General features: G+C 42.2%; 5 protein-coding genes across 5 annotated transcripts; 2 read left to right on the top strand and 3 right to left on the bottom strand.

Annotated features, from left to right (window-relative positions):
• Positions 1–10,141: 10,141 nt before the first annotated feature.
• LOC139649015 (suppressor of cytokine signaling 6) lies at positions 10,142–16,985 on the bottom strand. The gene is made up of 3 exons (XM_071525298.1): positions 16,627–16,985; positions 16,108–16,177; positions 10,142–15,689 (listed from the first exon to the last, which is right to left on the bottom strand). Exon 3 carries the CDS (start codon positions 15,561–15,563, stop codon positions 13,953–13,955), a length of 1,611 nt encoding a protein of 536 aa, XP_071381399.1. The 5' UTR covers positions 15,564–15,689; positions 16,108–16,177; positions 16,627–16,985; the 3' UTR covers positions 10,142–13,952.
• A 6,165-nt stretch (positions 16,986–23,150) lies between these two features.
• rttn (rotatin) lies at positions 23,151–60,560 on the top strand. Its single transcript, XM_071525294.1, has 49 exons — positions 23,151–23,181; positions 23,490–23,677; positions 24,134–24,323; positions 24,508–24,597; positions 24,758–24,848; positions 25,008–25,122; positions 27,243–27,393; positions 29,009–29,177; positions 30,318–30,508; positions 30,742–30,857; positions 31,788–31,955; positions 32,107–32,319; positions 32,952–33,064; positions 33,241–33,367; positions 33,739–33,864; positions 34,432–34,548; positions 35,108–35,247; positions 36,330–36,501; positions 36,716–36,815; positions 37,520–37,605; positions 38,426–38,543; positions 39,158–39,254; positions 40,068–40,133; positions 40,281–40,472; positions 41,531–41,773; positions 42,638–42,794; positions 44,290–44,456; positions 45,239–45,458; positions 46,473–46,601; positions 47,021–47,131; positions 47,698–47,856; positions 48,350–48,427; positions 48,867–49,065; positions 49,281–49,378; positions 49,503–49,590; positions 50,039–50,240; positions 50,555–50,645; positions 51,075–51,225; positions 51,514–51,651; positions 52,497–52,699; positions 52,982–53,087; positions 53,646–53,743; positions 53,993–54,070; positions 54,593–54,719; positions 57,079–57,272; positions 58,000–58,273; positions 59,633–59,736; positions 60,067–60,136; positions 60,406–60,560. Exons 1-49 carry the CDS (start codon positions 23,151–23,153, stop codon positions 60,483–60,485), a joined length of 6,732 nt encoding a protein of 2,243 aa, XP_071381395.1. The 3' UTR covers positions 60,486–60,560.
• Positions 60,561–61,213: 653 nt separating this feature from the next.
• Positions 61,214–67,593, top strand: cd226 (CD226 molecule). The gene is made up of 6 exons (XM_071525291.1): positions 61,214–61,289; positions 62,190–62,516; positions 62,832–63,209; positions 64,126–64,228; positions 65,237–65,291; positions 66,016–67,593. Exons 1-6 carry the CDS (start codon positions 61,223–61,225, stop codon positions 66,145–66,147), a joined length of 1,062 nt encoding a protein of 353 aa, XP_071381392.1. The 5' UTR covers positions 61,214–61,222; the 3' UTR covers positions 66,148–67,593.
• A 2,721-nt stretch (positions 67,594–70,314) lies between these two features.
• Positions 70,315–111,912, bottom strand: dok6 (docking protein 6). The gene is made up of 8 exons (XM_071525292.1): positions 111,847–111,912; positions 90,862–90,969; positions 87,017–87,131; positions 82,714–82,833; positions 80,173–80,362; positions 79,606–79,744; positions 77,877–77,982; positions 70,315–70,469 (listed from the first exon to the last, which is right to left on the bottom strand). The coding sequence occupies exons 1-8, from the start codon at positions 111,910–111,912 to the stop codon at positions 70,315–70,317; spliced, it is 999 nt and encodes a 332-aa protein (XP_071381393.1).
• Positions 111,913–124,050: 12,138 nt separating this feature from the next.
• Positions 124,051–140,271, bottom strand: crispld1a (cysteine-rich secretory protein LCCL domain containing 1a). The gene is made up of 15 exons (XM_071525293.1): positions 140,123–140,271; positions 139,097–139,485; positions 132,788–132,906; positions 131,768–131,900; positions 131,535–131,650; positions 131,175–131,275; positions 130,817–131,017; positions 130,044–130,104; positions 129,851–129,917; positions 129,540–129,670; positions 129,362–129,405; positions 129,195–129,267; positions 129,007–129,082; positions 128,723–128,856; positions 124,051–125,310 (listed from the first exon to the last, which is right to left on the bottom strand). Exons 2-15 carry the CDS (start codon positions 139,355–139,357, stop codon positions 125,259–125,261), a joined length of 1,569 nt encoding a protein of 522 aa, XP_071381394.1. The 5' UTR covers positions 139,358–139,485; positions 140,123–140,271; the 3' UTR covers positions 124,051–125,258.
• Positions 140,272–144,179: the final 3,908 nt, after the last annotated feature.

The raw sequence follows: 144,179 nt of genomic DNA, 5'->3' as shown, positions 1-144,179 counted from the left end.
TGCAGCACCGGAGCTGACAGTCTTTTACCTTTGTGATTCATGCTGCACATATTGCATATTTACTTCTCTAAATGTGGGTTTATAGACATTCAGCCCTGACAGAGACTTTATGGGTCCCAGCCCCTGCCCCAGTTCTCCTAGCAATCCAATATGAAAATCCTGTAAAGCGCCAATCTTTTATATCACTTATGAAAATATATGGTGATTCTTGAAGGGTAGAACTTACTGCGACCATGCTTACCTACAACCATTGCAAGGCTGTCTCACTGAAAAGACCGGTCCATCTTGGTCCAGTGACAGCTTAAAACAAAAAAGAAAGAAAAAAGAAAATGCATGTTAAAATCCATGTTTAGGCGTCACACACATATTTTATCAAAATCTTAATCAGTTTGAGAGTGAAAAATGACTTACTACTGAAATACAAAAAGGCAAAAAGGCCTGGCCCTGCAGTGAGGAAAAATGTGCACCATAGGTTGCTCTACACACCAGTTCTAAATGGGGACTTTAAGAATCCATTTGGGTTTTGTCATCTCCGGGAACCAGTTCTTCTGGGCAACTCAGAAAGATTAGAAAGTTAGAGAGCCAGCAACATGTTGTGAGACATTTAGGATTCTGATAGAATTCTTACTGGATCCTTCTGGATTATACAAGAGTCTGAACCAATATTTTGACTGGGATATAAAGTTTGCAACTGTTGAGAAATTATACAGAAGTTGTATAGAAAATCCTAACAGCCATCTGCTGAGCTGCAAATAAAATAATGAATAATCATGATTGCTAATCATACCTGCAAGTTAAATCCATTACAAGCAGACTGGGTTGATTCATATAAAACAGAGCAACCAGGGATTATGGTGAGAACTTTTTTTTTTTAGACTTTTTAGTGTTTGTAATGTGTGAATCAGACTGAGACATTGCTGGAGCTTTCTTGGATCAACTTGTATCTCAGATGCCGAACCCATAGGAGCCTCTATAGAAGCTACAGCAGAGATGATTCTGCAGTCTGGAAGCCAAAACTGCAGCTTCCAAAAGAGTTGCCTCTACAATCCATCTCTATTCTGAACTGCAAGCTCTCCCACCGCACAGGCAAGAGGTTATAAAGTTCAAATTAGACATGCCTATCAATCTTGCCAAAGGCACACAAATCATATTCGGCTAAATACACAAAGAATATTAGTTTTGGAGAGAGAGAGAGAGAGTGAGAGAGAGAGAGAGAGAGAGAGAGAGGGAGGGAGAGAGATTCAAGGATTACTGTTCAGCACAAGAAACACAAGCTGTTATAACAACCTTGAAGTCTTGTGTTCATACAAACATGTGTTATTGTGTCAGTATAGTCTGTCGCTAAAGAAAAGGGATCTTTGTATTTTATTTGTTGGTGGTAACTTATTTTTAGAACAGGATGCAGAATCACTTGCTGAACAAGGACATCTAGGGGTCAAGTAAGATAATGCAGCAAATCATGAAAGACTGATTGTACCCTTTTTCTTGTTTGTGCTCACTTGATAAATCAAAAGCAACAGTAGAGTTTTACCAACACAGTTTTATCAAAAGGTTATTTTACATAATTATCAGGGGGGAAAAAACACATTTGTATAGTGTTTTTCTACTGTTTATCCATTACATTTATGATGTGGCTATAATTGGTTCATAAAGCAGTTGTAAATGAACAAGTAACATTTACAGGCTCACATATGACAAATTTATGTAATATGACTATATGATGCCTGTCAGAATAAAAGCCCCCTGGATGAACGCCATTTTCCATTCAAATTATACGCCTGTACATTCGCTGTATGGGTCATATCCTGCTGTCCCTTCCACTCATGTCCTTATGCTAGTCAGTTTGTATGATGGAAATGATTCAAATCCTCCAATATAATCTTACAAAGAGTGGAGGAAGCAAGTATACTGAACATTAACCTTCCTTAAGCTGCTGTTTTTCTCTAGGGGATTTGGAAGGATTTTTATCCTTGAAATTGAATGGCACAGTTCAGTAGGAGGAGGGAACTTGCATGGGCAAAAGCTACATAGTCAAACTGACATACTAAACTGAAAATTGTTTTGATCCAAGGGGCCTTCAAGTTGAAGTCTTCCATGTAGTTAATTTGCATAAACACAGCATGAATGTAATTAAACTATTTTAGCTATTTTCATGAATGTATAATGAAAAACAGTCTGTTATGAATGTGATTTTTTACAAAGAAAGTTTTTTTTGGCCTTTTTTTTTTTTTTTTTTACAAATTTCTACACGGAAATGACATCACACGCCACAAACAGCAATTCAGAGCTCTTAAGCCTCTCACTCAAACAGGAAACACTGAAGTGCCCTTTTCAGGAACACTCAATTACTCATCATGCTCAATCAGTGAAACGTTCAGCGATTTTGATTTTGATTCAAGAGGCCGCTTTGACCTTTAGTTCAAGCAAGAGACCTGAGCAAAGCAAGTTGAAGGGCTTCCAAAGATAACAATATTAAATATTTCCATGTACAAGGTTCAACCATCTGCTGTTGGGCTGTGAAAATAAGTTACTCTCTAACCTTCAAATGTAGCTGAACATGTATTTTAATAAAGCATTACACTGATGTTTCTAAGCGCTCGTGAGTCGTGAATGTGCAAAAATTTCAATCGAAGTTGACATCAATGAGAAATCCACTGACATCCAATAGAGTCTTCCCTCCTCACACCATTATGTACTTAAAAAAATTTTTTGATTTTTTTGTGAACTTGCCATTAGCGGAAGATATTTCTTATCAAACCTCCCTCAGTGCATTTTCTCCTTTCATTTGTGCGCTGAAGTTAAACAATTCACCATGTCTTTAGAGCACTTGACAGTTTGTGAGATGAATAAATAAAGGAACACATTCTTTTATCCAAGCATATCCCCGTAGATCTGTCTAACGACAGCTGTGGATATTTAATCGTTCTCCTCAAACAGAATTATTTCAGTTCTGCTCTAGCCTGCTCCCAGTCTTCATTACTATTGCATGGCCCACGGCCACTTTTACTCATCAAGACTGCATTACATTATTTACAAACTGGAAACAATTGAGGGGCACTGTATTACAGGACTGGGAGACGCCATTAAAAACCTGACCCTGAATTATGAATGAGTATGTCATTTACCGTGCCATATTACATCAGCCACCTTTATATGTTGAAGGTGTATTTAAGGGACCTGCCCTTCTCTCAGTCCACTGCTTGTTTTTAGAAGAAAGGAAGAGGACAGATTTAGGACAAACATTCTCTATTTGACTTGACTCGCTTGCGCTGGGGAGACATTGGGCAAATAAATAGTTACAAAGCCTAATGGGATTGAAGGATTTCATGCAGAGCCTACATGGCTGCAGGGAGTTCAGAGACAGACCGAATGGGTGGGCAAACAGACTGACGGACAGATGGACTCAACAACTGGCTAGAGAAAACGTCAGTAAGATTAGCTGATCTAACCAGGGAGGAACCCAAGTTAACCCAACACCAATGACCTGAATCATGGTTATCATTCAGGTAATAAATGGCTCTCCTTCCACACAACTTTACAAATGTGATGTATAAAACAAAAGTCCTTCATATCACATAAGGTTATGGCTCTTGACTCTTGATTATGCTGCTGATAACTGGCATTGGAGCGATGATTCATAAGCAACCATGAGATGAAAATAATATGAAATCAGCTAGTGAGGTGATGCCACTTCTGTATATTTACAAGTTACAGCGGTAGGCACTAGCCGATCTTCCTCACAATTCCTTCAGGTTGGATCTACTCTTAAAAGACTCCCCTCCAGGCCTACTTTCAAGCCAACTGCCCATGTGTGCTGGGTTGGATTTACATCAATGCTAGAGATAGGACCTACTCCTCTGATCTTCCCCCATCACAAGAGAGAGAGACTCTGTATACAGACGATAAACACTATATTTTAGCCTGTAATAATGACATCACTGGGATAGAATCTGTGAACAGAAAGACCAGAAAATGGCACTAATTATAACATGTATGAAGGATTCTTCTCAAGATTGTAACAGTAAGCATGTTTTTTAATGAGGTTAACCCTATATAATCCTGATGCTATATTCACCAAACTCTGGATGGGGGCATATTTGATCATTCTGCCAGAGAAATAGAGTACTAATTATTTCTTATTCTTAGGCATTTTATCATACATGATATTTAGAGTAATTTCTCCACACATAGCAGTACTGGGAATGAGAGTGAGGGTATCCCATTGCAGACTGTATCATGCAAGCTTTCCCAGCATCGTCTTGTACTCTGCGTGTTTATAAAAGGAATACCAGTGCACCAAGAAAGTGCTGTGGGAAACTGTGAATCACCTACTTTGGTATCACAGGCATTTTGGGAATTGTTCAAGAAAATCTCTCGGCTTTAATAGCTGGTTGAACTGAGGAGGGAGTACAGGCCGTTACAACAAATGAGTTCCTTAAGTAATTCAATCAGTCATTTGCTGTTAGTTGTACCTTTTAATGCACTCCTGCGGTGCTGTGAATGGTCCTGGCAATAATGTAATCAAAGTTTAAAAGTGTTTGTTTCTCTAAGCTGATGATGATTATCAGTAAAGCTCTCTCATTCAAGACTGCCGGTTTCATTGTGAACAAGCTTGTCACAATTTCAAACCTCAAGTGTTGATCTGTGAGAAGAATTCTGAGTATCTGCAAATTGAAATTAAGAAAAGAGGGTATAAAAGCATAAAGGGTATATACTGTATATATGAGAATATATAATTTACCAAAGATGTTTATTGCTATTATGAATAGTTTGGGACAAGGTACAGCAGATTGAGAATGCTTGAATGTACAGATAATGACAAAAATCTATGGAAGATGTTGAACGCTAAATTAAAATTCCACTGTTTTGTTCTATCAAATAGAGTTTGTGCACCAATAAAGATACACTGATCAGATTCTCTACATGAAAAAAAATACCCTTATCATAGGTAAGTAAATAAAAGACATGAACATCTTCACATTGTGTTACATATCTCTCACTGGAAGAGAATTCAGTCAGATCTGGCTCAAATAGTATTTTCGAATACTTTTCTTGATTTGTTTTTGTATCCCAGTGTTGTGCCAGATGGGCAGAGCTTGGCACACAGGACAACATTATAACCAGAAAGGATCTGAAAATCAATTTAGTATACTTTTCCTTGACTGACGGCTTTCCATACACCATCTAAACTGTCCAGATGTGGTACGCCCCACCCATCTAATGCTCCATGGAGTTTAAAACAAACAGTAAGAGTTATATGCAAATACTACGTGATCAAACTTTGCGTTCAGCTAGATGTAAGGGATCTAACATATTGACATGTCTTGATGCTTCCAGTCCTTCCCTGGAGGCTACGTGGCTCTTAATGATTTTATTATGCTTTTGATATTTTGATGCACATTCGCCAATGATGTGAAGCAGTACAATTAGCATACATGTCAGCGATTTGTGTAGATCAAATGCAGCCACCCTGGAGCTGTGACTAAGGAGATGAAATCTTTGGGCTTCACTGTCACAGAGAGTAAAAATGATGGATACTCACTTCCCTTATGAAAATATCTATATACCTAGAAGGACAAACTACAGCTCTGGAGTAATTGTCTGGTAAACATTATCAAATAAAGAAAACCGTGGCATCACATGCACAGAACATGAAGATGAACTGATGCAGCATGCGTCTCTTACCGCTACAGCAAGCAGCGGACCGAGGCACAGTTTGAAAGTCATCAAGCGTGTCACCATGCTCACTGCGTGGGAGACAGGCACGTGTTTTCCACAGTGCCATGCTCCAGAGGTGTGGTGGATTGAGAGATTGCGCTCATCATAGCACCAGAGGTTCAAAAGGCATTGAACTATATACTGTAGCCGGCACACTGGAGCTGCCGGAGAGAGGCTGGGGGAAGAATACTGCCAGGATACGGATTCAGAGGAGGGCAGGACCCTGTGGAGCAATGCACATGCAGAGGTGTGCGAGCTGGTAATTGCCATGCAACATCTCGGCCGACAGAGCGGCAAGGGCCCTCTGTGACAGTGGTAGTTCAAAAGACTGGGGAGTGTGACTGCAATTCAATCAAAGTACAAAATGATGGCAGTTTGGCCCTTGACCAAAAACAGATTGGAGGCAGGTATGTCATTAATTATACTGTTTTTTTTTATGCATGTTGAATTTCCCACTCAAAACTGCCAAAAATCACTTAAACCAACTGTGATTCTCTTTTTTTGGATACAGTATAAGGCCCAGGGAGACCGGTGTGCGCTAAGGTAGGGATCCTGGAGTGAAGGCGTAGCCAAGCCAGCTCTATTGACTGTGCTTTCCCAGACCTGTGGGGGAACTCCATTCCTCGCTAAACGACAAAACCGCCACCTGTTCTCATTTCATCTCTCCCGTCCTCGCTGTGCCTCTTGGACCACTGGTGAAGGGCAGACACCCAGGTACTCCGTGAGGAATGGAGGCGAGGCTCCCGTTCAAAACATTCCCCATCCATTTCCTGATGGCCGCCACCTGTTCACCTCCCCCACCACACCGCGCCCCGACACCCCGCTCCCACGTGAGCGATGGGCAGATTGCTGAGGGGATGAGAACGCATTGTCACTGTCACAGGGGGCAGAGGAGGAAGGAAGATGGGTACTCTGTGTTACTTGGTGGCCCCCAAGTTCCAGATGTCACTCTTTTTAATGACATAATTATAGCCGTCTTATGACTCCCCTTGGCCTTCGGTCTGTACTGGAGGCTATACAGCACATGCACACACGCAGGCACACACACACCGACACAAGCACCCACATACATAAACACACATACTTAGTGATACTCCCTGCATATGATTATTCAAAGTCTGTGAGTGTATGCCATTTGTAATTATAAAGATGTATTTCTGGAAGGTAGTTTATTGGTAGCTCAGGTAGCTAATTTACATTTCCTCTTGCTGTCCAAAAATGTTAGCAAGAAGAGCACAACAGCTGAAAAGAAAATTATATCTTAATCATACACAATGTGATGCATAAATGTGCCTTGCAAAAAGAATGATTTTTTTGACAGAACAGATTATCAATCAAATGCCAAACTGGCCAGTTTCTTGTTTCCTGAGACCTTGGAGCTGGTGCCATCTGGCACAGCCATTTCCTGGTCATTAACATTGGTCGCTTCTCTGGAATCTGGGATACTGGCTCTTTTCAGAGCAGGTAAATGGATATATGGCTGGTAACAGTGTGTTCACAGTTTGGACCACTTTGTTCCCCAAACTCAGGCCTCTGTATGGTGTGGGAGAGATATTAGCATTACTTTTGGATAAGAAACATGATGAAACACCTTTTGATCTGGAGGCACGCAACAAAACAGTGTGAGATACACAAAGTGGTAGCTACCAAGCTGAACATCAACAAACATACTCTCCACGCATACATAGGTAATTGTGAAGAATGATCACAATAAATATCATGATGAGCCCTGGTTTCAGTGGGGGCGTGATAATGATGAAGGCAGTCCCTTTTCTAACAGGGCTAATTGAGGTTCAGAATCTAATGCATGATAGATGGGGAAGGAGAGGGTCTCAGTGGTGTGTGGCACTGCTGGCATGAGATCACAAGCATTAATAGAGCTGAACCTTTCACTCTGGGCTGAAAGACATCTGTTGCCAGCAGGTAACCTCGGCTTTATCATTACCAGCTAGACCCACCGATGTTTTCCTGGCATGACAATTTAAAGCGATATATATGTTTGCTGGCTAATTCAAGCTGTCTTCATCATCCCTGTTTGTAGGTGACAAATGGGTGCACCATGCAGTGCACCAGATGGCAGGACTGGATCATCAATCTGAGACAGCAGACATGTGATGGATGGATTCTCCAGAGTAAACAGTTTCCAACTAAGAACCACACTGAGAGGAAATTTGCTCACAAATGAGCACTTTTGTGTAGACATTATGCACTGAAAGAAACACAAACACTGGCTTTAACTTATAATAATAAATAATAATAATGTTATTCTAAACATGATTTGTGTTGCAGCTTTTCAAAAAGACTTTACAACACACTTTATACTAGAAAAATACATCTCTCATCTTTCATTTGAGCCCACATAAGAAATGTGTCTGCAATGCAGTGGCCAGCAGAAGTCTTTGAAGTGATCATCCCCCAATTGCCTAGCCTATTTTCACTTAAACCAGCAGGTCACAGATAAATTGTCCAACTGTAAGATGATTCTCAGACTCAAGGTATTAGTAAAGGTATGGTACAACCAGGTACCAAAACATGTTGGGGTTTTTTTTTTCAACACAATTGCTTGGGGATAAATTGCTTGGAGATCAAGTCCTACTGATCTAAGTGTAATAATCATAAAATAGCTGTTACTCTTCATTTTTCAAGCAACAATAGCTGAAACTGTTATTGTTTTTTTCCTTTTTATGATATTCTATTTAATCTCCAGAGAAGAAATTTGTCCTCTGGGGATCAACAGACTTGCCCACATCCACAGTGAGGTCAAAGCAGAACAGCACCCTGGAGCTGGTAGGGATATAGTGCATTGGACTTAACCCAGGCCTTTTGGTTGAAAGACTCCTGAATCCCTATGCCAGTCTGATGCCTTTCCATATCGAAAATGCATTGCATCCAAACAAATTGTCAGTGATCGAAAAAACTGGTATTGCAACTGGTAGTGAATTATGCAGAATTTTGCAGGTATGACAATGAGAGGGAGGGCTCCAGTCCAAAGTCTTGCCTATGGCCCCAGATATGCCAGGGCCAACTCCGAATGTCCGATTTCATGGCAGTGGTGTTGATAACTAGATTTAAATTGGAGAGGCAAAGTGCTGAAATTCCTGTTAAGTTTCAACATTATTTTTTTCACTTGTAGTATGGTTCTTAATGTTTGCTGAAACAGCAACAGATTTGACGTGCTCTCAAGTGACAGTTTCCCTTCAAAGCCAGCTGCACTCAAATGAAGGACTCTGGGTAAGTATGGCAACATCCTGGGTATGAGCATTCAGTGCTGGCGGAGTGAACAGGGTGAATATCACAATAATGTTTGCAGACAAATCCAAAACCACTGAGATGCCGTGTCACATCGTGACAAGTTGCACTCTCTTAGAAAAATAAAACCTCCCCCCACTAAATTTTGAATATAAACATTTTGAAAAGCTAGCAGACAAATTTTAAAAAAGAAAGAAAAAAAGTGGAAGGCAGAGATGAGCCCTTTCATGATGGAGGCATCTCCATATGACATGCGACCACCAGTGTGTGCCATGAATAAATCATCCTGAGCCGGGCGGAGAGAGTAAACAGTTGTGTATCTTCACCTCAGATGCCTGGAGAGGCCTGTCAGACACAGCGGTTAACAAGGCCTACCTCCTCATCATCATGCAGACCATGTTCCAGCAGATCCAAGTCCAAACCTGACACCATTACCCCACCCCCCTCTTCTCCTCCCCCTCTACTACACAAGAACTCACTCAGTGTTTCTAAAGAGTAGTCTTAAATTGAAGTTAAGGCAGGGAAAGTAGCAATGCTGCTAATCTTTCCCCAGAGTCTCTGCTTGACTCAGTTGTATTTAAAGACCGCCTAGATTGTCTCTGTAAATCCAGGAACCAGAGCACTGGGATAAGCTGCCACTTCCTACCCACTGTGGAAAGAAACTCCATGATTTTATCTATTAACACAACTGTGAGGATGATGCAACTCTATGCATCAGTGGCTCCACGCTATGTTGCAATAGGTCATTGGACTTAAATAATAAAAGCAAAACCCTTAGTGCTCAGCATCACAAAAAGGTGAAATGAAAGTGATACTTAATCGATCACTGTAGGACAATACCCTCTTCACTTGCCCCCCTCCACAGGGAGGTCAGGGTCACCTACAGAACAATGCCCCCTGGAGCTGGAAGGGACTCAGCCTCTTACTGAAGGACACTTCAGCACGGCGGAGGCTTGTGAGACTGCTTGAACCCGGATGCCCTGGTTGAAGAATGGTCTCCCTTCCCACAACCCCCTGTACCAATCTGATGAGTCTAAATTGTGTGTGACAAAGGTAACAATGCATCTTTTGAAATCTTGCCTTTCGAGTTTCATTCCATATGAGGACACACAAAACCACTGAAAGAAAATGTTTCAGAATATAGTTTTTTTTATTTATAATTTATAATCGGCAGATACAAAAAACTTCTTGAACTGTATCCAAAATGTGCAATAAATCACTGTTGATTTTTTCCAAAAGAAAAAGAAATACAAAAAGACAAACAATCTACTTTGGAAAATTGACAGTTGACAACAAATGTAAACTGGAGTGAACTGTTATTCTACAGAGGATTTACTAATAGCTACTAATGATCTTTTTACTGACTACAGTTGTTTACAAATTGCAAATCTGCTTTGCTCTCCCAAGATGATAACCAAAGTCATTATGTGTACATACATCTACATGGTGACATTCTATTTCCCCATTGTTAAATACAAGAAAGGCAATCATATCCATAAGCAGCACAAATGTGTATAACACATTGAAATGAAATAAGAGTTCAAATTGTACCAAGATGTTCATGTGAGAGGGTAAACAAAAAACAGGAGGGGAGGGGAGGGGCATTTACCAAACATACTACTGTAAACAATCGCCTTCATTTGCAGAGATGCACAAAAAAAATCCTTGGAGCTGGTTAAGTGCTTAACAGCTGTTATGAATTCAAAATGCTTCAGCGGTTTGAACAAGTATCAACCTCTAGATTCAAACATTGAAGGCAATAATGCTTAATGATAATGAACTGAATTAATCCCAGGCTACTTAAGTAGTTAGAAAATCACAGCAGCAACACCATATCTTGTATTTATCAAATTGGTTCCTGCTTGTCAGAATCTGACAACAAATTGCAAATTAAGATGGAAATACAATTAAAAGTACATTGTATTAAAAAGACTAACATTTTACTTTCACATTTAAACTTAAAAAAAAAAAAAAAAAACACACAAAGAAAAAAATCGCCTCAATTTTACATCCACATTCTTGCCATGATCACATTCCTTGACAGCCCAGGAACATTAACAGAGGTGATGATATGATGCTGGTGCCTTACCCTTTATATCCCACATATGATGAAAACAAAACAACGATCTCAATTTAATCTAAACAGTTACATGAACACATAATGACAAATGTGCACTCAGGTCCAAAGAGTTGGACTGGTGTAACTTCTTCTTTTTCTTTCTTTTTTTTTTAACACCACCATCTGAAGGAGAACTCTAGGGAGAAGAGGATCCAAGCATGTCAATGGAGAATATTCAAGTGCAAAAACGTGTCAATGTAGTTTTTTTATGATTCCGCATGCTTTCTGCAACTGGTCTGTGGGCAGATAAAATGGATACCTCAAACAAGCGTACATTCCTTTTGTACAGCCTCATCCCCCAGACGGCAAATGTCACAAAAGAACTCACTGAAAGATTCTAACAAAAATATGTTTCTTGTACACAGAATGTCCAGCTCATGTTTGTGACTGAGAAAAAAAAAAAAAAAAAAAGTATCCCTCTACACAGCCAAACACACAACCTAGATCCTTCATTCCTATACAATTCAAAGCTGTAAAATGCTAAGTCTTTAAACATGCAACACCATTCAATGTTCCTATCTAATTTCTGCTGTGCTAGACTCATGGTAACTTCCTCAGACACCAACAGATCTTGCTAACTAAAACTAGAACTATGCGCTAACAACCTACCAAAGTTGTCTGAGAGACATTTTCCAAATACTTTTAAGGACACTGATGTCAAAAAAGATGCTCAGACATAATGTGAAAACACAATTCCCTGTCAAAGTATCCGTATAAAGCACTTGCGTAACATACTGTGTGCTCTTCCCTTTGCTCTGGCACAAACAGCCCAGTAGAGAGACAATCTGTGGGGTAGTACAGCTCTGTGGGGACAATGTGAATAAGCAATGGCAATAATCATATGCTTTCAATGTCCTTGAAACCCATATGACAGTACAGAGTAATGATGTCATGCAGCTGTGATGGAACTTTTGTCATATGCCTGAGCCCCTGGCGTCACTCCAAAATATGACGCAGAGACTTAACCCTGGCTTTCCCAAATCCCTCTACCTAAGCTCACACCATTTTTGGGATTCCTTTGATCTGGGTCCAGCTCATTACTGGCATTAAGAGGCTAAGAAAGAACCACCCCCACATATGGAATTAGGTCAATTGGCTAGAGGTCCATTTCAAGTTGTAGGGTAATGAGGGTAAATTACTTCACTTATGAACTGTCTAAGGTAAATGCATCCGTGCATTAAATAAACGTAGCCATTTCTGACTTGCGCTTTAACTACACATTTAGCCAAAATCTTTCTTTACCCTCTTGCCATGACATCTTTTGTCATTTACAGTAAGTCTACAGTGCACTTACTTGACAGTCTTAAAGCCTTTACTACATGCAGATACAAGCATTACAGATAGTGAAAAAGTTGTTAGGCCTGAGCTGTGGTGCAGTTTTTGCAACATTCCTAATGCAGAAAGATTTAGCTTTATTGTTATCTTAAAGTTACTTATTTGTATGTGAATTTTAAAAAAGGTCTATACATCAACTCACTGCTATTACTTTGAACAGCACTACAATATGAAAAAACAGCATTGTCAGTACCTTTAGGCTTGAACATTGTAAAACGGCTACATGCAGCCATACAATTTGTTTCCCTAAAGCAATTTCTTTCACCAAATTGTTTTAAAGCCTCTGGCAGACTGTCTTTAGCTAGAAGACATTTTTCATGTGGACTTGGGCCATTCAGTGTGACACGGTGAGGGACGGCCATATAAGCGCAGCAGTTTGGAGAAATTTAGTGCCATAATGATGTAGTTTGGATAGTGTTACAACTCTACCCCAGTGAGTGACCAGTTGGCACCCAGCAGGTAATGACTACGTTGGCATACCAGTACAGATGTAAATGACAAACATGACAAACTCAAAAACAAAGCCTGCCCCAGTCTAAGGTAAGGTGAATATCCAGTGGGATAAGCTAAGGGCATGAGTACAAATCTCTTTCTAATGCGTCATCTGAAACATACGACAGAACCAAAAGATATAACGGATGGACTGCATCTATTGGGTGAGAAGTTAGCCCCGTAAATTTGTGAACAGCTGGTTATATGATGAATACAACTGGGGTCTACAATTAATGCTAAATTATCTTCAACATTAGTGTTTTCTTGACATTACATTAAATGCACGGGCTGGCCAATCATCACTTGTTATATGGCACAGTCTCATTATTCAACCAATGGCACCGTATAACAACAGAATGGGCTGCCATTCCGCACAGTCTGACTAGGCTGAGAAAGATTTTTTTGCATTGGTCACATCACACAATCTGATGTGTAATAAAACTTAAAAGATGATCAAAATTGGTCAGTCTGCAGGGGGCTTTGTTTGTTGTTGATAATCGCCTCATTTAAAACTATGGATGTAAAGCCTAAGTTTTAATTTTCCCTCACTGAAAAGGTCTTTGAAATATTAAATCCAATGGGTAAAATTCAATGAATTTTCAAATTCAACCAAAGTGAAATTTAAAGTGAAACCTATTTTTCTACAGGCCCACATTTAATGGAGAAGGTGAAAATGTGAAAAGCTGCTCTATTTGCACCACTGGATATTACAATTTCCCATACATTAAAATGCATGTTTCATGTATGCATCTAATGTAAGCAACTAAGATAACTTTGTTATATACCTCTGCCACAATCCTGCACGAGATTCTGTGTAGGCCTGAATCTCTGGAAGTAGAGCCACCTGATACTGACCAATCCCAAATAAAAACCCCTGAACAGTGGAATGGAGGACTGGACAGTGACAAAGTCACCTGGACACAAATCAAGAGCCACCAGAACCAATCATCTCAAAACTATGGTTGTCTGTAAACCTTGTTTAAATCTCTTAACTGAACCCAAAAGTGCAAATTGCTACCATTGTCCTGTCTCTGTGTCCTCAGTAGTGCTTCTCCTGCAGATAATCTTTCATCTTGTTGGGTAAAGGCAGTTTCTGAATCAGGTCTATCCTAGTGTACTGTCTAATGACAAAGCGACACAGGTACTGCAGGGAGCGCACTTGCATAAACCGAGACACGGGGTTGGTCAGTCTGACAGGGTAGGTGGCAGACCCTGGTAAGCGAGACCTGGAATAGCAAAAAGCTCCATTCTCAGAGTCTTTGATGGAGTGTTCGATTAGGTCCACGATGGATGTGTGGCCCTCCACATCTGGCTGCTCATAGAAGCTGAAGCGTCCGTTGGAGTGTTCGATGCGGGTGTGGAGGGTTTTGCCCTGTGACCGGAAACTCAGGCTGAGGAGGTACCTGTCGTCTGAGCTGTCCCTGACCAGGAATGAGCCGTCGGCCAGGTTGACTAGCTTTTCCTCTGCCTCCCAGCGGGTAATGGGGCCCCAGTACCAGCCCTGCCTCGCCAGCTTCTTTAGCTCCTCTGTCAGGCTGGTCACCACCATGGGCCCGCTGCTCTGCACTGAGTCGTATACCCGACTGACCCCAGGAGCCGAGTTAGGGTCAAAGTTGAGGTGGTGTCTTACCCTCTCAGCTACCTGACTGTCTGCAGAGCTGAACCCTGAAAAAGTCCTGGGAATCTCTCCATTGCTAGTCATGGGCGGCAGAAGTGGAGAGAGGGGCGGTGGGACCTCTACTCTAGAGCTTTGGAGCATCACTCCAGCAGAGCCAATGAGAAGGCCATTAACCGAGGTGTCCATGAAGAGGTCTGGAGGCATGCCGCTGACCAGGTCATGTTCCTCCTGGCCCTGGTCTGTGTGGAGGGACCCACTGTCTGCCTCAGTCACCACCTCCATGGGAGAGGAGCTTTCCAGGCAGAACGAGTGGGACCCCTCAGGGTACATTCCCTCATCTAAAGGCATAGTGTACTGGATGTAGTCCTGAGGCGTCAACCCCAGCACCACAGGCACGTCATGTTCGTCAATATTCAGATGCAGCTCACCGTTTTGAGGCTGCTGGAGATTCTTTAAGGATTCTGCCTGGTCCTGGAACAGCCCTTCCATCTGGAAGTCGTGAAATTCTTTCCGGACACCATTCAGGTTGGGACTAGGGCTAGGAGAGTGAACCATGGCTTTCACCTTCACCTCCATCTTGATGCACGCCTCATCAGAGTTGACAGACCGGAGGGGCCATGGCGAGGGGCTATAATGGTGGCTCCTCAGGGATGCAGACCTAAGGGGTCTCTGGGCTTTCACTTCATTGAAGCTGATGGGCACAGAAGAGGATGAGAAGGTGTCATCATCATCCACAGAGCCCATAGCAGAAGAGCCACCTTTCACCTTAGCCTTCTGCTTGGCAGACAGCCTCCTCTTTAGTGATCCCATCAGGCTCTCACTCTTTGAACGGCCCTTGTTCTGGCCACCTTTGTCCTCTTCTCCACCGAGGTCACAGCCTGAGAGGTCTTTGGTGTAGCAGCCCCCAAAAAGCGACTCCTCCTTAGAAAAGTCTGTGGTCAGCGAAGGCTGCTGGAGCATGACAAAGTCACCCTCCTCTTTGCCCTTTATGTTGAGGGACTTGCGGATGGTTTTAAGGCTTATCTTCTTCATTCTGGCAGGCCCTCCGAAGTGGGGGCATGGGATGGCTCTCCTGGTATCCTGATGAAAGTGCTATCCACAGTGTCCTCCCATCAGGCCACACAAAACTAGTCATGCATATAGTGGAGCCGTCATACCCTGTAGCAAGAAAAACATGGAAACACAAATCAGTGTATAGAGTACTGTCCAAACAACAAAGCTTTTCCACAGCCTTTTGTACACATCTACCATTAACCTAACCCATTACCTACATAAAACATCATATTATCAATAACATCAATAAGGAGCACCCCTATCAAAGCACATTGAATACATTTCACATAATACAGGAATATCACAAACAGCACAGCACATTATGGGCATACATTATGGGCAAATACTGTTTGATTTTATGAAATTCATTACTTATGCAATTATCACTGCTTTGTCAGCTGATCAAAAAGGCTATGACAGTTCTGGCACACCATGATTAAATCAGTATCTAGAGGCAATGTGCAACTTTTAACACCAAAATGAGGCTACTTGATAATCAGCCAGCAGCAATCTGATTACTCACCATTATGTGCCTGAAAATGGTGACTCAGTTGGATGGGCTAGGTTCCACTTCCACCACCTTTCATTTGATGCTATAAAAAACAAACACAGATCTTTTCAAAAGCCCAACACTTGCGATCAAGCATACTTTGGTAATAACGTAATTCACGTCCCGTATATTATCACTTTAAACAAGACAGTTTGTCCCATTAACTAACAGCAACGTTAGCAAGGTTTGTCCTGACCTGGCAAGGCCTACGCACACAACATCATATTAGCTTAGCTAAATTAGTTATCTTATGCTTTTCATGACAAAATTCTGAAATGAAAGACTTAAGCTGCGATTTCGTCAGCATAATTTTAGTAAGCAATTGTACACGATACAAGATTATTTACTGTAGCTTGTCAATGTTAATTAACTGATGTTAGCTTGCTTGGATGCTAACACGAACCATCTAGATTGTTAGCATATCTAGTAACCAAGTTACATTCACCATCTCAGTCTACATTTGACAAAAATGCAAATGGTGTTGTTTCTTACCCTGTCAGTTGGGTATCTGCATTTCTTGCTCTGTTAAATACCCAAAGGTGCCCGCAAAGTTTGGCATTTGTTTTGTACAAAGCGTTCATGAAAGGTTCGCTAGCTAGTTGGCTAATGTTAGCTTGTTACCTAGCCAGCTAAGCCAATCAGCTAGCTTAGTTAACGTTAGCTGTCGAAAACATATACCTTCCCTTTAGTCGGCTTCTGCGTCCAGACGAAAGAATAACGCGTTTATATGGCTACACTCAATATTTGTTTACACGTACGAATGTCAATTGCCATATGAAATGACACAACAGAGCGACATCTTTCTGTCTAGGTTGGCTAATACTTTCTAGCTTACGGCCTCTTCCTTTCTTCCTTTGTTGCCTGTTGAATTGTGGGAGCAGATTCGGATACAGCGAATCAGACACATTCATTACAACTAGCCTACATCAAGTTTTTACATGTCAGGGGCCTGAGCTGCTCTGCAACTCAGAAATTATGGGCAACATATGTATTTGGGGGAAAAAAAAACAACCAAAAAATTCTGATAATGTGGCCTAATCTGTAAATGATTTAGATACAGCAAATCAGATCCATGCATTACAACTATATCAAGTTTCTACATCCCAAAGAAAGTCTTTGCTTTTCAACACAGAAATGATTGGCACGGAGGCTTTGGAAAAAATCATAATAATAATATAATAATAATAATTTGACCAAATGTGTAAATTATTTTACAGACACACAGGTTTGGGGATAGTTTTCAATGACAATTTAAATGTCAGACCAAAAATAAGAAGATTAATAATCCTACATTAATAATTTGTAATATATAGCCTACAGGCAATGGACAAGACAAGTATTTATTTCCTGCTGGCTGAGACAGAGTGTCTAAATTCAGAGATGCAAAAGGTGGACAAAATGTCTCACTGACCTCCTTTATACATGACTGTGAGTCAACATACATAGGTTAGACTGAAGAAAATTTCAAGCAAGTTCCATTTTCTTTTTAGATGGCATTTTGACAAAGATAAAATCACAGGCAACGTGTGCTGCCACCACCTTTAACAGAATCTAATCAATATTCAGAGGAGCATTGTATCAGGAATGGAAATTCAATGAATGTGAATTTAAATATTAAAGCTCCATAGAAAAACAGATTGGAAAAAGACTGAACAAGAGAAACTGCAAAACTTGGAATAAGCAGTAGCTGTTGCATAAAGTTGCCCAGTCAGTTCATTCACAATGATAGCAGAGGCGTAGGCCAGCTTGCTGCGCCACATGAACTCAGCAGCCATGCGCTCTCTGAAATCATTTTGTATTTGTACACTAGGACTGGAGATTACTTTCTTTAAGGTGCTGCTATACTCCCCACACACTGTGGCTTTAAAATGCATGATCCAAGTTATTTGGACTGTTCAAAGGAAGATGGAAATAGAATGGGGAGGTATAGGGACACAAGTGAATTGCTTATAATGGAAAAAATTGTGCTGAACTATTAGATTACAGTGTAAGAATTGTTCTTATATCATAAATTGTACTATTCTAAATCACTAACATGTAGGCCTTCCTTTCATCAGGTGGGTCCTGTACTGATTGTTTCTTGTAGATGTGAATTGAGCGCATGTAAGTATAATTGCAGAATGTTCATTAATGTAAAAACAATGACAACACATCTATGGGAGATACAGCTGCTTAGGAACAACAACATTTAGGTTTAGGCTTAAGTAAAGAATTTGGACTAATGATTTGCTTTTTAATAATTTGTTTTTTTTCCAAAGCCATCATGTTTGCAAGTTGATATTAGGCCCATTAAAGATAGCATGGACAAGATAATTAGAGCAGTTTGGAAAGGAATGAAATCCCTTACTATAGCTATATGAAAATTGGTTAGGCTAAACATTTGCTGAACATGTTACTCTCATTCCTAATCCAGGTAAATCAAGGAGGGTAAATACTTTTTCACATTAAATTTGTGATTTGAAATATGTTTGTGTGTTTGTTTGAGATGTACAAATTTCTGGGATTTTCTCTTGCTTTTGATAGTACATTGTGTAGTTCCTGAACAAAGAATGGAAATTATTGCAATTTGAAATCATTGTTAGCACAACAATGTGCACAGAGGAAGTAATTTCTTTCACATCTGAATTATGCAAATTTAACACTCCCTCATTGCTAAAATCATGATTCCATTTTCCACTATCCACAGATATCAACTATTGGCTACTAGACTATTTTCCCTCATGCCAGCCTTGCTTAGCTTTAATGCAGGAAAGTCCTTGTAATTTGTATTCCAGAAACATCATTTGACTCTCCAAGTATTTTCAAGTAACTATTTGAGATAGCAGCTAAAACTTGAACTCTGAGATGATACATTGGTTGCCTAATTAGTGTCAGTATTGTTTTAAAGTAGATTGTGTTTACCGCTGCCAGGCTAATTTGGTCCATATACTGAACATTACATTGTTTTTTCCACACTGTCAAGTGTATGGCATGCCTTCCCCAACCTGCTTAGGGCGGCTGTGCGCAGACAGCCTCTATGCAAAGACTCTAATTACCAGGCCCTATTAGGGTTGATCAGGCTGCCTTCACTTGATGTGTTGGCACAGGAGGGGGGGGTGGGGGGTGGGGGGGTGGAGGAGGAGGAGGGAGGGGGGCACTTCTTAGATAGCACCAAGGACATTGGCAAGCAAGGATGCAGTGTTTCTACAAGCTAAATTAGACCTGACAAACAAACTTTAGCCTGGTTGATATTTGTTGCCAGACAGATAAAGTAAGTAAACATTCAGCTGTGGGCATAACCCAGTCTGTTTTGTTTTGACAGGATGAACAGATCAAACAATTACTAATAGTCGGCCATTTAGAGTTTACATAAATGCTGCGTTGCTGTAATAGTTGGATGAGAATTGGATATCTGCAAGATGTTGTCTGGCATGGCAGAGTACAACATGCGAGGGCCTCTGGAGTATTTCTCTCTCAAGATCAATATTTCTGCAGAATTTGAATTTATGTATAAGCACCTCTCAAAAAATTGAATCTCATGTCAAGCTGGAACATTGTAGACTTTGCACTAAGCCATAACATTTAATGAGACACCTCTACATGTGGGGAGGTTCTCCATGTTTCATCTTAATTTCAAATGAAAGCTGTATCAGCCATAAATTATTTGCTCAATGTGTCTGCGCTTGCTTCAGCTTGACTCAGTCCTTTGACTTGACTTCTTTGCCGAGGGGGGATTGTCGGGGGTCCCAAGGTGCCTACCCTCATATCCTCAACACTTGCAGCGGAGCGGAAGACGGGTACAGCAGGCATGTCAAACAGTGACAGGGCCAGTGGGACCACTTGGGTTTTGTTTCAGGAATGACTGTGGAATAACATGGCAAGGGCTTGCCTCAAAATACAGTCTGCGCATTTATGGAATGGATAATGTTCACGTCTCTACCTCATTGTTTTGGTGTCTCCTTACGATTTCAGCAGGCAAGAACCGTTATGTGTTTTTTCTATCTCTTTTTTTGCAGTATTTAAGAATCAGGGAGTGACCCATGCCAGGGCTAAATCAGTCCTTCCCGTCGCCTTTGCTCTCCTTGGGGAGGGGTTTTAAGAGATCTTCAAAGATTATGCATTAATTACACTTACACCAGCTGCATCTATACAGAATGTAATGAGTCAGCTACAGAGACTTGAGCTCAATCCAAATATCTGGCTGGATAAAACAAGGAATAAATTGTCGATGCCTGCTTATGTTCCTCGGGTCTGCTGGAACGTCACCCTTGATTTCACATTATTAATTCTGGTGGTAACTCCTTGTATTTTGTTGCCATATGGGTTGCTGTATTTTGGACAATTACAATAATTATATGATTAATTAGCTGATTTGACCTTGTTTTATGCATGAAGAGCTGTAAGGGTAACAACCCAAACAGATTCAGCAATGTTTTTACCCAGCAGCCCTTGCTAAACATTTGGTGATAGTCTACTTATAGTAATTTTACTTACTCTGCTAATTTCAGTTTCAATTTTTCACCACATTAACATTGCATACATTGCATGCATACATTACATGAATCCCCCTAGGTTACAATACATTTAGTCTCTGCATACAATTACCAGACAATAGCTTTCACATTGAAAGCACATCAGCTGGTTAGTACTCCATATGACTCCTATAGGCTGTCTGTATTACCTATGGTCAGGCATGATCAGCTTTAACCATGCTTCCACCAGACTGGAGAGAGTAAAACTGGCTTCCAAATATTTAAATGGGCATGATTTCCCACTCGTAGTTCAGCCCTGCATTCATGGATAGCCTGAGGTGGTTTTAGTTTCAAGGATTGGCATATGAGTAATGTAGCCTGGTGTAAAATAACTGACAGTCTGTGTGTTTTTTTAATTATGATTTACAATGTTAAAAATCCTTAAATTGCATGTGAAAACATTGGCAATGGAGGGTCGAAGTACAACACACAACACATACCTTAACTTTGAGCCAAATAGTTATCTATATCTTAGAGTCAAATGCTTACCAGGAATATGAATGAATGACTGCACAAGGATGCTTGGAGATTTTAGGACTGCAGGTAATATTAGCAGAAACATCTCCAAAAATCATCTGGGGGACGAGCAAACCTTCAGCAGGTGTGACTGACAGACACCCCGCCCCTGTTTTCAGTTATTTAAAGGGAAGTTTTGCTTCCTGTCTGCTGCTGATCCTAACAAACGATCTGAGACTCGCAGTGGTTGTCAAACAGAAATGATGGGATGTACTTCTTGAAACAGACTCAACAGCCATGGAGAACTCACAGTCTGACCCTGGGTGATGTATTTTTCCAGCAGATAAAGAGGGCCTCCTCCGTTGTTTGGATGTGGGAGCTGTCCCTCAGAAGAGGTGCTGTTGTCTGCTTTGAAATATGTCAAAAAGAGGTTGCATTGTATTCTCATTGGACATCTGTAGAATTTAAAAACATTCAAACACACTCAGTCTCTGTGTGCTGTATCAAATGTTGGAGGAACTGAAATACAATTTTTAAGAAAGTCTTGGCTTCCAGGACCTTGTGAGAATTTAACTGTTAAAGCAGTTCTGGAAAAAGAAAACAGCATCAGCTACAATTGTAAAGGAAATGTCCCTCATAGGCTCTTAATACAAACATTGAATGTAACCTATGTAAAAGCTAAACGTGATTCTTTTATGTATTTAATGGTTTGTTTACATTGGTAATATGTGTATGCATTGAGGTAAAACAGACATTATGAAAGCTAAAAGCAGCTTTTTCCATCTACAAATCAAATCCTTCAAAAATCTAGTGTCTATCTAAATTGCGTATAGCCAAATCATTTCCCTCCAGGATTCTCAAGTACTAGGCTATAATGATATTATTATCACATCAAATTATAATTTGCTAAGTTTGTTAATTATCACCCTCTCAGCTGATCAAATAGAATATCTGCATCACATCTCAAGTGTGAGATTTCCATCAGTTGGATGAGCACAGACAGAGTATGAAAAGAATTTATGCCCACACGTGTGTGGAGAGGCAATGCGCATCAACTTTGATTCTTTAGAACATTGGTGTTTGATAGAAGATTAATTTAATGACAAGATAATTTGGCTGGTGTCAAAACTTTACTCAAAATGTCAGCAATGAAAAAGTCTTCAGTGATTATCAAACATTTCTCCAAACACTGATCATCCTGGCAAGAAAAATCATTTCAGCATGTTTACATTTCAAAAGATCAGATGAAACTCCCATTGATATGCCACAGAAGTCCTAGAACACTGGACTGGAGGTCTGCCTAAAGGAGAAAAAAACTGTTGCCTTGCATAATTATTTTGCCTATTTTTCAAAATAATATGCAAAGCACCAAATCAAATTACAAAGCCGACACACAGCTTCCTTTAAATGTACACACAGTTAAATGAGCATGTGTGCATGCATAGACACATCCAAAGAATAATTGGACACTGATAAGGACAGCTACTTGTGTTATTGTCAAGTTGCTAATCAAAATCATATAAATACACTCTTTGGCTGTCAGTGGTTCCCAAAGTGTGGTCCAGAGACATCCAGTGGTTGACAATGAGCACAATGACAGAATGTATAAGAATTACTATTTTTTACCATGCATTACTCTCCTCGCTGTGGATATCATAGCCTATTATTTTATACTAAATCACAACTAACGACAGATGGGGTTCCTTGGGTCAAAATGTGATCAAATTGTGGTCCGTGGGTCTAATGCACATCTATCTGGGGGTCCTTGCCCTGAAAAGGTTGAGACCCACCCCCCCGTTAGATACCTGTCTTTCATGCACAACAAACGCTTACCGCGAGTGTGTTTCTTGAACGCACCCCGCCTCTCTAACAGGAAGTGGAGTGACGCTGGCGCGTTCGTTGAAAGCAAACCCGGGCAGACGCTGTTGTTTGTTGACATGGCACTGACAGACAGAACCACTCCATCTGCTGAACAACCGACAAGCCTCGATCGTTAATTACGCCTTTAAAGTAGTTTATACGCGTAGGGCCGCGATAATATACCGAGAAATGGAGTTATCTCACCTTATAAAGAAAATAGGTACGCTAGCCTCTTAGCTAGGCAACCTTAGTAACGTTAGGCAGACTTTATCAGTCACCTGCCTAGCCACTTGCATGCTAACTACAGCGAGTCTCTTTGGGTTTATTGTATATATCTGTAGCTGCTCTTTTTCTTTAGCTACTAACTCTAGTATGCAGGGTGTTAACAGATATTCAGCTCGCTAAGTCCGAAAAACTTCTCTGAACTTTCATAGTTCACCTAACGTTAGCTAGTTAATTTACTAGCTAATAACAAAGCCGCTAATGTATCTCTTCTTCAATGATTGTCTCACTGTCTGTGATTTTTAGGCCATTCCTTGGTGGAAATACGAGTTCGAGCGTTGAAGAGCATCATGTGTAAACTGGACCATTCCCTGATTTCTGTGTCCGACCTGGTCCAAGAGAAGATGCTGTTTGTGGTTCTCCTGGAATGGTTCAATTTCCCCGAGGTGCCAATGCAGGAGGAGGTCCTTGAGTTGCTCAGTACTTTATCAAAGGTAGATAGATGACTTACCAGGCTAGTCCTCTAGAGGACAGTGGCTAGATAAGAACAAAGTCTTCAGAAGCTAGTCCTATGGGTGTGTGGCAAATGGAAACAATATTTATGAAGCTACACAGATACACTACCAAGATAAACTGTAAATGTAAGTTACTGGCCTGGATTTGAGCCTGTGTCTTTCACATGGCTAACCAAACATTAACCGGTCAGTTAAAGGTGGAAAAAATCTTTGCTTGTGCAAATATATAGCATAATATGGTTTCAGGCAGGGTTAGAGTGACTCTAAACAATCACAATTTACTTATATGAGCATCGCCTTCAATATAGTGCTGTCTACTTAGTGACTTATATTGATACCCATGCTCATGCTCAGTGCTATTACAATACTACACCTATCAACTTTCTATTTTTTATTTTACGATTATTTGCCATGTCTGTCATGATTTATCCAAAGCATCCTAGTGCCGCCCAGATGCTGAGAGATGTTGGTGCGGTGGAGTTCCTCACACAGCTGTCTCCTAATGTGGAACCCAGGCTGCGAGCTGTCATCGATGGCACCCTGGACCAGCTGTTCCACCTACCAGAGCTACTCCCTAGTCATACAATGGTCTACTCACACGGACAACATGTTACAACTCCAACAGGTGTTGCAAAGTCAAATATTTGTGTTTAGAGTCAATCTAATCTACAATGCAATTATTATTATGTTCATAATGTTATGGTGGTGGGGGTGGGATGGGGTATCATGTCCTTCTACATCACAGACATCATGAACCATTTTGGTTAAGTTTTTGTACAAATATGCTGTCTTTGTTCTAGTCCCTCCAGTTGTTCCACCTGAAGAGTATCTTCCTAAAATGGGCTATTTCCAGAAGAGCATGCCAAGCCATATAGATGTCCCACCTCAGAGGATAGCAGGTCTTTTGAATAGATAACCTCAGATTTGGTAGTGTGCTGGGGTTTCAGCTTGTATTGGATCCCTGTTGTTATTGTTATCTAAATGCAATGCATCATATTTGTTCCGTAAACTCATCATATTAAGCGTTGCTTCTCTTATCTCCCTGTGTTTCATGTGCAGTGCATGAATCTGTGAGATGTCTGAAGTTTTCTGTGTTCCCATGGCTGGCTTTGACAACCACAGACAGACACATACTTTCATCCAATGAGAGGTGAGTGGCATCACATTTATCTACAGAGTGGATTTGTTTTACTTTGATTCCTTTTTTCCTGAACTCGTTGAGCTTTAATAAACTCCACAGGAGTTTGTTAGTGGTGTTAAATTACTGTGTATTAAACATATTCATCCGCTTCTGCTCCTTTTGAAACAGTTCTCTGAGGAGTAACAACCCCAATTTAGTCCGGACCACATGTGAACTTCTGCGTGATGTCATTATGCAGGATTTTCCTGCTGAGATCTTCCTGCAAAGGCCCAGTATTGTGCAGGTACCACGACACTACCATGCTCTGAGGAAGGCTTGGGCAGGTTGATCAGAATATCATATCACATTATGTTTCTTAATTTTTAACAATATTTGATGGTATTTAACAGTATTTGCTTTTTCCAACACATTACAATTTAATAGTCTATGACTGTAGGATACCAACTGACTGGCTGTGATCCATTTAGATGATTTACTCTTAATAATGTGCTTGAAAGACCCATAAAACTGTGAAATAGATCTGCCAAAAAATACAGACAAACACGTACACACACAAGGAGGAAAAAAAAACATTGATGATGGTATTGTAAATATGCATTCAAATATGTGTATCTATACTGGTATACCTTAAAATCATGAGCTGAAGGGCCAAACCTAAAAGTATGTCAGGCAGAACGGGTGGTGTAGTGGTTACATGTCCCATTATTGGAAATCCCAGGTTTGATCCCACTCTATGACAGGTTGTGTCATAGAGTATAAAACTTGTGAACTTCACGATGTCATGAAAATAAAAAAAACTTCTGGTTCAGTTTCAGTAGTTTTAGCACCTTGTACCGGGGCTTCAGAATGGTTGCCAATAGCATCATTTTCCACTATAACGATTGCATGATCTGTGACACTCTTAAACCTGGCCACACTAATGCCTAGATTACCTGCAACCATATAAGCCTCTCCTCAAGCCACAGAAAATCCTGTAGTTGGTGGAAATTTTGCACTAGCTTGTGTTTAAAAATAGTAGCTTGTTGCTGGCCTGAAAAAAAAGCCCAACCCTGGATACATATATGGGTGTTATAGGGTAAATAAATGAATTCCATGGTTTTCTTGTGACGATGACGTTTCTGTTGTTGTCCATCGGTTCCCAACCAACTGTAGTCCATGCTACTTGGCATTCTTGTATATACACATAAATTAGATGAGTTTTATTGGCTAGAGTGACCATCCCATAATGGGTAGGTCTCTGGTGTGATTCATGCAACAGTCATATAAGCTGTCAAAGTGTCCTTGAGCAAGACATCGATATATATCTCTTTGTCCCTGATCTTGTGGGAAGTGATGGAGACCTCTGGGGGCTTTCTTTGGTTGAGCAGGTACTAGATTGTTGTGGGGACAAAGCTTGGTCATGATGTACCTCTTGTGAAAAGGCAGGGTTTGGAGACGGCCTTGCAGGGTGTGAGAGTCCTTGGAAGCAAGTTTCACCTCACTTTCCTCTTTGGCCTCCTTGAATATCAAAGTTTCTCTCGAATTTGGCGCAGTTGCCCACAGGGTTTAGAGCCCTCCTCAGCCTGCTCTTGTTGGTATTGGAGGAATCCCGACAGTTCCATACCATGAACAAAAAGGTCAAAGTGCTCTCATTGTGGCAAGCGTAGTAGCTTTAAAGAACTGAGGGGGCCATGCTGCTGTAAAGAAAGTCCCAAGGTAACTGAATTCATATGGGGTTGGCTGAGGCATGGAGTCAGCCTACATCTGCTGTCTGAGCCCTTCATTTCATTGGTGTAGATGGAGTATCACAGGAGACACCACTTTGCCCTGATGAGCCACTGTGAACATTAATATTTTCTTAACAGAGCGGTGTTAGGAAAATGGTGCACTGTATTACATCAGTCTCAGGGCAGTATTAGCATACTGTCACTGAGTAGTCTCATCATCAAAAAGAAATCATTATGGCAAAGTATTTTCTCCTTGTGGCTTCACTTGCCCCTCCTTTGAGTTGCTAAAGCTATTTAGCTAAATTAAAAGACCTGGATTTAGACGCATGACATCATTAGCTACAGAGGGCAGGGAATTTGAACTTGAAACAAATTGCTGCTCCAATAATTCAATTCCAGTTGCCCTTTTATTTTGTGAGCTTAATCACAAATTTTCTATCACTGTCTGAGTTCCAGGCCTTCTTTTTGCACAATCATGTTGCCTTTTTTCTCTCAGCTTGGGCTCTTCTTTGTCCTTTGTAAACAATCAGTTTTAGTAGAGCCAAAATACAACCTATACACACAATTACAATGATGTGCTACCTGTTTATTACTGATTATTAATATATTTTATCTCTAGAAACTGATTCCATTGCTCTTTCATAATCCTATTCCTGAACGATGATATTACTGCTCTGATCTCCCTCTCTGTTTTCAGAACCTTCTGTCCCTACTGAGGCTGAGTTCAGGTGAAGGTGAGGCAAGCTACCTCCGGTTGCAGGCTCTTGCCTGCCTACGGCAGCTTTGTGTGGGACTGAGGAGCAGACTGCGCTTTCATCAAGACCCCAGTTTCTACTCTGCAAAGCAAGGTGCCACTGCTTATGAGTTATCCTGAAGTGAAGAAATCAACCTTTTTTTATTTTACATGTTTTTAAATGTTGAAATGAGGCTTTTCAAATAGTAACAAATTGCCTTTGCATGCTTACCCTATTGGCATTAGCACATATTTTCCATCATCATATATATATTTAAACTAGGGTTGCACCGATATGGAAATTTTGGGCCGATACCGATAGCCGATTTTGCAAACACCACTAGAGCTGCAACGATTAATCGATTAATCGATTAGTTGTCAACTATTGAATTTTGATAATCAATTAATCGGTTTGAGTAATTTTTTAAGAAAAATAAGTCAAAATTCTCTGATTCAAGCTTAAATGTGAATATTTTCTGGTTTCTTTACTCCTCTATGACAGTAAACTGAATATCTTTGGGTTGTGGACAAAACAAGACATTTGAGGACGTCATCTTTGGCTTTGGGAAACACTGATCGACATTTTTCACCATTTTCTGACATTTTATAGACCAAACAAGTAATTGATTTATCGAGAAAATAATCAACAGATTAATCGACAATGAAAATAATTGTTAGTTGCAGCCCTGAACACCACAATCGGCCGATACCGATAGCCTGCCGATATTTTGTTTCGTATTGACCCATTTGTGCCCTGCCAAAATAATCTTTATTCTGCCCTTCATTATACTTTGCAATGAATATAGATTTAAGGATCAGCTTTTATTGTAACAACTTTCACATAACCAAAAATGCCCTTTTTGAAATTGAACTAAATAAATAGAAAGCACATGAACATATAGATTTAAGGAACATCTTTTATTGTAACATTCTTTCACATAACTAAAAATGCCTTTTTTAATTAAAATAAATAAATAACATTGTAGTATTGTTACCTCATGCTGATAGGCTGTCCTTCCATTCAAACTTGAACGTCTTTGGAACAGATTAGTGACGCAATATATGTTAATGAGTATCGGCCACTGCCATCGGTGGAATTAATCTTATCGGCCGATGAGCCGATTGTAGTCAACAATGCAAAAATCGGCCATTTCATCTCTGAATGTATTGCAGCACTTAAATGACATCACCACGTTTTTTAGTGCCTGTTAAATTCTTAGGTGGCCTGAAAGAATGCAAAAATAGTTTGTGGGTTTCACTTGCTTAAGGTTTCTGACTGAGTTCCAACAGTGACTTTTCTTTGCCTTTTGAATGAGTATAGCCTTTCCCTCTGATGGATTTGGTGTGTTCTCAGAGAGCCTTTAAATACATGCCCCTGTGTGAAACCCATCACAGTTTGGCTGTGTTAGCACCTTACACTCCTTACACTCTCAAATGCTAGTATTAAGTCTAGCTTAAAGGAAAGCTAAACCGGGTTGTGATTTTATTCATTGCCTACCTTTTTCTTCTAATTAAAAAAGATTAAACAAATTATCAGGCATATTGCTATCTAAATCTAATGATTAATTTCTCGTAATGAGACAATGTTAACAACACCACTTTATTTAATCTTCTCTCTGCTTTATTCTCCAGAGACTCATGTTGCAAATTATGTGCAAAATCTATTTTCAATTTAAATACATTTAGTAAAGATGGCAACATCTCTCTCTGATTTTTTGTTTGTTGTGTAGACCCAGTGTCCCAGAACTCGTCCTTGTCTTACTCCCAGGAAGTGCGGGGGACCCAGCGCTCCCAGGCCTCATCCCCAGGGGCAGAGTGCTCTCCCCGGCCCTCTGTGGTGGGACGCACCGGCCAAAGAGCCAGGGGAGATGGCCAGGATGGAGATGTGGCTTCCAACAGGTGTGCATACTAGAGCTGCAACGATTAATCGATTAATTGATTAGTTGTCAACTATTAAATTAATCACCAACTATTTTGATAATCGATTAATCGGTTTGAGTAATTTTTTAAGAAAATTAAGTCAAAATTCTCTGATTCCAGCTTCTTAAATGTGAATATTTTCTGCGTTCTTTACTCCTCTATGACAGTAAACTGAATATCTTTGGGTTGTGGACAAAACAAGACATTTGAGAACGTCATCTTGGGCTTTGGGAAACACTGATCGACATTTTTAGTGCATACAGGCAACTGTGAATTTACATGTAATCATGCATATATGTGTGTGTGTTGTATCCTTGTCTTATACAGGTCTAGGGATGTGAACAAGTCCATTTTCTCATCGTTAACTGTTCAGTGTGTGGTCAAAAAGAATAGTCAAATATTCAGTGCTCAATTCAAGGCTCAAGCAGATTGTGGATGAAAAGAATTACATCACTTAGTTCCCTTTCCGGTCTCTACGGTACTGATACTTTGCATATATTTAGCAATCATGTTGGCAATGAGGGCAGAGATTCTCAGTTTGGCTTCTGTCATACTTCTGAGGATCATGCACAAATGTTATGCTAGTTCATCTTCCTCCCTTGTAGAAATCATTTTTTGAGATGATTCGGCATTGTTGATGTGTGGCCATGGTACGACAAGTCTGTTCCACATACCTTACATTGAACAAGATTGTCTTTTATACTTTCTGGAAATTTGTGCATGCTGGGATTTTGCGTGGCTTTGATAATGACATAATTGTTACTGACAACAGCAATCCACACATGAGGGCAAAACAATATGAAAGAGGGTGTGGACTTGTTTTTTTTTAAATAATACCAGAAGCCCTCTAGCAGCTGGTCTATGGCCATAGCGCTTACTGAACTTGAACACTACATTGTTAGTTCCACTCTGTTAAACATATTTTAATGACGTATCTCAAAATAAAAAAAAAAATGTTAACGGCCAATTACAAAGTTGACACCGATTTCTCCCAATGGAATATTGTGTTTTTTTAATCCATCCCTATACATACGTCAGTCTTTGAGTTGTCATTTGAATGGTCCAACTACAGATTATGACTTTGCAGTTGCCTTCATTTCTCGCCCATGATCCCTCCAGTGGCAGCTCTCATAGAGGAGGAGCAGTTGTCCAGGCCCCCAGGCAGACGCCCCAGTCACCTGCAGATGTGGCCAACTTGGAGCTGCCGGACCTGGGTGTGGAAGATATCCTGGAGCTGCAGTTGCAGCAGCTCACCTTGGCTCAGTTCACTATTGCTACCATGGAGTATGCCATACCACTGCTTAAGACAGGTAGGAATTGTTGTAGTCTTTTTGATTAGCAAAGAGGGAGGGGTAGAGAAAATTTCTTTTTAAAGCAATTATCACCATCTGTTTATCTTGCTTCTTTATCTCTCCCCTTGAGATTGAGTATAGGTGAGATATTGCAAATATCCCCTCCCTTCTTCCACTACACTGACTGTCCAAGTATTCCACTGCTTGTCATAAAACCTCTCTTGCTCTTGCTCTGTTTCTCTCTCTCTCAGAGGGGTTGCATGTGTTCCAGCGTGTTCTGGAGCTGCTGTGCGACGCCGTCCTCCTGCTTGGGGACAGTGTTTGTGAGCTGGTCTGGGACGATCGCAGCCTGGTGGGGATGGAGCTGGCAAGTCAAAACACAACTCATGACAGCCTCTTATGTAGATGAATGGATACACTTCACTGAAAAGGGGAACTGGGTTGGCCACCAGACAATTTGCCACAGACACACAGGCATACGGTACTCAGCTGTCAAGGAGAACTGTGGGCATGTGATCGAACTGAATGAATTATATAAGGTTACAAAGGCTTTCAGCTGGTTACAAAGAGCCTCTCACACATACATGCACACCTCTTGTCTGTACCCCTGGGTCTATCCATGCACTGAATTGTTGAGTTAGTAAATGTCTTAATTTATTATGTGTATAAATTCTACACAGTGGATTGTGTTAAACTGGTGGGATTTTTTTTTACCATGCAGAATCATTTTTTATCCACCCTGACTGTTTAAAGAGTATGTTCCTCTGCGGGGGGACTTATACACTTGTCAAGCCCAGGCCCCTCTGGCCCTCTGCTGTTTAATACATGCCCAGAGCCTTGCAGGCTGAGAACTGTTTTGTCATCTTTATGTGGCGAGCAGCTATTGTGTGCCAGACCTCTAGGTTTTTCCTATGGGAACAGACCAAACTGTTCTTACCAGCAAGCCATGCACAGGGCATTTACTGCCCCCTGCTGGTGTTTGTAGCCTATTGTTCAATTTCCACTGTAAGAACAAAGTGGCTGAGAATAGATTGTTCCAATTTATTCATACTGAGATAGGGTGGATCTCTATCTCGTCCCAAAATAACCCTTAAATCTGATTACATTCAATTCCTAACCCCTGGAACGAACAATTTTCTCTTGGCCCCCAGCCAGTCATAGTAACTGTGAGTCTGCGTGTGTCTGTGTGTATGTGGGCATGCAAGTGAGTGTGTGCGTGTGTCAGTGTGTTTGAGTGTGTATTTGTGCATATGTTTACATTTATATCTGTTTGTGTGTGTATGTGTGTGTGTTGTAGAAGGAGAAGCTGCAAGCATGTATGGAAGTATTGGGAGACATCCTGAGCTACCATCAGAGCTATTCAGCAGACATTCCCATCAGTTCTCTGGTCCACCACAGAATGGCCTACACAGGAACCGCCATATTCACCATTAGACTGCTCCAGACCATCCTCCCCCCCGAGAAGGTGTGTGTGTGCTTGTGTGTACGCATGTATACCGTCTATTTTTCTGTATCTTTGTGCTTGGGTCGACCAAATCACATCACTATGTTGTTTGTTCTTGATTATTTTACTGCTACTCCTCAGTAGGAAGGTAATGTTTCTTAATCCTGCTCAGGCCAGTGACAATCTCCCAGAGAACATGGCGACAGCGATGTTCCACCTGTGCCTGGACACGGCCTTGGGGAGTGCATTGCCCAGCATGCAAGAGTCAGCAGTGGCGTACTTGGAGCAGGTGAACTCAGACGGCCATGGCCTCTACAGGAGGGTGATCCGCGCCGCCCTCTGGATGGAATCCACTTGCAACTTCCTCAAGGAGACACAGGCTGAGGTATGAGCTGAATCTCACTCAATCATGGAACAGTGTGATAGTTGAACAAGCACTTCTACCCTCTGTGGGAAGATACAGGTCTTTTTTTTTTTTTTTAAATATGCTGCTTGCACTTGCACTGCTTACACAGGCTGTTATCTGTTTATGTATTTATTTAGTTTTAGAATTTTAAAGAACATTGTTGCCATATTTCACACAATTACAATTTACAATTTAGGCTTTTAGCAGATGCTCTTATCTGAAGCGACTAACAATTAGTGCAACCGTAAAATAAGCATCAACAGGGTGAGAAGCCAGATAATTCAGAGTGCCATGAAAACAGAAAGTGCCACAACATTAAACAAGAAAAGTAACAACATCATTCCTACCAGCAGTTATGTTAAGTCAATAAGGAAGTGTAAGTATAATAATCTAACAACATAACAACAACAACAACAGCTACAACAGTGCCCAACTACTGACACACAGATGAAACTGTCACATGCATATTTATATCACCACGGGCCCCACCTGGAGCAGGAGCAGGTCTTGCTCAATGCCACTACAGCAGGAGTGAACCTGTGGCCCTCCAGTTACAGCAAAGTCTGTCTAACCTGTAGGCCATTCATTTCTTCACGTGTTTCTTCTTCCAGGGGGAAAAGAACTGGCTGGAGTTACTGGAGCTGGCAGACCAAGCCATAGACGGTCTTCCCTATCACCAGCACTTACCCATTGTTAAGGAATGCATTCACATCTGCTCTTACCTGTAAGATAGTAATCATAAACTTCCTTGCATTGTAAAGTCAATCACTAGCCTGCTGTCCATTTCACTCCTGGTGCATTTAACTATATATGAAATATGGTCATGCTATTTTACATTCATTGTGGGTGTAGTTAATTTACATTCCATTTTGTTTCGTTTTTTTGTTTTTCCGTCATTAGGTGGAAGTTTGATCAGCCCAGTCCTCTCCTCCAGACAGAGAGTCAGAAAGTTCTCCTCAAGCTGCTGTCCCATCCCTTACTGCCTGTCAAGGCAGAGACTTACACCTGCACTTTAAACCTGGTCAAGGTCAGAGCAAGCTCATACAGGCAGTCAGTGGCTAAATGTTTGTGCAGGTTCATGGCTGTTTTGGACAATATACCAGATCATCTAACGCAGCCATAATGTGGGTCTGTTTGGTGGGGCACTCATATGTGAATAGGTTAGGATAAAGATGAGTGAATCACAGATATTTGGGAGTGGATAAGACACCCGCCTGACATTTGAACATTATTTTGAGTTCCCCAGTCACTTTCTACAGTATATGGCTACATTCAAAGAGACAAGGCACACAGTGACCTAGAGTCTGTGCTTTTGTGTGAGTGCTCAAGTGAGAGATTGGGGTTCATTTAGGATGTGCTTCAGTGTGATTACATATTGATGACATATGACACTCCCAGGACTCCCTTGGCATCCAGAAGGTGTCCCGGGTGGCATCCGCAGCCTGCAGTGGAGTCCACTTCCTGCTCCACCACAGGGTGCTCTATGAAATCAGCGCCTTTGGGCTCCAGGATTCTGCAGAGAAGGTGGGCTACCAAAGTGTGTTTGTGTGTGTGTGTTCTTGTACTTCTATCTTTGTGAGAACCTTAACTTGTAGACCTTTAGACTGAGGATATTTTTGTCATTTTGGCCAGTCCTCACTCCTTCAAGGGGCTAGGTTAGGGTTAAGGTTAGGGAATGAATAGTCAGTGGAAAGTCCTCATAAGGTTAGAAGTACAAGGTTGGGGGGCGCTCCGGTGGCTCATGACCCGGGTTTGAATCCGGCCCGCAGTCATTTGCTGCATGTCCTCCCTCTCTCTCTCCCATACCCTCCTGTCTCTCTCTCACACTATCTCTGTCAATAAAGCATAAAATGCCTAAAATAAATCTTTAAAAAAAAAAGAAGTACAAGGGTGGGTGTGTGTGTGTGTAAGCCAGGTTTTTAAAGGGTTTGTGCATCAACTTTAAGGTCATGCTAAACTGTTATGAGTCACTGGTATCATGTATTGTTGTTTAATGCTGTCTGTCTGTCACTTACAGTACCTGCTATTAAAAGCTTTATAAGCAGTGTTTTATCTGCCACTATGGCTTCAATAGTTTACTGTGATCCATAGGTGAACGTTGCTGCCAAGGATATTCTGCTATTCCTGCTCAAGGGACGATTGATGATGACAGCATCAACCTGGGACAGATTTAATGAGGCGCTTTACCCGGTCATCCCCGTATTACAGGTGTGGTGCTCTCTGAAGAGGTTGTGTTTGTATTACAGAGCTTATAAAGCAGCATCATATTTGGTACTTATTACATTTCATTTATGGGGGGAAAAATAACAGTGTTGTATTTTGCCCACAATCAAAACAAGTATGATCAAAACTGCAATTTTAGCACTCTTGGTCCACAAAGGCTGCATATTGAGCTGCCAGCGAGAAAAAATTAGTTATTCACTCATTTACATATTCTGTGTGATATTGTTTCCTTTTTTGGTGGAAAAACAAGCTTTTATTAATTGTTCAGTTTCAGGCAACAGAAAGCCAGGAAATTTTTCATGAATATACATGAGATTTTGACTAGGTTGTCAAGTGTGATTTAATTCAAGGAGGCCATTCAGAGATGGGCCCGCCATGTCAACAAGAGGCGAAATGAAACCCCCCGTAATCAGAGCGATGCATATTTATTTACTGTTATGCCGCTTAGCTGGAATTCCCTGTTGTTCTCCCCATTGTCTGCCAAGGCAGTCTGAACATTGTGTGTGTGTGTGTGTGTGTGTGTGTGCGCATGTGTGTGTGGCAGGGTTACGCAGGCACTGAAGAGTCACTGGGAAACTGTGTCCTGCTGATAAGTGACATGTCGGACGTGGCAAGAGACGATGTGTTTCCAAACACAGCCAAGCTGAAAGCATCGCTCCGACTCCTTTTCACTAAACAGCCCACGTGAGTGTGGGCTCTGGGTTATGGTTTTGTCTGTGTTTGTGTGTGTGTGTGTGTGTGTGTGTGGTTTGTGTTTCTACTGTGTGTGTGTGAAGCTGTTTGATGAATTTGACGTTCGGTCTCTGGGGTTTTGTGTGAACCAGACAAACGTCTGAGAGTCAGAATATTTAGCTCTACAACACTTGTGATGGACATATTACCACTGTCTATTGCTGTCAGGTGATGTGCTCATCAGCTCATCTGAGCACACTGTGAGGCTTATGTAAAAAAGCTATCCAGTCCCACTCTATGAATATTGATAGAGGTGGGAGATTACCTCCAGACACTAGCCAATAGACAAGCGCTTGTAGCACTGGCTGATAGGTGTGTCTGCCCTACCAGCCGCTTTTGTAGGTAACCAATCACCATTTGGATGTTCTATTTTAAAAACCAATTCAGCTGGTAATTTTTAAATCTTGCAGTGTAGCCTGTATCAGGCCTCTAAGATAGATAGATAGCTTGGTTTATAACCTAAATAAATTGTTTCTTTGTTTTTGTTCTGATCTGCATTTAGAGCAGAGTCTGAGTGAATCAAGCCTTTCAAAGGAGAGTGTTATTCTAGGATGTCTAGCCAGTGCCTGTTTCCCTTTTGTGCCCTACAGTATGAAAGCCAAAATGAATCTTGGTGTGGCAGAAATAGAGTGGGACCTCATTCATCCAAACCTTAGACCTCTGAACTGACTGAACTGAATGAGCACAATGAATGAAATATCAATATTAAGGTAACATTAGGAAATATTAGCCTTTTCTATTATTTCTGAGTGTAATAATAGTAAGAAGAAGAATACAAAAAAGAATTCCAGACCCTAATTGCAAATAGTTGATGAATAATAAAACCTTCAATCAATGGGAATAAATGAATGTATAGAGTACTATATAAAAAATTGACTCTAAAAGACAGGCTTGAATGATTATACATCAGTGTTCTGTATTTAAAATCAAGGTGTAGCCTGTTACGTTACTTACATTACTGCAAACAAAGACAACAACAAATCTATGTGATTTTCAACTTTTAAGTTTACAAAAATCCCGTTCATTATTGACAGGGTGAGAGTAGCCGCAGTGCAACACATCTTGCCCCACCTAACCAGCGCAGAGGGGGCAAACACAGCCAGACCAGACCTGGACCAACCAGCGCTCTCCTCCCTCCCCACTCTCTACTGCCTCAGAAACCCTGTAGACATCACACTGGACACGAGCAACAAGTCCTTCCTCAAGGTATGGATCCACATACACAGTCACAAGGACACACTAACATACTGTGTATACTTGTGCACAGGCAGAAATACATGCACTCATATTCAACACATAAATCATGCAACACACACATTATGCAAATAAAACAAAAACAGCTCTATGTTGGCTATGTATTCTGTTCTGATTCGTGGATGTCCGTGCGTGTATGCATATGTATGTGTTGTATGGTGGATAGGTGGAGTCAGTGGAGAAGCTGTTTTGTATCCTGACCTCTGACACTGTCGACCTGTCCTTGAGAAGGTCTGCCGCTGAGCAGCTGGCTGTAGTGCTACAAGGTAAGGTGTCAGTAGAGCTAGTACCAGTAATGTATTTCTTATCAACTAATCTACCACATTATCTTACTAAATTTCCACCCTACAGTCTTCGTTCTAGCAGGCTAATGCAAATAAACCTGGCCTCTCAGATCTTATAGATGCAAGGGATGCAAGGGCAGAGTTTAGCAGGAAAAACACACCAGCTGGCGACACTTTGTCCCCTGCTCATAGATTCCCTTCCAAATCCTGTATTTTTAGACTGACTGCACACTAAATCCAAACAACCGTTTTGTATGTTTTTCATTGCTCTACCCCACAAATACCTGGATGGACCGTGCACATATATGCAGGGAATAGGAAAAAGCAGGACATAAATGACAACCATTCACATTCATCTCATAGTTTATTTCAGAATGACAGATGCTGAATTACCTGAATTGTCAATCATATACAATGCTGTTTTGAAATGAGAGGTTTGAAAGATGTAATCAAATTTCTGTGTGAAACTATATGCACTTGATAAAAGCAAGAACAACTTTAAAAGTTTGCATTCTGTTTGAGCAGACAGAGTTCTGCCCTTGTGAAAGCTGCAATTTGCTGCTATTGCAGCAGTGTTTGTGTCTTCCCACAGCCATATGTTTTAGGCAAAAAGGAAAAGTAAATACTTGAAGAGTATGCAAATGTTTATTGTCAGCATATTGAATTGTTCTCTTATTTCCCCGCAGACACAACAATGCACCAAGTGCTGAAGAATCTTGGCATAACAGACAAAGTCATCTTTTTCATTATCGAGAGTGTAAACGGCAACAAGGTAAAAACAACAAACCAGTATTGGCGAAGCGATAAAGCGATGTGTACTAAGCGAATGGATATAGAGAATAAACAAAATATAAACAAATCCTGTATCTCTGTCTGGAGACAAAAAGTGTGCTTGTGTACACACGCATGTATAATTACATAAAGTGTGTTATGTGCGCATTTCTATAATTATTTGTGTGTGACTGCTTGTATATGTATGTGTGTGAGTACATGCTGGCAGATGTAGAGGAAGCTCACTGAGGCATGCATGATTGAAGGATGAAATGGTCTTAGTTAACTGTGTCAGACAGGCCCTGGTCAGCAGTGATTTTTGCCCTCTAGTTACTGCAGTCTGCTGATCACTCCCAGGCCGTGAATTAGCATCTGCTAATGGGGGTAATGGTCCAGCATGTGTGCCTACATCGAGGTGGAGGAACAGGGGCACAGAGAATGACTTGTCTCAACTAACCAGTGTGTATAGGAAGGATGGCTGCAGGTTGTGTCTGTCTCAACCCTCCATTGCCTGCGACTTGCACAATCATATAATTTATATCAAGGTTATATGAAGTGACAGTGAGGAGATCATGTCCACATGTGTGTGTGTGAGAGAGAGAGAGAGAGAGAGAGAGAAGGGAAGAGAGAGAGAGAGAGAGCAGGGAAGCGCGAGAGAGAGAGAGAGAGAAGGGAAGTGAAAGAGAGAGAGAGAGAGAGAGCAGGGAAGCGAAAGAGAGAGAGAGAGAGAGCAGGGAAGCGAAAGAGAGAGAGAATGAATGTGTGTGTTTGTGTTTTCCCTGCAATTAAACACCAAGCGCGTATGTTCCTGTTCTCCCCAGAGCTTGGACTGCCTGTTGGAGCCGTGTGTGTGTATCCTCAGGAAGCTGGTGTACGCTGATCCATCTCTGAGGCACAGCCTGGCACAGCGCACCGCCCTGCTCCTCATATTGCTCAGGGGTACATTCACAAGACAACTCATTAAGTAACACTCACAACTATGCACATTATGTTGTGTAGCTGGGGGCGCATTCACAAAACCGATGACAAGTCATTCGTTGATGCATAGCCCTTAACCATGTTATCACACTGCAAAGTGGTATGCTAGTATGATGCAACTCATTGCGTTTGAGCTCAGCTCAACACCAGTAAATAGTTCATGGCTTTATCTGCAATGCTGTACTTGGTAATGTTTACAGCAAAATCCATTTCTGTTGCATGACTTATTTTGCAAAACTGACAATCAAAGAATACAGTCCAATACAATTTATTTACCCATCTAGATTGTGGGTATGTTTACATAATGTTGTTGCAGAATCTGATTTAAACTGAAAATACCCTTTTTGGAGCTTTGTTAATGCTTAAATGTCAGAGTCTAAAAATGTCTTCAATCCATTAAAACACCATGTAAACAAAGGCAGTAGTGGGGCGACATGGGGGGTGCCAAACTGCAATTCATGATTGAGCCTTTAGGTGTTTGTTACTGAGATGGATTTTCAAACTCTGACGTTCTTAAATTCATTCATGAACTACACTGATAAAGTTTAATTGTCTGTGTTGTGTCTTCAATATAGCGTCCTTGATTCTGAAGGAGAACAAAGGCAACGGAAGTGAGATTACTGTTCTGATGTATTTACTGCTTTTTGATGAGATTGCCAGCGTTGAAATATGGTGAGAGTTATTTTTTTGTTCTCTTTGAATGGTTCTGATAACAATGTGTGCGTCCAGAGTAGGGCTGCACAATATATCGTTTCAGCATCAACATCGCAACGTGCGCATATGCAATAGTCACATTGCAGGACGTGCAATGTCAAGTAAGGCGAATTAACTCAAACACGTCATGCTATAACTTTTTTGCTGCTTGATACAAATGGAAAACTCGCAAGGTTGTCAATTTCCATGAATAATCTACAAGAAAAGTCCATCTGATATTACCTAATTCAGTCCGATTTAAGGGTTCTTGGGTACACAGAGTTTGATCAGTTCCCAATGTGGTCTGGTGAAGGAGTGCACTTCATCAATTTATCAAACAACCAAAACAGGCCCCACTAGTTGCCTACCTGAAAATGAGCGCTGCCTGTTTTGGTGGTTTGACAAACTGATCAAGTGCACCCCTTCACCAGAGCACATAGCGAACTGATCGCTGCGCATGCAGAGTCTGCGTATCACCTGCCTGTAAACATGCACGCGACACGGCTACTGTCACAGATAATGTCGCCTGGATGCTAGAGACATGTTTGTTATGTTTTGTTAGAAGAGGATAGACTTTTAAAGTACCCAAATGATGAAAATTATAATTGTTAATTGTATATCTGTACATGAATAACATACTGCATGGATCTGGTGAAATTTCCTGTATTTTTTCATATCGCAATATATATCGCAGAAAAAAAGATATCGCAATGTCAGTTTTTTCCATTATCGTGCAGCCCTAGTCCAGAGATTCAATACTTTGTTTTATTTTGTTCTTTTCTTTCATATCAGGTTGGACAAATCCAACACAGATGGGACTCTCGCACCGTTCTCCCTTCCGCTGTCAGTAATGCGCAGGTAATATGTGATCACTTTAGTGAAGACAGTGAACATTCCTACTTGTGCTGTGTTTTTTTTTTAAAGGCCCCCTTCTCCTCATCAACAATCCATTTCTAACATTTTCCAAACAAATCTCTTTCTGTCTTTGGCTAACTTTTCTCCCAGGTACAACATCCCGTTCCAGGCGGTGACTCACCACGCTGTCAGCCCTTACTGCTGCGTCTTGCCCCCTTCCTCTGACCTTCTGACCCTGGCCCCCGCCCGCCATGCCCTTCAGCTGGCCTGGAACACCTCATGGCATTCTGGGATAGACAGCCTCCTCGAAGAGCTGCGTGGCATTGCCGGTGATGTCATTGAGTAAGACCCTCTATGTTTCTTACTCTTACTCACGCATCAAGGGTGTTGAGATAATGTTTATTTATCAGCGGAGAGTCAGCTTTCATTTGTTTACGCATTCAAATATTGGATTGGATACTGAGGTAGACAAATGTTACTGTATCAAGGGAAAGTTAATTGTCCCTGATTGCAGTGGTGAAGTAAATAGGATAACTTCGGTATTTATTTGTTCATTTATTTTCATTTATTTATTTAACTATAATGTTTCTCAAAGGAATTTGGAGGGAGAGTGCATTGTTTTTAGTGCTGTTGCATAGATAACGGTGCAGTATTTTGTTTTGGTTTAAAGAATGAAATGTGTTAGAGAAACTGTGAAAAAGATTCCCAAGCCAGGTCACACATACATTCACCTGGAGTTAATATTTCCTCCAATGCAGTGTTGTAGTGAAGAATTCGTTTCACAGGCTTGGCGGCTTGTGTTTCATCCGTCTTCATTTACTTCTAATGTGACCTAATGCAAACAGATGAGAGTGCCTCACACACGGTTTTCGTCAGCTTAATTACAGCAGAGGAGTTTTAAGCACACCATAGATAGATCAATCCACATGGAACTAAATTTCATACAGTGCTATCATTGGGAGAAGAGCACTTGTTTAAAAATGCCATCAAGATGGAGTAGTCTACAGGGAAACTACATTCAGAGTTATCTTATTTGGGCCTAACAGAAAGCCCCAAATGCTATTTTATATTCTCATGACATAATTCAGACAGCTTTTTTCTCTCATTTTTTGACTTATTTCTTTTTGTTGATTGTAGTCGGTATGGTTGCTGCTACTGCTGCGTGATTCAAAACAATCATAGGTAATTCTCAAATAAGAGGAAGCCTTCTTTGGATGACTCATAAATGTCTCATCACTCCTGACTGCTAATCAAATATCTGTTTGTGAATGAGGTCATCAGTATGCCTCTGAGGATGCTACTTATGCAACACACCCGTCACCGCAGACGAAGAATTATGTAACCCGATTCAGAATATCTCAATCAACATCTCTGCCGCTGTTTCTTTTTTTCTCCCCCAGATTCCATGATGACCTGAGGCTGTCGGAGGCGCAGGTTGTGTCACTGCGGGCGTCACACCTTCCCACTGGGCTACAGGACTGCGTGCAGGCTATCGTCATGGCAGCGGGACACAGTTCTGTGACCTCGGCCCTGTCCAGGCTCAGTCTCTACTTGCTGATTGACAGACTGGCCCTCCCTCACATCCACACCCACAACTGCAGGGACACACTCCGCTCCCTCACTTGGCAGTCTGCTATAACCAGGTACGCTACATTCAAATTCAAGTTTAGATTAATGTGGGTTCATAGGCTAGTTACCAACTTTGTGAGTGTATCGCATCAAAGTTTATTGACTAATCAAATTATGGGAGGCTTTTTTGACAATATTACAACTGCTGCACCTCTTTAAAACAATAATGAACAGTTCTTGCTTGACTATTCTTGACTCTGTTGCTCTTTTTAAAAATAAAAACTCTGAACCAAAAGTTTTGCCATGGCTCAGTGAGTACAGCATGGCCTTATAAGAGTGTAGAAATACTGAATGTAAAGGAAATTCAATGAATTTTAGGTCTCTCATGACATTCTGAAAGACCTAATGTAGAAGTATCAGAAAGCGACTTTGTCTTAGTCTTATTTTGAAGAATTGACATCAATCCAGCGTCTTATTAAATGTAATACTCTTTGTTGTTTGCCCTTTCCTGGTCAAAGTATTAAAGCTTCCCTAGAGAAGCGTGAATAACTTAAGCTATTTTCCACAAAAAGATTTAAAATATCAGGTTACCCCCCCTACTTGTCAGGAGCTTCAATTTCTGGTTTCTGTGTTGCAGCTGTGTTGAGCTGTTCTGAGCCAATTTTATTTTGGGTCCTAGAAGAGACTGAATATCATGAAGTTCTTTTGTTTTTCTGCATGAAGTTGTCCTCATTTCAATAATAATAATAATCCTAAGAAGAAGAAGAATGTGAAAATGATAATGGGATGGAACTTTTTCTTTATTAGTAATCAGTACGCTTTCCTAATTAGTGTTAGTAAAGTTATTGTGCAGGGGCTCCAACGCTTCTGAGTATTTTAATTTCAGCTTCTTTCTCTCCCTCTCGCTGTCATGGTCTCTCTCCCTTCTTCCCCTGCAGGTTTCTCCAGGTGCGTCCAGCCTGTGTGGAAGATGAGAGGTTGCTGGTGGGCATTGTTGCATTTTTGAATGCCCACTTCAAACAGATGCACAGAGAGTCTGCGTCTGACCCGGAGGACAAGGACCTGCGCTGGATACTGGAGTTGCTCCTCAACCAGGTATACATGGTTTTCACTTTCTGGCCACACTAAGCCACTACATTTTTTTCACTACATTGCCAAAGGCCAGGACTAAGAATAATGTCTCAAACACTCGCTAATAAGTGAAAACCATTCACTGAATGAAGGGTAAGAATTGTGAAAGGATACTCCACCAAGTGGAGCTGGACATAAATCAAACTCTTACCATCGCCTAACTCCTGCTCTAAATTTGATGACTATTAATATGATAAAGGGGGTTTTGAGAGGGATCTGGCCATCTGTACTCCAGCTATCATGCTCAATATATTTTCCTTTCCTTCAACTCTACAATAACTGGATCTTGATTCTGCCCATCTCCTCCCCAAAACTGTAATTTTTCTGTACATATGGTACCTCTGTCCTGGAGCTTTGCATTGTTACATGCAGTAGCTGCTAATGCACATATCCGAAAGGCACATTGTGTAATGTATTTGATAAGGGCATTGTCTTGTCTCGTTTATCAAAACAGTGCACACTACTGTAGTTTCAAGTGTGTGCATTACAAATGTGTGTGCATGTATGTGCATATATTTGAGGTCTTTGCATCTGTGTTACCTAGTAATCTAGTTAGGCTCTCCCCCCCTCCAACACAGAGGGTTATATACGTGTAATCAAAGCGTGAGTAAATCACACGCCATCAGACAAGCCAAACATATTACTGTCTCATTACGATGGAAAACAGTATTGCGGCGCACCACTTCAGACCCACGGCAGAGCTTATTTCCTGAGCTCTTAAAACAAAGCCGGATTCATATTTTTGCCCGAGGAGAAGAATCACAGCACTCTCTTCGTGAGGAGAGCTACTTTTAGGATTTAATCAGTCTCACCTTGGCTTTCTCATTAATGTGTGTGTAAACAATAGGCCCTCCCCTGGCGGCTAAAGCAGACTCAGATAGAACGCCTGGTAGGGGTGAGCAGCTCTGCTCTGCTCTGACTTCTCTGTAATTACTGAGCTGTTTCAGGAACATCTGTCTCTCTGCACTTGCATTAACTAACTACTCTGTGCATACTGCGCAATGAGGAATGCTGTATGTTTGGCGCTCCTAGAGCTGAGTTTTGCAGGGAGAGATGGGTGGTGTTTAGGAAGAGGCACTTCCTCAACACCACCCACTTTTCAGCCTGCTTCCCCAATATCCAGTGGTCAGTTTGTTTAAATTTAAGAAGTTGGATGGTGGGCAGACTTTATCTGTTATTTTACCTTGAAATTGGAATACCTTGAAACTGTGTGATCAACCAAAGTCAAATATCCCTTTGAACAAGGGGGGTGTATTTAATAATTTGTGCATGCTATCCCCTCAAATAATAGGACTAAGAATAACTTTAATATTAATTTTTTTAACTAAGAAAACAACCCAAAATTTAAACAATGGGCTAAATCCAAAACAAATACATATAAGCAAACAACAAAGCAATAAAATAACCCTCTGTGCCCATCCATTCATCCGTCCGTCCATCCATCCATCCGTCCATCCAGGAGACTGTGTCCCTCCTGGATTTGCTGCTTGGTGTGGAGACCCAGACCTCCAGTCAGAGCCAGGGGGGGGCAGAGGAGCTGAAGAGCCAGGTCAGCCAGAGACTGCAGAGAGAACTCACCAGCTTTTTTAACACCTTACTCCACCGCCTTACACACACCGCTGACAGGTAGGGCTCTCTCTCTCTTTCTCACACACACACACACACACACACACACACACACACACACATAATTTAAAATGTGGAGAATCACAAGAAGTCACCTGCCTGTAGGCAATAGAAATGAATTATTCATTTTTCATGTCTCATTTTGTGTTTTTTGCAGCCTAAATGAAAACTGTAAAGTTTTAAATAAAAAGTCTTTTTGTAATTCCAATGAAAAGTGTGTGTTACTTACATTCTCATAGGACAGTTAGAACTTTGGTCTTATCTGCTTATCGAATATACAGTACTGAATTTCTCATTGACAATAGCTCAGGGCCATGGAGGCGCTATTGACTTTTCAGCACCCTTCACCTACTAGCAATATGCCAGAATATTTTCTTCATTTCTAATGAATCAATTTTTCCTCATGAAAAATAAATTAAAGGATCATAATTATTACTCTGTGAGTGTACTTGAAGGATGAGTGTACTCTCATGTAATGTTATTCAGCCTGCCTGTAGGGTAGAAATTTGTTTAATATTGTCAGAACCATAAAAGCGATACTGGAGTGTGCTTCCACTGCAGGCGAAGTGTTTCTTTGAGTTCATTTGTGATGGTATTCCTGCCACTTAACCGGTCATTTAAAATTGGAAAATGTAGAGGGAAATATGAAAAAAGCCACAGGTTTTTGTATTAGGATTGAGATACAATAAATCTAAGTTTCAGCATTGTCTCATCTCTCCTCTTCTCTTTTCTGCCCACCTGTCTGCGTTCCTGTCTGTCTGTTTGTCTCTCTTTCTCTCCAGGCTATGTTTGGCACTAGCGGGCCCCTTCAAGAGCCAGCTGGCAGTCCGTTTGCTCCAGAGCTTGCGGGTGTCTGACGCCCCGCGCTTCTACGGTTTACCCAGCCTGGAGAGGACACTGCTGGGCATGGTCAGCCTGACAGCCCAGCCTGGCTGGAGCTCCCACTGCCCGGACCTGGAGCCCATCTCCCTCTGCTCTAAGTACCTCAGTGGACTATTGGAGGTGTGTGTTTGTGTGTGTGCAACATGTGTGGTGTGTGTAGTTCCCTATCTGTATGTGTGTGCCCATTCATGTGTTGCATATCCAAGCCCCCTACTCTCTCACCAGCGATCAGAATGCCTGAATGCCTACAGAAATGAATGAAAGCAAAAAGCACAGTACTATCTGTGGAATTAATTAAAATCAAGCCAAATATGGTTATGGGACATGAATTGCAATAGGTAAAAATTTAATTGATTAGATATGCTACACTGTGAAGATGCTGATGAGAATAATCAACCTTGCCGATTCCATCTGTTCTGTTGTTCATCAGTCCATAACAGAAAAGCGTAACACAGTGCAAGCCAGCTTGCACAGCAGTCATAAGCACAGAGGTGTCCAAACTTTTATTTTTGCTTTGGACTCAGCAACCCCATGGAATAGACTATCCTCCCTACACAGCAGCCATCCCTGTTTATTTAGCTTATTTAGTCTTAATGGGCAGGTTTCGTGGGCATGAATTAACATTAGACAAAGACTAATTTATTTTTCAGTGGAGATCTCTGGTGGCTAGATCCATCTCTCTGCTTATAACCTGATATGTAGCCCTCCCCTCGCTCCACCTCTCACCCCTACTCCTGGTGCTGTAGGGCCCTAAAGCTCAGCAGGCCTTGGCCTCTTCTCTCTTCACCTGCTCTTCAGTGCAATCCCACAGCCTGATGGCACATCAAAGCAAAACAATTAGTCTCAACTGTATTTAGCTTTCATTTAGATGCAGTGAGTTGCATGACAAACATACAGTAATCAATAACTCAGTAACAAGTAATTTTTGTTCAGTCTCCTTATGAACTTAATGTTCAAATGAAGAAGAAACAGAATCGGGAGCAACATGTGATAACACAACTTGACCAATCCAAATGACTTACAGATCTGCCAACTCTAGGATGAGAAATTCTGGATGGGATACAAACTGATACATGTGATTACACTGCAGTGCTCTGCACCTCCAACCTCCAATATTGTGGTTCCTTCACACAGGTGATCTCCTCTTTCTATGTGGAGTGGGGTGGCAACTCCATGTCCTTCATGGGAAAAGGTGTGACCAAGAATGCTGTCATCTGCCTACTTCACCTGTCTCATGAGATGATGGCCGAGAACAACGACAAGGTTAGTGTGAGCACCACTTCTACTTCTACTGCTGAGGGGATGCTGTTTTGGACAGAGTAATTGATTGGATTTATAAAATGCATTGCACTAACTAACCCATTGCACGTACACAGAATGAGTAGAAAGAAGGAACTAACTACTTAAAGAACTAACAGTCACAACAACATGCGCTTTAGCTCTTAATGGCATTTTAGCCATTGACCACCTTTTATCTAAATCATGGAGTCATTTTTGAGCATTGTGGATTTTATGTCATGATTCTATAGAACAGTTGCAAAAGATTTATTGGTAGACAGACACAGAATGATACAGGGAACACAATACAGCTCCATGCATACAGGATGTAACTAAGCCTAAGAGTTGGTCAGAGGGGTAGAAACATTTTCAAATGTATCTTTTTTTAATTCTGTCTGCTTCAGGACTTCATTTCCCAGTGGTCTTTGGGGCAGGAAGCAGGTTCAGAGGAGGCTAATAGTTCTCAGCTGGGTTTGGCCTGGCTCATCCCACTGTGGGTGGACCGAGACCCAGAGGTATGGACAACTCAACAGCAATATAAACACACACTATAATAAACTACACTCTATTCAACTCCACTTTGCTCCACAAACTCTTTCTGTCATAAAAATGAAGTTTCTAGACGCCTGGCTTTTGGGACAAAATGAAACCCATAAGAGCCAAGAAAGAAAATCGCAAACAGACAAAGAGAAGCACATGACAGCTAGTCGTCCCAAAATCTCTCTCTGTCTCCAAATGTAAGTTCCCACACAAGTCTAAGAGACTCCCTTGATAAAATAGGATCTGTCTTTGCCATCATCAATGTAGATGCCAATCTGGCAGTATGAACAACCACACATTCACATTTAAAACGGCATAGAGAAGTTCTCTGTGACTTTGGGGACATCCACAGTGTCAGGTATCCATCACTTTTTAATCTGCTGATGCACACACACCCTGGAGCTTTTATTTAATCATGTATACACACACACGCACACCTTTTGCTCCCCATTTTCACTTTGTTGCCCTCCCCGTTCCCCTCCCTGTCTCTCCCTCTTTCCCTAACCCTCCATCTCAACTCGTGTCTGCTCTCTCCTCCCAGGTGAGGTTTGCCAGTCTGGGTGTAGGTGCAGCTCTGTCCTCAGCACCCAGTGGGTGCCAGGCTCTCTGTGCCAGCTGCCAGAACATCAGCGGGGGGCTGTGGGGCACACTGCTCAACATCCTCCTGGATCAGCAGGAGAGCAGCATGGTCCGCAGAGAGGTACGGAGTTAGAACTATAACTCTGCTCTCGTGTCAGTAAAACCCAGAGAGAGACAATTTGTTTCCTCACTGCAGCACATAAAAGAAAGAACATCCAACATCCGACTGTCAAGCCAAAATATGGAACTTTGCAATGCTTTCTGAAATATCCATTTTGTTATGGCAACACACTAAAACCACTTTAAGATGTGATATAGAGTGGAGGGAAAAAAGCTAACCCATCTGTTGCTAATTGCCATAACCCAGCACTCAATGTGGTTGCTTTGTCCCAAAGTTTCAGTTTCAGTTTTAACACTGCTTCACTAAATTAACAAATCGAACAAGAAGGCAAATTAAAATGAATGAGAGAACATGGGAAAATTTACTCAATTGAAGTCAGTAAATGTCGCTAGACTTTCATGTATTACCAGCCAAGTACAGGCAGATGGCAGTGTTGTTGATGCAGTCTGGTCTCACCCTGTGTGTGCATGTTTCTGTTTGTGTTTGTGTCCAGGCTGCATTTATCCTGCAGAACCTGCTGGTGATGCCCATGCCTGCCAACGCAGAGGAGGCCAAGGACTCCCACTGGCAGGTCAGTGGCCCTGCCAGCCAGTTTAAAGCCTTTTATGGACCATGGATTAAAATAGTCTCACTGTTTCTCTCTCTCTCTCTCTCTCTCTCTCTCTCTCTCTCTCTCTCTCTCTCTCTCTCTCTCTCTCTCTCTCTCTCTCTCTCTCTCTCTGTCTCTCTGTCTCTCTCTATCCCCCTCTCTGTCTCTCTCTTTCTCTCTACACCCCCCTTTCTCTCCCTCCTTCCCACTCTCCTCTCCTGCTAAGCCCAGCAGTGTTCACACAGAGTTGAGCCTAGTTGGATTTTACTTTTTCCCCCTCTCTACTTGGCCCCTTTCCTCGCCCCCCCTTCGCCCCGCTCTCCTCTTTTACTGGTGACAGAACCCTGGAGTTCATATAATAATTTAATGTGTACTCACCTCTCCACATCCCTCCCACAATCCCCCTCTCCTCTCCTCTCAGAACCCGTGTGTCCATGATGAAGTGTCTGGTGTGTCTCTGGTGGGTCTTCCGGCGCTCCAGGCTCTGCTCTACCACTGTCAGTACTTCCAGCACGTGGCTCTCTCCGCCTCCGCTTGTTACCGCGGCAGGTATACTTTCCACCTGCAGCCCCCCGCCGCCGCAACCCGCAGCCCTAGCCCACAGGAGAGCACCTCGGGGGGTAGGCTTTATCATTCACTGTCTATCCATGTTCATTTACCATCCTCTTTATGGCTCATTAAAAAGGAAATCTGTTGTATTGTTTATTCTGTGGATCTGAAACCATTTATAACTTAGGGTTAGCCATGTTTCAAAGTTTGATTGTATTGTTTAATAAAGTGACAAAAATATGTAGAAACTGTGTGTTTTAGTCATTATATCTATATGTTTGTCTAGATTCAGAGAATTCTCTATGGTTTTGGAGGAGCGCCCCAGCAGCACCCACTATCAACCCCAGCAGACCTTCTAGCTCCCTCTCCACCTCCAGCACTGTGGTTGGCAACACCCTCGCACCCTCAGATGTATATACACACACACACACACACACACACACACACACACAAACACACACACACATGCAAAATAAACAGCTGAATTCATCATACTTGTCCTTTACAGATAAGAGGTTCAGGCCCACACACCCCTAAGGCTCCCTCCCCATTGGGTACCACACAAGAGACACCTGCCAGCAGACTCATGGCTCAAGGTACAGAGAGAAACGGAGAGAGTCAGTGTGTCTGTGTGAGAGAGACAGAGAGAGAGACAGAGAGAGAGAGAGAGAGAGATAGACTGTGTGGGTGCTTATGTGCTTTGTCATCATAGTAACACAGTTTGGTTTCATTCTTCATGCTACATAAACCTTGACATTATTTTTCTTTAGACGCGCAGAACCTCAGTGTCGCCCAGTGGCCAGTGACATTTCCATTTGTTACCCTTTATTATAAACTACAGCCATTCCTCAGAGTTGTATATTTACATATCTATCTTTCATATACAACCACAAAGGGGGAACATTGTTCTCTGGTATTATACCTTGGTTTGATGTTTTCATTATGCGGTCATGGCATCTCTAGCCACAGATGGAGATCTGTATCACACTGTGTGAACTGCTGGGGAAGATTTCTCTATTAACTGTCTGTCTGTGCATCTCATAGGCCAGAGTGACACAGACACCAGCGACTCAGTCATCTCCCAGGATTCCCGGCAGGGCGAGCCCTCGGCGGTCGAACCTGTTGTCATGGTAACTCCTGACCTCCTGACAGCCCACTGTGGCCTGCTGACCAACCTGCTGGCCATCCTGCCAGATTTTACCCTCGCCGCCATCCGACACAGCCAGCTTCTCCAATCACTGGCTAGGTAAGAGGCCACACGCTCAGCCCACATCAATTACAAAGGCTGATTGCTCTCTGGCTCTACTAAGCACTATTGCAGATTTATTTGATTTGATTTATGTGATGACTTCAAACTGTATTAAGCATGAATAGGATCAAGGATGTGACAAAGTCAGAGAGCTATTTCCATTGTGGTCCTCATACATATTCAAAACCCTATGTGTAGCACAGTTGAGAAAAACATCAATTCTATGCTCTGTTATATCGAGTGTAGCTAGGTTTGTGTAGAGAAACCACACGCAACACACACTTCTGCCATCAACTTTATTTTTTCCTCAGTCTGGTGGATGCTGGGCCCATCGAGAAATGTCTGAGCGAGCTGAAGACACCCAACATCCTACCAGGAGAGAGAGAAGACATCAAGAGCCAGGTGAGGAACACTGTGAGAGATTTGAAGAGTGCTGAAGAGTTTTTCAACTTTTATACTATTGTGACTCACCAGAAAAAGCCGTGGGTTGGTACAGTACAGTGTCAGTTTCAGTGTAGTGCAAGGTTGTCTGAGGGCACCTCCAGATTTCCGTGTGGGTGGAATATTGCTCTTGAGAAACTTAACAAGCTTACTTTCAAAGCCTACCTTTGTTTAAGCAGCTGGGGAAAAAAATAGCGTTCTAAATAAAATTACTTATTCTTACTTTCATTTCATTCTCAACTTAGAGAAAAACAGCCTCTTTTGTTTCGGTACAAGAAACATACTTTTCTCTTATTAACCCTAACCACCATAAATGCCTGCATGTATATGTGCATGCATGGATGTGTGTTTAATCTATATGACTGTGCGTGTGTGCTCGCTCATTTCTAGGTTGTCACCCTACTTCAGTTCCTGTCCAGCTTCTCCAAGTTGCTGCAGTTATGTGTCATGGTGAGCCAGGAGTTGATTGGTCAGATGGACTTCCTGAAACCGCTGCTGACCACTGTGGTGACAGTGCTCATGCTGGATACTGAAGGCTTGGGTAAACCCCTCATGTTGAATCCATATGCAATTATTTTTAGCTGATCCAATTTGCAATAATTTTCTGAAATCTGGGCCATATCCCATATATACTATCATTTATGTCACCTTTATTCTTCATCTGAATTGTTTAGACAGTTAAGATCTGCTATGAAAACCCCTCAAAGGTGCTTTGATTGCAAGTTCTCATGTCTTATTCAGTGCAACTTCAGATCTGTGTGATCTGTGTGTGGCTTTGTGGATCTCTTGTGTCATAAAATTATTTGTGACTCCCTGTTTCTCTCCTCAGATGCTCATACCCGGGATGCGGTGTGTGTGTGCTGGGCAGACGTGTTTACGCTCCTGGCTACTCTGGTGAGGAGGGACAGCTCAGCAGCGTACCCATCTGTCTCTGCTGCGCTGGGGAGACGCTGGCAGACATTTGCAGGTACACAGACATGCTACTCTTTGTGTGTGTGTGTGTGTGTGTGTGTGTGGGAGTGAGTGAACAAAAGTGATTTGAGCTGCAGAATCAATTGTATAATTGTATATTGTTTGTTAGTTTTCACAATTAATAGAGTATTGGCACATCGGCAGTATTGAGATGTTTCATTTAATTTAATTTAAATTCAAGCCCACTATAGTTTAAAAGTGTCAAGATCTGGGTACAAGATGCAATAGTGCAGTAAAATAATTTTGTTCCTCACATCATCAAGACTAATAATCATGATTAATTATCGTGATTGCAATAACTAGCAAAATAATCAGGATTAACACTTTACGCATAATTGTGCAGCCTTAATTCTGGTACAGAACAAAGAAATTCTCTCAAATTCACACATTGGTGGCATAATTACTGTCTGTGTCTGTATATCTACACTGAACAGATGCTAGGATAGGATAATTGCATCCTGTCCTTACACTACCTCTACTCCTCCTTCTCCTCATCTTCCTCTGTGATTAATGGCGCAGCAGGGAAATCTGATGAGTCCAGTGAAAGATGGATGCTGAGCTTCTATGTGTGTGTGCGCATGTATTTGTGTTTGCATCTGTATGTGTGTGTCTGCATGTGCAAGTGCAAATGATTAGTGTGTGCTCCACTGGTGCATTTTCTGCAGTGCAGAGTGCCTCAGGCATGAACAAATATCAAGCTGTCAAGGGATTTAAACAAGGGATTTGGTATTTCGTTTTGCTGCAATTCAACATGTACTACACTGTCATTCATAAAAAGAAAACCATTCTTCCACCAACTGACTCTATTTATTTTCCTGTGTGTGTGTGCACGTTCTGTAGAAACCTTATCGATGTGTGTGAATGAGAAGTTCGCAGACCCTCTTCTCCACACAGTGGCGCTACAGTTTCTCTGCACGCTTTTCTCAGAAGAGACAAAGAGACGCTGTGCAGAGTTCGCCACTCCACCCTCCAAGTGCGTGACCCCTCTGTCTGACACCCTGAACGGTCCCTCAGCTAGCCAGCTGTGTGAACTGCTACTGCAGGTAACTCGTCTCCTCTGACTCTAACTTTAAGCCTAGGTGATTTGAATTTAAATCCTTCTTCCCTAAAATTACCCCAAAAATAATCAAAAAGGGCTCTGATTATTATTTTACAATGAAATGAAGAAACACCTTTCTTCAGTGTGCCAGTGGCAAAGTTTCAAAAATTCAAAAAACATTGAAAAATGCCTTTATCACCATATTTTATGGTACGTGGTTGTATCTTTTGGGAGTTCATGGGTGTGTGAAATGATGACTGTGTTCCTCCCTGGCTGTGGATGTCAGAGTTTTGAGAAGAGGTCCCTTCAGGACCCAATAAAGAAGCTGACAGCCAGATCTCTGATGGCACTGCTAGCCTGCAGCCCCACCGCTCAGAACCACGCAGCTAAAGGTAACTCCCTGAGCGTCAGCCTGGGGTTAAGTGCATGGGTGTTTTTTTGAACTCTCTCAGAACCCAAAATGGGTCACTGGCCTGTTTCAGGTGGTTCCCCATAAGACGAGTGTAGTGATTTGTTTTCATTAGCCTAGATTTCGGAGCTGTGTCCTGGACTGGAAAAGTTTAAGAACACCTAGTTTAGGGCTTTGAGCATTGCATATGATAATACATTACAGTTGAATTATTTGAAAGTTATACTTGTTGCAGGATTATTGATTAACAGCCATTTATTCACAGTCACACTATGTTATCAGGGTGTCAAACAAAAAGTATTTTTCCAAAACACTATTTATCCATTTAAAAAAATGACAATTACCTGAAGCTCATCTCTCTATCCAGTCAGTAAAAGGCTTGTTTTCTGCTAGAATTTGTTTTAAACTTTGTGCTGTCAGTCATTTTGATGGATATCTTATTTTTGCAACAAAGCTCTTCAAATTATATGAAGTTAACAAAATGACATCTGTATCATTTCATCCCATTTTCTGTTGCGAACCCTCTGTCTGTTGGCTCCAGCTGGTCTAATAGACAGCTGTGTGGAGCAGATGAAGCAGAGTTACTCCCAGCTCCACCTGGAGTCAGTCCGACCCGGCAAGGCTGCACACCGCAAGAAGGTGAGGGGAGACTGGCTGGAAATTTCCAGTCTCGGCTGTTCTGTGCTGCCTGTTTTTTTCCATTGGATAGAATAACAATCTCTATTCAACATGAATGAGTTTTTGGATAAATATTGTGAATATCTGTTACAGTTCTCAGCAGCAGACCTTTATTTTTCTTGAGTCTTTCATGGGTGCACTGAATGGTGTTTTTAAATGTGACTGATACACATATTGGTCTTTGTTTGTTGTGCTGTTCTATGTTATCAGGAAGAGAGCCATTTAAAAGAAGTCAAGCTGACGGTGGAGATCCTGCGGAGTGCTCTTTACCGAAACGATGAATGCAAAGTGAGCCTCTGTGTCTGCCTTTTAATTCCCCACTGCTAATTGGTTTTTAATGAAACCCCGGTGTACCAATACTGTGCCTGTAAATGAGATTTGCCCAAATGCGCAAGGCCCTGCTTACATCTCAGCGACTTTAGCTTCTTAATCCCTTCTATATCATTATGTACAGTATGGAGCATATTGGCTGGTTTTCATTTTCTAAGTGGCCTTTTCACTCACCGGTGGTTACCTTGGACTGAATAGGCAAGGAGGCTATATTGTAATGTTTACTCTGCCATTATTCTTCTCCCTGTGTGTTTTTCCTGCACACTTACCAAAATATTGAGGCATTTTATGTTGATTATTGCCATCTGTGTTTGTGCTGTAGTATAAATCACAGTTCCTCTAATGTGTGTTATTACTTTAACCAAGTGTGCGTCTGTGGTTGTGTGCGTGCCTGCATGTGGGCCTGCTCCTATGTATGTATGTGCATACGTGTGTGTGTGTGTGTGTGGGCACAATGTGCATGTGTGTTTGTGTGTGTAGGCGGTGGCCACGGATGCTCGCCTAACATCGGCGCTCCATGCTCTTTGGCCTTGGCTCCTATTGGACGATCCCACCATGGAGGCGGTGCTGGAGCTTCTGTGTGTCTATACAGCCAACTGCACCACAGGTCTGTATATGTGTGTGGTGTGTGTCTGTCTATCTGTATGTGTGTGTGTGTGTTTGTGCAGGCACTGTGCCTGGCCCGTGCCTGCCCATCGCCTCTGTCTGCGGTCAGCGATCTGACTGAGTCATACACACTCCCTACTAAGAGCCCCATTGTCCTTCCCAATGACCACTGAACAACATTCTGTCTCACTGTATAAGCCCAGTTCTTGCTTGCCTGCCCTTCACAATAGACACAGTGTCAGGATCCAGGGACCAGGCTGACTGGCTGCCTCACTGTATGTATGGCGGCGGGTTTCTTGCCTGCAGACCAGTGGGAGATGCTGTGGGGAATCACAAAGCATCCTGTGTCTCCTGAGACATTGGTATTCCATCATGTGAATGTCCAGACTGTATGTGTGGGAATCAAAATGGCAACAGATGTGTTGTAGAAATAGATTTAGCGTGGAGGAAAGAGGCCAGATTTATAGGGAGGAAACGGTAAGAAACTTTGACTTTGATAAACGGCTTCTTGCTCCTTTCATCCGTTCGTGTATGTGTGTGCGTGCATGTGTGACATTGGGGTAGTTGTGCAATGGAAATCAGTGAGAGGAAGGAAGTTTTATGTGTAACACTTAGGTTGTTGTAGGTAGTTGTGGCAGTTCTTTCTATGTGTGTGTGTGCGTGCGTGAATGTGTATCTCTGTTTGATTGGCATCTGTTCCTGAGTGGGCGTGTGTGCTCTGATCTAAACTCACTCTCTTTATCCCCCCCATAAGCTCACGCTGTGAAGCACCAGAAATCACTGAAGTCAGGCGCAGTGTTTCCCTAAAGGTTAACTGAACAGCAGGTAGTGTTGAGGCTGCATGCAGCCAGGCTTAGTATTACACCATCCACCCTCAGGCTACTGTCTTGTCTCCTGAGACTCTGCGTTCTACTACACATCTACTGGATGTTCCATCTCAAGTCTACCTCCTTCAACCGAGGCTTTGTTTTCACTGCCAGTGCAAGTCAGATTGTTGTTTTCATCTTGTGACACATTTTCACAGATATTTTCATTTCAGCCCCAAAACGCACTCACACAGATGTACAGAAAGAAAGCTCTTTGTCTTTCAGGACTCTGAATTTATTAGTTCCCTGCAGCAACAAACTAATGAACTTGCGCAAATGCACTTTACTCCCTGACCCATGATCATGACCCTATTGTGCTGCAGCACACGCACGTTCCTTTTGTGTGGTTATGTATGTTCTTTTATGTCTTAAATGTTATCTTTGTTAAATGTCTGACTCAATACTCTTAGATACAAGGCACATTTCTATAAAAGGCTAAATAAATGGAATCTGATTCTTATCAGCCCTATGTGGCGCATGATTGCTAAAAAAAAAATCAGATTTAAGGCAGCAGTGGGAACAAATCTTTTGGCTCACATGAATGAAATACATCCATTATGGAGCAGAAGCTCCCTTGTCAATATCCTTATACACCAGTTTCCTTGACAGGTATTGAGATAACCTCAGGCTAACATCAGCATAAGCCTGTTGCTATACGCTACGATTCTTGGATTAGCATAACCAACAAGCTGTCATGTTCTCAAATTGGCAACATCAATCAGTGTCAGACTATGGCTTGTTAGTGTTTTATATCTTAAGCTTGTTTATTTCTGTATGTTGTAGGTACTCCACACTACAGCTACAGCAATTAGTCATGTCAATTAAGCTGATGTGAATGTGGCGCCAAAACAGAGGCGTTTTTATTTGCATATTCAGTAGTATTGCTTATTTGTGTGCTCTGTATCTGTTTATATTTCTGAATGGCCTTGGATTAGGCATAGACCTTAACCAGGGCCTAGGGCTGAATATTATTTCCTTCCCTTCCAGAGACAGAGGGGTATGGATATCATCAACAGTCTAAAGCCTGCCCTTTGACGTTGAATAAAGCTTAAAAGCCAATTTAAAGATAAAACTTTCAGAGGTGTTTTAAGCGATCTGATTCTGCACCCTGGACTGGGCTACTCACTGCTGACATTGCTACAGTTTGTGTTTCCTGTCTCATTCACCCCACTCTGTTTACATTCTACTACAAGGCCATTTAGTCAGAAATCCTCCTACTGGCTTTCTTCCAGGTTCTCTTAAGCTAGCCCCGCAGCCTTGCTCTACTGTGCTGTTTAAGTACTGTGGATAATATGCTACAGCCTACACACACATTTTACAGTTTTGTCTGGCATGTGTGTATGTGTGTCAGTTTGTGTGGATGAGATGTGGATGGTTATGCTACACATACACATCCAACTGATCTCTAAAGTCTGTGTTTGGGTTGAGAGTTGATCATTTCCTCTGAAAAAGCGATTATAACAGCTAAGTACTTTTTGTCTTCTCCTCTCCCAGCATGCAGTTCTCTGTGTGGCAGTGGCCCTGGTGTTGCCCCAGGTTCTCGCGGCCCCCCTAGTAGCACCCTGATGCACTCTGTCATGAAGCTGGCCTCGGGGGTCGCCCCAGACAACAGCCCCGTCCAGAAGCTGGCCTTCTCCCTTTTAGCTAACCTGGCCATGTCCCGTGACTGCAGGGGCCTCCTGCAAAAGGTAAAAACCCACTACATAGTGTGTATGCCACAGTGCTCGTACTTTGTAAACAAGTGTCGAAACAAGATAAACATGTCATCAATACATGACTTAATAATGGTTTGTTTTCTCAGAGTGAGATATGAGGGGCTTTATCCCAAAGCCCAATATATCCATTTTGTAAAAATGTTGCTACCTGGAAATTCAGCAGCCAATAAATACAGATGATTCTATCTGTAAAAACAGAGCTGTTTTGTATGACTCACAACTCTAATAATAATCCATTACATGCTTTACCTCCATGCCAGCACTCATTTTGTCAGAGTAGGCGGCAGGTTTTCTTTTTTTTTTTTCAAATGGTGGATATCTCATTTTAGAATATAACTCATATGAACTCAGTCACACTGAACCATATTATGATGGGTCTACTTTTTCACATTTCATGGATAATTCTGTACCAAAAATGTTATGTTTATTTTTAACTGGAAAAAAAAAAACATTTATTAAATAACATAAATTGAATTTGCTGAAACAGTGTGATAGAATTGAATGTTTCTAGTAAAAAATGCCACTGACTATAAGTGACAAAAGCTCCTTTCACTCTCAGATCTCTTTCTCTGTTTCAGCCTGTCCAAAACCTCAACTTTCACTCTAGTGCTGGCCCTAGGAAAACTTTCTAAGCTGGGGAGCAGCTCTGAAACTCTTGTATCACATCTCTCTCTTCTCTCTCCTTGTCCATGTCCCTCAGAGTAATTTCCTGCAGGCCTTCCTGTCGGTGCCAGTGCCCAAGGCGGGCGGTGGTAAGGCCGCTGCTGCTGCTGGTGGCGGCGGGGGCCTGCTCGGCCTGTGGCTGAGGCTGTTGGTCAGCCTCTCATTCGGAGAGGACGGCCAGCAGAGTATCCTTAGGGTGACCGGAGCCCTGGAACTGCTGGCAGACCTGGCACCGCACCGGCGCCATGCGCTGCTCATCCTTCACAACCTGTGCTTCTGCCCTGCCAACAAGCCCCACGTCCTCGCTAATGGTACGGAAGGGGGCAGGGGAGGAGAGTAGAGAGTTAGTGAAGGGTAAACCCACGTAAAATCTATTTTTTTATTTATAAAATTGGGTTTGCCTATTTAAGCTAGTATAAGTATTCATGATATAAATTCATAGTATACATTGTAGTAAGTAGTATCTGACTGATGTAAGTTACATAAAAATAGGAGGCGGGTAGCATACAACAGGTGGATTGAGGTTATTGATTTAGAAAAGGTAAGTAGCGAGGAAGTGGTAGAGATAGAGGTGGGCGATTGGTGGGGCTGTGAGGGGGCCCCATTATGTTGCTTCCTGTGGAAATATCACATTTCCTGTATATGTTGCGCACAAAGGTGGAGCTGCATCAAAACTGAGTGTCTGACAAGAAATGTGGCACGACCACATTGCCATTGTCAAGTTTCCATGTGATTATGTGCTAATGTGGAACTGATGGCACTTTGAGGAAATGATCTAGATGGTAGAAAGTGTGAGACTTTCCCTGGTCCTCTTGTAAAACTCTTCCTCTATTTAATTAACCAATAGTTTGCACCTAAAACTGTTGTTATACAAATCAACACACTTTCAAATACCTTGTACAGGATGTCTGTTTACTACGTATTAGCAATAATAATAATCATAATTTTATTTTTATAGCACTTTTCTAAAAGCAAAGTTTACAAAGTGCTTTACATACAATAAAAACCCAAAGAGACAATGATGCAGAAGTACCACAATCAAATAAATAAAACAGTTGTATAATAAAAAAAATAAAAATAATTAATAATAATAATAATAATAATAATAATAATACAAGAGATAAAAGTATACAACTAGAAAATGAACAGAAATACAACTAAAAACAGATGTAAGCAGATAAAAGTGTGTGCCGAGCCACATGAAAGCCCAGACAAAATAATAAAATACAACTAAATAAGTAAAAAACAAGTAATGAATAAGAAACGGAAAAAGGAGATACAAGTACACTGCCATTCAAAAGTTCAAATGTTTGGAACCACCGAGAAATCTCCATGCCCCCAAAAGAAACTGATGCCTCCACCCACCAAGGCAGCACCAAACCCATCAAGAACAGGCACAGCCAAAACACTGACAATGCCACAAACCACCACCTCCGTGTGGAGTGGAGGCGTTTCATTGCAAAACACTACTATCCATTTAGGTGAAAAGAAAGTCGATCTAAAATACTGACTTTCCATTGTAAATGCAACCAGTTTGTTAACCACAGACTTTAGTTACAGAGAACCCATTAAAAAGGTACCATTGTTTGCAGTTTGAGCTATGAATCTTTTTTGATGATGGCTATCTCATGATTGATGAACATCTGATTCTCTGCATGTCCTTTTTCCAGACAAGGCCATGAGGGTGTTGGTGTTCTGTCTGGAAAGTAAAGAGATGGAGGCCCGCTCTATGGGAGCCTCTGCACTTTGGGCCCTGCTCCATAACAATCAGAGGGTATAAAACACACACACACACACACACACACACACACACACACACACACACACACACACACACACACAAGCACTAAAACTCCATCATGTGCATTTACTGGCTAATATTGTTGTTCATTGGCAATATATGTCAAATTAAATCCCAGTGTATCATCATTCTATCCGGGCCTATGCCTGTAACACACAGATAAATCTGTGTGAAAGTTTCATTATCGTCTCACATGCAGCTGACAAACCTTTTTTCCTCCTGTTTATAAATAGAAACATTCAGTCCTCTGGATTCAGGCTCATCAACACAACTCTAATCTGTCTTTGTAATTTCCCCTCAAAGGCCAAGACTACTTTGAAGTGTCCCTCTGTTCGATTGAGACTGGAGGAGGCACATACCATCTCTAAGAAGGGTATGCATTTATTCACTTTGATGAAGGCACATCTGCATCTGTCCTGGCACCGAATTGTAATGTTATTTTTCATGCGTCCCATTGTTTACAATTTTACTGAGTCTCTCTCTCTCTCTCTCTCTCTCTCTCTCTCTCTCTCTCTCTCTCTCTCTCTCTCTCTCTCTCTCTCTCTCTCTCTCTCTCTCTCTCTCTCTCTCTCTCTCTCTCTCTCTCTCTCTCTCTCTCTCTCTCTGTGTGTGTGTGTTGTGCTTTTTTTCTCTCAACTGCAGAAGCAGAGAACAAGCAGGAGCCCATGAACGCCTACCTGTTGAAGTGCCTTGAAAACCTGTCTCAGCTGTTGAATAACTGATTGTATTGTTATATTATTTATATGGTTTGTTTTGTATTGTGTTTTATACTTATCAAATGTTAATTAATTGGTATATTAAAGCACCAAGTGGCAAAGTTTAGCTTCTGTCCCCTATGGTCTGAGTTCATTGCTACAAGATAGTGTCTAATGACTGTTTAATGAGGTTGCACATACTACTAAATAATCTAAATGTTTGTTTTTTTTCTCGTTTGGAGGAGAGGAATGACATATGTCAATCAGCAGTGCCTCTAAACAAATGTTGTGGCTGTGGCGGTAAGAGCTGTGGTGTGACGCTGCTTTACCACACAACTCTGACTCAGCCGGGGTTAGTTGCTAACCAGCAGAACCCACACAAAACATTCCCAGTATTTCAAGTCAAGATTTAGATCCTGTTCTCATGAATTTTTAGTGCTGCCAAGTACTAAAATTGCTACATGTAAGATGAAAAGAAGTTATAGTTTCAAGGATTAAGAAACTCGGGACCATTTCTGTCCAATTTAGAAAACCCTCAGTTTGGATCCCACCATGCAGCACTATGCCCATAAGCTTGCCGCTCATTAGCAGCTCTGGTGATAAAGTGCCCCTCTGTGTGGAATGAGCTAACAGTGGGCTAGCATGAAGTGTGCCCCAGTAGCTCAAGTGTTTCTCTGTAGCCAGGCAGCTAGCAGGAAGTGCAGCTTCGGTGCCTCTCCACTCATCTCATCAATGCAGCTTTCATTCTCCCTCAGTGGGGCAAGATGGAAGCTGTACAAAAGGACCACTGGTACTTCATGGTACTCCTTATCTTTCTCCCTTTTCTTAAAGGTACGGAACTTATATTTTTATATGTTTTATTAATTTATGTTGTCATGAAAGGCTGTTGATTTTATGACAATTTGTAAGAGTGAAATGTGTAAATGGTACCTTTATTTCCTTTCATGGATTTCTATGGGCTGCCAGTGTTGAAAGTGAAATTCACTGTTGCCTGTTCAAGATACTCTGAAAACTTGGATTTGTCTATGTCTTAAATTTACATGAAGCTATTTATCAGGCAGTAGCATCAGTTTGTGATCTGGTTCATCATCAGTGTTATTTCTAAACATTCCTTTACTTTCCATTCTCCATTGGTTAGATTAAATGGGAAGATAGTAGGAAAGCTTGTTATTGTAAGTTTTGCAATATTCTCAGACACATTATCATTCTAAACCTGCCAGAACTCTCCCAGGGGAATCGCTAGACTTGAAATCAGTTGTCATTCAGCTCGGATAAAAGGCTTTGAAAACTTGGAAGCTTGATCACCAGCTATTGTCAAGTTTGTTGATGTGTACTGGCTCAAATTAGCCTAATTAACATTACCCAGGGGATGGCCTCAAAGCAGTGAATGGCTGTGATAATCTTAAAGTAGAGCAGACTTTGGGGAAAAACTGATGCCGTTTTTATGCCACATTGCATAGGTATTAACATAATTTCTCAGGAGTGATAAGTTTGTATACTGTGAAATGTCAGAAATCACAAAATGTAAGATGACTGGTGGCCTCTGGTTTAGACATTTCAATCAATAATCCTAGAAAGAATTGATGATTTGGTGTATCCCTCATTTAAATGTACTGGTTTGCTATAATTTTGTCTGAACATGAATTAATATGTACAAAGAAGTGAGGATTTCTAGATAAGTTCAGTGAAGTTCTGATGAGTTGAATAAACAGAACAACGCACTCTGTCCAGTTGCCGTACAGCAGAGACAGGCTGCCGTTTCAGTTCGGCTGGAGGAGGGGATGGTCCTGGGCTGCTTGTGCCCCTGGGACGGCAACCTCAGCATGGTGTCCTGGACCAAGATACCAGACAAGACTCCGCTGGCCGTCTTCCATCCAGACTACGGAGTGGCCTTCTCTCACCACTACCGTGAGCGGATCGAGTTCCTGAGGACCACGCCCATGGATGGCAGTATCACCCTGAGGAACGTCACCCACCAGGATATTGGGCTTTACCACTGTTCTGTCCAGACCTTCCCTCAAGGGTCCTGGACCCGGGACACACGGGTGGAGGATTCAGGTAAGAGAAGTGGCTTTCAGCCCTAGCAGGCGCTGTTGCTGCCTAGAGTTGGTAATTTATTAATAAGACAAGGGCTTGAATTTAACAAGGGGCTCAAAGTATTAATCTGAAATTGGCTTTACTTTTCAGATTATGACGGCTTTTCAGCTCTAAAAGACTGGAAATTGTTGGAAATTGAACTTTATAGACCATCTTCCTTCCTTTTCCTCTCAGTTTTACAATCACCTGTCATCCCAAATGAATTATGGTCCCTGCTCATTTGTGGAGTGCATGACAAACTACTTCATGTTCATCTTCCTCCTTCTCCATGTACAGATGAGGCACCGGGAGACGAAGACCCCGAGACCCCCTCCCCGGAGGTGATCGAGGCCGACGCAGAGGTCGTAGCGGACCGGAGCGACAACCTGACCATCAGCTGCAACCACGAACACAACGGCACGGTTTACCAGGTCACCGTGGAGAAGATGTCGCACGGCCAGGCCTGGGGCATCATGGGAGTGTGCAGGGTGGTGGACGGGGGCCTGGTGGGAGAGGACTACACCGAGCGGGGCAAGGTGAGCTGTGCGGACAGCCTGGACGTCAGTCTGCAGCTGACGGACGTGGTGGAGGAAGATGGAGGCTTCTACCGCTGTCGCTTTACCACCGACGCTGGAGTGCAGACCACCACTGTGCTGCTCACCGTACCCAGCCCAGGTAAAAGAGGTGACACACACACACACACAGACACACACTCACTCATACATATGGCCATGTGACTGGATGATCATAAATTGTTCTCATACACTACCAGTAAAAGTTTGGACACACCTGGTTGAATGTACTATGTTTTTCATTATCTTAAAGCCATTTTGATCTAAAGGCTTATGCTTAAATGCTTGAAATTTGTGTTTTAGACAAATATAAATAGTGAAGTTGATGCCCATGTGTGAATTCCTGTCCATCAAGGCAAAGGGCGGCTACTTTAAAGAATCTAAAATATAAGATAGTTTTGATTTGTTTAACACTTTTTTGGTCGCTGCATAATTCCATTTGTCTTATTTCATAGTTTTGACTATTATTCTAAAATGTCCACAGTGTCCACAGTTGTGACTGGTAGTGTACTTGCGATGACATTTGAAAGCAAACACGTCTCACACAGTACAAAAGTGTGATGCTGTAGTAACAAAAGAATGAAGAAGAAAAAGAAAGAAAGACAATTTCTTTCAACTCTACTGTGGTGTTAACCATCCTCTCTTCATATAATCCAGCAGCGTGTGGGCTGTACACGTAGACTTGCACCTGTTGAAACCACATACAAACATCCTGTTAGCATGTCTGTGAATGTACTGTTACTGTTAATGTAATGTACTGGGAGTCGTGTGTGTCTTTTATGTGTCTTTGTGTCAACCCACATGCATGTATTAATGTGATTCTGTGGCTATGTGAGTCACCAGCATCTGAAATCTGCAGTTTGCCCAGTGAGTCACAAAGACTTACAGATGTGAATCACCACAAACCTCTTGCAAAATGCAACCCCACTATTTCGTTTTTAATTTGAATAGAAAACTTTTGCTCGGAGGCTGTTTGCGGTGCTATTTTTGCATTGTTTTCCCTCTCATTTCATCTCCAGGTGAATTCAGCCTGTCTGTGTATATGATGTATATTTACACCGGGGCTGGAGCTGCTGGGCTGGCTTTGCTCATTGTCATCCTCATACTAGCGGTGAGGCACAGGTAAGATCCCATAGTGAACTGTCATACTGCTTTAGCAAACTAAACTCCTAAGCTATAAACTGGATTGTGAATTCCTGGCCTGACTACTCATCAACATCAAGTGCTGTACCTTTGCAGTGTGGAAAAACAATATCATGTGGTCTAGCCTAGTTTTCATTCCAGTTAGCCTTGCAGTGTGAAAGTGTCTTTAGGCGGATGGTCATCAATCAGCTGTAGTTATAATTAGGGAGTTAAAGTATAGAACCTAAATTTCCTGCCTTCTCGTCGCAGAGCGTAGGCACCATCAGGTCTGTGGTGCTCAAAATAGGGACTGATCTAGGTATCATCTTCCTATGTCATTTCTGCGTCATAATAGTATATATTATCAGTATGAAACACAAAGTCCTCCTGGATATCTTAGTTAGTTGTACAGCATTCTCATTCATCACTGCAGGTAGTCATTTATGATGAAGTTTATGTTATGTCCTACATTTCCCAGCCCATCGTTCCTCTTTCACAACCTGTGTCTGATAGCCAATCCCCTGGTGCTCCTTAACCTCTGTCCGGAGAATGGAGTGCACTTCTCATCTGACTTTGACGCAGATTCAATCTGAGGCTATTACACCATTAAAGCACTTGGACTCTATTATATTAAAATGTCTGACTCCACTGCAGACTTCTCTGATGAGAAATCCCATGTCTTTTGTTGATTTGAAATAGTGCTGAAACGATTAATCAATGGACAGCAAATTAATCGCTTATAATTTTGATAATTGATTGAGTTTTAGTCATTTCTCAAGTAAAACTACCAAGCAGTTGCTGGTTACAGCTTCACAAAGTGAGCAATTTTAGGCTCTGGTAACTGGTGATGGCCATTTGTCATTATTTTTGACATTTTATAGACTAAATGGTTAATTGATTAATCGAAAAAATAATCAATAGATTAATCTATAATGGAAATAATCATTAATTCCAGCCCTAACCTTATTGTGGTACTAATAGTTTACTTTTGCCTGCTAATCACCACAGGAAGAGGAACAGGAGAGAGGAGTACAGAGTCAAACTGCATCCGTCTCAGAGACAGGTAAGTGTTACATTATTCATGATGTCTCCACACTAGACACTTTTGAGAGACTGTCTTACCATCTCTTCAAACATGCATATAATCAAAATACCATTATACTTACTATTAATCTCTTATTTGATACATTACATCCCATCATCACCTTCCCTCATGCATTGTAATTTATGCTGCTTGCCCACCTGCCTTGTAGCAGCTGATAATGTAATAGCTGCTGGATAATATAATAGCTTGTCAAAAGGTACTAAAAATGTCCCAATGAATAGGTTGAAAATATAATTCTAGAAAGTTGAAAATATAATAAACATGTTAATCTAATAAATTGTTGTATAATGTAATAACATGACATTATTACATAAACTGGCGATTATTCCTTCATAAAGGGAGTAATATTTTTGCCTCATGATGTAATAATTACGTTAACTTGTGATGTAATAACACAAGTTATCACATTCTTCTTATCCTTATGAGTTATTACATTATCAGTCAATATTATTATTACATAATCAGTTAAAAATGTTGCATCCATTATGAAGTAATAATGTGATTTTATTAGATTATCTGGGCATTAATTGCATTAACAGGTTTTCTTATGCTTTCAACCCATTTAGAGGGACATTTATTACCTTTTGACAAGCTATTACACTATCCGTGAGTTATTACATTATCAGTCGCTCCATGCCTTAACCTAACATTTCAAATATTAACCATCTACAACATCCCGCAGCCTAACTACTATGAGAACATCCCTGTGCCTGGCAGGATGGGAAGGAGGCCCAAGCAAAAGAGCGATTGCCCAGTGTATGCCAACCTACACACTGTACGATCGCACAAGACCAAGAGAGTGTCAGCTTTATGATATATGCATACCCATAAATATGATATACTGTGCGATGTGATTGTGTAAGCTCTATCAAGCTGTCATCGCGGCCTCTGCTTTTAACAAGCAGGGCAGAGGAATGTGCATGCGAGTGAAAACAGACTTATTATATTCACAAGCACCAAAGGCCACCAACATTTTTTCATAAGCTATTACAATTATTTATCTGGGTTGAATTTTTTTTATAAGGTGCAAGGATCCAATGGTTTACCACATTGACAATGATTGATATTCACACAGATGATGAGTTACAAACTAGCTTACATGCTATTGTAAGTAGAAGATATGATTTTCTTCACCTTCCCCACCAGACAATGTAACAGAGTCACAGGTTAGTGCTACATGCAGGACTTAGGAACACGGGAGGTTTGTTTGGATCCAGCAGCCCTGCTCCCACTAATCAAATGTAACATGTACTGCATAATTACTGTTGAGCAATGTTTGTTTGGGCAAAACAATGCATGGTAAATTATCATCACAATAACCTTCATGCGGAAGAGCAGACAAAAGCCTGTATAATCATTCTTTTCACTTTCATAACTCCCATGTAAAACGATTGACAAAGGCTTGTATAATTGCTCTCCTTTTACTTTCATCCCCCCTGGTTTCCATTCAAAGCTTGACAATGGTGTCTAATCATCTGACAAAGAAGAAAAGCAGTCACTCAGCACTGTACCATCACTTGAGACCGTTGCATTCCCCAAGGTTTCTCTGTCTAGGATGGCTGCATTGTAGCACCAGCATGCTCTTATGAAAGCTGAACTCTAATTAGCTAATCCTGTGCTGTAGTTCATAGCTCCTCATAGTCACGGTATCTATATTAATGAATGTTTGGATTCTTCTTTTTTTTTTTCTTGCTGTGCTTTCCGAAATGCAATTCTATTCAAAGCAAAGCAAGAAAAAACGGGTAACAGGCCGAAGGCATTTTTTATCATGAACTGTGACAAGTTTACCACATTCATATTTTTCGACGTTCACACAGTGGTTTGTAATGATTTCTGAGCTAACTTATATGGCATTGTAGCTTAATATTTTAGGATTATGGCAGTGCTGTTCTGCTGTGTATGGGGAAATTGTAATCTAATTGATTTATCTCTATAGAAATGGAGGCAGTGGCACAGGGAGTAATGGATATGCGGGCTACTCTGCTAGGAGACGACACAAATGTGGAAGAGGTGGAAACATGGAATAATAAGGGACAATGTAGTTTGGAATCACAGGTTTTTGCCTCCTTCATTTCGTTTGTCTTTGTGTTTCCAGCAATGCAGTAGAAGCTGAAACTGTATATTTGACTGTGATACTTCTGATACTGTGTGTGTGTGACCAGCAATACTGATTCTGATGTGTGACTGTTAATGACCCCATGTGGTATAAATAAAACACAGTGTCATAGCCACTACCTCATTACTTCATGGACATTGATTTCCTGGAGGGTGGGATCTGATATGGTGAAATATAGACAAGAAGAAATTATTTATCAGTGTTCAAATGATGAACTGCTGATCGAAAACAACTTCTCATCACGGAAAGGGGAAGATTTGTCGAATGAAAGAAGATGAAGAAAATTGTCAATGCCATGATAGAACATTCAATTTATTATCTTTTATCATCAAAAACATTACATATGTACATTTAGTTAGTGAAAACTGTAATCCTACACTCAATGTGTTGAAAGTGCTATTTAACATATGACGGTAACAGAACACAAACACATGGTAGACACAAACACAACCATATAGTAACAAGAACAGAAATCATAAGTGATCTTAAGTGCATACCTACATCATATTTAAACAAGGTACTGTAGATGGCTACCATAAACTTCAACACAAAACGAGGAAAACTGCAAATGATAAACACTGTCAACTAGAACTTTCTCCAGTCAGCTCAGTAGTACGGTGCTAATGCTCCAGATGTAGTGGAACTATTATACATTGATAAACCACACTTCAGCTATGTGTTAAGACTCAAGACAAACAGGGCAGAGAAATGTCCAGAAACAACAACTTTTTTCTTTCTACATTACTTGTCACAGATATTATGGTGGATCTAATCCAGACTGGCAACCTTTTGTAGAAGGGCACTTTCTTTGTTGATCAAATCAATATGAAAGTTCAGTTCTTTCAAATGCAGCATATAAAATAAACAAACTGCACAACTTAACTTGAACACAAAGTATGAGTGGTTTTATTTGTATCTCCAGTTCTACAGGAATCTAGTATCTATTTCCAAACTTTAAACCAAGACAAAACATTAACAACAACAAAAAACAGTAACACATTAAAAGGAGGTGATTACGTACGCTGTTGAAGGACTGGTTAACTGTTCGCCACCTCAAACTGATTGTCTTTAGAGTCCTTTTTGACTTCAGTGTTGTTGCTGTAATTTCTGGACTTGAAAGACTTGTGCCTTTCTGTCACGTACAAAAGGCAGATGTTATGTTGTGAACTCGGGAAGAGCACGACAGCCTTTACCAGAAGTATTTGAAAAGAGATCAATAACTCCTGAAAGCGTCTGATGACAAACACTGACGGGCAACATGTGTCTAGTTCATCCTCAGCTTCCTTAAAGATCTCTGGTGAGTGTTGCTAAGAATCCCAGGCGTGACATGGTAACGCACACCTGGACCTAATTTAAGAAAAACTCAAGACTTTTTAAAATGTTTTTTAAGGTACACATGAATCTATTCTGTTCACAATGGTAAACTCAAGGCCCAAAGACGACGCTTTGGTTAGGGCTCACACTCTGCGGTCCGTGTCAGAAGGCACTTCTTACTCTAGGAGGACAATGCAGGAGAGGACATTATCGTCACGTTGGCCATTTCATTCACGTGCTACAGAAAGGATTCACTGCAGAATACTCTCGCTGTCTGTGTTCCACCACCTAGTTTTGGCTATTTTGGTGACAATGACCCCTCATGGCATTTCCCTCTAGTTCATACTGTAGCTAGTGGATGGAAAGCGAGGTCTCATAAGGTGTTCGGCTCTTTAGGAAGAAAACAGAAGGGGCAGTAAGTCGGGCCACTGGGTCAGGAATCGACATGCGATGGCCTTATTTTTACCTACTTTGTCTATGTTTATGTTCAGTGGTTTTAATGCGTTTTATTGACTCTTTTTGCCTGTTTGTTTTTGTTTTCTGAATTTGAATCTTGTATGAACATAACATACCAGCTGGGTGAAAATAACCTTGGCGTTTTATTGTCACAGTCCTATAATGGCAATGTCTCCTCCTACTCTACTCTCCCTTGCAGAACTAGGGAGCATCAGTTGCCCCATCAAGCCTCACCCAGTTCACAAACATCTCACTTCTCTCCTTTCACTAATGAACCACTCATCAGATACTGTATGTGAGGCTGGCGGAGAGCAAGGAACCTATTAAATCAAATAGCTCTGCCAGCGTAATGTAAGGTCAGAGGCAGTTTGAAGCAGAGGGTGTGAGAAGGTTGCATTCGATCATTTCTGACATGACGCTCCTATCACTGTATCCTTGAGGAACATTTCTGAATGCCTTTTTCTGCGCCGGTTCTAAGTGATTAATGGTTTTGCTGATTCATTGTTGCCATCAAAGTCTATTGTTTTTGTGTAAGGCTTTAATCAATTTCACATTCTTGTGAGGGAGCAATGTCAGTGTGGGCGGGATTACGTGTCTAAAATGGTGGAGTTATTCTTTAAATGAATGCTGAGGCGGCACATTGTTGGAATGAGCCTGATGTGATATTGTCAATTTTGGAAGACAAACCTTTCTTAATATTGTTTTACTGTGGACCTTTGTGTCTTTGTACCTTGAACCTTTTGTAAGGTGTAGTGCAGTGATTTAAAAAAAAAAAAAAAAAAAAAAAAAGGGGGGGGGGGGGACAGGGGGTTATGCTGACTTTCACAGCATGATGACAACATAAAACATATTCCTTTTTCAAAACTACACTCAAAGGATTTTTGGTGCAATCTTTCAGGCTACCGCTGTCGTCACACAACAGGTGCAAAAAAGTAAATCATCCTTTCATGAGATTATATGTACCACTCGCCCTACAGTTGACACTACTGTTAAGTGTTGACATGAAATGGTATATTACACATGTCGCTATACATATTTTCTACATCCTCTCTAAAGTAGTGGATTAAGTGTCCAGTTTTGGTGGGGCATTGCTCGTCATTGAAGGGGCCTCGGGCTGCAACTGGATTCATAGCCACTAGAGGGTGATAGCGCCTCTTCCTGGTGCTGGCTCTCCTCCTCGCCATGCTCATCAGACAGGAAGCTGGGGAACGTCTGCGCTCGGGGGATGAGAGTCATCGTCAGGCTGGTTCCTGGAGAGAAGAGACAGAAGACCGGAGTGAGGAGCAATGGATCACTTCTGTTTCAGACAACAAAAGTGTTCCCTGGACTTGTAGTGTTTTGTTTTGGGGGGGGGGTTTAAGGTTCCAGCACATACACAAGGGGGGTAAAGTGTACAGAAATTGGAGATGGTTGATTCTTATGTTATTATCATGGAGGTATTATATTATCTGGAAGTAGGGTATGGTTTGGCCCCCGCTCACTCCCCCGTTGACTTTCCATGCTTTTCAAAATGGCGCAGAAAGGGGGGACTTCAGCTAGTATTCAATGGTGCAACTGAACTAGCTGATCCAACCTGTGCTGCAACATTACATTAGATAGGCTAAGGCAGGCACAGAATAGTAATAGTTGTAGCTAATGTAGCCTACCCAAAGCTCATGTACCGCGTCAAGATGCACACGCTCACATTCTGAATGTATGGCCCATTAGGCCACACCTCTCAGCCAGCCACAGGATCCCCTGACTGCCCCCTTGGTTGTTATTTGGTAATGGGGGGAAAAAAAGTGAATGAAATAAGTTAGTCTGATCTGTTTCTGTCAACTGGAACTTGCATAAAAACATAATATGAGTCATAATTTGTCAGAGAGTTTACTCATGGTACTCCAACTGTTGCTTAGCTACTGTCCATGCTGATGTCTTTACATGCAATTGAAGAATGCAAGAATAGCCATTATAACAAGGCTGGCCTCATTTAAATGGGTGTTTTGAAGCCCTCTTATGTAGGTGGTTGTTGGATAATACACCTGAGACATAAACTCTGATCTTCAACCAGGCGACAGAGAGCTAAGCCAGTTCTGTAGTGATGGAAAACAAACCTTTCACCTTGGATAAATCACCTTATATCGGAGTGGTGTACACTGCCTTATCTACTTGGAATGTCTGTTGTCCTCTCTCTCTCTCTCTCTCTCCCTCTCTCTCTCTCTACCTTAATTTAAATTAATCGGTCCAATTTGTTCTGCAGTTCATATTGGTTAACTGCAGTGAGAGGGAGTAATGGATACTTGTGGGTGGAGGGCTGTTCTGTGTAACTGTGAGACCATTAATAATATATTAGAACGCTGTTTGGAGACGTGCACACTGAGGTAAGATGAGGATACAGTGGCCGGCAGGCTGCTGATAATGCACAGAACAAGGAGGAAGTGGCCAGTGATCAATATTTCAGGAGGTGCAAAACCTCACACAACACTGTAATCAACTCTAACCCCCGCCCCTCCAGCCATTAGCCTACAGTATAACATAACTGGCCATGAGAAGTTGTTGCACGTGGATACATTTCAGAGTTTTCAGATCCATTCAACTCAAGAGGTTAATTGAAATTTGATTAACAAATTAAAATTCGGCTTTGCCATTTTATTTCAAGTTAAGGGCCACATCGATGAAATTGACAGTGTGATCATTTTCTCCCCTGCCCTTGGTGCTAAGGTGCTGATCAGCAATCCTGGTTTTCAGTTATACAAATCATGCATAATATAGCTAACAATCATAATTAATAAATAATAAAAAGTGCACATTCTAGAGGTTCATACAGTGCGTGTGTATACAGGGTCAGGTTGCTAAAAGAAATGTAGTGACAGGCCATCTCAGTCCCCCCAGGCATCTTTTATGTATGAGTGCTGTAATGTAGACCTGGACCACTCTCGGTTGGTGTTGGCTAACTGACTGTTTCTCTGACTCACACAAACACATGCACACACACGTGCACACACACACACACACACACACACACACACAGTGCCTCTCCTGTGTGCGGAGGCAGCAGCGCCAGTCATGATGCCACCAAAGGGAATGGGGCACAGACCGTGAGTCGCGCTGCCAACTCACCACTACATGGAATATAAAACACAGTCCAGTCAGCTTGGCAATCACTGTCAAATGACTGTGAGTATGCGTGTGTGTGTGTCAGAGAGAGAGAGAGAGAGAGAGAGAGAAAGGGCGAGTATACAGTGTGTGTGTGGAGAGAAATGATGCACAAGTAAACAAAGATATTGACAGAGACGTACACACAGAGAGAGAAATAGCATTTTCGTGTTACGTGTGTGTGTGTTAAAAAGACAGCTGGTAGGAGGATGGAGAGAAAGACCAGTGTGGGTGGGGGGAAGAGGAGACCAAGACGGTACCAGCCATAACAGGTGAGTCACACACACACACACACACACACACACACACACACACACACACCTCTGTCCACTAGTCATTGCCTTCTGCCACTCCCTGAAATAAAGAAAAACGAGATAAGGCTCCAGCTTAAGGTTTTAAATGAATACCCAGCTCAGCGCACTTGCTGCTGTCCATGCTCCAGAAAAAACACTGAAACCGCTGAGACTGTGCAGGTTAGAAAAGGGGACACTTTTTTTTCCCTCCCCCTTGTACTTAATAGATTGCTGAAACGACTGGTGCGCAACCAGGCATATCCTTTTCACATCTCTGCCAAGACAATCCCTCTCCTCCACCTAGGGCCAATTTGGGCTGGAAAAAGAGGCAGGGAGCCCAGTGCAGACAGAGACAGCCAAGCAGATCTCATCATCTCCTCAGTCATAAACAGCGGTTGTTTGTTGTGTGACGCCAGCCCCCCGACGAGAGCCGCGTTTTAGATGGGAGACCCCCCACCCGGCCTGGACCGCGGAAGGGAACACACCGCACACACACACACAGGTCGCACACAAACAGATATCCGCGCACGTAAACGTAAAAACACGCGCGCACGCACAAAAAAGCACACAGAGAGAAGATGGTGTCAGCATCCCTGCTCCTCTCCTCTCCCTATGAGAAGCAGACAGTGATTTGTCAGTGCCTTTTCATTACCAGGGAAGGTCATGTCATCCTATCTGGCCTGGGGTGGCAGCTGCTGGGCTGGAGCAGAGCGAGGACAGGCGGGGAGGGCTCTCACACACACACACTGGCAAACACAAAGGAGCCTCGGACACACACACACACACACACACACACACACACACACACACACTCACACAAGCAGCTATTCATGTACATGTATCTGGACACACACAAAGTACACACATATGCACACACACCTGTCTACACCTTCTACACAGTGTGATAACCCAGATGGCCTTCTAGTAACACCTGTAACCGGAGAATGAGAGAGGCTGCTTGCACCACAAGGCCCAGATTATGCAAGAGTACTGACATCTAGCTTTGTATCCAAACTAAGCCAGCTAAGAGCCAGCTAAGAGCAAGGCATATCTGCACCAGGATGAGAGAAAGGTCAGTCCAACCCACCCAAATGATTGGGTTAATTAATTTCAATTTGGATTCAAATAATGTATGCCGACGATTGAGGTTAAAAACTTCCGTTGGCGATTCCACGGGTCCACTGGAAAGCGGCCGAAACAATTGAACTCAATTTTACCTGCCTTTTATGAATTTTTCATGGGATTCACATTTTGCATACACTGTATTCCTTGTCGCCTGTTGCAGATAAGATAGTGTTATCATCCTCTTCTCCTATCATCTTGTCCCTGTGCCTTTGATACTCGCTCCCTCTCTGTAAAATCCCCTCGTATCACTCCCAGCCGATCAAACTAAGAACAGCGCTCCATTCCATTAGAATTGCTAATGCTACGGCACTAAACTGTGCAGCCCGATGAAATGAGAGGGGAAGTGAGAGGAAGGGAGAGAAAGAGAGGGAGTGCGTGAAATGGCACGAAATTATATAAAAATGGGTCTGCAAAAAATACAGGCATTCTTGTCCTTTTCCATTCCAATATTAGAGTTGGTAATTGAACCATTTCCGACAGGCGTGGCGGCTTGCTTTTTCAACTTTAAAACTTTAAAGTGCACTTATTTCTATGCATCAGCAAACTCTGAGAACACAGTGGTTTCAGTGAAATGCAAAAGAGTGCATAACATTAGGAAACTAGAGGTGGCAGGCAATAGAATAAAAGTAAGTAAAGATATATTGTCTTAGCACAAAGTTTCTGGAGATCAAAACATCTATCTAAAGTTTTACTTCCAAAGGTGTATTTTTACAAGGGGGTGAGTTGTGATTGCATATAGCAAGATGATCAAGGCTGAGTGCACAGTTACTGAAGATAATACTTCATGTTGTTTATACATAATATCCCTGGGTTTCTTTCACACTTGATAAATTTGATGTTAATTATTTTGTATAATCTCACCCTCTCAATTTCTGGCAAACAAGACTTCATAAATGTTTCGGAGGAATTTCTGTCCAAATGAAAGCGATATATTGAAATAAAGGATCTAATTCACTGCCAGGTCCCAGGTTAACTGAGCAAAAGAAATAAACAAATAGGCGAGCAGTAAACCTCAACGGGACAAGAAACTGTGTTCCTTAATTATTCCCCCGGACCCACAGGGTATTTGAACGCAACCCGACCATGACTCAGCAAATTGACTGTGCTGATTGGATATTCATCATGCACACAGTGATACAGCCAAGGAACGAGCCAGTTAGCCAGCGTGGTCCAAATGCTCGATTTCTCACCTCTGTTCACACTCCAATCAATTCAGTTCCACATTAGTGATGTAGTGGAAAATACAATGGGTAAAACTCATGTCAGAGTTCATCATGAGGCAAACACCCACTATCACAAACTGATATATATACACATATATTTTAGTGTCAACTTCAGTTTTATTTTCTTGACATTGTTTAAAATGTTTACATCATTCATACTTCTTGCTATTAATGTAGCTTACCAATTTAGATCATAAAGGACTAAATTAGCTTGAAACAAAAAAAAATAGCTGGGTGTACACTCCACTACATCCCTGGTTATTCTTGCAGTTATATTGCAGTTATTCTCCCTCTACCAATAACCATGTGTTGTACCTGTATGTAAATATGACGTGTATGTTTGTGCTCCCTGCTTAAGGCATATGTAAGATCATGCTGCCAACTCTCTTTGGAGAGTAGCACAGGAGAACAGATCTTTTTTTTTTTTCCATAAGTATTTTTATTGGAAAACATGATATCAAAAACAATACCGTAGTATCCGTCATAAAAACATGTGATCAATTTTCTTTTTTTTTTTAGACAGAGTAAAGAAACAACAAGACAAAAACAAACAAAAAGAAAAAATAAATAAAAACCCACTCCCACTAATGAACCAAAAAATAATTAAAATAGAGTAAAAAAAAATAAGATTAACACATATACAATTGCTTGATGCTCATCACACACTGCTCCACTGCACAATGGATTATATATATACAGACTTATCAAGCACAGTCCAGGAAAGCGAGTGAATTGATATTTCCTAAGTACAGAATTCCATCTCTTATGGAAATTGTCAGTTGATCCTCTTAAGGTGTATTTCACTTTCTCTAAATGAAGAAAAGACATCAAATATTCCAACCAGGAAGATGCAGAGGGTGGGTTTGGACATTTCCACTTAAGTACTATGCGTCTACGGGCTAGAAGCGAAGCAAAGGCTATGACATCACTCTCTCTTTTAGTCAGACCAGTCAATTCCTCGGGCACACCGAAGATAGCAATCAAAGGACTGGGTTCAAGTGTAATATTGAGAGCTTTAGACAAAGTATTGAAGAAGACAGACCAAAACCCAGCTAATTTCAAACAGGAGTGAAACATGTGAGTATGATCAGCAATTGATGAAGAGCACCTATCACATGTATCACTCATGCCTGGAAAACAGTTTACAGAGTTTGGCTTTGGTAAAATGTATTCTGTGCAAGACCTTGAACTGAATCAAAGCTAGGCGAGCACATGAAGACGTAGAGTTTACCCTATCGAGCGCTGTCTCCCACCATTCATCCGTAAGGTCAAGCCCAAGTTCTCCCTCCCAGCTATCCCTAGTCACAGAAAGAGAGGGAGTCCCAGAAGATATAATGAGATCATACAGGATTGATATCATGCTACGGGACTTGGGGAGTGAGAAGATTTCGTCTATCAAGGAACCAGCAGGCAACATGAGGGAATGAGGCAAAGTGTGTACAAGCAAACAAACTAGATTGTGGTAGGTCAAATTTTTTGCGAAGATCATCAAAGTTAACAAACGTTTTACCAAGAAATAAGTCAGAGAAATGAACTATACCTTTCCTACAATGCAAAAGCTGTGTCAAGTTTAGAGGGAACAAACAAGTGGTTATTACGGATGGGGCTACAGGGACAGGGGAACAGATCTATAAGAGCTCCAGGGGGGTGGAGACCTTCTGCCAATGAAGAAATCAATGCAATTATGGCACTGCTCATCTAAGAATGGCTTGCAGCCATTAAAAAAGCCACAACAGGAGCTGATGTGTCTGAGGTTCGTTTGACGCCCGTGCCTTTCACGGTCCAAACGTCCTGTGTCATAACGGGAATAAAATTCCTGTCACTCCCTAGAATCACCTTGTCTTCCACTTTGTCTGGCAAGACCTTTTGCTGTGTCCTCAAACACACTGATGCATTCAATTTATTCATGGGAAAGGAGGGGAGATAATGGTGGTGCTGAATGTGTATGAGTGGGGAAGTGGAAGGAGAAGGTGGAGGGTTGTTCCGCGTCGGACAGACACACAGCAGAACTGTGGGAGGACCAATGGAGATGCCAGGGTGATGGATGAGGAAGAAGCTCCTCTGCTCACCAGAGTTTGGAGAGAAAGAGTTTAAAAGGAGAGTTTACAGAGACTAGGCCTATAAATAATGACCCAGGGGTAGAAGTATCCCTGAATGCAGGACTTGCTCAAGCTTCTCTTTTGAGTGTGCTGGAGTAAAAACATGTTGATGTTTGGAATGGAAGACTCGCATTTGCTTTTAAGCTTATCGGGCTACAATTAAATGATAAAAAAAAAATCCAAGCTTAGCTTTTCAAAAGAAAATTATGACGTAATAGCGACTTTCATCTTTCCCTGGCTTTCTAATTTGCTTTATCAGTGAAAGCCAAAAGGCCTATAATCCTCAGATAAGTCTACTAATCAACTAATACCATGGACACAGCGTAATCTCATCAGCTCACTAATCACCTTTCTGCCTCTGGTCTACATCTAGACATTAACACACACATACACACACACACACACACACACACACTCTTGACAACATAACAGGTGCACACAAACTGCTGGGCTGAATGCTATAGAGCACCTACTAGTTCCATATTGGGGGTGGCATTTCTCTCTTTGTCTCTCTCTCTCTTTCTCTTTCTGTCTCTCACACACAGTCTCACACACATACACACACACACACACACACACACACACAGACAAAGACCATATGTTTACTTGCAAGAAAACACACAAACACTATCTGTCTGTCTGTCTGTCTCTCTCCTTCCCTCCATCTCCTTTGCCCCCTACTTTACACCTCATCCAGTATGGTCCGCACATTACCATTGACATGAGTGGGGAAGGAAACAGCAACACGGTGCGTATGATAATGAGTAGCGGCATGCCTGTACCTTGGTAACTGTAGAGATCTCCCATGCTGTTCTGGCGCGTGATGTGCTGCCAGTAGGCGCTGCGTGGCAGGGAGATGGACTTGGTTAGCATCTCTCTGGAGTGGATCTGAAACAGACAGAGAAACCTTACAGCCTCCCTCGCTCTCAGTCACTCAACACTCACTCACTTGCAACAGGGGGAAATTGCTCTAGGTATGTCAGTAAACAAACAAAGAACCTGCGCACTGTATTGCTAGTTTAATGGGACGTTTCCGTCCTGAATGGCTGTTTTGGTTGGTGAGATGAAGATTCATTTGGGGTCGTAATGCTGTCACGCCGAATGCGAGCGGAGCACCTGCCACTGGATGTACACTTTTTAGTAGTTCTCTGCATTGCGTTAAAAGCTTCATGGTGATGATGCTATGGACAAAATGTGCAATGTGTCACGCTTTCACTACTGAGTGAGAACAAAAAAAAACACAGCAGCGTTAGCACTTAGTAGTAAACATGCTATTCCCCAGAGCCATACTGTAACTGTAAGTGGTCAATGTTGTGTAGCTCTCCCTGTGATTTATAGAGCTGAGGGTAAACGCTGCATTTGGAAATGCTCCCAAATGGTGGGGTCCAAGAGCATGGCCATATGGTCAAGGCTCATCAAGCACTAGGCAGGCCTACATAAATAAAGAATACAGATGATAGCAGGGAGGAAGGAAGGAAGGAAGGAAGGAGGGAGGGAGGGAGGGAGGAAGGGATGGAGGGGTGTTGGGATGGAAGGAGGTAACAGAGGCCAAGACCATGGGGTGTGAGAGGGTTTCTGGTCCAAGGCAATACTCTTGGGGAGAGACCAGGCAACAATGCCTACAGGGTGTGTGTGTGTGTGTGTGTGCGTGTGTGTGTGTGTGTGTGTGTGTGTTGCGTGGGCAGACTATCTTGTGTGCAAATCATGATTTATGGCCTTTGTGTTCACTGTTTTCTAAAAATAATACTGTGTACAGTACTGTATATTCACAGCATAACCAGCAGTGAGGATTTAACTCGGCCTAAATCAAACAGGCAGTGAGGAAGCCATCCAAAGAGGAGAAACGAAGCATTTGGTCAAATTAATATTACAAAGGATGTGTGTGTAAATGTGTGTTAGTCTGTCTAAGTGAGTGCATGTATGCGTATGAGTGGGTGTGACTGTACAGAAGCATGTGGATTGCAGACCTTGCACAAATTATATTTGCAAATAACGCAAATAAAGTGTTTGTTTTACCCCTCTTTGAGCAGCAGGTGGGTGGGGTTTACTGCATCAGGATTGTCAGGTAAATTGACAGTCACAAAAAATTGACTTTCAAATACTTTTCTGTGACACCCATTGCATTGTTGTATATGTAGCAAACACCACCCAATTTGTACTCCAATTGCTATTTGACCCAGGTCTGATTGATTTCATTGCAGTGTATGTGTGTGTGTGTGTGTGTGTGTGTGTGTGTGTGTGTGTGTGTGCATGTGTGTGCATGTGTGTGAGGTGAGCAAATGCATGTGTATGGGTGTGTGTGTGTGTTTGCCCAAAAAAGACTTCCTTATTCTTATCATTCAAGGGACATTGGAGTATTTGTTAACTGTCTGGGCACTATTGTGTTGACCCTTGCACTCGTTATTGGCTGCTTGTAATCTTAGCAATGCAGGAATGAAACTTTATTCTACTGTTGGACTTATTGTAAGCTGCTCAGGTCATCAGCTAAACAACTAAAATGTAAAAATGTACCTGGGAGCTCTTCTCCATCTCCTCCATCATCCTCTCATGCTGCTGGGCGATGGACAGCGTGGCCGAGTGGACCCGCTGGTAGATCATCTCCCCCTCCCGCGTCTGGAACGTGAACAAACCCTCGCCTGTGTCACACATCCTGCGCCAGGAACACACACACACACACACAAACAGAAATACACACACTTTGATTGTGCTCACTCTTGGACTGCTGATTTACAAATACGCATGCTTGAATACACACTTATAGAGAGACACGCTCATATAATACACCACTCAAACACACATGCGCAGGCAGATACAGTACACAAACAAAGACACACACATTCACAAAGAGGCACTTGTCACTTCATTGCCTGAAGGGCTCTGCGGCAAATGCTGATATCCTGGGATGTTTTGGATTTCCAAAGTTGCTTTGTTAAAAGTTTTTTGACGTTTCTGAAACTAAGTTGTTTCCCTCCCACCGCCACTCCATTCACACGTACAGACAAACACACGTTTACAGAGACACAGGTACGCACACAAGCACAGACAAACACACATACATGCACACACTCGCGCCCACACCTTCCGGACTCAAAGGTGAACCAGGTGGAGTCTCGTCCGTATCTGCGCAGGGAGCTGAGAGGCCACATGACCAGTTTGACGCGGGCATTGTGGATGTCCCACAGGTAGATGTTTTCATGGGTGATCTGCATGGTGCACTCCCCGTAGATGTCCAGGTTAGGGGTCGGCATCAGGTACACATTGAAACGCTCTGGAAAGATTCAGATGTACAATACACATGTTGAAATGGGATCAGTAAAACAGAAATCTAGTGAAAGACCATGGAGCTTAGATTTTTATTCCAAAGAAGGTTGATCAGTAAATACATTTCATGAATTTTATAAGACAGGGGTCAAAAAACTAATATGAGTGTTTTTGAGAATTTTAAAATACTTATTGTTGGCAACAGAACACTGAAATTGCTTCTTTACAGATGAAGTCATTCCAGCCATAAGTCAGCCATATGTCATTCCAGTCAACTGGGTTTGCACTGGCAACCAGAAGTATCATTCACGCCAGCTTGCAGAAGCATGAAATTTCACAAATTGTGAGGATAAAGTTCATTTATATTTGAAGAGAAGGGATAAAGGAGACAAAAAAAAAGTAACAAGAAAGTAAGGCCGGCTAAATTGAATAGTTTTAGAGACAGCTTGCTTCTAATCCTAAATGGGGTTACGTAAGGGCCTGATTAAGACAAAAGCTCAGTTCTTATCAAGCCACGGATTATTCTTCTCTCCCTGCAGTGAGAGCCTAAGGTATGGAGTCTTAGAGTGATGGGAAGGTCAGTGTTTACCCAGTTTCTAAGGCTGGGAGCAGAAACTAAGGCATGGTCATTGCAGACCTGGGACCAATAGTATTTTCAAATAATTCCGTTTTTGCTTTGACCTGCATGGAGAAACAGACGGGCGGGGTTTACCTCATCAAGACATTTTGAATAGTGTCAGGTAGTTCATAGTTTGCCAATCAGTATACTATACTAACAATATACTAAATTGCCTTTCACTTACTTTCCTGTGACTGACTAAACTTTCTGGCACTTTGTGTATTTTCCTATGTGGCAAACCCCACCCGTCTGGCACCTAAGTAGACTAAAACAAACCATAAAAAGGATTTTTAAATACTATTTCACCTCAGTCTTACAAGCCATCCAGTGGCCTGGCCTGGGCTCAAGTACCCAAATCTCAGCCCGTTCACTTTAAACAAGCTCTCAGAGAGAGAGAGAGAATGAGAGAGAGAGAGACAGAGAGAGAGAGAGAGTGAGACAGAGAGTGCTCCATAATCTAAATTAGTTCTCACTAATTATGCCTAATGATTCAAAATAAGCCATGTGTCTGCAGTGGAGAGAAAATGGCAATGTCATACTGTGGCAGTCTATTTTTAGAGACAGTGAAAATGAACTCTGATCTAATTATCGGCCCCTGCTGTTTGGGGGGCTACAAATTGAAACATGGGTGTGGGATCAAGTCTCATGTTTCTTTCACTAGACAGACAGCAGAGAAGCAGTTTGTCTCCAGGTGCTTCATAACACACAACCGCAACTAACCAAACATCAACAGGGCCTCTGCTGGAAACATCAAAACACTGGCTAAGGAATTGTGTTGTTACAGTTCAGCAGGTTGACCACTGCAGTCAAATACTCACATATTGATATCTTAAATACATGAGGCAAAAGTTATGTTGAAGAATATATTGCACTGTAAGATTGCAACGAAGTAAAATGGATTGAAATGACGCCCGATTCTTTTCAATTACTCGCCCTTTTACAACTTTAAACTGTTCTTCTTTGCCTGTTGCCTTTTCTATTTCCTCAGCGAGTTTAAAACTTACACAGAGAATGGGCTCCACGGTGATAGCAGCGCCCTGTTGTCTCCTCTCTTTTCCAATTCCATTTCCTGAGAGTGGAATATGTGGGGAAGCACATTTATTTCACATGGCTTTAGGAGCCATAATCTCATCCATCTCTGTGACAAGCTTCATTATGAGGGAAGCCAGTGATGCACAGCACTTCTCATTAGGCCTGGAACAGAGCCCCAGCCACAGCCTGTGACCTGTGTTCTAACACACACACACATACACACACACACACAGGCTCCCCCCAACACACACATACACACACAGGCTCCCTCCAACACACACACACACACACACACACACACACACATACACACACAGGCTCCCTCTAACACACACATACTTACACACACACACACACACACACACACGCACATATGCACATACACACTGTATGTACATACATACACAGGCTCCTTCTGAGACACACACACACACACACACACTTACACTTCTAAAGTTGAACCAACATCTGCTAATGTAACCAGCGACTCTTACAGGGGACTAGGGATCAGATATTGACTAAAATGGCTCCTATTAGCTGGGTCTAATTGGACAGTGGCTGTTCTGCTCCCCTAACCCTCTGAGGGCTCAGTTGCATTAACACATACGGGCCTGGACTGCGACCGCTAACTGCTTGGTGGCAGGCTGAGTGAGACAGATTGACCCTGAATGGCTGTCTGTGTTAGCAGGGACTAATTGGGCACTCACCGTTCTGCTCCCGCTGCACCCCCGCTGCTAACAGGTCTGGCTCTCCCAGGCTGATGTCGTTGAGACGGCTGCCCAGGCACTCCACACACAGCAGCTTACACCATTCCTCTGCGTCCAGCTCTGCACACACACACACACACACAACAGAATGGCATTAAGGCATGTACACCTTCAAACACCTTCAAACACACACCCCTCCTCCATATCCTCCAATACCCAACACAGCATTAAGGCATGTACACCTTCAAAACACACACACACACACAAACACCTCCTCAATATTCCCAATACCCAACACAGCATTAAAACATGTACACCTTCAAACACACACACACACCTTCTCCATATCCCCCATACCCAACACAGCATGGAGGCATTTACACCATCACACAAACACACACACACACACACACACAAACACACACCTCCTCCATATCCAACACTGCACACACAATGAAACACATTGTCCAGATTATATTGTGCATACACATAGCGCTGATTTAGCAAGTCTTGTGTGTGTTTAGCTCCAGAGACACTGTCCTATAATGTTACATACAATCCACACACACATGCATGCATTCACATGCACAAGGTATACACACAAACAGCGCGCACACATGTACATAAATCACCCAAGGGATTTCGGAGTAAAATCCTGCGTGTACAGGACATACAGGTAACTGGGAGGGAGAAAAATCAATCTGATCGATTCGGTGCTGATGAAAAGAGGCAGTAGGTTCAACAACAGCCAACAACAGATGAATGCTGAGTTTCCCTCCCTCCTTCGCCAATACTCAGTTCCAAGGCAGTACAATATAAGTAGTTCTGCTAGAACAATATGGCCAGAATCAGATCTGAGGCTGGCAATCATCTATTCAGGCGATCAATAGGCTATTATCCAAATTGAAGGAGTGCTTCAGCTTTTCCTTGGGTGAGAATGTTAATTGGAAAGGGAATGTGAGTATGAAACAAACAGAAGAAGGGGATTTACGACAGCGTGAGATGGTGAGAGGATTCATTGGAACAGAAACTATTCTGATCCGGCTTTGAGGACAATTATGATTATTGAGTGTTTTAAATGCTAGTTGCTTTGCAGCAGCCCCGGGTTTAAGAACTGAGCTGTTTGGGAAGTTATGTTGTGTCTCTACACTTGACAGCTGGCACTTAAAGAGGGGGTAGGGGAGGGGAGCATTCACTGTAAGATTGAATTGTTTAATTAGAAGCTAAGTGGATACAAACGATTTCATGAATCAAATTCTCAAGTCCGCGTGGCAGACTGTTGTTTGTGAATACCAATTTTCCTCCTGTTAAGTCGGAAAAAATAGCGTTTACAATGGGAAAGAAGATTTCCAATTGTCTTGTGTGAGCTTTCGGTGAGAGTTACTGAAGTATGAAATGAGGCGAGCGCTGGAGTTGTTTATCTTTGTGCAGCTCCTTCACCCCAGGCCCAGTGGAATTCTGGGATATGTAACTGTGGCCAGTGATGTGCACAGAGACACATGTGGAAGTGAAAGAATGCCACCATGTTTCTGTGTTCACGAGTGTGAATGTTCGCTTGTATGGATGTGAAGAGTCATCTGTTCTTGCATATGCTTGTGTATGCGAGTCTGTCTGCTTGCTTGTCTGTGTGTGTGTGTTTGTGTGTGTGTGTGTGTGTGTGTGTGTGTGTGTGTGTGTGTGTGTAGGTATTTTCACTTCATTCATTTCAAGGTAGCTTGTATATTAGCTGGCATAGTAAGACAGACTGTTTGTCAGACCAACAGCAGTGTCCAAGGGGACAGATCTATACAACTTTGAAGGGTGAAGGAAAGGTCTGTTGCTGCCTAAAGCACTTCATCCACATAGAACAAAAGCAATAACACACACACACACACACACACACACACACACACACAGTAGCAGCAGCAGCAGCAGTGCACTTAAGCTTCATCTGCATGTCCATTTGAGCTTGTATAAATGTTCTGTCTATTGGAACCTATTGGTGGGTTTAGCTCCTTGCTCGTTCCCCCTCAGACTCTGCTTCCCTCACTGTGTTACAGAGTTACTGTGGCCTTTAAGAGCCTCTAAACTCCTACACTTTTAAGGCCACTTAGTGGAAAATCAGCTAAACAAACACTTCATCAGCACCGAGGCAGCCTAGCTGGTCTATGTGCCATGCATGGAGAAATAGGGTGGGAGGATGCCAGTGTGTGTGTGTGTGTGTGTGTGTGTGTGTGTGTGTGTGTGTGTGTGTTTGTATTTATGATGGGATGGAGCTGCATTCGAATGAGTCAGGAACCTCCTTTGCCTTTCCTGCCTCTCCTCAGGACCTCAGCTTTATCCAATCTCCAGTTCAAACTTAAGCTAGTGAGAACAATTACCAGCCTGAAATCTAACACAAGCCAGTCAAGGGCGCTTTTATCCAAACCACCTTAGGTTGTGTGTAAAGTACACAACTGTCAAAAAATGAAGATCTCTGCACCACTCATGTTACAAAGACTAATCACTTGGATTTGGTTGTGACAGGTCTCGATACCCTGCTGTCTCACGAACGCAAAACATTACTTTTTTCACCTGATTGTGCTAATATGTAGCTGAGAAGGATTAGCAGCTTACTTATTACATGTGCATCCATTTGTGCAAAATAATAAGGGGCTAGACACTGAATTTGGTAGAGAGAAAGGTTGCGGGGACGCAGGCAAGATGGATTGTCTGTTCTGCAGAGAGAGTTGGAAGTAAATTATAAAGCCTAAATAATGAAGTCCAATCAAAATAGCTAGCTAGACTGTGCATTGTTTGATGTTCATAATTATTGTTTATGACATATCTTTTCCACGTCTTCTGCCTGGTTTCCTCGCAAGCGCTCATTGGCTATTGCTGCTCACTGTTCTCAAAAGTTGTCTTTACATATCTCACACTACAAGAGCACTGCAGATTTTGTGCTGACAAAATCAAATATGTTCAAAAATCTCCTGATGTCTGAGACGATTCAAATACTGGGCCAGACTGCCTCTCTGACCCACTCACACTTAACGCTCCTTGGTAACACTCTTAACTCTTACATGGGGATTTTGTCACAGATCTCAAAAATGTGTCTGGGTCAACTAAATCTGGCCTGAAGTCGTGTAGTGTAGTGTGCTCCCGGCTTTACTGTACCATGAGTGCAAACATTTTCAGCATAGGCAGCCCAGTTTAGAATCAAACCACACACCAAGGACCATAACGAGCCAGAGGCTAGAGAGCTCGTACAATTTTCAGCAAAAAACATATTCAAAAAACGAAACTTGCATGCAAAATATTTGCCGTTAATATGAAAACATTAAGTTCATTTATTTCTTGATAAATGTGGCCATGTGAGTGCGGACTGGGGGAACGGGCGAGGGGTGGGAGTGTAGGGGGCTGCAGGAAGTGAAGGACCTTGGGAGGTCAGCGGACACAGGGAGATAAGACCTCCATATGGTGGTGTGAGGGGGAGGCTGTGGGCATGGAAATGAGCCATGAGGGAGAGAGACAGCAACAGTGAACAGGGGAACGAGAGTAAGACAGAGAGAGAAAGAGAGAGAGAGAGAGTTCACTGCTCTAAGGTCAGTAATCTCTCCCCTGAGGTTTACTGCTACATCTCTCAATCAGCAGGTATTTGATCGTCACACACATTTGCGTCCGCACACACACACACGCACGCACGCGCACACACACACACACACACACACACAGCCAAGTGAGTGAGATTGAGATGTTCCTCTTTGTCTGTCTAATTGTACTCAAACTCATCTAGCCTCTGCTTTCCTCCACATCCAGCTCCATTCATCTGAAACTGAAGAACGGACCGGTGCATCCTGACCAACCAAGTGCAGATCATATGGCTTTTTGGCTTCCTGGCCACGTATTACAAGCAATCACTATTGTTACAGTCCATAATTGGGCTGAAACACATTGCAAACGATACCCAAGTACCTGCGATATGAAAATCAATATTTCTGAACAGATCCTCCCACTTCTTAATATAGCGGCAAATGAGCATCACTTGGCTAAACTCCAATTCTCCACTCCCTCTTCCTCTTCTCTCTCTCTCTCTTTTTAAAGCTTTCTGACACTGAATCTCTCCCTCCTCTGGCCTCTCACTTCCAACTCTCCCTTCTTCCTCCATTTCTCCCTACACTCTCCTCCCTTCTCGCATTTTTCTCTGGCCGCCTTGCACATTACCCCTCCAGTCCTCACCCAACACCCACCAACACACACACACACACACCCCCCTCCATTCCTCCCTCCCCATGCTCTGCTATAGGCAGAGAAAGTCCTGTTTGAATAGGGGAAAAGCACTTACCTGACTCACAGGCAAATGTCTTGGACGTGTCGTCGTAGAAGATAATCGCCACAGCATGCTTTTTGGTCTCCCGCGGCATCCGGGTAACGTTCTTGATGTTATGGAGCTCCGTGATCTAAGGAGGACAGAGAGAGCGGCAGCAGAACCATTACCTTGAACCAACATAGCCAGCAGCAGCGACGCTTAATTGTCATCTGCATTGCTTTGCAGAAAGTGCAATAACAGTTGGAGGCTTTAGCATACAAAGGATGGCAAAGTAAAACAGAATTGTGATCTTTAACAGACATATAAATAATATTTGGTTTTCCACTGATTACAACAAGCCCTATTCAGAGTGTAAGAAATCATACACAATGTCAACATTATGCAGTTGTGTACTGTAGTGTAGTGTGCAGTATGTAATGTATGGCAATTTATTTTAAAAGCATTTTATGAATAAATTTGACCTGCCTCTCATATACAGCACACTAAGCATCCACTGTTCAAGTGCCTCTCGCTGTGACTGCTTTTCCAGTCAATAGGGAGAGCTGCGATCAAAAGCCCCTAAGTCATTTTGCCGCGAGATTGATCGTGAATGAAAAAAAGAGAAGATTACATTTAATTGAATATCACCCGCATTTACAGGCCATTTTATTCAACAATCTCCTCTGTGTTCACTCTCCCTGGGAGATAAGGCCCATTACATTATTGTAGTCCATTCTGGGCTAACTGTGGGCCCTTCGCCAAACTGTTGGGAATGAATTAGATGGGCTCACTGCCCATATAGTAAAACCTGACTGTTAAAGCTGAGAAACCAGACATAATAACATACACAATATATGTGGACCACAGACATCTTTGTTCGATAACATTATATAATAAATTTGCCTTCCATTGTTAGATATGCTCTGCTCAGCATTTTCAAGTTGGACAGATTCAGAGAGGAATTTCCAGCGGCAGAGCAAGGCAATAACAGAGAGGAGGAAATGGAGAGGAGGATATGGATATTCTAAGATAGCAGAGATTTTTCATTTGGTATTTCTTATCCCCCTCGATGATAGTATCTGAATGTTTTCTATGAGATGAAGTGAATGTGTTGTTGTTGTTTTTTTTGCTGTAGTTCTCCATGGGTAGGCTATTCATACATATAACTGACAACAGAGACAGCATCAACAGTGGGAATTTCTGAGCTGTGTGTTCCACCAGCCTCGTATCTCTGTCTCCGTTTGTGTGTTTAGTGTGTAACTGCATGTTTTAGTCTCCCTTTATGTGTGTGCGTGTGTGTGTGTGTGTGTGTGTGTGGCTGTGTGTTCAAGGGAGAGATCTGGGCGCATTCCCAGCCTAAGGGGCTAGTGTCAAGCAAAGTGAATAATTTGAGATGAGACCTATTCCTCCTCTCCTCTCTTCTCTCTTCTCCTCTCCTCTCCTCTCCTCTCCTCTCCTCTCCTCTCCTCTCCTCTCCTCTCCTCTCCTGTTTTCAAAGGTATATGATAAATGTCATGAAAAAATAATCACTGCTCTTTGCTTTAGTGGTTATTTGCACTTGCATATGCATATATTTAGACATTTGAGAACAGCTCCATCTTTCTGTTTCGGCTGCCTGTGTCAAGAACTCAGGAGAGCGAGAAATGCAGCACAAAAAACAACAACAAAAAAACTTTCTCAGAGGGCTAAAAATATTCAGGAATTGTTTCACTGTGTGGACTAGTGCTATTCAAACAGAGAGACGTGCAGAGTGAGAGAGAGAGAGAGAGAGAGAGAGAGAAAGAGAAAGAGAAAGAAACGAAGGAAGAAAGGGAAAAACCCAAGCCAATCCCCTTTGTGTTGATTCTGTAAATCAGCCACCAGCGCAGCCTATTTCCTCCCAAAGCACTGCAGCGTTGAATGAAGCCCTCAGACGGGACCTTTCTTGATCTTTGTGGCGATGCATTACCAGGTGCACTGGTGCATGTGTGCAGTCATCGCTCACTTCGGCGCGGGGTGTATCAGGCGCCTCTGGGGGAGGTTACGGCCGCACAGGATGCCCCGCGTGACAGCATGATGTAGTGCGCAGAGAGCTGCTTCATTCACAGTACATGGGTGATCATAGCAGCTACGGATGCTAACACGGCGGATCAAAGCGAGTATCTACACACAGAAAAAGGTGCGACCTGGAAGCAAAAATGGTTCTTTGGAGTGATGCCATAGAAAACCATTTCTGGATCCATAAAGAACTTTTCAAGAAACTTTTAATGTCCCAAACCATACATGGTTCTTTGGGATATTAAAAGGTTCTTAATTCTTAGTTATTGGATGGTGGGTGATGGCATAAGTGTGGAAAATAACCAAACCCCTCCATAGTATATATTGTGAAAATGAGGCTATACAAGAGCAGATAAACAAAAACACAACGCAGGTGTCTAAGGAAAGGAGTGCAGAAATGGTTCTGAAAGGTTCTTTGTGGAACCATACATGGTTCTTCTATGGCATCACTCCGAAGAGCCACTTTCCATGGGTCACACCTTTGTTTTTCTGTGTGTACCCATCTCACTTCCTGGGTTTAGGCTTGTGCTCACATGCATTTTGGGCAAATCGCCACACTGTAGGAGATGTCACGTTTCCAGAATTGGAAATTACTGTCTTCACCATGGTTGAGAAATCTCCAACCGGTCATAGAGAGTGATTCGTAATCACAGGGTGCTAGACAGCCTGTTACAGATTACTAAAGCAGCTCTCCCACTACAGTCACATCAGAAACCCGGTGTCACGGTCCCCCATCTTCTGCTGACATCTCCCCTCATTACTATGGAGCACCGATCACTGTGCAACTCCTTTAAGATCATCTGCTTTCACCATGATAATGAGCCATAATTGGAGTATTTCAAAGGGCTTAAGAGGCGGGGAGAGAGATATTATATTCTGGATTATTACTTTCGAAAAGGAGAAAAAAGGCCTCAGAGGACAAGATAAAGCTGCAAAATGTCTCTTAATGGATTCTTAACTCTATTATCTGTGGCCAATGGACAGAAGTTTTTGTATGAAGACAAAAAACAAGGTTCTTAGTGGGTGTGCGTAATACGCCTTTCCTGTCTGAGTGTAGCATAAGAGGTGCTCAATAATAACATATTCCCTGGGTTTAATATTCTTTCCTTTTTTGTACAATGTAAAAAACTCCCACCTTAAGTCATTCAATCACATACTTTGTCTCAAAGGGTTGAAACAATTTCACTTGTTTCCAACGCAATTCAATTTGTTTCAAGAACTTCCTTGAAATAAGGGATGCTATCTTGAAAATTACCCTAAGAGAATCATTCTGCTTAAGCAAGATAATGTCATTCGATTTAAGAACATTGTTGAAACATTTTGTTTTTGTTGTATCAAGAAAACTAATGTTTTAAGCCGGGACACAAGATGGCAATTTTTTGCAGTGCAGTGATTCCAATGAAACATGTTGAAGTGAAAAGTGTGACTAGACTGTGAAGAGCGGACATCAATAAAAGGGTCAAACAGTGTGACCTATGAATAAACATTTGTCAGGCTTTGAGTGATGTCTAAATCGAGTACTGTCCCACTGGTGTATCCCTCATACATAATACTACTTTGACATCTGAGAATGTAGCCTATAACTGCAGGCTTGGCTTGGCGTGTATATCGCCCAGAAATAAAAATTCATAAAGGTCTATGAAGGTGCAGAGATTACAAACCTCCAAACTATTCATGCCTTTGATTTGTCTTGATTGTGAAGCACTCTGTAAACTTTATGAAAGTGCTTACTCCACAAAGATAAAAATAAAACCTTTGATTGAGATTGAGTCAAAATGAATGAAATACTGTGAATCAGAATGAAGTTTGGTGAGGTTTGTCTCAGTCATGTGTGTTCACTGTACCTTGTGGAAGCTCCTGAAGTAGGCTGCCTTCTCGTCTGGATACTTCTCTAACCGACGAGGTCCTTTACTGGAGGCCTTCTTGAACACCAGCCAACACCTCCGGAAGATCTGACAACAGAGAGGGATGGCAGCCCTGTTAAAACAACACAACTACCCCGGAGCAGACATGTAAGTTATTGTAACCCGAGATATAAACCACAGCTAACCACAAATTAACTGTCCAGAGAAATCGACCCCAGTTAAACACAAAATAACATCAACCCCGGCTAACATCAAATTAACAGGACAGAAAAATCAAAGGCAAGAGCAGAGAGCAGAGAAATCAACAGCAGCTAAGCCTAAAATCCTACAACACAGAATTCAACTTTGCTACTAACCACCGAAATCTACCTCACCAAAATTTCCAAACATCAAAGGAAATGAACACATGCAAATAGCTGTGCATATTTGTCAATTGGTTTCCCTCTCACACCAATAAATCTATCAAAAATACACATTGGCCTTAGGGTTCACTCTATTAGTTACTCTGTGGAAAGTGGCATTGCATATCTACTTCCATTTGCAAGTAAAACAGCAAGCACTGAGAGCAATAGATTACCCTGATTAAATTATATGCTTCAAAATAAACAAAGCCGAATATCAACAAGTGAACGGCATTTTTTATGTGAGGGTAAAAGCACCAATTAGAACACTTGGGGAAGGAAATTAAAACAACGCATTTCATGGTTCAAATACCTGTCTCCAAATTATTTCTTTCAATTCATCTCTTTCAAATGTTCCACTCCATCTCATTATTCATCTGTTTGAATAACAAGCTGAGCTGATTGTGACAGGTGACCGTCCTTTATCAGAATTAAAAGCTCTCTGAGTAAATGCTTTCCTTGTGGTCAATTGAGATTCCATGTGTTATCACCTACTTAGCAGCCTCCTCTATTCCTCTGGATATATGCAGCTGGGAGCTAAGGCTGAAATATAGGCCTACAGGTCATACAGATACCATTGTACCATTAGTGTACCATAATCGATTTGCCAAATCACAGCCTGAAATCCTCAGGCAGAGCCCTCCTGGACACTCAGAGCTGCAGGTTAAAGACTAAGGGCGATCTGGCTTTTGTGGTCAAGGCCCCAAAACAAATCGTACATAAACCCATGAGATTGTGAAATGGTTAAATAGTAAAAAGTAAAAAGTGTAGCTGTTTGTATCCTCACTCGTAAAACAGGAAGGAAAATACATTCAGAATTTATGTATGTATTGATTGATTTATTTAGTTATAATAATTATTTATTTATTTTTTCAAAATGTATTTACACTTTTATTGATTTAATTTATTCATTCATTCCCTATTTATTTTTATTCCCTTATTTTATGTATTGACTGATTAAGATTAACTAGTGCAGTGCCCGTTCGCGCCGCTGCTGCACAGAGCGCTGTTCGCTTGTTTATTCAAAGTTTATTAATATTGAACGTGTTGCGTGTCCAAATTGCACCAAATCCGACACTGTACTTCCTTGGGTCCCACTCCCCAGCAATACACCCGCCAAGTGTGAAGTCGATAAAACGAACGGTTCTCGAGATATGCGACGGACACGCAGACAGACAGAGATTCCTTGCTTTATAGTATGATTTATTCATTTATTGTTCCTTTTCTCTGTATTGAACTGAAAGTAATTAACTGCAAATTAGATGGTGACAAGCATTTCAGAATGAGTGTGCATACACAGTTCAGATTTTGAACAAATATTGTTCCAGCATTGAAATTAGAGTCAGTGTTTCAAACATTTCAATCCACCAAATGACTTGCATTCCCAAAGGGTTTCAGATAAACGGTGCTCTGCCGTACTGCACAAGCTGTGAAAGCAAACTTAACAACTTTATAACTTCGTTTCAACCTGAAGTAATGTGCTTCCATTTATTAAAGGCTGCGGTCTCTCTCTTCTCTCTCTCTCTCTCTCTCTCTCTCTCTCTCTCTCTTCTCTCTCTCTCTCTTCTCTCTCTCTCTCTCTCTCTCTCTCTCTCTCTCTCTCTCTCTCTCTCTCTCTCTCTCTCTCTCTCTCTCTCTCTCTCTCTCTCTCTCTCTCTCTCTCTCTCTCTCTCTCTCTCTCTCTCTCTCTCTCTCTCTCTCTCTCTCTCTCTCTCTCTCTCTCTCTCTCTCTCTCTCTTCTCCCTCTTTCTCCTTCTAACATTGTACTTAGAGCGTATTGATTAGTGGACCAAAGTCTGGCCCATCCACCATCTGACAATGACGCATATACTGTGCACTGGGTACCATGGACCACTTCAAGGTCAAATCATGAAACACACACACACACACACACACACACACACAGACCACTGAAGAATTCAAGATATCTCTGCAACTGTCTTTCCTTTTTTCTTTCGCCTGTCAAGAGCCCCCATCCTATACACACACACACACATGCACACACACACACACACACACACACACACACACACACACAGAACATGTAGAAGTCTGTCATTGTAACCTCTCATATCTTTTATAACACTGTCTCCGAGGTGTCATCCATAAAAAGATAACAGCTGTCACTAATATGCCCATTCCATGTTTCATCCCTTCACTGACAAGTTTAGCTGGAGGAGCTCTTGGCTAACTGCCACACTTTATCACCCTGATACAATACTTTTATGGCATTTGAATTCCAAAACAGAGTCTGCTCCCTTAAAACAGCCAATGTCAAGGTGTAAAGAGCCAATACAGACAGAACAGTGGAGTGGAGAGGCAGAACAATTGTGACAGCCAATACTTTATGAGTCCTGTGGAGTCGTGGGCTCAGGACGCCTATCTTTAATAGTGGGACCCTTCTATTTCCTGGTGGAGACAGCTGCTATCACTCTGCCTGATGTATGATTATCCTGGGCAGCCTGGTTGTGTTGGGGAATCATGGATCCGCGATTAATTTGTTTACTCAGCTGGTGTACTTCATAAAAGGCCCAGCGAGCTGAACTTGGCACTTTGCAGTAATTGACTAGAGTGGATCCCCAGGTCCTTATCGGTCCGCCTTGATGGGCCTCCGTTCTAGTTAAGTGTTGCCCAGGCCCATTATAAACGGCAAACAATGCGAAGGAGTGCACTACACACACTCTAATGCACTGTGGATCATCCTCTACACCGTCCATAAAATGCTTTCAAGAAGTAAGAAAACAAAGGAACGATAAAATCAATTACTGCAAAATCAAAGTAGTTAGTTCCATAATATTGGTCATATAAAAGAAGAGAAAATGCAAAACTGCAACTTTGATAAAAACACAAGAATAGATGCAAATCTATTTTGACAATGTTCACCACATTTGCCTCTTTAAATCGGTAAAATTAAAGGTTGCCTCAATTCTTTTGGGGCCTTGACTCAAAGTGATGCTGCCTGCTTTTCGCACACAAAGTAATTCACCCCGGGAGTGCTCAGATTAAGTAATTATACTCGCACAAAAGCAAGCTCAGTGAGATAGCCTGTGCATAATAAGAACTAGGGGGTATGAATGGAGAGGGCTTAATTTTGCCTGTTCCACAGTTGTCAACGCATTGTCAAGGCAGCCCTATTCTCGGCTTGCTAGTGGGTCTTATTCAGAGACACTCTTACACTGATTTTAATTACATAGAGGTGAATGAGACTCTCTGCTGGCTTGGTGCGACTCATTTAATGCCAGAACATTCTAGAATGCGCTGCTTGGAGCTGAACACCACCTTGCTTTTTCAAGAAAAGACAACGCAATTATGAAGGAGGACAGCTAAACTTGGACAGATAAAATCAGCCTGATTCTTGCTTGGAGCTATCCTCTGATTACCATTGTGTGAAAGCAGCTCCACCTCCACCCGCCTCGTCTCCCTGTAGCCTATCTCTGTGGTCAATTACACAAAGTAGGCATGGCAATGCTTTCGCTACAAAGAGTTCAGGAGATAATGGTCCATGGATTACACTGCATTTCCCCTTAGCTCATCGCAGTCACACACATATAACAAATGAAGTGCACAATGAGGTTTTCTATCTTGCCATATAATGTTGTTAGTCATACAGTGGAACACCAATGAATGTGGTGCTATGTCCTTTCGTGGTGGCATCAAAAAGGCTTAGAAAATCGCACAATGGAGACACTCTGAATGGACCCATTCAACTCTACAGGCTACAGTAAGCAGCAAGCGCAATCAGCATGTGCCTTTTCTACCTGATTTAAGGAGCTTCCCATCAGGGGTCCAGTCAAGGGCTAAATATGAACTGTAAGTCTGTACCTTTCCCCTTGGCCTGATTGTCAGGCCCCAATCTCAAAGTCTGATTAATGAGTGGAAGGCTTGTCATTAAGAGCCAGTCAGAAGAACCCCCCTCAACAGACACTCACACACACACACACACACACACACACAATTACCACCATCTCCACTCCTCTCCACAATGACAGGTCAAATATGGCCTCGATATTCAAGTCTCTTGAAGACAAAATTATTCATGTGGTCCACCAGGCTAAATGCCTTCTGTGGACAGCAAAATTAAGCGGGTCGTGAGGATCACAAAAAAATGAGAAGCCTTGCATCAAGATTTAAAGCAGCCATTTTATTGTATATTCATTGAAATTCTAGGGGGTTGGATGAACCCACGGGCCACTGGAATCCAAACGAAATTGGGTCATTAAAATTTAACATTTCATTAACACAATCTTAGAATGATTTATTCAAGAAAATTATTTTTTCAACACAAGTTGCCTGTGTGTGTGTGTGTGTGTGTGTGTGTGTGTGTGTGTGTGTGTGTGTGTGTCTGTGTCATATTCATGAATAAGACAACAGATCAAAAACAAAAACTAAAGGAAGGGAGACATTTGGTGCAATAACATTTGCATATTTTGGAGAATATGTATATGCATGTATGTCTATGAATGCAGGAACATACTGTATGTGTAGTTTATTTGTGCATATGTGCCAGTTAATACCAACTTTACTATTAGTCAACAGGAGGAGCTATAGTATGAGGCTGCCAGCTACAATGCCTTCAGAAAATTTTCAACCTCCTTGTCTTTCATTTGTGGTATTACAGCCTCAATTCAAAATGGATTAAATTATGTTTTTTTTGTCACTGATCTACACCCAATAACCCAATGACAATTGCTTACAAATGAATTAAAAATTTAAATCTGAAATGTTTGGAGTCAGTAATACCCCTTTTCCACCAACATGGAACGGGTTCCGCTCCGGTTCGCGCACCTAATTTTGAACCATTCGGAGCATTTCAACAAAAAATAAATTGGTTTGGAACCTGAAAAGTTGGTTCCCAGCTGGAACCAAAAAATAGCAGGTTTTCAAGTTTTCAACCATGACAACATCATTGGGCGTGTCATATTCTACAGGTATAATAACAGAACAAAAGCTTGCAGGTAATCAATGCGATCCGCCATCTTGCTACTACTGTTTACTTCCGGTGTGCATTGTGCAACGCCCTCCATTGATGACGCATCCTTGATTACAATGGTTCCGCTCAAAACTGGTGGAAACGCGGGCTGGTTTGCTAGATAGCACCAAGGTTAGAAGAATCCTGAACGGAACCGGTTCAAGAACCAGAGCTAATTTGGTGGAAAAGGGGTGTCAGTGTTCAACCACTTTGCAATGACACTCCAAATTCATTTGAATGTCCTTGTGATGTCTCTACAACTTGGTTTGAGTCCACCTGTGGCCTATTCAACTGACAGAACATGATTCAGAACAAAACTCATATGAGGTCCCCCTCCCACGGATGACAGTGCATGTCAGAGCAGAAACTCCTGTCCAAGAAAAAGTCCAAGAAACTGTCCGCAGAATTCAGAGACAGAATTGTGAGGAAGCAGATCTGGAGAAAGGTATTAAACAATTCATAAAGTGTTGAGAGTTCACAAGAGCACAGTAGGCTAGACGTTGCCTAAGGACAACAGTCGGTGCAGCACTTCACAAATGTTTTATTTTTATTTACTTGGTTATTTAACAGGGACAAATGCATTAAACACTGCTTCATATATAAAATAAAAAATAGATGCCATGCATGTGGGTTTCTAGTAGTCTGGGCAAAAGTGACCAAAGGCACATGACAGCATGCCAGGAGTTTACAAAAAGACACGTGAAGGACTCTGAGGCAAAAATGAGGAAAATAGTTTGGAGTCTGATGAAACGCAAATTGGCTGTAATGCAAAGCGCTGTATCCCTTTCATGAAGCTTGGTGGTAGCAGCATCAATGGCAGAGCCTTGTAAGGATAGAGGGAACAATAAATGGAGCCAAATTCTTGAAGAGAACCTGCTTCAGATTGCTAAAGACCTTAAATTGGGGTGATGATTTACTCCAACAGGAAAATGAGCTAAGCATCCAGCTAAATTAACATTGGAATGGCTTCAGAACAAGAATGGGGCTGAGTGGCCTTGAAAGTCCCTGAGTGGACTTGAAACCCACTGCAAATCTGTGGGATGATTTGAAGATAGCTGTTCACACACACGCCCCGTCCAACTTGACTGAACTTGAGCAAATCTGTAAATAAGAATGGGAAAAAATCCCAAAATCCAGATGTGCCAAGCTGATACAGACATATACAAGACTTGAAGCTCTATTCGCTGCCAAAGGTGGTTTTACAAAATAGTGACACAGGGGGTTGAATACCTACACAGAATATTTAAATTAGATATTTCAGTATTTCATCTAAATTTGTTTTCACTGTGTCATTATGAGGTATTTTGTGTGGACTGTTGACAAAAATCCGTATTTAGGCCTAATCCATTTTGCATTCAGCCTACGGCACGACAAAATGCGGAAAAAGTCAAGAGGGTTGAATACTTTTTGAAGGCATTGTATATGGATTAGATAATCCCTCTTCAATTCTGGAGTGCATCTCTATACGATTCTACATTACTATCAAAAAAACAATGAGCACACCATGCATAGGAAGGGAGTGTGTAAGATAGACAGAAGCAACAAAAAGCAAAAGCAACGTGCTGAAGAGAACATTTCAAGGGCAATCCCCTCACTTTTAGGGAGCTTAGTCTGTGGTTTGGGAAACACCTCAGGAGGCAGATGGCATCAGGGTGCAGTGAGTTCATTAACATTGACTAATTAAAGATAAATGGAAGAAGGCAGACTGTTTGATAAACTGTTAGAAAAGGTAAAAAGGTAGCAGAGAACAGATTTGTGTACTAGATACACTAATGGGATATCAGAATGACATCTGCTAATCAATTACTGAGCCAAATTATCAAGATCAAGTGTCTGTTTTATGGCATGGCAATAATTAACTTCACCAATAAATGCTTAAAAGTTCAACACGAGGTTCTTGAGAGGCACTGTTGTCACAATATATCATCCTTAAATATGGAAGAGTGTGTAAAACCATGACTGAGAGGGCTGGAGGAGAACTCCTTAGAAAGTCGGTCACCTCATGGACCCCAGTAATAAGCCATCTTTGAAGCCTCAGTCATTTTCTGTAAGTGGCCCCAGATGCAAAGTCCATTCACTTCACAGAGCATTATGAAACTTCTGGCATTATTGAGGATCTGTCTAGCCTCTCAATAAAATATGGGCCTTATTCCCCCCACAGGCGAATCAGTCGCCGTTTGAATGAGCCGAGGAACTGTCTAAAGACATGAAAATGATTTCCAATGACAGCTTGCTTCAGGTAAATGACTAATCACACAGCAGAATAAAAATAGCCGTCCCTCAGAAGTTCTGGAGCACGACTGCATGTTGAAACACAATCACAATACCTTGGAGGCACAAATGCATCTATTATTCCTCAGATATTTGATAAAAGAGGACAAATGTGGGAAGGGACTGTAACCTCTTGCTGATTCATGTGTCCTACAAACTTTGATTTAAAGATGATTGCTGCTGCACTTACAGGCAATAGAAGACATGAGAGCACTTCAATCAAGGTGGCCGTACAGCACTCAGACGTGGCGGTAACAGACTGGTTTTAACTGATACTTACCAAGTAGTCTATTGAGCTATTTTTCAACAGGATTCTGAACAAAGGAAAGGAAGTATTGACCTAGTAATCACCATTTGTAAGAGTTTAAAACGCCAAAGAAATCAAAACACCACACCGCTGTATGTGTTTGTGTGTACTTGCCTATGAGTGTTTTTGTGCGTATGTGTTCCCTTTGTCTAACTCCTAGCAGTAGTGTGGACTGAGTCCTCTTCCCCATCCAGCTCTACATAAGGTCCAGTGTTCCCCTGGTGATAATGAGGCCTGATGGACTATGACAGACCAGGCCCCGCAATATCAGCTGCCGGTGCTGGCAATCAATTTCAGACGGCGGCGGGGCCTGTGCCGCGGTGTCCATCTTTATAATTTGATTTGTTATCCCGTCGGACAGTTGGTACAGCAATCATTGCAGCGATCACTCCCCCAACACCCGGCCCCACCCTCCAGCTCCCCACCCCAATCCTCCCAGGACCGTTCCACCATTTCAACAATTCTCTGGCAAATGTGACGACTACAAAAGTTCGACTTAATTGCACCCTGCTCCCTCTCTCTCTCTCTCTTCCCCGCCGGCTGTCACCTTCGACTTCACACATCTCCCTCCCCACTCACCCTCATCTTCACACGCCCCCCCCCCCAAACCAAAATATATTTCCCGCCGCGTCTAAAATGTTTGGACATCCCATAATTTTGTAATTCGCCCCTGACTACAGCTGTTGGCAGGGTGGTGAGCCAACCGCGCCCCAGTTAATCATAGATTACTTTATCTGGGCCATTCCAAATCCTCATGTGTAATGCAGTGCTACCTCAGCAGCAAGTAATCACTGCCCCCCACCCCGTCCAAAACGCAGACACTCTCCCCCTACTCTCTCTCTCCTAGTCTGATTCGTCTCTGTCTCTCTTCCTCTCCTTATTTCGTTACCGTCTCTCGTCTAAATTTCTCCTTTCCCATTCCTCATCTCTTTCCGTGACACTCTTTCTCTATGCATGATTGGACATTCTCATCAAACTTTCATGGGCCAAACTGGTCCAGAAATGTAATATCATAGTATTAGTAACCCTTAGTTAATTTAGCGAGGCGTGGGCCATGGTTGTGTGACATTACACACGGAGCATGCATTGCTGAAAACCGTATCTTGGTCACAATGTGGCATGAAATATGAAGGACAACAGGTTCCAGCTGAGTCCACGCCAAAGTCTCTGTCTATCCAATATGACAAAGACACCAAGGACAGGTGGTATAAAAAATAACTGTGTGACAGACAGGAATACGAGAGGGCAATAGAGAGCTTGAGTGAAAGGCAGGGAGAGAGAAAGAGAAATAAATGAGACAGCATGAAAGAAAAAGAGACAGACAGAAAGAGACAGAGAGAGGGGAGAGTTGAAAGTTTGTTTGCAAATTTGGAGAGTTGAAAATGATCAGGAGGTGGTGAGAGCAGCTGTTGAAAAAGAGTAGCGTTAGAATAGGCACAGTGCAGCGGGCTGGCACACATGGCCAGAGCCAGAGACGCAGTTGGCTGCAGCCCTCCATTAGGATCCATGATAAATGACACTTTTAAATAGGACTTGTGGTCAGAGCATTGTGAATAGATCACGATGCTGAATTCGACAAAGCATACGGACTACCTTTTGCTCTATAGTTCAAAGGAAACCCTCTTCCCCTTGCCCTAAATTTCAGACATAACAACTACAATACTGTTTTTCAAACCATGGAACGCTGTAAGGCTGAGGCTTCTCGCATAACCTTACAAAACTCCCTCCAATTCTCATGCAAATACCATTGTTGAGCGCGGGCAAAGCATTTCTCCTGTTTTTTTTTCTTATTACTGTGGGAGACTAGGGAGATTTTTGACCCATGTTGGGCAGCACAGCCTTGAGCAGGGAAACATTAGTTAAAATGTCAAACACTGTGCGGATCCAACCATCACGGCCAGCAGAGCATACTTAAGCACAGTACAAAAATAGCAGCCAAATTATTCTGAAGGAGATGTAGGTCAATATTGAAGTTTCTCTCTCAGGTGTGAGCAAGAGGAGCGGAGTAGGGAGAAATGTTTTTTGTGGTGTAAACAGGTTGGCATATTGCTCATGTCGGCTAAGACTACCGCTTCACCAGCCTCTACCCTGAGGCATTGGGCCTGGCGGGCAGCGCTGTCACAAAACACATGATTGATAGCCAGTTGTTTCATTCAAAGACAGCATTGGTGAAGGCTAGGCTAGAAAATATTGTGTTTGAACAGGAGGGGGGAGAACAAAGGATTACACCACAATCATAATCCCATCATCTACCCACACAGTTTCATAATGTTGCTTACTTGTTGTTGTAAAATTATTCCACCGTATATCAACCCTGCATATTTCAGCCACTATGGATTCTGATGACGCTTTATTTGGCAGGCACCAGTTGTCGATACTGTTGGCTATATGAGGCTGCGGTGGACGTTGAGCATGCATGTGTAAAACACTTTTACAGTGGAACAATTTTGCTTTCAGTCATCATTATGACAATTGCCTGCTCTTTAAACCATCCCTTATCCAAACCTCTCTATGTATTACAGCTTTAGTCAGCAATCCCCTGCATACGCACACACTCACACACACACACACACGGGGAGAGAGCAATTTCCATTTAATCTATCTACAAGGCTGAAGCGACTGCGTTCACAGACAATAACACGCAGACAAAAAAGGATTTGACTATGCAAGAATACCCTAGCCGACAAGCATATTCAGACCACCATAGACACAAACCAACAATACAGTGACATGTTATTTTCTTTAAAAGATTAGAATGAGTCGTCCGCCATTGTATGTCCTCCAGGCAGGCTGAAAGTTAAACTGAACTGAATCCGTGAAGGAAGTAGAACACCGTCTGAATACACAAAATTCCATTTAGGTCCAACTGTAATATAGGAAAAGCCTTATTTTTCCACTTTAGTATTTTGGTGCTAGCATCTCCAGCAGCTTCCAGACGAGCAAAATTAGTATCTAGGCCAACAGGTGAAGGCTGTTATGTGGAGACCTAACAGAGTGCCTCAGAAGTGACCGACTGCAGCCTCAAAGGGAAGAGAACATAAAGTAAGAGGATGAAAGAGGCTCTTGGTAGCCCTACCTACACCATGATCCAGCTCCACCAATTGACTAGCTTAATTACCATTAGCTGACCACTTGATTATCATATCAATATAGACTGTGAAATTGAATGAGGCACAGACCACTGTGTGGTATTACAGCAAATATTTGCATGTTTAGTGGGATATTATGAGTGTTTTTCAGGACACTTTGTGAAGGGTTTGCTATTTGAATATCATCAGAGGCCCTAAAAGCAGTAATCCTCATGCATTGGTTCAGTCATTCCCTGAGGATTAATTCTAAAGAGGTACTTGCTCACTGATGTTTGGGCTGCTTCTCTGATACGTTTAGCTGGGAAAGCAGGGGGCTCTGTGTCTGCAACGACTATTCCCTCGTAGCCAGAAAGCAGAGATTTGTGCATGCTGGAACTAACCTGATTCAGCCACATTTGGACTGCAAATCAAAATTGTACACTGGAGAATAAACACGTGTGTGTGTGTGTGTGCGAAGGGGGAAATATAGTAGCGCACTTTGATGTCAAAGAATGGGGTCCGATGGAGTTTGTCATATTGTTTTTGTCTCATTTCCTCCCAAAGAACACACTCCCTTGGAATAAGTGGGCTGTGATTCAGTGTCACTGTGTGTCTCAGCATGAAGTCATTGAGGAATGCAATTATCACTTCGCCCAACAGACATTTCTCTGAAATGAGAGTGAACAACTGGGAACATAGGAGGGGATGGAGAGGGGGAGGGAGGGGGAGGGAGTCGGCAGAACAGGGTTTTTAACAGCAGCTAATGTCGACCTCAATGCTGAATCCTGCTCCGATTCTCAAACTGCCTTTTGTTAAATTAGCAAAGTCCTAGTCTGCTTGCATACAAAATAGGCTACCAAAAGGATTCCTGGGTCAAAAGTTTGCCGTATTAGCTCCACTTTCTTCTGTAATATACATATATTTCAGTCCAAAACTTTGTCCAATAACTCCATGTTTGCCATTGTTTTATGACTGTTAGAGTCATTATTTTCTCCATTATGACCTTTAAATGATTCGCTCAAAGTGCCACTGCCAAGGCTGCTATTGTGTGCTCCATTTCCCTTGGCAGACCTTATCCAAAATTCATTCCCTGAACAATAATTCTTGAGGAAATATTAAAAGCTGTTTAATAGAAAGGGGATCAGATTGCGGCTGGCCCGCACTTGAGGTCGTTTCGGCTCATTAGAATTGAGTGCATATTTAAAAAGCAGCAGAGTCCGTTGTAGCATTTCGTATCAGTGTACTCAACCGGGCAGGTACCAAACTGTCACCCCTGTACTCACTGAGAGGTAAACTGTCACCTCCTTACTATTAAAAGAACTCCCCTGAGAAGGAAAGTGGGAGGGAAGGAGAGGTGGAGTGTACAACTCATCTCCAAACAAACAGAAACAAACAAAGCTCCCACACAGATGGGAGACGTGAGCTGTCTGCTTTTTTTTCCCACTTACAGAAAACTCCAAGGTCAACGTTTTATTAACAATACGTTAATAATGGGGCACCCCGGTGGCTCACTGAATGGAGCGCGTACCATGTGGGGCTTGGTCCTTCCCGCGGCGACCCGGGTTCGAATCCAGCCCGCGGTCATTTGCTGCATGTCCTCCCCTCTCTCTCTCCCATACTTTCCTGTCTATCTTTCACATTGTCTCTATCTAATAAAGCATAAAAATGCCTAAAAAATATTTTTAAAAAAACAAAAAACGATACATTAATAATAAAAGACCTAACAATTTGCGCCACAAAAAAGCATCGTCTGGTCAACGGCTTGGGCAAATTTACATTAGTCAACAAGGCTATTTGCTTGCATTTCAAGCTGATCAGGTGTAATATTTTTTGTCTTTGCAAGGCCTTAATCATGTTTACCTATGCACCATGTAGAGCAAATTAAGAACACACAGACACAAAGACAACCCCCCTCATACACACACAGACATACACGCACAGCTGAGGCTATCTTTGGCTTACTGTACCCTATGTGCTTGGCAAGCAGGCTGATGAAAGGTAACGGCGGGAGAAGAACTCATTATAGATCGTGATTCAGACATAAAAGCTAGGTGGGATTTTTTTCTAAGAATAACTTCATCCGCTCTTTTTTTACACTGTACTACAGATGTGATTGTCAGCGATGAGAACTCTGCTCTGAAGACCTGATTTGATACCATTTCTCTAGATCGCAAAATAACTAAATTGAATTTGGGAACAGTTTGAGAGGGATAACAGACTGTTATCAAGATGACTATACACACAGACAGCAAAATCTAAGAACACACTCGTCTCTGGGGATCTCTGATGTCTCTTAGCTAGTTTTTCTCAGTTTCTCAGTACTGAGTGTAATGGATATATAGGACACAGCACACATTCATACACAATGGAAACTGCTTGACATTAGAAATGTTTACACACGTGCACACACACGCATGCATGTAAATGCACCTACACATATACATATAATACCCATGCATGTATACAAATATGTACACAGGTATGCACACACGCATAAACACAATGACCACACTTGTACACACACACACACACACACACACACACACACACACACACACACACACACACACACGCACGCACACGCACACAGATAGAATGAAAGAGAGCTTAGCTGCAGAGTAGAGCCCTGAGGGCTGGTCTGCTGATTAATGAGGGGAGGAAGGCGAGGAGAGGAGGATGAAGCAGCAGTGTTAATGGAGCTATGATAGATTCCTCTAGGCCCAGAGTTTTATAGGTGAATCTCCAGTGTATCTGCACAATATAAAAATACCACAGAGAACTGTAAAACCTGAGCCGTGGTGTGGGAGGTGAAATATGCGGATCAGATGGTCTTGAGTATGGAATAAAGTACATTCAGCTTTCAAAATCCTTACATAATAAAGGGAATGAGGGTGAGCATGGTCAAAATATGGCACTATTGTTCATTTATATAGACCATATTGGAAGTGTATTTGTATCCCCAACATAGGCCTATTTTCAACCACAACAGTTTCCCCTTGCTCTTAGGGAGAATCCATTCCAAAATAGTTCACTATTAGTTACTGAAAAAGTCTTAACCAAAACTAGACAAAAGAGGTGAGCTTCTATTGATAACACCATTGAGAGACATATTCTGGGCTTGCTCATGTGAAAGTGAATGAGGCCAACTTCGCGAACACCGTGACAGCACCCAGGGTGATTTTACAGGAAGATGGGGAACTTTTTGTTCAGAACTGTTAACATTACGAAATGAAACTCATTTGTATTTAACAGCTTGAACAAACAGTCTGTGAGTCAACAGTGTGTCCTCAACTCATTGTCAGAGGAGCAGTTGTAGGTTTTATCTCTTGATGGCATCACAGATTAGGCCCTGTGGTATCCAGCTTTGGGAGAGTGTTGTTCATGTTCATAAATATTGATTGAACTGCACAAAATTATGGGAATACTAATCTAAAGTAAATTAATTCTGGTTAGGGTAAATAATTCATTTATGAAGAAAAAAATCGGTACAATATATAGACCTATCTACAGAATTGGCCTTCAATATACATTTGATCTCAGCCCAGCTCCCCAATGCTCTTCCACTAAACTAAAGAGCAAGGAAGGAAACTTTAACTGACTTCAGCTGATTGGACTAACTCAGCCGCGTGCATTTGCAAGTGAACCAATCATCATACACTAATGTCAAGCCTTTTAAATGACAGGTACTCATTCACTGTCTAGTTTGTCATGCAGACTGCTACTCCACTGCTGTTGTCTGCTGTCATGAGAGTCTTGCTGCTTTTGCTGACCCACCTCCTCCCCAGCTGAATTAGAAAAATGGAACAAAAGTTGAAAAGTGTTTGAATAATGTGGATGTTTTTTCTACGTGTTTATTTTTATGGCGTCCAATTAAGTGGCTAGTGTGGCATCAGGGTGTAGGGTCTGCTGGGATTGGGAAGATTAAATAGCCACGGCAGGGAGTCGCTTGGCCCACTACTGAGCTCTGACTTCTCCCCCATGGGGATTAGTGAACTTTGCACTTTACAAAGCAGCTCATCAGAAAACACTGGGCACACAAAGCTGTTATGGACAGCGCCGGCTTGGTGTAACATGTGTTTGTGAAAGGATTTCAGGCAGAGAGACAGAGAGCGAGAGACAGACAGCGAGAAAGAGAAAAACAGAGAAAAAGAGGCAGGGGTGGAGAGCAGAGTCCTGCCCGGTATTATGAGAGCATGATGTTGAGTGAGGGCAAGAAAAGAGTGAGTATTGATACAATGGGGCATTATGAGCCACCAGAAACTATATGGCGCATTACTTAATCAATTGGGTTTTAGACATTGCTAACTACTAATAGCAACATTTGTCCCTGTTCACGACAAAAAGCTTTTTTGATAATTAGGAACAACGGGGATCAATGATGTGAAATGTTCAAGTGAGGTCTGGGCAGAGATTTATTTATGAAAGGGACTATATAATAGTGGCACATTTTTCACCATGAATAACGACTGTTGCGCTGTTGTTCCCATATCCTGCTAGAGATGCAATTCATCAGGGCCAATAAGAGCTGGTAATTTGTCTTCAGGTCTTTGTCTGATAGAGGAAGCTGATGAAAACGAAAGGAAATGGCCACACGATGTATAGCCCTGCATATTTGTGAATTAATGCACTGTGTCCAACAACATCTATCACAAAAGGAACCGAAACTAGGCTACATGGCCCCCCAAGGCACAATTGAAATCGTAAACAAAACTAGGCATATTAAAAATATCATCCTCTATCTGCTACAGTTTCTGTATCTATTTGGCATATGGTAAAAACAGAGGAATCAGAGAGAAGGAGTAGAGAACAAAGCTCATTGTGGTCAGTGGATGTCAGAATCCAGTGATTAGCTCATTCACATCAACCAATTTCTTTCCACAACCCTAGTCTCGTTAGCTAAAGCCCATATTGTCAGGACAGTGAGTCTCCGTTGACAACAGTCTACTATAGCTGACTGCGTCTTTCCTCTGCTCCACTGACAAGTACAGTTCCTCAAGTGAAAAATCTCCTGACGTCCACCATTCTGGACGCCCTGTCATTGTTAACAGTGAGTGCACAGAAGGGGCAAGATCCCATCTTAAATGGCTGTGCCATCTTGGACAATAGACACATTGTTCTCCACTTCTTTGCCTGTGCTTTTGTGGGTCGTTGTGCGCCAACAACAAGGGGGAACATACCCACACCATTACAATACATGCTCTCCATGTAAAGGCCACCGGTCGCTGAACACAAATCCCCACTTGTGAGTCAAAAATGCCTGGGAGAGACAAAAGGGGACCAGAACAGCTAGAAAAGTTAATAACTGCTCATGGAAAGAAACAGAAAGAAATAGAAAGACATGGGAAGAGGAAGTCAATGGGTCAAGCAAAGTAGGAGCACCTAGTTCTTCATTCTGACTTTATATTTAATGACCAGAGGGACGGCAATTGTTTTATGCCTCTGTCAATGTTAATGTATTCATCAATGTCCAGCGTAACGCATTTTCACTCTACAAGCTTAGCATCAAACAGAGAGTATTTTTTCCAAAACACAATGTTTTTGAATGTTTTTTATTCTCTCTTTTTTAGATGGGGGTAAGGTAGGTGGTTGGGAGGTAAGGTGGGTGAAAAGCTGCATAGTTTAGTCCATTTATGTTAATGTGTTGGGAAATGAGCACTGAAAACAAAATCTCTGTTTTGCCTCAAAGTAATATATCTCAGTCTCTGAGCCAGCATCTGATCTACAGTTCCTTTGAGGTGTGTCAACATGTTTGTGAATGGAGGGACTGACTGGCAGACAGACTCACCTGGAGGAACAGACCATTCATATTTTTTTGTTTTGCTTTAAAACCACTAGAACAGTAAGACAGACAGGGAAAATATTCAACAGCTGACCTTTTCTATTTACCACGGCGACCTAAAACTGGGAAGCATGTACCTGGATTGAGACTGACACACAAATTTCTCAAAGGTCATGTTTTTCAGCTTTTCAAGACAGTCCGTCCCACTGATAGCATCAGCCGTTCCTCACTGAAAAGGAGACAGGGCCACAGGGACAATAGCAATATCCTGCATCAACACTATTGCTCCTTAGACACTGCCAGATTAATATTTTTTCCATACAGAGCCACTTCACTAGTTTTCTGCCCTCCCATACTATGTTACTATCTATGGCTCTGGTAAGCATTTACAGTTTGTCTTGACATAGTAAAATAATGGTCTATGGTACAAAGCCACAGGATTAGAATTAATTGAGAATCCACACACTGTTTTCTGGCAGCAGATTGTTTACTTGTTTGTCGGTGCATGTGTGTGCCAATTCTTCAATGTTGGACCAAGCGAATGTGTGTATGTGTGTGTGTGTGTGTGTGTGTGTGTTTGCGTGTGTGTGTGTGTGTGTGTGTCAGGGGGAATAGCCTGTAGGGGTTATGGAGAGGGTGCAGTGTGGGGTGATGAATAGGATGCTTTTGTGCTCAGTCTCTCAGCTGTCTGCAAACCAGTGAAGGAGAGAGAGGTGAGAGAGAGGGATAAGGTGAGGAAGATAGCCAGATAAAGGGGAAGAAAGAGGAAGAGAGATAAAAAAGGGAGGAGAGATGAGAGAGACACTGAGAACTGTGGGGAGCACAGGTGAGGTGTGGGAGCGTGGAAAGGTGAGAGAATGGGGGGAGAGGTGAGGAAGAGGAGGAGAATGTGAGAAAGAAAAGGAAAGAAAGACTACTTGTGCATTCAAGAACACTACACCGTTGCCTCTCAGCTAACAAAGCGACAAAGAAGTTGGCTAATGCAGGAAATCGCTGCCATCCGTGTCAATGGAGAAAAAACAACTGTCCCTGGAAACCAAACAGACCAACGGGGAGAGCGCCCCACTTGGTCATTTTGACTACTCGGCAGAATACTGACGTGACCGCATGGCGCCTAACCTTCACACATGATGGGGTTTGGAAATGAGCCAATCATATTGACTGATGCTGATGCGTTTGGCCAAAGCTGTTGTTGTAGCCACTTGAATTCATACCGCATAGAGAACTATTCAACTGTACTATTTCATAATCAGAAAAAGAAATATATAAAACATTTTAAATGGCATACCATTACAACAAAGACCAAGGTGGAGGTATTAAAAGGTCAACAGTGATGCAAAGCCTTGATATGTGATATTTGAGAGACCTTTAAAACAGTAAAGAAACATAAAATAAGTATCACAAAAAGAGGAAAACACCCAGGACCTATCTGGCCTACAGCCCCGTAGCCTATAATTTAGTATACTGGTCTTATTACAAACACATGTATACCTAGGCAGGTATAGCTTGCATAGTATTCAGTGACTGTACAGGATAGACAGAGGTCTATGTTTTAGCTCTATTTGTCCTCTATGGCTTTGTATAGAGGAATCACATGGAAAAAAGAGGGCAGTGGATCTGTCTGTTTGTCCATCTTACTGAATATGAGTCTGGGTCTGTGTGTCTAATTATCCTACTGGACTCTGTCTATCTGATTATAGATGTACATGACATATATGAGGATGTTGAGGGGTAAGAGTAAATGTCTAACAATGCCACCAGTCTCTCGTTACGGCCATGAAAATTACTGAGCTATCACTTCTCATTTTACAGTCGGCTGACAGCCAAACATGATAGAATGGATAGAGTGCAGTTCACAACAGGTCAACAACAACAACAAAAAAGCAAAATAGAGGTTTAGTTTGTGGTACCAAAGATGTAAAAAAGAACATGTTTTTGGTTGTTAATGAATGGCTGCCTTTCACATCAACATAGAGTACATTTCTACCCAACTGTGTATATCATTCCACTCCACCCAGCCATGTGTATCTTTCCACCATACCCACACGTGTGTGTATCTATCCACCCAACCAAGCCCTTTGGGCATGGTCTGGATTCTATCAATTCTGGATTTTGATCTCTTTCAAAAAATATTCCTTTTCAGCTTTAACACTTAAAACCAGGCCATGACTTTTCTTTCCACAGAAAAGTAATCAAATGAGAGGCCTAATAGGAGGAATGGGACCTGCTGAAGCCTATGCCTGTTGATTCTGGCATACTGATACTAAAGCCAGTTCCGTTGTTTGTTTTTTTTCGGACTGATTCAGAATGGGAATTGGTTTTCAATACCTAACCCTAGTGCGGACAGAAAAATACCTTCTGTCTACCCACACTGGGGTCCTCTGAGGCCACAGTCCATCACATGTTTCCTAAGGGGCTGGACAGACACAAACACAAGGGCATCACAGCATGGCTTCTCCATGATGAAACGGCAGCGAGCAGTGGAGGGCTGAGGGAGTGGGCGAGCAAACATACTGTTTTTCTCCAGCGCCACAAACAGCAGGATGAGATCTAGAGCTGGCAGAGATAAGGCATCCATACCTCCAGCATAGCCAACACAGTGTGTGTCCTCGCTTGCTTAGCAAAGTAATAGGCTGCACACACACACACTCCCTCTCTCTCTCTACATCTGAACGCATCTAGCTAATAGCATATGCAAGGAAGTAAATAGACCGAGCCAACTTTATATGAGCAAGCCAATTTGCATGTGAACAACAACAAAAGTCTTGTGCTTTCATTTGTTATTTCAGGTTTGCTTGTGTTGCGCAATGCAAATTCCTTTAGGGGCAATAAAGGTTTCACTTACTCAACAACGTTTACTCTCAAAGATAGCCTTATAATTCAAAACCCCCAAACAACAGTTGAGTGGTGTTGATGAAGCCAGGTGATGATATGAGGAGGCAGACATCATTAGCCTCCATCATCACACCTCATCAGAGGAGAGGGAGTGTGCCCGCTCTGTTAGCCTGTCAGTGTAATGAGCTGGAAGTATGAACAAAAGCAGATGGCTTTATGAGTCAGACAATAAGGCGCTCATAATTGAATATATATCATTCATTTGAATTTACGCAGTCAAGCTATAGTTCCCCTTGCTGTATTTCATTGCCAATCCATTATGAAAGGGTTGAAGAGCTGTCACCGGTCCGAATCAGGGGGATTTCAATGAGACTTTTCAATACTGGGAATAATTCATCAAGGCTGAATGAGAGTTCAGGAGGAAAGTACAGTAAGGATGTGCTGACTGAGACTAATGATAATTTGGTGTAGTGATAAATGGGGTGCCCAGCATTGCTATTTACCATGTTGCCCTAGAATCCATGTACTTTTAATGATACACTGCCATGCCATGAATTCATTTTGTTTGTCATATATCATTTGCACCATACCCTCACGGAAAATCACTACATTATTCCTATAGGGACTTATAGAGCTCAGAGGTAAGTTTATAGTGAACTTATCAGACTTTATGGTATTTAATTTTCTATGGTATGACTACAATATTCCTATAATATTTTTTATAGGGACTTTTAGTGACTGTGGTAGTCAATAGTGAGATTATTAGTGGCCTTATCGCACTTTATAGTATTTTGTATCGCCTACAGCATCACTACAGGGAGTTATAGTTTTGCTATGAAATGCAGAGTATCAGTCTAAAATTTACTATAGCTGTTTTTCATAAGAATTATGCCATGATGGAAACCTCAAACGATCAGAAAACTCAATTTAAACTTTGACAAAGGATATAAAGTTAGGCTACTGGCTGGAAACTGAAAGAGAGGGGGATGTGATTTACAGTAACGGCCGCATGACAGCAACCTATCAGCGGAGTAAACCTTAGATGTGGCCAAAACAACTTGAATTTACCAATATCGCAGCATGTGCTAAGTGTTTCGGTACAGTGTGCAATGTGAAACTTAGCCAATGGGAGAACTGGTCGTGCTGCTCTAATCTGTTTTTCCTCTTGAAGAGCTCACAGCAGGACAGCTGCCTATGGAGCAATTAAAGCCTCTTTCTTAATCCAGCCGCCCCTGATGCTGAAAGCCCGCAAACAACTGGAGAGCTCCCCCTCTTCCACCTCCTCCTCCTCCACCTCCTCCTCCGCGCTAGACAGCAAGTGCTACAGTACTCACCCCCAGTTTCTTACTCCGTATCCTCACGTATCCCTGTTTCACTATGTCGTTGAAGTTGGAAGCCATGGTAAGGGAAGCGGGGGGGGGGTAGCTTCCCGTCCGGGAAAAAGTAACCTCCTTTTCGGCTGGCGAAGTCTCTGCTTTAGCTAACTAGGGGCTCGGTCCGACATCCAGCACGGGGAGAGCGACCGTTGGGCAACCTGCTCCAGTGTCAGCGCTCGGGCTGCCCGGCTTCAGCGGCGCGTTCCATCCGGGAGTAGAGGGAGATACCATTCGTCAGCTGATTCGATTCAGGCGGAGAGGAGAGCAGAGGCGCGCTTCCTGGACCACACCATCCCCAAAATGGGGTGGGGGGGGGGGGGGGGCTATCTTAAATCAGGGGCTCCCAAACTTTTTCACATCAAGAAAAGAAGACCACCACCGCCAAAGCACATGCGCGTTAGCCCACGGACCCCAAGTTTTCCCCTCAAATAACCCCCTTGTTAAAATATGTTTTGTTGTTATTTATACTTACATAATTCTAAAACTCCACACTGCTGTAGGTGGGAGATAACGATGACGACCCAGTTTCCCCACGGGAATCATTAAAGTTTCATCTAATCTAATTTAATAGAATCCAAGAACAGTGCAGAGAGTGAACCCCATGATCTGAACAGTCCTCCTGTCACTGTGCTAGTCTACTCGTTTCAATTATAGTGACATTAAACTATTCCTCATTTTCAAGGACCCCTGCCTGATGGTCCCCAGACCCCACTTTGGGAACCACTGGCCTAAGAATCCTACAATTTAACTGGGCTCATTAGAGCCCATGAAGTAGCCTATTAGTCCTTGTGATTGAAAAACCTTAATGACACTTAGAAATCCTTTATTCATTAAATGTTTGTTTACCTCATAAGAAGTGATAGCGGTAATCTGCACCATACCCAAATGAAAAATCACTATAATAGTCCTATAATATTCCTATAGGGACTATAGTGTTTTTGTGATGTTGAGTGGAGAGTTTATAGTGACCCTATCGTACTGTATTTATTTAGATCCCATATGCTGTCACTATAATATTCCTATAATATTCTTATAGGCACTTATATTACGACTGTGGTCCTCAATAGTGAGTTTATAGTGACCTTTTCCTAAATTGTATTTTTTTCCATCTCCCATGGTATTACTAGGCCTATAGAATTTTCTGTGGTATAATTGTTGACCTATAGTTGCAGATTATTTGTAAGTTTTGTTGTGTTCTATATAGTATCCTATAAAATTTATTATAGGGTTGCTATAGTTATTTGTAGGGAAATGCTTCATGTTTCAATTCAAACAACAGAGGCCATGAGGACTATATTTAGAGTGGGCACATCTGTTTTCATTCATGTTTCTGATCATTAACATTATAATACATAAGCACACAGAGAAAGTGTTATGTGGTGCACTGTCCACACACTGTAACACTCAATATGACAAAGCTGATTACCTGATCATTCAATTACAGTTTGATATAACTTCAGAAAACTGAACTGATTATTCAAATTCTGAATACCCTTATTTTTCCCTACAAACAGGTTCCAAGAAAATAATGCAAATATGCAAATGCATAACATAGTTTAGTGTTTAGACTAATTTGCATCACACTTTGTACCTTGCCTTTTGGTTATTACCTGTCTCAGTATGAATATCATTTCCATATTTTTCACCAGGCAGCCCATTAATAAGGAAATACAATTTTAGATTGCCTTGTAAGCACCCTGTTTTGTCATTATTAGACCGCCTTGAATTGATGTTGTTTGATTTGTTATATAATAAAACCAGACACTATTATAGAATCAAATGAATTGTAAGCAAACTAGACTGCACAAAACACACAACCACTGCCTGCAGCCTTCTGGTAGATACAACTCTGCAGATCAGCCACCAAAAAGCACTGAAAATAAAAACACAGAAACAATTTTTCATCTCCGCCAAGGCCCAATGATTGTAAACCCTGTAATCCTGATTGGGATGTAGTGAGAGGCGTAGCTGTGTTTGTGCAATTGCAGAGAGTGAAAGCCTTGGTATTAGACAGCAGATGGCCCAGGTATATTGATATGAGGGGTTGCCATTACTTATGTTGATTAAAATGTAGAGAAGAGGCAGGGCTTATGTAAGAGAATTACATAAAAACGACTGTATGATCAAGTGAAGATCAAACAACTATTTATGGAAAAATACCCACTCACTGCACTTTTATTGTCCACTTTTCTATCTAACAATAAAGAAAGAGCCATAAATGAATGCTGGCAATATCAGAAAACAGATTTCCTCTCATAAATGAGGACAACAGTGTCCCAACCCGGCCTGTCTTTTGTAGTTCCGCACAATGATCCTATTGCTCATGTTAATTTATTTATTTCTCGCTTTTCCCTGAAAGAAAATATCTTCAGCTCTCAATGGCTGGCAAAGAGGGGGGCTTTGTTCAGTGCAGCATAGATGATTGACACTTTGAGTACTGCTATTCTGTCAAGTGTCAGCTTTTGAGTCCAGAGGTAAAACACAGTGTCTGTATTTTTCATTGTGTTCATCACGTTCACAGGGGCACACAAAAAAGCAAGCTGCTTCTCAACAACAAACAGCTTGACTTTGATAGTCTTCATATCTCTCTGGAAGTGTCCTCGAATTTCAGACTTGTCAAAGTTGTTTTGTCTTCATAATCCTCTTTGTACAACATGGCCCCGTTCCATTCCCACTGACTTGTCATCCTCTCTCTAAGAAAACAATGCTGACAGCAACAATGCCTTTTCATTGGACTAAATATTGTGTTCTTGTGACTGTCATTACCAAGAACTGTCCTACTTTTAGAGAGACTGGAAGTAATTGCCTGCTGCGATGCAAGATCAACAAGCAATTTGGCCTCAGTTGGTCTCAGGTAGAGAGGCTGCACAGTATGTAGGTCCCCACAGAAGCCAACATATGGCCCTGACATACATGAACGGTTGCCAAGAGGGTCAGATGTGCAGAGACTCACTCAAGAGCAGCAAGACCTTCGCCAAGGTCAGGAGCAAACCAACCAATATCTGCTGAGCTGGAGAAAAGAGAACTCTCCTCCAATATGGCAATTTATCAGGTATTGACCTCATAATCTTCACCATTTTTCATAGCTGTTCCGCATCAGGTATCCAAGTCCCTTCACATCTATGATGATTAATATTGGGAAGACTGAGCTGCTTGCAGAGAAACCTCAACATCCATTAGCGCATTAAGCATTCCTACAAAAGACACTGAATTGTTTATTCAGTCGTGGCTGTGGTGAAAACAAACTTTAGGTAGTTTTGATGGACTGGAATATTGAAAATGCCTTTGCATAGGATGCTTAGGTTTTTTTCACAGTGCTATTTGGCAAACATTCACAATCACACAAACAGCTAAATAATTAACACATTCCAAAAAGATAAGCGGAACTGAAAGAGAGACAGAGAGAGAGAGAGAGAGAGATGCCTCCCCACGCTTAGACGTTTGCCAGGTAAGCACTTATACATGTGGGTGGGGGAGAGAGAAGAGAGAGAAAGAGAGATCACACAGGCAGAGTTATGGTAATGTTCTGCTCCAGGTTCCTCTACTCGAGATTTTTACAGCATCCCATATCAGCCTGATATGTTAATAGGCACAATGGGATTTGGGTTTGATTAAATGTCAATGCCTGGAGGAGTAAAGCAATGGTGGAAAGGGAAAAAAATGTCCATTTCTCAGAGCAAGTGGTGTGAGCTGTTCGTTCTGCGCTGGTTGGGTCCTTGGTCCTGCAAGGAGGACATTGGCTGTTCACACAGCACAGGACAGGAATGCTGCAGAAAGTCCCAGAGGATCCAGCCATGACATGTTTGTGATTTACTCCATAACAGTTAGAAGTAGAAGTGGTTGTAGGGCTTATCTGTCCTTTACTAGAAGGTGAATCGTGAGAGTGGGGGATTTGAAAGGGTCCTTTACTTACAGACGACGATAAGTAGAGTGTGTTTGGCCATTACAGGGGCACCTTACAGCACTGAATTAACCAGAATATTTAGCAGAATACACTGAGAGTAAGATTCAATTTGCAGCAGCATTTCTGCTTGTGGAGATTTATTGTCAAGGTAATTTACCAGATACAGCTTTCATGGCTCTCCATTTTAAATCATAGCCATATAAGACATGGCGCTGAGAAAAAGTAACACATGAGAACGGGATAAAGTGTACATCTGCGTTTAGGGAAGTTTGGTAACTGTAGTTGTAAATGCACATATGAATCAGAAGATGAACTTTATAAGCAAACTACAATGATAATCCTTATGGTCCTGGGAGAGGAAGAATGAAAGGAGGATAGAAAGGAGGTAAGGAAAGAGGCAGTGGAGGGCGATGAGACGATGAGGAGAAAGGGAGAGATGTAGATGGATGAGGGCAAAGCGGAGGGGGAAGAAGAGGAATAGGAGGAAGAAGGAAGAAGAAAGGAAAAAAGCAAGGACACAATGAAAGGAAAGGAATGGATCAGTCCTGGTGAAAGGCTATACCTCCTGCTGGTTTGACCCAGTCTTTGTGTTCTAAATTGGGGTCCATTTTTTGTCACTGTGAGGCTGAACCCTGGGCTGGATCTCTGGAGACTTAACTGTTCTGCTGCTGTGGCATTTCTCATAGAAACAGGGGGGAGGCTGAGTCCACAGTTCATCACACTCAGCTTCTAATAGAAGATAGAGGAATAAAATAGGCGCTTCCCTCCAATCCCACAAGAGTGATGAGACGCCTGTTTTTTAGCACACAGCTAATTTGGAGACCAGAAGCTGTATTCATCAACCTTCTAAGAGAAGGAGTGGCTGGTTTTGGATCACTGACCAGGTCCTTCATGCGACCATCTCATTCATTTTAATCGTCTCCCAAACCCAGACACACTTGGTAAATTATAGCCCATATTCTTAGGATTAATGCATAACAGCTCTTCAACAGCTATTATTCTGATTAGTCTTCTTCATCAACCCTTATTAATATCATAATTATTATTGTGGTCAATGCATTATAATATGATAATATTGTTTTTGTTGTAGCTGTTACTGTATATGTCACCTCTTTTAAATACTGTTTTTAATTTGTTTATTCACTTACTATCTTTGTTTGGAAAACTCTTAGAAATAAATACTAGAAACAGCTTTTTTTTTTGCTCCCTGAAGGAGAAATTTGTCTTTTCTCTTGCCCCCCTCCACAGAGAGGTCAGAGGTCAGGTTCAGCTACAGAACAGCAGCCCAGAAGCTGGTAGGGATTCAGTGTCTTGCTAAAGGACACTCCAGCAGGGCGGTTGCTTGCTGTCAAGAGGTTGACAGACAGACGGTCACCCTACTCACTACGCCACCCTGCTGCCCCCGATCTTCAAGCTTGCCAAACACTGTGGGATTATTCATAAGATCAATACATGTGGTTAATTAATGGTCTTTGAATGTGAAGATGGTGTGTGCTGTGTCTCTTCAACTCATCACTGCCTCTCCTCCTGCTGAAAATGACTGGGGACAGACAAGTGTGACTAATATGTATGCCCTGTAGAGGGCAATATTGCCTACTGCGTCTCACTGTGGAGGTGCACAAGGAGTACTATGAAGGGGCAGTTTAAATGGCTTTGTGTTTCTTCTGTATGATAAGCAGGTTGTCGTCCATGTTATATGACTGCATAAGGTGAGGAATGAGCAGCATACAATCTGTGTAAGAAACTTCAAGTTGATATTGATGCATGAAACAAAATGTAGTCAGGTACAGGTTAGGTCTTTTGCGATATTTATTCAGTCTAAAATCTACACAAACCACACTACCCAAAATAGAAGCCAAATTGCTCGGTGGTGTTGACTGTGGATGCAGGCTTGGTCCTGAAACCCCAGGAGGACATCTTCTTCTCTTGATCAATCATGCACCTCATTTAGCACAACAGTCCATCAGTTGGTCAGGTGCAGATTCTTGGTGAATTTCTGTCCCTCTCTTGGGTTTGAAAACAGTTTTAACAAGCGAGATCAGTGGAGCAGAGGGTCACATTTGGCTAAAACTGCACCTTGAGTGCTGCAGGTTATTGGCTTCCTTATTTAATCTGACAGATTTAATATAAAACAGGTGATGCCTGTGCTTTTCTCAATGGCCATGGCTTGTGGGCCCTTCTTTTGGCTTGGCAGAAGCACATGGCTCCAGTGCTCACCGTCCAGGCCGGGACAAAGCTACTCTTTTACCTCCAGGGCCCGCTCCACAACGACTCATGTGTGAGCATGGAAAAAGAGTGGAAATCAAACCTCTTCTGTAAATACTGAAAGGTCAGTGATGACGTCAGAGTCCAGGGACAGCCTCCTTCATGAGTTTGCGGCCCATCGCCGGCGCCTGATTCGTCGCAGCTCTTTATATTTTGCACTCTGTGCTCCCTGACCATGATCCCAATATAAATACAGTAGCACACTTCTGTCACAGAATCGTGTTTGGTATCTCACCCATTGGTCAAAAGTGTGTCTCCTGTTCCCTGTGATGGAGGCAGCTACAAAAAGAATATTTTTTGCTGACTCACACAAAAACTTGAAAACAAACTTATTTTGAGATTCCCTTTGATGTAGTTTACTATGGACTAGTTTTATGATTTTTATTTTTTTATTTTTCATTTTTCATGCTGTTCTTCATGCACTACCCTTGGGCCCTCTAGGTCTTGGCCCAAGACTCTCTCACTTCCTTCTTCTTTCTATTATGACTGACTGCAAAGGAGTGTGTGTGCCCATCTGCCATGCATGGCCTTATTGTTTGGGCACGATACGCAACTGCATCTAGCTCCGCGACTGTTCCTTGTTGTCTTGCCAGGCATCTTATATTCTGTCCCAAGTCTTACTCAACATTTATTTTTCTTTCCCCTGCAAACAAGTGTTTGTTCTACATGCAGGCCCTCCTGATTGTGCCTTTGGATAGCCAGGGTTTCTTTGAAACCCAAGTCATTTCCTTTATTATCCATGGCTCTGTGTATGAGAACTGACGCCAAGTTCCCAAGATGTAGTATTGTTATTATCGTTATTATCATCACAATCTCAGCTGACCCACATCTGAAAACAGGAGAGACAGGAAAGGTTCTGTTCCACTCCCAGCTTGCTGGACTCTTTCTTCTTTCTCTCTTTTGCCTGCCCATTCAGAGGCTGCACCCTAAAAGTCATGCTACTTTAAAACATCTATCTTCTGGTGTATCTAGTGATCTCAGGGGATACTGTAATTTTTTGAATGACTTGGGTTGTTCTCAGTAAGAGAATCACATCAAGTACAAGAACAACAAAACTCACTTGTAAGAATATATTGAATGAAGATACAGATAAAGTCCCGATTAAGGCCAAAAGGTCAGAAAGTACTGTGGCACAAACATCTCCATAAGAGTCCATAAGATGATGTTAGACCTAAGTAGTACTAGAAGGCTTTTGTAAAAATTGGTCCACGCTACAAGCCTTACATTCCTCCATGGCAGAGATCTGAATTGGCTTTTTTGGGGAGTCTAGATATGATGAGGAGTTGTCATTATTCATTCTGCGGGGCAGATCTAACACCAGTGCAGCCTGGTAGGCAGCCAGCCTCTCCTGGAGAGGTACTGTAAGCATGGCTTTCCCTATTCCACAGTGCTTGTTTTAGGAAGGCTTTTACATGTGGCCCACATCTGCATCCAGAGCATAAAATGGCTTCACTGACACTCATTTATACAGGCTGGAGGAGCAAATGTTGGTGTTAGTGTCTTGCATGTGCAAAGGTTAGGTTTTATAAAAGAAGCAGCGTGCACGTGTGATCATGGACTTGAGTAATATGTAAAAGCATAGATATTCAGTATTGAGTATAGTTTAATCATTAAAACGTAACTTCGTCAGATGTTCCTTATCCTGTGCTCTACTCACCTGGGTATACATAAAGGAAATAAGCTTGCAGGAGCAACAGCTCCTATTTTCTTTATTTTCTGTCAAACAAAGGAACCTTTTCTCCTGGTAGTACAGCAAAAGCCTAATTTATTTGTCTTGGAATGGAAAGCAGAGAGAGTATTTGATCTGTTAAAGCCTCCTGCAATTAACCTGGTAGAGCACATTGGCCAAGTCTGACTTGTTGACAACATGTAGGCTGCTGTAACTTCAGCACTCTCAGATGGCACTATTTTGTTCCAGGATTGGATATGCACCACTAAGGCTCACATTACAGATTATACCAGCAAGGTCCATAGCCATTCACGTGAAAGTAACCTTTGGTCTGACAGTATTAGGTCACATTGCTCACACCTCAACATAATAGTCCAATATGGGAACCATGTAACTGTGGCATGTGTTGCTCTGCATGTTGTGAAGTCTTGAACAGTTTTCCAGATATTCTATGGTTATGCTTGTGGTTTATGGTGTGATGGTACCTACTGTAGACCGTTTTACAGGCAACCCTTTTTGAATGGGGTTTGATTGTTTCAAGGTGGAATAATTTGCTTTTCCAGGAAAAACAGCGGTCCACTTGACCACATGCACATGAACATATACACAACATATACATCAAATCTTCAAGCAGAGATAGACACATCCATGGATCCATTCATTGGTCCCTGATTGGCACATTCCACGTATCAATTTAAATATCTAGCATTTCAATAGAATTCACTGACTGGACTGGAGGAGCAATCTGAATGCACGCTATAGCTTTTAAGGACTTTCAATTTCAGTCAAATAGTTGGGCGGGTTGGTCAAAGGAGAGCCAGTTGGTAATGAATGGTTATTATAAATCAAATGTCTAAGATTTGTCAGAGGTTTGTTTAAAAAGCATAAAGGCCTAAAATAACTCAATAATTATATGAGTCACCTTGCCACTCAGGAAAAGCTTATTTTTTCTCCACCAAAGTACCCACTCCATCTTTGCAAAAACACATTCACAGTGTGGCTATGTACATGTAATATTTTTGGATCATGAGGGGAAAAAACCCACTCCCTGTCAGATTTTATGTTTTGTTCATCTGCCAAAGTAAAGGTTTGACAAGAAGGAACACAGTCATTACCACTGGCAACCATAACTTTTCACCTCGGTGCTGACGGCTCCTCTGACTGCATCACTGCTATCTGATTCACATCCAACCATAGTAGGACAGGCGGCATAGACATAGCACATAAACAAACAGGTGAGTAAGTGAAAAGAACACTATCCAACATGAGTAATACAATTAAACCCAAATATACAGCGCTTACACACACATGCAGTGCAGACAAACGCAGAAGCTCACACAAACTTTCTGTCTCTGTCTGTCTCTCTCTTTCTCTTTCTTTCTCTCTTTCTCTATCCCTCTCTTCTCAGGTATATATGGTCTCTTTGACACACTCTGCCAGTCTGCTGCCATGCAGCGCCACATTTAGCCCTGCGCGAAGCGCCAGACTGCAGCTGAGCAGAGCAGAGTGAGGAGGTTATTAATGGCCTTCCTTATTTTAAACGACAGTCTGAAAACACTGGTGGCACCATGCAGACCCTGCTAGCTGCGAGCTTGTCTTTCATCCCATCTGTCTTCGCGGCGCTCCGTCTCCTCGGTCCTAATGGGCCCGTGGCTGTCTGTCTGTCTGTCAGTTTGCTCCTAATGCAGCCTTGTCTGTCTGGTGGTTCACATATCAGAGCAGACAACGATCTTTCTCTATCAACTGATGCGTTGCACCACTTCGTACTTAATTATATTTGAAGCCATGCAGCATCTTTACTTACGATATTTGACATGGTTTTAAAACTGCTCAACCACAAAACGGATGCAAGATATCTTACAAAGCTTTATTTTATGAAACCTGAATTGTTTTATTTTTTCTAAAAAGTTAGGTTAAGAGTGTGGGAGCTGAGAAGGTGTCCCAATGTGTCATTGTTATGAAGGTGTCAGAGAATCAATACCTTATGCTCTTGTCTTTGGCCTTCAGGTTCTCTCTTGCTCCCCCCCCCTTTTACTATCCCTCTCATCCTCTCCTTTCCTTTCACTCTTCAGGGCCTCAAAAAGCCACCTATCACCGCACCCTGCTGTGAATTTTGACATCTGTCTGATGTATGCCTCTCTTTTCTCTCACAAGACCTGAGTGTACACGGATGCCTTATCAATCATTCCACAGCCCCTTCTCCTGCAGAGTTCAGCCTATCACAAGTGAGAGGCTTTAATGCAAACATCACAGAAACAGAGTGTGAGTGCATGAAGGAATATGTGCATGCATGTGTGTGTGTGCACATACACATGCACATGCACGTGCACGTGTGTGAGGTGTGTGAGTATTTGAACATGGTGTTTTTGTTTTTCATGCACAGTGTCCTTTAACAGTTCTTGGGCAGTTGCACAGTAATACTGAAGTAATAGACGCTGCCAAAGGTCTTTTGACCTCCATCACACCATTGACCTCCATCAAACACAGACACGCACACACACGCACACACACACACACACAATGCCAGCCTTTGTTTGTCTCCCTTTTCACTTGGTTCACATCCAACAGGGACTTAACTAAGTAGTTTTACATATATTGTGAGGGTCAATGTGTCGCCGTGCTTTGCTCGGTATGAAGCATGAAGCATGTACTCTCCCACGTGTGCAATAACATCCGTCACTCTCTAATTACGATTTCCACCCATTGCCACCTGTAAAACATTTACGAAAAAGCCATTTGAAAAGATTCCATTTATATTGTGTCACCTTGGTGTTACTGGGCCAGTAGCTGTGTATTCAACACATTGTAAATTCAACCCATCATGTAGGATTTGGTTGCACTCTTCTGGACCATAACTAAGACTGGCAGCTTGAGTCACAACTCATTGCAGCCCTCCAGACATCGTAACACTGTCGGACATGGATATGGTGGAACCCATTATGGATTGGTCATTTCGCTCCATTGCTGCTCAGAGGCAAATGAGGAGTGACGACTCCACTCCCTTGTGACCGGCTCTAAGGGGGAAGCTGGGGTATAAAATCAAACACTTCCGCTCTCCAAGGTATGAATGAACAACGGGGTAGGGATGTTGGGGGGTGGTAGCACATCCTGAGAGACTTCCACATTAGTAGTGTGGCGCTCTCCCACAACTGGAGCACTGGACCTGGAAGTGTCGGGGATCGGGTTCAGTCGTGAAGCGGTTATCCCTCATCTAGCCCACAGAACCTACCACTTCAGTGACCCTCTGAAGTATTATGACAGCAATACTGTTGTTTGATATTTTGGCTCCGTAGTCTTATCATTCTGGGTTAGTGCAATGTGAAATGACTCGTTGACTATGAGGTTTTAATGCAGATTGCCAGCTTCAATATGAGAGTATTATGAGCCATATCAGATGAACTGTTCAAGAACCACAGTCTTTTGTGTAGATGGTTCCCCTATTTCAGAGTGCCAAAAGTATTTGGCCAGCTCAAGATAGATTCAGTTCACCGTACATTCCATTCAATAAAGTAGTTATTTTTCATATGCAGACAATTATTATTAAGAGGAAACTTCTTCAAAAAGTCTGCAACTCATAAACTTCACCAGATTCTCAAGAAGTTATTGTCAGGTACTTTTTTAAGAGTTTATGTTTCAACCCAGGTTCCCTGACTGGTGATTGGTGAAATTAATCTTAGGCACTATGGTGTATGACGCTGGGATATATTAGTACAAGTAAACACGTGTCGGAGTTATCATGCTAATTATAAGAAAGCTTCAAGAAAGGCATGCACTGCCCCACTACCACCACCACCACAAATATTCAGTAGGAAATCCAATAGTAAACTTAGTCTGAAGCAGACATACATTTTATGGAATTACTGGCAATTTTGGGTTTTTGTTTTTTTTTTACGTTTAATGATATTTGTAGCATGGGTGAAAGATGGAGAGAGGGAATGGCTGGGTAAGATAGGAGCAAACAGATCTGCAATGCAACACCAGTGCTTTTCCACAGATGTATTCATAGTAATGTTTCACAATGACTAGCCCTAACCCTGTCACCAGGCATGTAGAGTGACAAAACATCAGGTCTTGACTATGACGTCTAATAATAAAACCAGTGTGAAAACCCTTTTGACGATGCATTTGGGAAATATCAAATGGACCCCCCCCCCCCCCAGTATGCATTAGTGCCACAGTCATTACAGTATAGCTGTAAATTTCAAAAATGGCACTGCACGTTAGCTTGAGTAACATATTTAGCAATGCAGGACAGATTTCAACATACATGAAATGTTAACTCTTTCTGTTCTGTGGGTAGAAACACCTGAGAGAGAACTGTGGTTGTAATATTTTATTGCAAAATGAACTTTTCCTAACAAACTGAGGTAGGGAAAATATATGTACTGCAACAGAGACAACAATACAATTCATTGTCCACGAGGACAGCACCTTGATACACCTTGTTGCTTTACTGTATCACCATTCCCATATAACACTCCACATAATGCTATATATTCAATGTGAGCACATTGATAGGAAATATGACATTGTTTTTCCAATATAAGCATATGCTCAGTAGCTGAGAGAAGGGTGCTTATATTGTAGAAGCCGATACATGAGTGTAAAACAAGGCATATATTATGTCATCCAGCTGTAATAAACTGTTGTGCAGTATTGTTTTTCTTTAGCAGTATCAAATGGAGATGGATCTATATAGCCTAAAAAACAGCATTGGGATACAGACATCCAGTAAAATCAGATGCATGATGAAGTCTGGCACATAGGGTTTTGTAATGACAACTCTGAGGGATGTGTGTACTTCCTGACCTGCAGGGAGTTTTAACCAAACCACATTATCTGAAAAAAAAAAAAAAAAAAAAAAAACACATCAAACTGGGAATAACAATAACAATATATATAAAAAAACACATAGCAGCATTCCTTTACAAATCATACTGATATAAAACACAATCATATAAAAATAAATGCATAACAATTTGTCCCCCTATGTTATTTAGAAATATGATAAGACACTTTCCCAGAGCACCAGTAACAATGTGCCGGACTTGAGACTGTCAAATGAGACATTCTCACAAACATTGACAATAAAAAATAATAGATTCATCCTTAAGTGCCGTTATATTGCTATATCATAGGCTTTCTATAATCAATACTTGTAGACAACTATTTGTTAGGCAAGACAATGGCACAAAAACAAAACAAGAGAGATACTATTGACAAATATGTACAACAAAATATTAGCAAACCATTCTGAACTATTTACAGTATATAAAAAGAACCATTTCCCACTAAGATGACAAAATGAAAACATAACTCCATGTGAGCGAGTGCTGACATTTTCTCATCGTGTGTTTTTGTGTGTCAAGTTTTCGTTGCTTGGTTTACGCCGTCATGGAGACGACCTCTGACCCCCGGAGTGTAGCAAAGCCAGAAACATTTCAGTCATTGAGTTTGACAACAGGGCTTGATTGCCGCCTATTCAACAGCCCAAGTGCGCGTTTTGTTTGGTGAAGCCGCCCTCTGGGGCACTCAAATCACAGCGAACACCCGGAAAGCCTTTCCACCAGGAGGGTTCTGGAGACTGCAGGGAACAGAACAAGAGAGAGTCAGTCTGGGTGCGGCATGTGTCAGATACAGAACATGTCCCAGCCTTTTACAGAGACACGTAGATGACAGACACACACAAACAGATAGACTTCAGGTTTTACAGCAAAATGTCCACGTCAGTATGTAGCCAAACACTCTGATGACAGATAGGACACAAACAGATAGGGGCTGGAGCTCCCTGAGCAAACAGATAAACCTCCATTTAAACACAAACACAAGGGACTTCCAACAAAGACAGACGCGATGTGAAGTTAAAAGAGACAGATAAATGACAGGCAGATACTAACAGACGTCAGGCATCTCAGCAGTGTTACAAAGATAAATGTAGTGGAGAGAGACAAGGGAAGAGACAGAGAGAGGAGAGAGAAAGAAAGAGGACAGGCCAGGTGTGTGTGTGTGGGGGGGGGGGGGGTAGTCCCTCTGTCCTCTACACAGGTCATGTTAACAACAGTCCTTCTGCAGGACAGTCCAAAGTCAGTGAAATTTACTGTACATAAAAAAACTGGAACAGACTACACAGTATGTGGGTCACTTTTAGCCTTAAACAGAGGCTAAACCTATACCTTTAATGCTGTTAGAAACTGGTACAGCCCGATTCAACACATGCTCTCACTTTATTAGGGTCAGCCTCACAGGCAAAGTCTTTTTCTAAGTGACCACAAACTCCCTTCTCTGTGAACAGAAATCATATCCCATTTCATTCTCCTTCAAACTTTGAGAATTTATTATGTAGGAAGAATTTTGAACTACACACTAAAAATGATTATTTGGACATAATCTTGAATCAAAACATTCAATATATTCTTCATCTGTCAAAATGCTTTTGGCACCTTGAAATGGATGACCATGAAAAAAATGGCTACAGTGACAAAGACCCACTTGACTGTGGTAGCTTTAGGCCCATAAGTCTTCGCCCCACAGATGCCAAAGTCCCTGTTAAAATCTTGGCTCATAGTTTGGCGCCTGCCAGAAATAACTCACACGGACCAAACAGGCTTCATTAAAAATAGAGCAGCCCAATATTAAACTGGTGTTAAACATTATTCATTCATCTCTGACCATGTAGAATGGGACAACCACTTTTACACTCTGCATAGATTTGGATTTGGTGAACGCTTTTTTTTACCTGGGTTAGGCATCTATACACTTTTCCACTAGCCTATGTACGGACCAACGACGCCTCTTCTAACTACTTTGTGTTTGAATGTGGGACTAGACAGGGGTGTCCTCTCTTGTCCCTCCTCTTTGTTTTAGCTATAGAGCACCTCGCCAATAGGCAATAGGTGCCAGTGACATTGTATCAGGGGGTTTGGAACAAAAAATATCTCTTTATGCCGACGATGTAGTACTTTTTATTTATGAACCCTATTACCTCCCTGCCCCAGGTCATCTTATAAACCAGTTTGGTGCTGGGTATAAGCGTAATCAGTGGTCAGCCAAAGGGCATTAAGTGAATTTAAGTACCTTGGGATCACCATCACATGGAGGTTTGCTGATTTATATTAAAAGGACTTCATCCCAGCAATAGAGTGCACTAAACACGACTTTACACACTGAACTTCTCTCCCATTGTCTCTGACTAGTCCTATTAACTCTGTGAAGATGAATGTGTTATTTAAGTTTCTTTATCTTTTTTCAAACCGCCCCTCCTTTTTTAAAGCAATAGATCAAGCTATATCTTCCTTTATGGTCCAGTTATAATCCAAAAAACTCTCCTACAAAGGTCAAAACCTTCAGGAAGCTTATCCCTCCCTGATTTTCAGGTGTATTACTGGGCTGCAAATATTTTTACAGCATCTTGGTCACTATGGCTGCAGTGATTGGGTCCCTGCATGGGTTCAGTTGGCGGAAGCCTCTTGTACACCCTTATCTCTATCTGCCCTGTTATGATCCCCACTGCCATTGTCTCCCTCCTATGTAAGTAATAACCCACTCTGTATCCGGAGACAGTTCGCAGGACAATTTTGGCTTGCAATGAATTCCTATACACTCTCCTTGCAATAACAATCTGGCTTTCCCTCATTTCTTACATGATAATGTGTTAGAGATATGGTCTAGAGGGGGAATCAAGTCATTTAACGACCTATACTGTATATAGATAACACATAGCCTCCTCCCAATTATCACTTAAATTTAATCTGCCTAACACTCACCTTTTCAGATATTTTCAAATGCGTTATTTCATGAGAAAAACATTCGTACAATTCTCACAACTTCCACCTAAAACGCCAGTGTTCTAGAGTTGTCCATGCAAGGAGTCATCTCTATTCTGCATGACCTGATTTTAAATTTCATGCCTTCCCCAGTGTGCTTGGTGAGACAGCAGTGGGAGACTGACTTGAACTATGTGTTTTAAGAAGAAAAATAGGAAGAGGTCTTAGACAAAATCCATTCATCCTCCATCTGTGCCCGCCACAACCTTATCCAACTTAAGTTCATCCACCGTATCTATTGGACCAAGCTTAAGCTGTCTAAAATTAAACGTGATATTGATCCCCTTAGTGATAGGCCCCTGCGTCCTTAATGCATATGTTTTGGCTTTTCCCTGCTCTGCATTCTTTCTGGCAGACCTTTTTTTTTTCTTTATCTGAGGCACTAGGTAAAGACATAGACCCTTGTCTGCTGGTTGCCCTTTTTGGCCTACCACCAAAAAACACCCCCCTCTCACATCTACATAAGGGCACGCTCATCTTCTCTACTCTAATTACTAAGCAATTAATTCTTATAAACTGGAAGCGTGCTAATCCACCCTCCCATATACATTGGATGAGAGATCTAATGAACTGCCTGCATCTTGAAAAGATTAGGTACACAAGGGAGGGCAGACTGAATAAATTTCTCTCTACCTGTGAGCCATTTATTTCTCACTCCTCTTCACTAAACCCTAGTGAGATCAGCCCTTCACTTTCCTCCCAAGTTTTAAATTAGACTTCTGACATACCCATTACTCTCCCAATTTCCATGACAGTATACCAGAGATGTTCTGTTTTTTTATAAAAGAAAATTTATTTCTATTTTCATTTGCATTTATTTTGTCTCTTCCATTGCCATTGAGGATTCTGTATTATTATTATTGCTATAACTGTTATTATAAGCTTAAAGTGTCTCCTTTGCTGTTACTATTGGGGTGGTGGGTGGGGAATGAATGAATTTTGAATGTGAATTTTCTGCATCACACTGTTGTGCACTCTGTAATGCACATTGCAAAGTCCCCACTCACTGTGTATTTCAATTCAGCCTATATTAGCATTTTACTCTATTTTCTTTCTGGGGAGGTTCTTTCTCTCTATTTTTCCCCTGAGAGTTTAGTTAACCGTGCTGCTGACGCACGCTAGCCACTCGGGTCAGCTTAGCTACTAGTGGATTAGCCACGCGCCATCCCGTACCTCTCGGAGAAAATGCCGTTTTGGTACGAGGCAATGTACTGTTTCCGCTTGTCCACCGGCATCACGTCGATGTAACCACCCACATCACTCCTGATCACTCCAGCGTGGACCGCTGCCCGGCATATACTGGACTTCTGCAGAGGCATGCAATAGAAAAGGGAAAGTTTGAGAGATGTTGATTCAGTTGTGTGACCACTCCACTGTCTCTGTGTCAATGGGACAAATGAGATAACTCTAATGGGTAAATAGATTTTACCCATTCAAGTTCATAATGAGGGACTTACATCAGAGTATATTCTGGTGCCAATTACTCTGGATATATGAGGATTCTCTTCCATACAGTTTCTTGGGCAGTATAATCTGAAAAGAGAATATTTAGAAATGTGTAATGAGTTGAAAAGACATGAGAGTGAGGTCTTAAGTTATGAAAAGACGGGCAGGCAGGTAGACAGACAAAGAGTCAGGTTCCTACCTTGGACAATGCTTTACAGGCTTTTGGTATGGACACAGCTGTGCAACCGTGGTCTCACATGTGATGGCTTTGACTATGAGAAAGAAATATGCTCTATGTCAACCAAGACAGCTCATCAACTTGCGTTTTTCTATATAATTACAGTGTCATGTAATTGTCAGACTAACCTGTAACTCTGGAAACTATGAAGGCATTAGCACTCTGATATTTTCTGTCAAGAGAGAGCACACATGACGTGACACTACATTATTTTCAGTTAATGTTAATTTTCAGTATATTTTACCAATATGGCTCTTTCATTGGTATAATTTTGTGGCAATGTCCTTGTAAATACTATGCCCTTACCCTAGAGACTGGACTCCATTCTTGTTGGATTTAATGAAGAAGTCCTTTCTCCCTTGTCTAGTTACATCCATCCATCCTCCATCATTGTCTATGACGCCAGCATGTAGACCAGCTCTGCACACACTGGATTGCTGCAAAAAAAGATAAAACAAACTCCACTTTATTGACAATATCATTTACATGGCAGGCATTTAGCTGACGCAATAAGTGAGCAGGTAGGGGTTCAGTGTCTTGCTTGTCCACCCTGTCACCCCACATCATTTGGATTACTCAGCCCATGGACTTATGCATCAACTAAAAAGTGTACTCACCATTTCATAGTACACTGTCCCAACAACTTTTCCTGTAGCATCTAGGCATCCAGCTGGACACTCATACCTGTACATGCATACAGAAGACATCAGAGAATATTAGCATTCTTGACTAATAACTCTGATGAAGTGAAAAAGTCTTTTCTTCTACGTGTTGCTGTGGTAATCTTATCTCATTTCATCCTTACTGTACCTATTACATGGTGTTCCTTTACACTGATCTCGTAGCTTAGTGTCACAGGTCACAAGCTGACCTGAAACACATAAACACAAACACTAGGCGTTTGAGTACTCATACAGGAACCATCATGCAGCAATGGGCTGTCCTGAAGCAGACACCTTGTTTCTGAATGTTGAGTGAAGCCCAGTGAAGACTATTCTTGTGATGCTTTAAGAACCAAAGAGAGGACTTCCTGCAGCAGGGTTCAGGGTGGTCAGCAGTACTACAGGAACTGTCTCAGCTTACAGGCCCAGGCCCCTTCGCTGGAGAGAGGAAGCCATTTAAAAACCACAGCCAGCCCCTCTCACCCCTCAACCCTTCTCAGCCGGCCAAAAGCAAACACACACTCAGGAGATCACGCTAAAATAGAACTCCCCTCCCTGCTCCAAAGAGTGACTTGCAATATTAAGTACACTTCAAAAACTGTCAGGGCTAATCAGCGAGTTGACAGATAAAGGCTGCAGAACATCAAGGCAATTTGAGATAAATTGCAAGAAAAACGTTTCCGTTCAAGGTCTTTTTTTTTTACACTCGTTATCCATTTTTGCTTGATCAACAATAAGGGGGGAGCTATTCACAAATTCCTAACTTTTGACTAGATTTTGAAAAACTACTTTGTCTGTTCCTCTGGATCCCATGCTATACTCCCTACTATTCTCCGCACCTCCCACCCCTAAAACCAGATCCTACACCCCCCATTTTGAGATGAAACTAGATCCAGAATAAACAGTTAAATGGCAGCTTACACATCTGCTGTGTGTTGACCACTTCATTCTTTTCCAGGTCCTCTGTGGGGGGCTTGGTGGGGGCTGGGGCGGGGAGACTGGGAGGCTCAGGTTTTTCAGGCTTGGGGGCCCGGGGCCGGGGCTTTTGCGGAGTACGGGGGGCCTCTGGTTCTATGAAGTTGTTTTCTTCCGTTTCCTCTTGAGGAATGTTGGAGCCATCATCTTCAAGTAGAGTCACAAAAAACAGTGTCAAATAAGAAGAGAGATAAGAGATTTCTGAATGTTCATCTATAAAACATGCTCTCTCTATTTTTCTCTATTTTGCTCTCTCTCTCTCTCTCTCACACACACACACATACACACACACACACACACACACCTTTGTAGCAGAGGTTGTCCTTACAGCCTCCTCCATAGCTGGGGGGACAGGCAGAGCATGGGGTTCCATGTTTGTAAGGGCTGTGACCCCACCAGTTTCCCCTGTTCAGGTCACACAAGTGAGAGTGAGAGTGAGAGTGGACTTACTGAGCACAACACATACAGCTTGTAAACAATGAATACAACTAGCAACAGTCACAGGTAAAGTATCCGCTGTTTTTTAAGAGAATTCAACTGAGAAATGCAAATTGCCATGAGTGAAAACAATCAATTTCAGTAGCAAATGATACTGACACATTAGAATGACACAGTACCAGATTTGTAACTGACTTGTTAAGTACATGTGAACAAATGTGCTTACTTTGGTGAGTAATTGCAGACAAGATAGACAGCCTTGGCCCAAATCTGCCCCCACACATTCATGTTGTAACACAAGTTGATGGCACAGCCAATACGACTGCTGGTGGCCCATACCAGCTGCATGGGGGATGACAGAGAGACAGGACAGAACATCAAACACAAAATAGTAGTATTCATCAGAAGGACAAAGTCTTCATAATCCTCATACTGATGAAATGGTATGATCCAAGCTACCTGTGTGTAATGAGTGCAGACTGGGCCGGAGCATCTGAAGGGGCAGTAGGGGTCACACTCCTGAGGGTAAGGGAAGGAGTAGTCTTTCACCTCATCATACCAGGCCTGCACATGGAATGTGGGTGGACGATACCTAGAGAGATGAGTAAGCGTACATATGACTGCAATTTTCCCAAACATAATATAGCAGTCTGTCTCTATTGCAGTAGGAGTTTGCATTATGCATTAAAGCTGCTGACCTGCTTACTTATCACTGCTGGGTGCAAAGAGATTATTTTTCTATCCGCCTCTATCAACTCCCACCATTATAGAATCTATGTGCATGTACATAATTATAATACAAAAAATATATATGCCCCAGATTGGACCTTTAAGTCTTACAATAGATGAAAGAATGTCTGCTTCTTAATGCAAAGGTGCTGCCTGCTATTAAAGATCAACTGCAATAAATGTAAACTGTAAATCAATATACATATGCACACTACCTTTGCCCCAAACCACAGGATTTATAATAATGTTCTTCAAAATGTGTTTAGAGATATGCGGTAAAGGATATGCAAGGGATATGGGATAAGCTGCAAGCTGGTCCTTATTGCAAAATAAGCCCTGACAGGATCACACCAGGCTCCGGCTTGATTTAAAATGATTTTATTACAAGCTAAAGTAATTTACAAGCTTCAGCCAAAAAACAAAGTTCAGCAGGGCTGTAAAAACGTCTGTAGCTACCACCCATGGGCAACCATAGCAAAGTAAACAAATCCGGTAAGATTGCCGTTGAGCCTCTAACCAGCAATCAAAAGTTTTCTCTGAATAAATTAAAAGTAATATTGGAAAAATCTTGCATGTTTATAACCTAGGGTAGCTGAGGGTTTGTTTCCAGTAATCAACTGCAGTGATATGATTACATGTGAAACAGCGCCCTGTTAGAAATAATAGACCTCAGAATACGTTCAGTGGCCAATCAGAATTGAGTATTCAACAAAGCCATGTAATAACTTTTCTTATATACATGTCATCTACCTTCCCCAGTGGGCTCCCAGGTTCTGTCCTATCTGGGGCAGTAAGCCGGCAGGACCATGCTCCCACAGACAGGTCTCAGCCCACTCCTCCGCCGTACGCTCCAACTCTGTGTCCCATACCTGCGCAGGAGGAGAGAGGGATTGCTGATAAATTGCTGGAAATCAGCAATGCAAAGCTGCTGATACCTGCTAATGGGTCAGGGGGCTTAAAAGAGTTATAGAATGCCTAGTAGCTAAGTAAATGGAGATATTCAGTGCTGTAGAGGAATCATTCAGCCGTGAATGGTGCTGTCTGACAATAGTGACTGGGTATTATTCAAACACATACCAGTGTTACTATTCTGCAAATGTGCATGTGTCATAATAGAACTGTGGCAAAATAGAAAATACACTGACCTCTAAACTAAGTGCAGAACTATGCTGATGTGTTGCTGTTGTCGTAAAGAGAACGTTTCTGAGTTTCTGATTGCTGCTCAGCTGAGCTGCCCTGGATGGGTTTTCCCTAAAGATTGGGGGCTATTCAAAAAATGCAAAAGCATGGGCTGTTTTTCCTTAAGTAATACCTTCCATATGTCTCTGGCGAGGCGTCTGGGTGCAAGCCTTTGTTTCATTTTACCTCTCTCTGAATTGCCCTCTCAGGCGAGTTTGGCTCTGGTTGGATACTAAGGGATCATATTCCCATTCTGGGGTTTTCTGGGAATGCAAAGAGTGTCCTTCCTCTCTGCTGACCTACATTCTGGTCCTTCCATAAAAAAGTTAGAATAACACCAGCTGTAATTCTTTTTGAAGGATTCTGTATGTTCCTTTAATTGCACACCTTCACTCTCACCTTGAGTGTGGGATATCTAATATAGGGGATTTGTATGAGTCTCTTAGTGTGTGCGTGCATGTGTGTGTGTTTGTATGTATGTGCGTGTGTGTGTGTGTATGTGCACATGCATTAGTATGCCAGTGGAGGTGTCAGAAGTTTTCACATTTCACACATTGGGCCCTGGAAGTCATAGCTTACCCTCACTGAAATCTCATCCAATAACAGGCCCTAAAATAACCCCCCTGCTTCCACCACCTCCTCCTCCTCCTCCATCGTCCGTCACCCACTTCAGTCCCCCCAGAAACAACTGCTGCTCTCCGCATTATTCCTGAAACACACACCTGCCTAGCGACAGGATGTCTGGCAGCGCTGCAAATTAACTCTTCAAGCAGGTTCCTCAGCTCTTTCTGGGAATCCTGCTGGCTGTTGAGGGGGCCTGTTTGTTAAAATCAACGACACTGAGGTAATGGCCGACTCTGACGTGATTGCATAGTGAGGTATATCAGATTCCCGGACAAAGGCTTGTAGAAATGTTACATAATTGTCATACAAATAAACCATTGGGGGTGTATTATGGTGGTGTGGAGTCTATTTTTCATTGGGCTCTGCACCTGTGTAGATGGAGTGTACCAGTGTTAAGGCAACCTCGCCTACTGTAGCCTATAATCTGTCTTGCATAATAAGGCCAAGCGATGACTGAAAAAACCAGGGCGAACTTAAAATGTTTGTAAAATTGCTAGAATCTACTATTTGTTCATATGAAACTCTAGCCCAGCTCAGAAATGATCTCTGTTGACAGCGAGATGCAAAAACAATGACAATATTGGTTATTTGTTCATTTTGGCATGTCAGTGGTGTAAAAAATGAATAAGTCCTGGCTATCCCAGTTTGCCCCAATAGTGGCTATCAGGCTAATGACACCGAACCAGAGACACTGGAGATATTTAAGCCTGGTCATCATCCGCAGAGCGGGACCGCTGAAGAAAACCAGTCAATTATAACCTTCATCTCCAACCGCGTCATTTTTCCCTTCGATTTTCTTGACAAGTAGCCCCACACCAAAAAATAATCAATGTGTTTACACTGATAAGCAGACTGACACACATTACAGATGAGTTGTGGTAATTGCCATACGATCTGTGAACCACAGCACTGTGGAAATTATGTGCTTGGAACAAGGTCAACATACTGCTGTTGGCCATTAATAAATGATTATGGCTCCGAAAAAGTTTGAGCGTGGCCACAGCTGGGATTCAGGCCAACGATGACCAAAACTCTGGTTAGAGTGTCTTGGAGAGGAAAGTTGCTGAATATGGTTTGTATCAAAAAGGGATGATTTGTGCTGTTCTTAAAGCACGTCTTTCATAAATACAAGCGGCAACTTTCCAGCCTAGGAAATCATCCCATCTTCCTCAAATATCGAAACTCACAGTGAAAGCGGCTCAGAAAGTGTTGACCGAGACACATATTTCTGAGCTGTTGAATCTGGTACATAGCGCAGCCTGCTTGTCAAGCTGCTGTTGTTTGCACAGTGAGCGCAGCAGGGGAGGCCTCACAACCCAGACCCCCCCAACCGCACTTCTGCTGGGGCCCGTAAAGAAAAACACCTCCCCTGCTAAAGTCTTTCAGCGCTGCGCACACTGCATTGTTTATTTCGCTTAACACCTCATTTGCGGCCAGAGTTTTTTTTTTTTTTCTTCCCGGGTCATCTGGTTGCATTCCAGAGGGTACGGCAGGGTAAACTTCCTCTGCAGGTTTGGGTTTTCCTGTTCATAGTCAATTGTGCATGCAGAGAAATAGTGAAAAGCAGGAGAAAGATATGGGAGTTGGAGAAAGTGAGGTTGAGAAAAAAAAAGGCAGAGTGAGGATGGAAGAGAAGAGGACAAACAGGAGAAAGCAAATGGGTCACTGTATAAAAAGTTTGCAATGGGAAAAAAAGAGATCGATAGAGAACAATATTGTACAGGACGTGAGGGAAAAGTGTGTCCGTATGTGTCTACATGTGTTTGTGTGTGTGCGTGTTTCTGTTGAACTCACTGTCCAAACCACCAGCATTGTTCCCACGGCAACAGTAGCTGTTATTCCATTTTCATGCTCGGCATTCCAGCCCATATCAACTCATATCAGAGGCCCTGCAGCTGACCATTGTTTAGATTCTGTCAACCAGAGAATCCCATTATCTTCCCATCATCATGTTATAACAGGAACATGGTTTGACCAACACAACAAATGAAGTCATGATGTAGATCCAAAATAGTAGATAGATAGTAGGGTTTGATCGATATATTGTTTTGCGATATATCGAGCTGATATTGGGCTTTTATTAAATGCTGAACATAGTTAATGTTGTCCACCGCCGATATGGAGGCTTCTTCCTGACCACAGCTATATAAAAACTGTAAACCCTGCAATTAAATTTAATTTCATTTGCATATTTTATTGTTCAACAATGTGAACAATTGATTTAATGGTAGTAATCAATGCCATAAGGTTTTTCATACCATTGGTACCATCAGTTGTGTGGGTCACCCTGCTATAAGGAGTTTGTAACTCTAAAAGAATTTCATGAATATGGGTTTAAACAGAGAGTTTGGGGTCCCATGATCAGGGATGCAAACTCATGGAGAGTGAAAAAGGTGACACATACCAGGGCAGACACAAAACTACTCAGAAATCATTCACCTTAAGTGCCCTATTTTGGGATCAAAAAGATGACTGTCACCTAAAGGTGACTAGTTCCCTGCATGATGATCTAAATTACGTTTCAGAGGATTGTCCTGCCATGAATAAAAGTCTGGGGTAAAGTCAAGTCAAGTTTAGTTGAGTTTTAGTATAGGCTTAATCACAGTTACAGTGGTCATAAAAAAAAAAAATATTGGCACAAAATATCAGCTATCGATAGCTTCGATATCAAAATGGTATTGAGGTATTGAGCTTCAAAATCCCATATCGGTCGAACCCTAATAGATTGACAGACAGACTGTTCTGATGCAGTAACGCCACCCATCTGGTGTTCCAGGGAGTCAAAAACAAACACAAATAATTATTTGCAAATAATGTCAGACTAACGTCTGCTGCAAATCCATGTGTGCACAACTGAGTCATCCTGAGCAGAAGGATGTCAATACAGCTTTATCTTTACAACCACAAACACCACCAGCACCTCAGACCCAAGTGGAGCCCAGCCGAGCCTAGTTAAACGTCAAGGCAGGGGACAGCCCTTTCTCCCATGATGCCGTCTGTTTGTCTTACAGTGCTTCAAACGCTGACACTTGTCTGTTTATATCTGTGGGTCAACATTTGAGTCCGAGGCAACACCTCTGTCCCCTACTGAGGCTGCCGGGTGGGAAGGGAGCTTTTTGTGGATCACTACGGAGTGCGAATGCTTATCCGGGGAATTCTTGGGCCGCTGTGTTGGATAATGACAGAATGGGAACGGAGCCACAGGGATAAGGGAGCGGGAGGTTGAGGGGGGGGGGGGGGGGGGGGGGGGGCGAGACAGGGGAAGGGGGGAGATAACGGAAGAGGGAGAGGGAGGGATTTGGCTTGATGTTATCTGTGAGAGTTGCTGTTATGATTACCACAGAGGGTCATTCGGGTTGCGGTTTAATACGGCGGCGGTGGACAATAACAGAACTGATGGTGCACTGACTTATGGGTATGTATGTGTGTATGGAGGATGTGTGTGTGTGTGTGTGTGTGTGTGTGTGTGTGTGTGTGTGTGCGTGTGTGTGTGTGTGTGTGTGTGTGAGTGTGCGACTGCATGCATGAATGTGTAGGCAGAGCAGGAGAGCACACCTAAGAAGTCTTCCAGTACAGTGAAGTTGTGAGGTTTCTGAAAGGTGACAGCAGCACAATTCAGGGAGAAGGAAAAGCAGAGGACACAGAGAGAGAGAGAGAGAGAGACAGAGAGAGAGAGAGCGCTCTTCAAAATGATGTGCTCTTGAACAGTAACTTCCCTCCCCCTAACTTGAGAGATATTGACATCCGCTGAATCATAAATCAGATTTCAGCACTTATCTTCACAAGTCATTTTCTTGGTTTCATCGCTCCCTACTGTCTCCATCTTTCTCTTCTCATTCCCTCCTTCAGTTTTCATCTCACCTCGCCCTTATTCAACCTCCTCATCTACTTTTCAATGATTCTGACACCTGTTTTGCTATTCTGTCTCTCCCTCCCTCCATCTATCTCTATCCCTCTCCTTTCCGTTTGCAAATCTGCTTTATCTTTTCCAGAACTCTATTTTTATTTATCTCTTTCTCTCTTTCTCTCTTTCTCTAAGTCTCGCTCTGTCTCTCACCTCGGGTCCTCTTGTTGCATGCCTCTCCATATTTCACCCCTGGGTGCCCCTGAAGCTAAAAAAGCCAGCCAACTGTAACAGGAGACAGTAGAAAGGAGCTGTGCACTGCTGGCTCAGCATTTCTCCACTAGAGCGTGCCTCAACCAGGAGCCTGCCAGGCAGAGCAGTGCTTTCACACACACGCACACACACACACACAAATGTACGCACACGTATATACACCCCCCCCACAGCTCACACATGCACACACACATACAAAACCATACACACACGCACACACACCCACAAGGGGTCCTCAAGTCCAACCTCTCAATTATACAATTACACAGCCCAGCAATTACCCCCAGCAGGAACTGTTTATTTGCCTTTACCATAGAATAATACTGCCTTTTGTTCTGTAGCTCTTTAAGTGGAGATGAAAGGATGATAAAACCTCATTACCTTCTGCACACTGTATTGATTTTTAACCTCCAAAGTACTGTTGGTGGCAATGCACTGTGGCGGTCAGGCAGTGGACATGCAGTACATCTGGAAGAGTTCCAGATGGCTGTCTATGGCGCATTTACTAGCAGAAGGCTACTGAGTACTGGCGTGTGTGTGTGTGTGTGTGTGTGTGTGTGTGTGTGTGTGTGTGTGTGTGTGTGTGTGTGTGTGTGCAGGGGGCAGCTGGTAAAACAAGCCAAGGTGCCGTGCTCTGATTCTAATTGCGCTGTGAAAAGTGATCTGGCGCTGTACACACACGTGACGGGCGAAGTATAAAGTCAAACAAATCTCTTTGCATGTGTAAAAGCGCGACGGTAATGTGATCATTGGCAACTTAGCGGAATTCTCTTCTGGCAAAACAACCACAGTCACGTGGGTATAGGTTTTGTATGGGGGTTCATAAGCCAAGGTGCTGGGATGCAGGCATGCTTGTGAGCGAGCCAAGTGGGACAAGAGCCAACCAGTCTGGTGACTGGGTCAGCGCATTAAGCTATATGCCCTGCAGTGCTGCAAGACTCTTAGGGAGTTCAGAATGGGGTCAAAGCTTTACTAACAAGTGTTTCAACACAAATGAACTGGATGAAGGTGCATTGTACAGTGGTGTCTACTTAAATGCACTACTTAATAGGTGTCAATCTCATTAATCATCTGATCACAGCAATGATGAAACACTGCTGACACATGCACACATGCACAGACAACACACTTCCCCTTACCATGTACTCCATGTTGGAAGCCGGAGGATACACCTGGCCTCTGAGCTTGTTGTGAAGGTCCAGGATGAGCTGAGCGTCACTGTCGGTGATGGCCCTCTTCCCCCTCTGCTTGGCCTCCCACCAGTCCCCCTCCTCGTCCAGGTACTTGTCCAGAAGCTGCTCCCAGCCTGTGGAGTTTGGAAGCATCACCATGGAAATGGCATTCTGGAGCAGCAGGAGCAGCGACACGCCCCTCAGCCAGTCCCGGGATACGCGCCTCATCCTGATAAGTGGCGGTGGTGATCCTCTCAGCTCGGCTGGGACGGGACGGGATGAGATGGAGTGGGAAGGGGTGGGATGGGGTGCGTGCCAGCTCAGAAAGACACTCCTCTTCTCTTCTACAATGTGAGCTGGCAAAGGAAGCGAGTAAAGAGAGCAAAACAGGATCTTTGGCGAGGGCTTGGAATTGGTGTTCTGTATCAAATTTGCTGAATAACTTGGGTCAATATTGAACTTGGTGAGGACAGTGTGTTGGACCGCAGAGCTGTTGGCTTGCAGACACTGCTGGTTTGGTGCAGTGCCATGGGTAACCTCATGGGGTTCACTAAGGGTAAGCTGGCAGGCTAGGGATAACTAGTTGTAGTCTGAATGAAAGAAACCACTACTTTTTACCACAAATTTTGTCTAAAATGCAAAAAAAAGACAGAGAAGATTGGGGAGTTGTTGAAAAAGTTATTCAATTGCACAGCTGATCAAGTAATTCAGTTGTAATATCATTGTGGACAGCATCTACTTATCATTGTGGACAGCATCTACTTATGTGCACAGAAAGGTGATGCATAATGTACTGCATTCACAATATGTAGTACAAGTCAGTGCACATGCACTTGAGGACCGGTTGAACTTTTGTAATTAGCTGTGCATGCTGCAGTATTGACAGAGGCTGGTGTAATGAGCCAATGCCTAATTGAAAATGTGTACAGAGTAATGCATGTTGAAACAGAAACGGAGTAGTGTGATTTAATGTAGACTCTGGAAATAATTTACCTTTAGTCAGTTGGAATGGAGCCCAAACGCTTGTGGAGATCCTGACAGAGGTCTGGCTGAGTCAAAACTCCTGCAGCATTAAAAAGTCCACCTTCAGAGGAATTTGGAGAGCTCAGGTGAACTGCCGTTGACGCTCGTTGGCTGCCATATAAATTACAAAAGTCAAAGATACAATGCGCTCGCTTCACTCCGTTCTCATCAGATGGAGATGGGTTCTTTCTTCTCTCGGGATTCTTGCACCAAAGCCGCTAAAGCATCACTTATCCACATTTTATCCTCAACTTGGCTGCGCTCTGGAGTGACGCCTCTAACCACGCCTCTCCAAAAGTTTGGAAACAACCCACCCGTTCATGCCAAGGTCTCTGTGCGCGTACCGGGAACGTGCGTGTATATAATATAAGCAAAATCCCCCTTTTTTCCCAAACATTGTGCTCAGAAACTTAAACTTGAGACCTTATGTCACTGAAAAGGACTGCGCGTGTCTATTCCCTGGCGAAAACACACTGCGAAATTCCTATGATATTCCTACAGGGGCGTAAAGTGTGTCTGCAGTACTCAATAATGAGTATAAAGTGACATTATTGCACTTTATGGTATTTTCTATCTCCATTGGTGCCATATTCCGATAATATTCCTATAGGGACTTGTAGTGTGACTGCAGTACACAATAGTGAGTAATTGTGACCTTATTGTACTATTTTTTTTCTGTCCAATGTAATATTCCTAGAAGGACTTAAGGTTTTTCTGTTATTCTTGTATAGTTTCCTTCTATTACTGTAATTCTGAATTCTGCAATTCATCCTGAGAACAATTAACATCTTCCAATAGGCTGTTGTGCTGTGTGCCTGTTGTTTGCCTTGTGGAATATTGACCTGGGTTCAGCAGACTTATATTTTCTTTTAGATTAATTGAGTATAACAGTGAACCAAATCTGCTTCCCTCTCCGGGGCCCGGCAGCAAAGTGGCCTCATTCTCTTGAGTCTAACAGTTCGCAGGTGACTCCTTGGGGGGACTAAAACACAAAACAACTCTCTGTTCATTTAAAACCTGAGCTTGTCGTCACCGTTTCCCCAGCTACTGCAATACAGTACAAATTCCATAAAGGAAACAGGCAGTTTGTGTCTTTTGTCATCTGGTCATTTTCACTGGTAGTCGTGGCACGTGTGGAAACAGTAGCTAATCACCAGCCTCAGTGCATTAGCCCCCTGTACAGACTTTCCACAGGGAGACACAATCTTCTTGTATTTAACCTGACACACATAATAAACCAAACACTAGCCAAACCCCCAATATACCAACAATGAATTTGCCCTATATATCTTTTTCAGTAAGGTGTATTGGATCCTCATGTTTCCATGGCTCCCTGCTGTTGTTTTGCCTTAGTCATCAGGTGAGTCAGGGGCTAAATAGACTGTTTGAGAGGCACTGGCTGAATTATGGGTGGATATGTTTGGCTACCAAATGATGGTAAGGGTGTCAGATGTAGGATCAGATTACAGTACATGTATCACATTTCAGATTCAACAAAGGGTATGGCCCAAAAAATATATGACTATTAAGTGTACTGTACTCAAGACTATACAATCTGCTTTTTAAGAAAAAAGGTAAAAAAAAAATTGGAAGGATTATCCTCCCTATCCTGTGGCTCAACCTCCCCTAGTTATGCAGATAGGTGTTATGGTATGTTCTGTAAACCATACATCTAAATAAAAATCCTCTTTTCCAGTGCACCTCTGCTGTCTAACCTACTTCTGTGAGCGCGTTACAAGAGCTCTCACATTGGGGACCCACCGCATTTTGAACTCCCATAAACCCAGGGTTTACTGTCCGCTCTCTGGGTCAGCAGTAGGGGCCTCGGCCGCAGCCCCACCAGCGGCCCTCTCTCTGCGGTCAAACCCGGCTGCCTCCCCCCTTCCACCGCAGCTGAAATAGCAATGCTCTTGCTTTGCTCCCAACTCCCCAGAGGGAAGCACCGCCGAAAACACTCATTCATCTGCTATAGAATTAATGCTGCTCTACATTTAGATGGTGTGTGTGTGTGTGTGTGTGTGTGTGTTTGACAGGGAGAGAGAGAGGAAGAGAGTGACTATGTGTGTGTCTATGTTTGACAGTAAGAGAGAGCAAGGGAGTGAGTGGGTGTGAGTGAGTGAGTGTGCAAGTGTTTGTGTGTGTGTGTGTGTGTGTGTGTGTGTGTGTGTGTGTGTGTGTGTGTGTGTGTGTTTGTTTAACAGGTAGAGAGTTTCACAGTTAGGGAATGAGAGCATGAGAGTGAGTAATGCATGTGTGTGTACTTGTGTGTGTGAGTATGCACGCACATACACATCTTCATAACATAAATATATGAGTCAAGACATAAAACATGCTCTTATTTAAAAAAAAAAAACTCAAAATATGTTTTATGGACCTGGGACATGAAGTGACTTGTATTAAATTAAAGTTATAGCTGAAATACACAAAGACTGACTGTGAGTGTCTCGCACGGCCGCGTCTCTGACCCGACTATGAAAATGAAATTGTGTGGATAAAGGAAATATTTACCAACTGCTCAGAGATTTCTATGATTTACAGTGTGGTAGTTTAGGTCAGGCCATTTATACAAGCCTAGACATTCTCTGATTAATGTTTATTACATGCCAGTGGATATACAGTATTAGGGCCAGCAGTAGAGCAATAGAAATGATTTCATGCTGCTGGTTCAGTTCTTTCTCATGTAAGTGTCATGTTAGCACACTTTCATGTGTTTTCTCTGTCATCCCTTCTTTTTTATAGCTTGTTGTGCTCTCTCTCTAAATTTTTTCCCATTCTCTCCTCTCTTCTTTATTGCCTTCTCTCTCTCTATCTCTCTCTCTCTCTCTCTCTCTCCCTTTATCTCTGATGCAGGACGTCGCTCTCTCTCTGTCCATCTCTATCTGTGTGCGTCTGTCTTTCTCAGGCACTCACTCTCTCGCTCTCTCTTTCTCTTTATCTGCCTCTCTTTCTTTATCTGCTACACTGTCATTCTCTGTATCTCTTTGTCTGTTGCACACGCACACACACACACACACACACACACACACACATACACACTCTCTCTCTCCTCCTCTCTCTTTCTCCGTATCTGTCTGTGTTGCACCGACACACACAACACACACACACACTCACTCCCTCTCCCTCGTTGCCTCTCTTACACACAAACATTCACACACACTTCCCATGTCTCCACTTGTCTCTCTGTTTCTCCTCCTCCTCCTTGCTTCCTCTCCCCTTGCTCTTTCTATCTCACCCACACAGTCATTGTTAAGCCGCTGGTCCAGATGCTCTGCTCGGTCCCTCCCCCATCATTCAGCATGTGGTCTTGCCAGAGACCCTGTGAACCCAGCAGAATGTATCAGCCGTGCCAGACCCCGCATCCACACAACAGTAGCCTCTGGACACAACAGCAACCGCACAAACACTCTCGAAGAACAGTTTGTTGGCCCACGTTATCTGGCACATTGCTCGCTAATGGTTCTGGTTGAGCTGAATTGAGGTTAGTGCGTTGGAACGGCACCGGGGTGAGAGCGGGAGTAAAGAGCATCAAGGTCATTTGGCGGCCGTCCCACATTGTTCCTCCTGTGACATTATCAGCACTTCTCAGCAGCAGGCTGTTTCAGATATTCAGTTCAGTTGTGTTTGGCTTTGTTTGTCTGCCTCTACCCCCTTGTGGTGACTAGATGCCAATGCACTGACTGCAGTCAACACAAGTCCCTGTGTTTCCATCACAGGTGCTATTACAGGTGCTTGTTTAATGGATGCTCCGGATGCCAGACAGGACAGATTAGCAATTAATACACTGTAATGCTACTGGTTTCCATAAAAATAAACTGTTTTATGTTTGTTTGCTCTTGAATTACTGGTCTGTCCTCCCTTTTTTGCCTCATCCACATCCTGTAACTGCACAGTGCATCATTTAGTATGTCAGCTCTCTTTTTTCCACACTCTCTCTCTTTCAGTGTCTGTTTTTCCCTCTCCATCTTCATGCACAGCACATTGTGTTAATATTCAAACCACACCGACTTGTTATCAATAATAGAATAGG

The sequence above is a fragment of the Centroberyx affinis genome, unplaced genomic scaffold (assembly GCF_046629955.1).
Source record: "Centroberyx affinis isolate AG114_WGS23_722 - 3 ecotype Tasmania unplaced genomic scaffold, CSIRO-AGI_Caff_v1 ptg001285l_1, whole genome shotgun sequence".
Classification (NCBI taxonomy): domain Eukaryota; kingdom Metazoa; phylum Chordata; class Actinopteri; order Beryciformes; family Berycidae; genus Centroberyx; species Centroberyx affinis.
Note: the sequence above shows the minus strand (reverse complement) of the source record. Positions and strands in the feature narration are given on the sequence as shown.

Bases quoted from the DNA above. Each gene is read 5' to 3' on its own strand.
- rttn (XM_071525294.1), top strand. From the start codon at position 23,151: ATGGAGTTATCTCACCTTATAAAGAAAATAG. The intron at 46,602-47,020 runs GTTAGTGTGAGC...TGTCTGCTTCAG, and splicing joins TGGCCGAGAACAACGACAAG to GACTTCATTTCCCAGTGGTC. The intron at 49,591-50,038 runs GTACAGAGAGAA...TGCATCTCATAG, and splicing joins CAGCAGACTCATGGCTCAAG to GCCAGAGTGACACAGACACC.
- crispld1a (XM_071525293.1), bottom strand. From the start codon at position 139,357: ATGAGGCGCGTATCCCGGGACTGGCTGAGGGGCGTGTCGCTGCTCCTG. The intron at 132,907-139,096 runs GTAAGGGGAAGT...CCTCCTGCGCAG, and splicing joins CTTCCAACATGGAGTACATG to GTATGGGACACAGAGTTGGA. The intron at 131,018-131,174 runs GTGTGTGTGTGT...CTCTACTTGAAG, and splicing joins GGACAACCTCTGCTACAAAG to ATGATGGCTCCAACATTCCT.
- LOC139649015 (XM_071525298.1), bottom strand. From the start codon at position 15,563: ATGAAGAAGATAAGCCTTAAAACCATCCGCAAGTCCCTCAACATAAAG.
- cd226 (XM_071525291.1), top strand. From the start codon at position 61,223: ATGGAAGCTGTACAAAAGGACCACTGGTACTTCATGGTACTCCTTATC. The intron at 61,290-62,189 runs GTACGGAACTTA...CACTCTGTCCAG, and splicing joins CTTTCTCCCTTTTCTTAAAG to TTGCCGTACAGCAGAGACAG. The intron at 65,292-66,015 runs GTAAGTGTTACA...AACATCCCGCAG, and splicing joins TGCATCCGTCTCAGAGACAG to CCTAACTACTATGAGAACAT.
- dok6 (XM_071525292.1), bottom strand. From the start codon at position 111,912: ATGGCTTCCAACTTCAACGACATAGTGAAACAGGGATACGTGAGGATA. The intron at 80,363-82,713 runs GTGAGTGCCCAA...GAATCTTTCCAG, and splicing joins GGTGCAGCGGGAGCAGAACG to AGCGTTTCAATGTGTACCTG. The intron at 70,470-77,876 runs GTACAGGCATGC...TCTTCTCTCCAG, and splicing joins AGATCTCTACAGTTACCAAG to GAACCAGCCTGACGATGACT.